The following is a 130,490-nucleotide window of genomic DNA, read 5'->3' as shown; positions in this document are numbered from 1 at the left end:
CACTGGACTAATGTTTATCAATAAATTAAATTCGCAATAATTGTGCATAGACATGAATACACAATCAAGTCAACCAAAACACATAAACTGTGATTTATTGCACTCATTAGCTATAGATTTGAACAATTGTTCTGGCCTGAATGAGCAGGATGTACTCTGCACTCTGCACTCTGCACTCTGCACTCGGGCAACTCTGATTGGATTCTTGTAAGCGCATTGTCAAGGACATGCTGTTTTAATTGACAACTGTTGCAGGATATTGGAATAGTTGCTTTAGTGAACAAAGATGTGTGTTCAGCCTGCCGATGGCCACTCAAGGTGTTTTCCACAAAAGTTCTAGTATATGAGGGCAATTATTCTGAGGCCAGGAGCCAGAGATAATCAAATATGAATTGTTGCGGACAACAAGCTGTGGGAAGACTATTCCCCTTTTGCATTTCATCGAATAACTTTACAATTGAATACAAGTAGCTCCATCTTTAATTAAAAAATACGGGTATAATAAAAAATACTCAGAAAAGCCACTTGTGCGAGCTAATGCGAAATTTCAGCTCGTTCGTTATTCAACAAAATGGGGGAAACGAGAACAACATCCTTAGTTCTGGGACCTTTCCCTTGCCCTTATTCGCAGGAATCGCTGTGGGGAAATTTTTGCTCTCAATTTAAAGCATCAACGAGAGTTCTTCTATTCAAATCCGCCCTCCTTTGTCCTTTGTACGATCTACGAGACGTTCCCTGAGACAACGCCACACATGTAGCTCTTTCAGCTGGAGCGCAGAAACCGCATCCTATAAGGATATCCTCGTATATCCAGGAGGGGTCTCAGTGCCAGTCCCAGTTGCAGGCTGTGAGGGAAGCCCAACCTGTTGCCAGCCAGCCAGCCAGCCAGCCAGCCAGTGGCATCTCTACCGGAAACCACACGAGGCACAGGATGCTGGGCAGGGCTCTGGGGTCTGGGGTCTGGGCTCTGGGCTCTGGGGTTTCGGGCCCTGAAATCCCTCACCTTGCCACACTTTTCCATTCATTGTTTGGCTACCTCATCAAAGGGAAAGCTGAACAAATTCCCTCACTCATTTCTTTTCTTCACTTGGCTGATGTTTTCTTTTCATCGGCATTTAGTGGGCCGTATAATGATTGCTAACCTTCAAGGATGTGGCCCCGTACATACTGCACACGCAAACTGTGAAGGAAGGGCAAACTGTAGGATATTATTAGCCCAGCAGGGAAAGAAAAACACATCCACTGCAAAGGCAGAGTTTTCTTTTTTTAAAAGTTGCTGTGGAGGCGGGGCTGATGCCGATGCGGAAAAAGATTTATGGAATGGAAAGAAGATCCTCAATATAATTAATTAAAACGAAAAGAGTGATTTTTTTAATGGAAAATAATCTCGTAAGCGATGCTCTTTAAGGGAATATTCAAGGGCACATATTGTGAAATATATACTCTTCCTTGAGTACATATCTCCGGTCCTCTCTCCGCTGATGCTTTCGCTTTGGAGTCAATGAACCCGAGCCTGAGCCTGAATACGGGGCCTATGACAGCATCAATGTTGTTTACAGTTGCCCCTGCCACACGCTAGACGCCACGTGCCCCGACCACCACTCTGCCAGCTTTGGGGGGGCTTTGCTTTGCTTTTCGACGACACTAAATCTAAATTCAATATGTTGTCGGTTTAACATATTTCATCTTTTGGCCAGCATCGTTTGCATAGTCTATATACTCGATATACATACACATATACAGTTAAATATATACATATGCATATAGATGTATAGATGTGTATGTAAGTGTGAGCAAACAATGTGCTGTACCAATATTGACAGCGCCTACAGGCTCTCCGCTCTCGTCTTCTATTACCAGAAATATTTCTTGTATGGAGAAAAAGAGGAATGCCAAAGTAAAAAACTGTCCCAAAAAAAAAAGCAAAATAAATTATTGAAATTACATATTGCCCGTCCGGACTCTGCCGGTTTCTTTTGCCGGTTTGCCTGTTTGCTGAGGAATTAAATTTAAGCGATTAAATTACTGAAGGCCAGATGGTGATGGACGGCCCAAGCGGTCTAATGTTTCACTGGGGACCAGTCTCCCCAGCCCTATGCCCATTCGCCAGTCTAGAGACTGACAGCCTCGTAATGGGATCAAAAAGTTGATTATGTTTTCGATTTTGGCCATCATCGAAGTTGGTTGGTAGAGATTTTCGTCGTTCTCGCGGCTCTGTTCGAGGGAATCAGATTTCTATATGTTTAACGGCATACCTACAATATGAGGACGGATAAGATCATCAACTAGATATGTGTACATATGGTATAGTATTTCATTATCCAAACTTTAATAAGTATTCCAGAAAAGTAAGATTTATTGAGTCGATTTCCCTATTATTTTCTTGGAAGTCCCTGATCCGAAATCTCTCCGCGCTAATGGAAGACGCACTTAAGATAATAGTGGAAACCGTCTGGAGGACCCCTAAAGCCGGCCCCTTCTAAATGGACTTTCATTCCAAGCTTCTTCAATCGCAATTTTAGCACTTAATCAAAAGAACCGAAAAAAAACAAGCAACAAAAAAAAGCAAAAAACAAAAGGAAAGCAAAAAACAAGAAACAGAAACACAACAAGGACAAGGACAAAGTTCGGTTGTAAAGCATTTAAAAAATTAATTGTAACCCTTTTACTGTGGGCAGGTCGGAGAGGGGGAGCGATGCTTGATAAACCTTTCACCGACATCCATAAACAACATCAAGGACAACAAAGGGCCAAAGGTAAGAAGTCATTAAAATCGTGATTAGCAGAAACAGGAGCCACAGGTGCCATTAAGTAGACCCCAAAGGGAAGAGAAGCCCCCCAGAAACGGCCGAAAAAAAGAGGAAAAAAGAGAAAAGACTGGAAAAAACACTCACTGGGATTAGGGGGAGCCTTTCTGGTTGCCCAGCTAGCGCTAGCAGCAAACAAATTTTAGCCGGCACAAAAAAGTGGCCAAGAGCAAAGTAAGCCAACTGACCGACCGCAAACTGGCAGCCCCATTCGTGGCTACGAATCTGCTTGTGGGAGACCTCTTCTTAATGTTTTTCTTTCAATAACTTTCGCATGAAGCCCGCCCAAACATTTTGGCCAGTTCAATGCGACGGCTGGGAGGTGATGGAGGGGCAAAGGGCACCAGGTCGGCGCACAGGATGGTGGCCAAAACCCAAAAGGGTTGTCCCGCGCCCATTGCCTTCACGACTTTTGCCCCTGTGCGTGTTGCATTTTCCACCATCCGGTTTTCCCTCTTGTTCTCTGTATTTTTGTACACTCTTTCGGAACTTTCGTCAGCCAAAGGCAGCCCTTTGGCGTCCACTAGGGCTTTAAAACTTAAACTCTTCTGGCCCGATTCATTTTTGTTGCTCGCATTTCATACGTTTGAGCCGCCATTATATCCTGCAGCAGCCCTGTAGTCGACAGATTAGCAAGGATATCTTGGGGTTTGCATAGGGCAGTGCTTTCGCCGGCCACAGGTCAAAACTCGAAAGGATTTTCATGTTTTTCTTTGGTGGCGAGTGACCCTTTACTGGACATTTACTCGCAACCGCGGACAGGGTCTGTTAGCGGCCGATAAGCTCTTCAATATGGGATGCCGAAGTTGGCCATTCCATCTGCAATTGGGTGCATCGTAAATGGAAATCGATTTTGTGTCAAATTAATTATGTGGAAAAAATGCTACATACATAATTAACAAGGACAGAGGACAGCTCCCAAATTTAATGGATTGAATAGCGATTCCCAATCCATGCCTGGGCCTACAAACCTTCAACGTACCGCGTCTCCCAGTTGCTCCCGAAATAATATTTGTAATAAGAACATATTGTGTGCAGCGAGTCTCTCCGCACTTTGGCCTCCCGTATCAGGCTTAAATATCCCACAGGGAAGCCAAGTTGTCTCTAATTGAGTTTCCTCATTTATCTCTTTCAGTGTTGGAAGTTTCCCGATTCCCTTTCGGCCTTAACTGTGCATTAATACTAATGAGTGTGTGTGTGTGTGTGTGTGTGTGTGGAGCGGTGATACATACATATGTAGAGAATGTGAAGTAGATGCCACCATTGCAATGGGAAGTGCGAATCTTGGAGCATTCTCGACCGAATCAAATTAATTCATTGCAAGTGCATCAGCAATTTTCCAATTTCGCGCAGCTCCGCCCTGAACGAGCAGCGAGGACCCTGGCCATTGCCCGTTGACCTAATCGCCATCTCGGGTAAGTGCATTAAATATAATTTTAATAGGTTTCCCCAGCTCCAGCTGGCGGTTTGCTCTCTCCCAGTCTGGGCACGGGTCTGGCTCTGATAATTGCCAGTTGGCGTTGTCCTCTGTCCTCTGTCCGTTCCCCGCTGTCCCCTGTCCCCTGTCCTAGCCATTGTCGCTGTTTCTGAATCAAAAATCGATGCCCCAAGGGGTCTACGAGGTGGGTGTATTAAAATGTTCAACGATATGAAAGGAAGCCGGGCCAGCATCCTGTCATATGAAAAGCGCTCTTTCGACAGTTGCCAGTACAACAAAGGAGCATCTCCTGCCAACACGAACTTTGGATACTCTTCAGGCTGTTCTCTTCCCGAAGTTTTCACTTCCTCTTCGGCGGACAACTTCCTGCAGCGCAACGACCCCAACGGTCAATAAAGAACCAGAACCAGAGCCAGAGGCAGAGCCAGAACCATAGCCAGAACCAGAGCCACGACCAGAGCAGCTTTAGTAAAGTCAAGGCAAAGTGCAAGTTTACTGCCTGACAAGTTTCCAACTAGAAGAAGTTCCTTAGTTTTTATGATTTCTTCTTTATCAATTTTGTTCCTTGCTTTTTTGGTTTCCTTATTTTATTTCATTTTACTCTAAGCTGTTTTTTCGAAAAGTTTCTACGGAAATAACCACGGCTGACGAATAAAGGAGCCGCGAAAAAATGGTCTAGGATTTCAGTACTTAAACTTTACCAAGAGACATTAAAGGCCAAGAGTGTGGTCGACAAAAGAATTTGCATAGTTACGAAGTTTCCACATAAACTGCACTTAATGTTGATTTCAGAAATCAATTCAGAACATTTTTGATTGGGGTTTTTTCTTAATTTATAATTTTAATAGTTTCCCTTTGTTTGAACAAATAAGAGCTTTAAATCGCATTGGCCCTGTTTCAGAGAAATACACAACAAATTTGCCATAGATTATCTTAATCCAATTTAGAGCTTTGCTTGGAATGACGACGACCATGACTCCAGCATAAATTAAATCAATTCAAAATCATCGTGTCAAGCGATTGCTCGAAGGGACGCATGGAACTTTTCACTTTCTGTGGTGTGGGACACAGTATTTTCTGCATTTTGAAAATCATTCAGGCGACAGATTCGATCATAATCGATGCGTTTTCATTCAATTCCTATCGGGGAGTTTTCTGGGGCAATTCGACTTGATAAATGGCCGGAGATTCATGGGGCTGGACTCTGACTGGAGGAAGTACGATACAAATCATGTTATTTGATTTCGCACAGGAATGCGGGCAACTTTCCCTTCGGATTCTCTTTCGGCATTGTTTATGCCCGTCGGAGACGCCACAATAAATATTTGCCATTGTTTTGCTGTCAGCTCGGACTGTGGCCAGATTTGTTTCCCTTCCAAATGAAAGAAATGAATTTATACAGCAGCAACATTATTTACCTGATCAATTTCTGGCCATGCCACACTCTTTCACTTTTCTTGGATTCGGATTCGGATCGGAACGCGCAACACAGAAAGAAAAATTTCGAAAAAAATATTTCAGTTTTTGTTTTATTTTTTGGTTTTTTTGGATGAGTTTCTTGGGATTGTTTGTTGTTTTAGTTTCCTGTTTTTGGTATTTTGAAAATTTCAAAAATGTTATTTATCTAGCCGGAATTCTGTATGGTTTAGTTTTGGTTTCGGTTTGGTTCCGTTGCACTGCTCTTGGCTTGGCTGTGTTCGCCTTAAAAAACCCGCAACGACTGAATCAAAACAAACCAATTTTTTGGTTTTATTCGAAAAAGTTTCCTCTGTCGGATTCGGCGGTGGCAGCGCTGCAGCAGCAACAGCAGCGGGGACAGCAGCACTGGATATTCGCCCAACATCGGTTGCCGGTTCGGCTCTGTATCGGCTGTCCGTCGGCTGTTCTCGTGCGGCAAGCGCCACAAACGGAGGCGAGTGTTCCCAGCTGGCCCTATCCGCCCCATGTTGATTGCTATCCGTACGGTTTTTATCCGCTCTGCCCCGCTTTGGCTTTTTATCCGCGGCATCTCTGCGCCGGCGCCGACGTTAGCTTCGCCTGTTGTTTACAAGGGCGCCCTGATACCCGGTACGCGTAAAGTTCTGGGGTATACGGGTATATGCGCCTGAGGCCATGATACGTACAGAATGAAATCTCTATCGTGCACTACCTTTATGTTCTTTGAAGATCCGAAAGCAGCCGCATAGATCAAATTGGTGTTGCATATTTTCCAAGCCCCCTCGTCACACTCCAATTGCATCACATTTTATATGAAAAAGTGAGTTCTTTCTCTCTCTAGCCCACACACATTGCCGCAGAGGAACACGCTCAACACGCGCTATCTTTTTCTTGTCCGTTTTGATCCTCTCTGAGCGAGTCGTCTCCCTCCCAAAGCACTCTCTCGCTCACACCTACACAGCAATAGGACAGTCAGTGCACAATAACAAACGGTAAGTCGTAGCTTTTGAGTAGCTTTAATAGCTTTAATGAGTAGCTTTTTAGTCGTGATTTCATCGGTAGAGCTCTTCGTGTATTGTATCGAATTTCGTGCTGGTGCCGCTGGTGCTGCTGCTGTAGCATGCTGGTGCTGGCGCTGGTGCTGGCGCTGGTGCTGGTGTTGGTGCTACTGTTATTGCTGCCATATTGTTGCTTTTGTTACTGTGTTGGGCAGCGCTGCTTAAGCGTTTTTTAATCTTTTAGCATCGCGCTTTGTTTTGACTTGGCGCCTCCTGGAATGCACTGGCACTGGTGGGCATGGCGCTCAGCTGTTCAGCGGCAAAGTTTTATGCCCGTCGCCCGAAAGGTGCTTGACTCTTTACCGCTACATTCAACAGTCCCCATCCACGGACACATCTTCATCCACGATGAACTCACTCAATCACCGCTGTCAGGATGTGGCTTACACGTCTACCAGAGCCGACGTATCGATGCTCTTTTTCTTTCAATTGGTTCAAAATTCTATAGAGCACAATCCAAAAGATTGGAACATTATGTCTTACATTATGTATGAACCCATATTAAAAACATACATCTACAAACTTGTCTGTCAAAGGAACGATGGACTATATACGTAAAAATTTCATTTATAATATCAATAACATCTATACGTACATGTACCATATGCAAATTACAAATATTAAGATATGGGGCATTACTAAAGCCAATGGATCGGGATACAAATATGAACCATGGTCCATGGGGCTTTGGAGATTGAGTTCCTTTAATGGCAATTTTGACAAATGTTCGCCGACAAAGTCCTTTGAAAATGCAACGCCACTCATTCGAGTAGAGTATCGAGAAAATTTGTTTTATGATTTAAGCTATGCGGTTTCTTTTTGATGCTTTTGATTTTACTTCTTGGCTTTGCCAGTTGGTCGTTGACTTGCCAGCGAAAAATGCCAAAAGTCATTAACTTTTCTATATCCACGTGCACGGGTACAACAATATTGGATATGGTGTGGTATGGCCTGTCAGGGCATGTACACGGAGCCACTCGGAAAATGCAATTTCCTTATCAGTTTCATTTATGTCCTTTGTTGCGAGGAGCCTGGGTCCTCTTTTAAATCCTGTGCGTTTGGCAGGGCTGGTGGTCTATTTTTGGGAGACTTCCATTGAACCTTGATTCAATTTGTGGCTCTGATTGATTCTTTGTGCCTCCATGTCGCCTCCAACGGCAACGGCAACGGCAACGTCAACGACGTGCGGCAAACTGGGGAACAATTAGAAGCTCGTCTTGGATCTCAGTTGCACACTACAGCTCGACCCACCTTTGTGGGGTTAAACAAAAGGAGAAATTGATTTCCTTTCCATATTTTGTGACTTGTATTTCCCTTCTGGGCTGGACTGGTCTGGGCTGGTGTGGTCTGGGCCTCGTTGCTGTGGTTTCCTCATCATCTCCGAGCCACTTGAGTGGGCGAGAGCCACTCGATTAGACGGCCCGGCTCCATTGTGTGCCGCTTACAACAGACCACTGGAATCAATAATCCTTTAGACAAGTCGTGGCTCCGAGTGGGCATTAGGATAGCATTGAGTGGAGGCAAACACAAAAAACATTGAATGCCGCCCTTGGATCCATGCAATATTGCCACTCAAGCAAATTTCTTATTGGCCGAATTGGAACTAAACTGAATGAACCGAACGAAAGACATTGGTATTTGATTCAGGAATTTTTCTTCCGCTCATACAGAGCCGCCGACTTTAACGTCCCCGAGCACGTTTCCCTGTCCCTGTCCCCGTGCCTGTCCCCGTGCCTGTCCCTGTCCCAGTGCCTGTGCCCGTTTCTGTCAACTGTTCCCCAACATCGCCTCAGGGACAGACTCCCCAGTCTGGCTCTTTGATATGCAAAGAGTTGCACTCGCAGTGGCAGTTGCAGTTGCCAGCTGCCGGCATTATAATTGCATTTTTGTGCAGCCGCCTCTGGCCGCACAAGCGAAGCGAACTGAAGTCAAAGTCGCCTTTCAACGGAGCATTGCAGTCGGAAAATTCTGTCCTGGATGGGATACCAGCCTGCAAAGCCCACAGAAGAGGGAATTCCGTTCCACAGAATTTGGTCACCTTCTTGGCCCGTCTTGCAGAAAGGTTCAACGTGATTGATATGCCTCCGGGCCGTTCTTGAGTGCTTGAGATACCGTCTCAATTATGACAAAGGTGTCGGTGTCAATAACGGGTGCTAGCGTCAGTGCACAAGTCCCAGATAATCGGGTTGGCTGGTGGGCAATAATACTGCAATATGCATTGATGATTTATGGCAACACTTTCAGGCTTTATACTAGCAAGACTATGAGTTTCCATACCTTTGAAGATGATTCCACGGCTCGTGTGGCTTCCTCAAAGCGTTAACAGCGGGGAGCCATCTATCTGATACAATGTCTGGGACTCCTATTTCCGCTTTGTCTGCTGTCATCTTTTTTTGTCCTTCAAATTTTACTCAAAATAACTTCCATGAGGGGGGCTACGTACTGAAAATACATTGCTATTTCGCTGTCGCATAACCTTTCGGCGCTCGCCGAGAAACTCATAGAAGCCTTTGATTTGCTTGGGCCCTGGAATCCCTCGAAAGACCTTCACTGTGGCTGCCATTGCACGTAAATAGCATTTTCCGGTTCTATACTTATCCGATAAACATTCCCAACCACGGCCCATGGCCCATGGCCCAGGGACCACCCGTTGGGGGGCTTGAGCGGCGGAAGTAGCAGAATATCTTCCACAACTCGTGTACTTCTCGTATTGGCATTTCTTAGACAACCAACAAACATTCCCGACATCCCCCCAAGGGCATTTTCCAGGTGTACGCGTCTTCATGTGAGCAACAAATTGAATTCAACATATTTGCTTTAAATGGCCTTTTATCTCCTTTCGGTTTGATATCCTGCACATGCGGATGTTCTATAGATGTCATGCCCAAGCCCAGGCACAGGATGGTGCATTCACTATTAAGTGTGCAAACAGGTTTCAGGAATAAGATAGTTCCATGTTCGGTTTTGGCACTTTTTTCTCGCGCTTTGGATACAAAAAATAAGTGGCAATGAATGTAAGCGATTGGCAGATTGTGATAGCGCTGGCTCCCTTCCCTTTCTGAAGCTTTCATTCTGCATCCCATAAGAGTCCTGGTGCTGGGTACAGCCCCTTCGAGAGTTGTAAAACCGCTTATCCAGTATTATGTTTGTGCCCATCTTGCTTGTTCGTGTGCATATGCGGCATATATGTACATGTATGTACATACATGCCTCCGATATCGGCGCTTCCCCAGACCCGTATCATCCTATATGCTCTCCAGGGGCTCTCCGGCTCTTGGTGTGGACCAATCTTGAGCACGTACGTATGGATGTAGCCCCAGTGCGAGTGCAGATTAGCGTTTAAATCATGATTACCACAGCAGTGGCAGTAATTAGAAGACACTATACACACACACACACACACACACACAGATGGAGAGGACGAAATGCAGGACGAAACTGCCAGCTCGGAAAGGAGGAGGACTCCGGGTCGGAACGGAACGGAACGGAACGGAGCGGAGCGGGAGTGAACGATGCCAGCAATTTGCCATTAGTTATCTGGGTTATTATTATGTTTATGTGGGTGTGTGTGTGCTCTTGTTATGCATTTGGTTATGCTGTGTGCGTGCCAATATCCCACCGAGGACCACATGGGACCCGGTCCCTGAAAGAGCATAAGTATTTGCTGTACGAGTATACGAGAATGTGCCATAAAAATTTGTCTGGCAAATCGAGTCGAGAATGTGCTTCCGCTTTCATCTTTTAATTTCCCCCATGCCGACAATGCCAGCGACCGTTCGATGGATATTGGATTGACTTCAGCTGCAACGAAAGATGCAACTGCGAGGAAACTTCTCGACTGAATGCAGAAATATTATCGCAGTCGACTGACGAAAAGAAATGTGAACGCATTCGACTTCCAATCTTCCATTGATTCATAACCGAAAACGAGCAGGAGCGCTGTGAGACGCGGCAAGGGCAGCGGCTCTACACACGATACTGAGTCAGTTTTATTTTATTTTACGATTTATGGTAGATCTCACTATAAAACGTATATCTCAAAATTTCGCCTCACCCACTTCCGCCCCCCCAAAGGACGAAGAACTGTTGCATCCACAATATTGCAGATTCGAGAAAACTAAAAACGCAGAATCATAGATAATGATCATATCTATCAGGTTTCTGAATCTGGATCAGATCAGATCATTTTTATAGCCAAAGGGAACAAATCAATTTGCACTTGCTATTCAGCGCCCGACGTCAAGCTCAGACGGATTTTCTGTCTCTCTCGCACGCACTCTTCGTCGTGTCGCTTAATATTAGCGGCGTCTGCCGGAGGAGACCCATACTGACTAAGTATCGGGTATAACTGTAGAGTTGCGGTCTCCGCAGAAACTCACAACGTTCCCCCTCGTTTTAATTATATTTGTCCAACACTTAAATTACATTTTTGACAAAGCTTTTATAGGAAGTATAGCTGATTTTCTAACCCAGATGATGGGCATCTGTTAATACGTTCGGCTACAAGAAATGCCAATTTGTGAGCGTATTGACAAACAGCAGGCACGCGACAGGTCCCAGAAAAATTATAATACATGTTGGTCATTTTGTAGGACAACATTTGCAGTTTATCGGCACTTAGTCCTATGTTATCGACTACAGTACCAGGCACGGTATTTCGATCGTTGGTAAAGTACCGAGTATTGATCCGCTTAGCGACAACAATAAATGCCATTCGGGCTACGGCCATGTCGGAAGTATTTGTTTAAATTTAAACAAATACTTCCGACATGGCCGACATGGTCGCAAGCTGTGCGTCAGGGAACGGTATCGCCAACTAACTACAATGTTATACATGATAACATAGGACTAAGTGCCGATAAACTGCAAATGTTGTCCTACAAAATGACCCACATGTATTATAATTTTTCTGGGACCTGTCGCGTGCCTGCTGTATGTCAATACGCTCACAAATTGGCATTTCATGTAGCCGAAAGTATTAACAGATCCCCATCATCTGGGTTAGAAAATCAACTATACTTCCTATAAAAGCTTTGTCAAAAATGTAATTTAAGTGTTGGACAAATATAATATAAAAAAATTAAAATACTTATTCTCATACTCATACTTAATCAAAAACGTACAACGTGCAATGGGCAAACTGAAGAAGATTCAGTTTAGTCAATAGAAATAAGAATAAGTATTAGAAAAATAACAATAAGTAAGATGAAAAGGAAGAACCGCCGCAACCGCCGCAACCGCCGCCGCCGGAACCGCCGCAACCGCCGCAACCGCCGCAACCGCCGCCGCCGGAACCGCCGCAACCGCCGCCGCCGGAACCGCCGCAACCGCAATTAGTCAATAGAAATAAGAACCAGTATTAGGAAAATAACAATAAGTAAGAGGAAAAAGAAGTGGTCCGAGCAGGTCAAAAATATGGATATAACGGACCGAGAGCGCTTGTTGCCGGCCTTTTTATAGGAAAAGCAGCAGTCGGCGACGCAGCCGCGTCAAAATGGCGGAGACTCTGCTTTGCCGTAATGCATGATGCAATTATACAAGGTGGTCTCGTCGGGAGCCGAAGTTCGTTCGTGTTGTCCCTTATCGTCAGTGCATGTTTGCTTGTTGATGAATGTTGTTCACGGACGTTTTTTTTTATATATTCTTAACCCATATGTCCCGACAGCAACAAAATTACATATTGCATATTATATAAATAGCATATAAAAAAAATATCACAGAATTATAAGTAATATTTATATATTATGTAAAAGAAAATTTTAATATAACTAAAAATGTTGAAGACAAATTTTTAATGGCTGCATAAAATTTAAAACACCACGGGCCTCTTAAGGATTAACCAACATCAACATATGCCGTCTCACTCACACTCACTATACTATGTGCCTTTCATTCGCCCTTATTGCTAGCATACGTTAAGGGACTGACTTTTGCCGACGACACCACCTTGTATAATTGCGTCATGCCGTAATGTATGTATATGTGTGTGTATGGGAATGGGCTATGGGCAGCACACATACATATATATGTACTAGAAATGGGCAAGGACTGAAATAGTTTGGCACGACTCATCGTGGCACTAAGTAAAAAGTTCCAGCACGCACTACCCCGCACCGTTAAAAATATTCAAAACACGGTTCAACACGTTTTTCATGATTTATTTGTACATATGTATTTACATATGTATGTCCCCTCATTATATTCATATATATGTTTTATTAAACAAAATAAGCATATGTATAAAGGATCTACAAATAAGAGAGCAGATGCTGTGATGACACCACCGTATTAGTACATTCACCATGACATCACCTTATTACTAATTTCTACACGGTCGCGACTGCGCTGTTGTCATTCCGCATTTTTCGTGGCTTCGAAAAGCACACACACATACATATGTATGTATGCATGAAAACCCACCCTTTACTGCTACGTAGAAAAGTGAGAGAGAGAGAGGGAGAGAGAAGTTGTAGCATCTACACCATGATGGAATAATACAAGCTGGTCTCGTCGGAAAAGGGCCATGCCTTAACGTATGTTAGCTATAAATGCGAGTGAAAGGCGCATAGTAGTGAGTGTGAGTGAGATGGCATATGTTGATTAACCCTTAACAGACCCATGGTGTTAATACAAACGACCATTTGTACATTTGACTATTAGCACTAACCAATTAGTATAATGTATGGATAGTGCTATTAAGAAGTCGCATGGCCAATCACTTGGTCCGTTGCCCGAGGAACCACCACGGATCCAAGAAGGTCCACTGCACTTTTAACAGCAAATTTGTGCGTTTTTGGTTTTCTCGAATCTTTAATATTGTGCATGCCACAGATCTTCGTCCTTTGTGGGGGCGGAAGTGGGCGGGGCTAAGTTTTGAAGTATACTTGTAGCAGTGACATCACAGAATCCCGAAGCTACAGCCATGTCGGAAGTATTTGTTTAAATTGAAATAAAATTATTTGGCGGCGGCGGTTGCGGCGGTTCCGGCGGTTGCGGTGGTTCCGGCGGTTGCGGCGGTTCCGCATGACGGCGGAATCCATATCCGTTAAATTTCAAAAGAATATTAGTCGTATACGTCAAACAAGTAAATTTTTCTAAAACAAACCTTATACTTAATATTAAGTTTGGTCTTAACGATATTGATTTGACTGAATACCCGTTCAATCAAGGCATTTGACCACGGTAGACTTAAAATTCCAATGGCAAATTGAGCGATTTATTTGAAAGATTTGTTTTTGCCAGCACCTCCCCAACGCTTGACCATACTGTTGGGTTGGTACAATATTTAGAGCGATCGATTTTCTCATGGTAGTCGCACGCAATCCCTTCGGTAAATTCAAAAAAGTCTTTGACAAAAAAGTTGTTTGTCATATGGAAGTTGATCCGATCGTTCGTAACCCCATCCACATCTTAAACACTCTTCTTCAAGGTGGAGAACAAATGGTAGATGTCATACACCATACTCTTTCGGTTATCTTCGTCGATTTCGGCCTCGGATGCCAGGTAACGGAAGCAAGACTTTACCGCCGGCATTAACTCTCGGGTCGTGTAGACAATAACCGGATCGTGGTCCAATTTTTCATCTTCATCATTGCGGACGGATAACCAATTCTAATTAATTTATAATTTTCCCATATTAGTCTCGCCAAAGTCCTTCGGTGGCAACGGTATCTTGTGGGTAGTCTGGGAGTGATGCAGTGCATCTCTGCCTCGTCCGAAGATGAGTCAATTATTTTACCAAGGCCTTGACTGGGGATATTTACGTGCCCGCTGAGTTTTCCGCCTACCGCCAATCTCTGAAGGCAGGCACAGCGCCATGATTAATCCGGCCACATCATCTTAGTATCGCCAAAGGCCTTTGCCCTTGCCACCGACGGCCTTTGAACGGATGACGAATTGCGTATCTACACTCAGATTAGGTGTGTTACCCTCTTTTTCAAGCTAAATCAGATAGAGGAGGCCCTGGGTGATTTGAAAGCAGCTAAATCGATGGATCCCAACAATCCCGACGTAAACAATCAGCGTGCTTTGCCCCTGAGCCAGATGGAGCGGTTCGAGGAAGCCTTGCTGGACTCTAAAATGGCATTGCGCTTCGCTCCCAGCCACGCCCTTACGGCATTCAACAAACACCTAGCCGACACCTTCGGAATGCCGTTATACGACTCCAGCAGACCACAGATTGGTCTGGACCCAAGCCCCCCTCCTCCTGCTCCTCACCTGACCTTACCTCGGGTCATGAGGATTCTGTATCTGGTATTTTGACAGTATAAAACTAAACATAACGAATACTCGGGCAGGGGAGGCGATAATTAAATCGCAACAGCCAGTAAAATTTGAAATGTTATTATGCCCCGGAAAACTACGTTCACAGCACGTCCAGGGTTCCCGGGTTCCCGGGTTCCCGGGTGGCGCAGTGACGGAAGGTAGTCTAACAATGCAAATAACGTATACGTATAGTCTGCTCTGTTGCATCCATAGCCCACGCATGGGCGGGTCATACAGCAAAGGGTAATTTCATTTTCTTTTCGGTTTTTCCCTGCTCCATAGACAGCGGTTTTTGCAGGACTCATACTAACTGGGGACTTGCCAGCCTGCTGACATATGCTCGGAGCGGGTGGAGGCAAGCATCAAGGCCGACCACCTGCCACAGGCATACCTAGCACTGGCTAGACCTGAGTGCTGTTTTGTTGATGGATTAGTAACAAGGCTAAGCTCTGTTTAAATGAGCACAATGTCCTTTCTAAGACATAGCCAGCTCTCCACTTTAATCAAGTAGAACACATCTCCTTGACTCTTCGAGTACTGTGCATAAAAAGGATCGATGTATCTTTAACTAAGCTTCCGTGTACTCGCATGTGCCCTGGGTATCGCGAGGTCGAACCTCCCTGCGAAAGCGGGATGGACCTTTTGATTCTTTCCCGTTGCTACATGCGTCTAGCGATTTTAATTGAAAAATTTCTGCCTCCCCACAGCCATGTTACTCGTGACAGCCCCAGTCCGTTGTCTTGCGTGGGAAAAATATACAGAATATTGCCTCCGACGGCTCATGAGTAAAATTAAAAGCATTAAGCTCGAGATTATTCCAATATTAGCGACGCATAATTGTCTGATTAAGTTGATTCTCAGCTTCGTTACCTTACCCTCCAGCCCCTCCAGCCCCTTCAGCCCCTCTAGCCCTACCAGCCATCGTCTGGCAATGTGTCGTATGTGTAATGTAAGTGCCAGCATTTGCCAAATGCTGAGAATTTCGGCGGCGGGAAGAGCCCTGCTCATGTTGGCAATTAGCACGTCTCGTTCAGTTTTTGGTCTGCTGGCTCCGCAAAGGAGAGAAGTTCCTTAACTTTTTCAAATGTCTCAAATGAGTGTCTCGGTGAGTGACTGTGCGTGGAGTGTTCGTAAAGTGGATGCTCCACGGCTCTGCCTCTGCTCGACAGCACCATCCGCCTTGTGGAATCACCATTGTATGATCCTGAGTCAGTCTATGCTTATTCTTGTTCACTTTCGCTGATCTCAGATTGCTTCGTTATGTATGTGTTTGATGATTTGGGTGCCCAGAGTCTCTGGCATTCTGCTGGTGCCGATTATAGTGGGATGGCAGTTAATGGACACACCTCGTAGTTTAGATTATGACTTGGTATGTAATATGGACACGATACGAGTATCTGAGTATAAGGTTTTAGGCTAAGAGGATGAGGAAATCAAAGATGATGCATATGAAAATGTAGAAGGAGTCTAAACACATAATATGCCGCAAAAGCCATGTGAAATGAAGGGAAAAAGCTTTGTGATTTTGCCGGTGGGACCGTTGAAGCACGACTCGCCCGCGGTCCGTGCGGATGGTCCCTTTCAGAAGCCCGTGATGATCTTCTCGGGCACGGCACGTCAGTAGGTGTTCAGGTATATGCAGCACCCTTATGGCCGGTCCGCTTGCGGATCTGTGTGCCCTGCTCCTCGAGCGCTGCCATGCGAATTTGAAATTAGGGACGGTGTAATTCGCAGGTTGGTAGTCGATAAAGGCATGTCCGTCTGTCTTTTTATATGCAAGTCCATAGCGTTTGAAGATCTGTTGCTGTAACTTTGCTCTCGGAGAGCGGTTGCCACGTTGCAAGGATATCCTCTGCACCACTGCACCACTCGGGGACCTTACCAGTCGGGACCTCTGGGGGAACTTCAAACACTTCTTTCGTTTGGGCCCCAGTCATAATTAAAAGCCAGTCATTCCCTTTGTTGCAATAACAAACAAAAAGCTTAGAAAAACACTAGAGTACCAACAAAAATAAGAAATAAGAAGTGAATAGAATTGAATAATAAGTTAATGTTTTAAGCGGCTTTTCAAGCCCATGACCTTGTCCCCAGCTAGCAGCAGGAAAAACACACACCCACACACACTGAGATAGCAACAAAAAAAAAAAAACAAAAAAAAGTTAATGGGAAAAAAGAAACATTCTGTGCCGCTTTCTCATTACAATTTAATGCGCTTTGTCCAACAGCTTAGTAAAGATTTAAATGGCCTGCCACTCTGTCTGCCATTAAAACGATTTAGTTAATTAACATGCCATCCAAGTACTGCGGTATGCACAGCATTGTGCTCATTGTAAATGCACGAAATCGATCCAGCCAGCGCCTTTCCGTCTGACTGGGAACTCCCTTGGGGCGGAAAGTGGATCAGACCTAATGGGAGGGGCCGTGGTAGCCACCCTAAGTGGTGGGCACTCGATGACTTGTCTGGCCAATACTCAGGGCTTATGCGGCCAATTAGGGACGGACCTTACTGTTTACTTGGGCACCAGCAGAGTTCAGTTGTCTGCAACAAGAGCCCTTCTTTGATAATTCGCCACTCTAAGGCTCCAACTGGAGCCCTTTCTAATACACGAGGAAAGCTGAGCCAATCTGAGCACCAATCGGGTCGGAGTACGTTCCAATGGCATTCCAATTTTCCTTACTTTCCCATTGCCCTCGATGTGAGAATAAGCCGCTCTTCTTATCGCACGAACTGCAGGAGGCCACCCAGAACCCAGAACCCAGAAGCCAGAAGCCAGAACCCAGCCCACCAACAGTACTCCAGCAACAGCTCTCCTGCCGGTGCATTTCTCCTGCAGAAGCTCTTCAGCTGCAGTGCAGTTTACCGTAAAGTTGACACAAATGGAAAATGCCCCGTCTCCAGAATCACCCTGCTGAGGGGGCTCTCCGTCTGTGGGAGCGTAATTTATGCACAGCATCAAGAAGCGATGCACTCGGTAAACCAGGACACTCTCAGCATCCTCCGCACGGAGCCAGCTCTCGGGGCCATCTGTAGTCGCTGTCGCTGTCGCTGTCGCAGTAGCAGGTCAAATGCTAAACATCAATCACAGTGTTCACTGTACGGGGCAGACTGCGTGTGTGCACACGAGGACTCCTGCGGTCTCTCCACGTTTGTGTGCCACCGATTGCATCGATTTCCTATTTGTTTCTGGTCTTCGATGCAACAGTTAATTGAAATTGAAAATTCTTTCGAGGCGGCATCCAATGGGGGAACGGACGGACGTACGGACGGACGGACGGATGGACGGATGGACGGACGGATGGACGGATGGAGAGGTGCAAAGTGCATCCTTGAGCCCAATCCGCATTGCCATCACAGGAGCATCGCTGCTTGACTGGAAGTGAAGAATCAGATACGAGGCTGTGTACAAACACACAAAGTCTCAAAAGGACTTGAAGTTGCAGAAGGCTTGAAATGAAAATGTCAACTATCTCTCTGGGAAGTTGGAATCATTGCAGGGGGTACAATGGCTACTGATTACTGCCATTCCAAATCGTGGGGAGGCCACCACGCGGTCCGGGTAATGAGGCCAGGGGAGTAGGGGCGTAGGGGCGTAGCCGCGCGGTGCAACCTCATCCAACGATAAAAATGACAGGGCGCGTTTAATTAAAGCCAGTTTCCCTTCATTGGCAATAAAACAGGGCAAAAGGGAGAAGGTAGGTGTGGACAGAGAGTGTGTATGTGAAATTTTCCAATGCGTCATTATTAAGTCGAAATTAACTACACACTCAACCGTGCCGTGGCCGTAGTTTTCCTTTTGTCTAGTATACCCTTGGTTGGTTGGGTATTTGGTTTTTGGCGAAACGCTTGGCCCGCAGAAGAGTTCTCCCAAAGCGGATCGGTCCGCAAGGGTATCTTGGGCTACGGCCCCCACAAGGCATCCTATCATTGTTTCAGGCTTTTTCTGGAAGCGTTAATTGCTTGTGTGATGACAGCACGGCCTGCAGCTGTGAGTGGGTGATCGGGTGGAGGCCTGTACATGGATGGGGCAGGGGGCACGAACCGCCTCTGGATGCAGAAGGGAGCGTGTTTGTATTGACAGCAAATTAAGCAGTTTTAATTACAAACAGGCAACGGTAGAAACGGCAGAAACGGCAGAAACGGCAGCAGCAGCATACCGTAAAGGGGAATGCTCGCTCGTAAACAAAAGGCCGTCCTGCCCACAGACACACTCGATAAACTGTTTTCCGTGCAATGGAACACAATTAAGTATCGGAGAAGCCAAGTCTGGAGCTCTGTGAGCACTACAGTGAAGCTTTGTGTGAGGATAAGCTGCACTATATTTGCTGGGAGCCAGACAGAATACGTTTAAATTGTATATTCAATCAAAAAAAGATATTTTCAAGCTTTTGGCTGCTTTCGAACAATTTAATTGGTCTTTAAGTCGGCCCAAAAAGGTTAAATATATACAATTTATGGGCTAATTATAGCCATTTAAAATATACAAATATGAATATGGATCGTATATGGCATATACGAGTATGTACGTATGTATCTATGTACAATGTACAAATATATACATGCTTGTGTGTAAGCCAACTTAATTCTCTCGTTAAATATTTAATTTATGCGGCAAATTGCCTGTCCAGCGATTTCACTTCAATCAATTTGCCCTCGTCGAAGGAGGGTAGTCGTGGAGAGGTCTGACCTCTCGTGCAACCGGGAACAGTGCAACCGGGAGGTCGTGCATTCAGTTGTTGTAAGTCAGCAATCAATAATGGATTGAAGAATGCAAATTGACAGATAAGGTAGAATACTGGTATATAGCCCATACCATCCCCACTCTGTGGCCTTAACTGCTGGTTAACGTTTAACTTCCTTTAGATACGTGTATGTGTGTGTGTCTGTGTGTGTCTGCGGAATCTTCCAACTCTTTTTCCCCCAATTATCGCATGTCGAATGCCAATGGAGACGTATGGAAACGCTTACGCCCGAGAATGGCCAACCGGCAATGCCCTGCGAATGCTAGCCATGCCAAATGGCAGTTTAATGGGCTCCCTAAGAAAGAAACAATCGAAAACCGATTTACCAAAGCAATAAAATCCATTAAAATGTACATTAAAAGCACTCGGGACATGGCGGGGGGACCGGACCTCTCGAATGACCGATTCAATGCAGTTTCACACAATGTGAATATTTAGAAAACCATTTGACCCGACCAAAATACCTATGCCACAGAGTACACATATCTACACATATCCAGATCTGAAATCTGAAGCGATTAAACTAACATTTGGGAGGCTGAATGGGTAAACAAAGTGGCCAAGGCAATGCAAGGGCCATCGAAAATAAAAAATCATTTAAATGGCGGCGCTAATTGCAAATAATGGGCGAGCGGCTTAGCGCTAATCGACCAGGCGCCCGGTCCTATCATAATAAACATTGCTTGGCCGCCATGGACCAGGGAACTCCACTCTGGATTGGCCACAACTTGGAACACATTCCATTAGCCCAAACCGGGAACTGCCATAATCGCCACTAGCACAAAAGCCAGAGGGATTTGGCCACCATTGTGCACGTTCGAGTGTTGCACAGAATGTTGCACACTCTGCGGTGCTTTGCATTTCTAGCGAATTACGAATTCCCGTAATACAGCTGCTTCTTTCGAGCCAATGCACAGCTTATCTTCTGCCACAAAATGAGTTTCAGTTTGCGTTTGAGTTCAACAAAATGTTGAACGGTTCCCACTTCCGTCCCACTATTTCATGTGTTCCAACGACGACACGAGATTCCGAGAGTCAATGCACATTCGAAAACTGGAATGGGCTCTATCCCTCGATTTTTAGAGCTGGAAATATAACCTTCGAATAACCATATCCAGTGCTTCAGCTACGGAATATCCTACCATTCTATTCCACATTGCACCGCCGCTTCACACAAGAAAAACCCATTTGTTTTCGGGGATCCAAGGGGAATTTTTTAATTTGAATTGATTTGTGTATTCACTTCAATTGTTGTCTTTTTGTGTTTGTCTGAAAAGTCCGCAAGATTCTTGCCTGGAGGCCGGCATCTTCAATGGTCCTTTGGAGTCGCAGAGCCGATCCCCGGCCTGGTCTCCGAACTAGATAGATAGATTATTCCTACGATATTACCTGCGACAACTGGCTCCTTATCTTACTAATGGGACTTTTGGTCTATTGGATTGTAGGGTACACGTTTGCACACCTAGATGTTGGCCTCTTAAGACAGACGCCAGTGCTGCACGGTGCTTTGCAGTCTTGGCTTGGGGCAACCAGCAGCTTACAGACCTCAATGGGGCTCATCCTGCGCTTTAGGCTCAGCCGTCGTGGCGCACTGCGGGTCACAGTCATCCGTCGACTTGACTTCGAAGGTCTTATACGAGCACTCCTGGATGGCCGTTAGGTTCGTGATGACAAACTCCTTGACGGCAGCCACATACTCGGCCACCGACAGGATCACCTGCTTAAAGGTCTCAATCACGAGCTGAGGTCCTTGCAGCTGGCCTTGGAAGCAATTCTCCGACACCTGCATGATGTAGCCGCGTAATCCCAATATTTGTGCCTGTGCGGCAGCAAACAATTCGAAAGCCTCCTTGGGGATTTGTCCCTTGATCTGAAAGTCGCAAGACATCATGACCATACCCTTGGTCTCTGCCTTGGCCTCTGCCTTGGCCTCCGACATCTTTAGTATATTTTCGGGGTACAATTTTGAAATACCAATAATTTTGAATAAACTGATGCTTAGGACAGCACTCCGAAATAAATAATGTCAGAGCTGTGCCTTGACATAAGTAGCTCTCAACAGGATTATCCAAGAGACTACTTTGCTCCAAAGAAATATAACTATTCAAGTACTCCCCTCAAACCAACTGTACAATTACACTGTGCGAAAGAGTGAAAACTCTTGCATGTACTTTGCCCGAGATAATAATTCAGTTGTAGGCCAGGATGCATAGACATCCTCTTACATAAAGCTTGCAAAAAGCTTGCCCCCATAAATATTTTAAAAAATTCAAAAACTGCGATTGGCTGTGTTAAATGAATATAAATTGGGATTGATCTATTAGAATATTCGTATCTTGGCCTTTCTTTTTGTTTTTGTAGATTTTATTTTGTTGGAAATTTAGACAACTTAAACTTTGGGTTGAAGCCATCATTTGGCTAAGACATTTGGGGAATGAAGATCGCTGGAAACGATCGTCAATGGCGCCCCCAGAAAGTCATATACCCAGGAAATCCCCACTTCAGATGAACCAAAACAAATATATTTTCAAATCATTTGGGTGAATTTAAAGTAAAACCAGTCGCTGAGATCCAGGCACACCAAGATCAGCAAGCAACAGTGGATCGTCCTTCACGATGCGCAGCCGTTGAAAGGCACCCATTTTCGCGACTGTTGCATTTCGGAACTTGTAGGATTGCATCAGCTCGTCGTTGTCTTTGGCAAGGAAGCAAGCCTTTTCAAAATTGCCAACTGCTTTCGTTAGGTTCCTTAGCATTAAGTGCACGAGCCCCAGCTTCCAGTGAGCCAAATAGCACTGCGGATCTACAGAGATTGCTGCTTTGAGCATCATGGCAACTTTCTTGAGGTCGCCGTGCCAGTGCTCCTCCAGCATGGCCTTCTGGACAAGCAGGGTGGCATTGCTCGGATTCAACTTGACGGCCTTCTGTAGGCACTTCATGGCTTCAGCGAAATCCTTCTGGTCGACTCGCACTTGTGCCATCATGGAGTAGCCATCCGCACAAGGGGGAAAACTGGCGATTGACTCTTGGAGCTCCTTGATCGCAATCTGGATGCCGAGCTGGTTTTCTTCACGGACCGCGATACGGTATTCGGTAAAGTGTTTCTGGAGCTCTGTGGTAGCGTTGCGAGGAGCCAGTTGCGAGGCCTGACTGAAGTCCCAGAAGGCCTCGTGAAACCTCTCCATGTCGCATAGCAGCAAAGCACGTTGATAGAATAGATCGGCATTATTGGGATGCCACTTCTCTGCTTGCTCCAAAATCTCCAGCCCCTCCTCTTTCTTGCCCAACAACACCTGGAGAACAGCACTCCAAAGATAAGTGGAGATGCGTAATTGTACATTCGCGTGGATTTTCTGAAGGACTGCATCGACGTCCTGTTTTCCCTCCTCGCAGGCGCCGCGGAACAGCTGGAAAGTGCCGCGCATGAGCAGCGCCTCCATCTTGTAGTCAGCCTCGGAGGAATCAATCTCCTCGGTGCAGGACGGGATGACATCCGCGAATTGCTCCTTGTGGAAAGCGCTAAGGGCACGATGAAACCCACGCGGCGGAGGTGCGTCCGAGGACCCGTTCATCATCTCATCCGTGGCAAAGGATCTCGTGAATGAAAGTATGTCGAACTTGTTGGCAAACAGCGGAGCCTGGGAGTAGACTTTCCATTCAGCATCGATACGTGCCGTCTTCATGAGCACGCGCTCCAAAAACTTGTTCAAGTCGTCGTTCATTGACATTTCTATAATGCACGAGGCCGTGATATCAATCAAGCAATCCTTCAGGTCCCCAGTGGCCTCGTGAGCACGAGCCCGACAGTAGTACGCCTGGGCATACCGATGATCGTGCTCCAGAGCATTGGAGCAGTCTTCCTTGACCATCGACCAGTTTTCGAGCTTCTCGTAGCAATCGGCGCGCTTCTGATAGTACATGGCCAGCTCCGCGGGGCGCTGCTCGGGGCACGTGTCGATTGCCATACCGTAGAATTTGATTGCCTCCAAGTATTTGCGATCCCGGTAGCAGCGGCTGCCCTCGTTCTTGTAGTCGTTCGCCGAACGTAAGGCAGCCAGATGTACGCGTGTATCCGGTTTCGGGTTTGTTTCACAAAACTCGTTGTCCTTCAGCTCAGCAGAAACCTCCAGCTCGTCCACGGACTGATTCTGCTCCTGCTCCTGCTCCTGCTCCTCTTTCTTCTTTTCAGACGTGGTACCCTTCGAAGCAACATGCTCGTAGCAAAATTTCAAGATACCGATCACCACTGGAGTGCCAATGAAAAACGCAAGCTTCCATTTAACAGTGGCATCGAACAGCGGCATTTTGCTGAGGTCTGTGTTTAACGTGTTATGTATCTCAAAAAAAATCACAAAAATATATGGACCTGACTTCTTTGAAGTCTGTAGAAATACTGATTCTACTCGAAAAATATATGAGCTGGGGTTTGCTCGTGTTTCTGTACAGCCTACTGAGAGACCAAAGAAAATCTTCTTCGGTTTCGATGCCTAGATTTGTCCCTTTTTAAAGGCTTTCAATCCGTCTTGGACAAATCGCAGCCGACCTGCACCCCCAGCTGCTAAAAGTGCTGCTCCCCAATCAAAGCAATACTCCGGGAGATGTGCGTTCGAGGAACATCCCTCACCTATGCACGACGGACAAGTGTCCTGGATTCAGTGCACGGTCCGTGCTCATTGCCCAATTCAGTGCTAACTCAATTTGGTTTACACTCGGTGAGTGCTGTCTCCTCCTCCGTTTCCACAAAGTTGTAACCACTCACCCCCAGTCCCAGTCCCAGTCCCGGCCCAGGCCCCCCACACGCACACCCACAGCCACACGAGGCATAGTCTCTGGCAGAATTGTTATACACCTATGGGCAGGAGTACAGCGTACAGCGCACAGAGTACAGTGTGGTGCACACACACATTTCCTTAGGCCGGGTAAACTTTTTGTGTGTGCAGCGGAAAGAAAAAAACTTGAGTGCGCTGCTTATGTGTGGCATGGGTGTGGGGTGTGCGGCGATGAAGAGTATAGAAGGTGTTCGGGCTGGCTGGCTGGCTGGCTGGCTGGCTGGCTGGCTGTTAGAAATTTGTCGTAAATATTAAAATTTCATACGTTTATGCAAATTCACTTTCGACAACTTTACTTCCTGTCGCCATTGCTGCCGCCATCGCTGGCATCCCTGCTACAACGAGTACCTTTGCCTTGCCGACATCGCTGTCAGCTTCCGTAATGATGCAGGACTCTCCTCCCCAGGACCGTCTCGTTCCATTCCGTTTCGCTACGCTTCGTCTCGCCTTTGTTGGGTTTCTGTTCCAGTTCCAGTTCCTGTTCCTGTTCAAACACTTAGTCGGGGGGAATGGGCTTCTGGCTTATGCACGGGAGAGTGGGTGGAAAATGAGTTGTCGCTCGCTTTATGTGAAAATGAACATTTATTAAGTTGAAATTACATTACAAATAATTTTCATATTATTGTAATGCACAAAGGAGGAGGCACACACATGCGCGTTCGAGTATTTGCCTATGAGGATGCTGAGTGATATGTAATGGGTGATGTGGGCGTTCGGGGCGTGCCACACGGGGCGGCAAGTAATGCCCTTGTAATATTTATGTAAATGTGTAACTGTTGCCACTGCTTGTGGCATCTCTGACGGCTGTCAGTCAGCCCTCCAGTCAGCCCCATCCTTCTTAGAGTCCTGCCACTTGCTTATTTATTCATTTGCATAAAATGTTTTAATAAAGATTTTGATTCAATTCCTTGCGTGTGGCAGCGGCAGTGGCAGTGGCAGTGGCAGTGGCAGGGCAAGGACTAAGAAACTGAAATAATTGGCATTTATCGTGTCAAATTTGTCCCATCTCCCAAAATGGTAACAAAATTAATTGTTCAGATCTGAAATATATCACGGGATGTTGGGAACACTGAAACTAATCAGAACAACAGCACGTAAGTACCAACATAATTGCATTCTTCCATTCTGAAATTGAACAAAAACCATAACTCTCTGGGCACAGCCACAACCAAAGACCCCTCACATGTGTTCGTGTATCAGTGTCGTAACATATTTAAATGTCTATAGACTTCCCCAGAGTGAACTTCATTCCGATTCCCGATTCCCAGACACAAATTACAATTAAATTACAATGTTGGATACGACCATAGAGCCGTAGAGCTGCTATAATTTACAACCTCCGCACGGACAATCAACTGGTGGACACATCCTCGTGCTGCGCCAAAATTAAAGCAATTTAATTTTTTTTGTCATACCCGCAGCATTTTCCGTTTTCCGTTGATTTTCTTTCGCATGGCATATTTCTGGTGCTGCGAAATTTCCAATTACGGATACAGTAAAAAATATTTATTGCCAATTTGTGCATTGCATTCTCCGAAATACAATTTCGGGGTAGACCGTTTTCCCCCACACAAATTTGTGGGCAACTCAAGCCTATGTTCGGCTGGTTCCTGAAATAAAGTCAGCTTTCAAAATTTTCGAGAGGGGAGGCGGGGATAGGCGGCTATCCGAAGTCACGTTGCTAATTTTGGGGCACCTCAACATTGCGCATACGCAACGTTGTACTAGCACCTAGCACTTTTTCATCCTTCCTTTTTTCATCTGTTGGTGGTGCTCTCTATGCGTGTCCTTATTTTCATGCTGGCGACAATACTCTCACTAACAAGTCGATAACGATTGCTCTGACGGCATATCGGAAGTACTTTTGAGCTTCCTAAATGCTATCGAGCATAATGAAAGTAGAATTCCAACGGGTTCAACGTCTTGCTCCAAGGTTTTTGACAATATTTAACCTCTCCAATATTTATTACGACATATCTTCGATATTCTATGTAAATTCGATATTCTACTTTCCACCAAGCACAATTGTTGGGGACAAGCCGAGCTAGAGAAAGACTAGGGATCATATTTATGCAACCATACAGTCACAGATGTGTCTACTATACTTACCCCACATTGATATATGGATTTTGGGCTTTTTCGGGCCTAGCTGGCCTACGCGGGCCCAAAGGGCTTTCGGGCTTTGCGCCCCGTGGGTCACGAAGCCCGGCCCGGCCCGGCCCGGCCCGTGCCCATCTCTAATATATAGCTTCGTTAAGTGCAGCATTCCCCAATATTCTCTTCTGATGCTCCCCGTGTTTGTTGGCCTGTTTGTTTAGCTGGTTTGGTGGCACTGTAAAGGTTGCTGGACAAGCGCTGCATACGAAATGCGTTGCAGCCGGACTGAGGGCTATCGGGGGTTGTATTTTTCTCGGGTTCCCTGGCCATGTGGATTGTGTGTCGGTGGGTGTCGTTGTTACAGTTTCCAGTGCTCTGGCATTTCGCTCACGTAACATTTGGATAACTTTCTATGTATCTGCATTCGCACCTAACACTCTGGTAGCTCTCTGCTTGCCATCCCACCCCGTTTCCCCAACATTTGGGGCACGCACATATTGTGCAGTATTACGGTGGCCGTGAGTTTTTTCGGTATGGGAAGGGAAGGGAAGGTATCCCGGTGACGTGCATTTCAAACCATACTTGGAGATATGCCTTCGCTTTGGAAAATAACACAAATCCTCCAAGAAGGTAGTACTCCACTGTCATGAAAAAGCTATAGCTGGACGGAACCGACGGCTATAACTACTACTATCATGACCTACGAACCCACAGTCACACGAGTAGCATAATGGTGTGGGGACTTAACTCTCCGAAAAGGCTTTCTACAGCTTCCAAACTTGCATTAAAACCGCGTTCTTCCCTGATTTTGCAGCAGAGCGTTAGGAGTTTTAGTGATAATTCACCTGGCTCTATTAGTTAGCTATTAGACTAACATTCGAGGAAAATACATTATGGTATTATACAAATACCACTACAATTACTAATTACTAGAACGGTGTGTAAGGATTAGTAATTTAATAAGAGGAAGAGAATTAGTGGTGGATATAATATGGTAGAGGGAATTATAATCTGAGCATAAGACCCTAAACGGTTCATGCAAGGAATAATTCGATCTACAAAGTGGAAGGAACAACGGTATAAAATTTCTAGTCAGTCTAATAGGAATCATGAAGTTTATGCGGCTCAACAGATCAGGGCTGTCTATGTCACCCCTGATCAAGTTGTGCATAAATATCACACCAAGCATTTTTCTACGGTTAACTAAGGATGGGAGGTTTACTAATAGCAGTTTACTAATAACGCATCCCAGTTAAGGCCCCGCAGAGCACAGAGTAAAAAGTTTTTCTGTACTGATTTTATACGGTCCTGGTGTACTTTGTACTGAGGGCACCATACACAGGAGCCGTATTCTAAGATCGGACGAACAAGCGAAGTATAGAGAGTTTTTGTTATATAGGGGTCGTCAAATTCCTTTGACCACCTCTTTATAAATCCAAGCACGCCCATGGCCTTGTTTACCATGGTAGAAATGTGTTCGGAAAACTTTAACTTGGGGTCTAACATAACACCCAGATCATCCACCAGAATAATTCTCTCAAGAGAACCACCAAATAGGGTATAGGGAGCCAAAAAAGGGCTAGAACGATGAAATGTCATAACTTTGTATCTCGAGGCATTAAGGTGTAACCAGTTTGCACAACACCATGACTGAAAGTTATTGAGATCGGATTGCAAGCGAGAATGAAATGAAATGTCCTTGTACTGGACACAGAGTTTAACATCATCCGCATACATAAGTACTCGAGAGTATGTTAATACTGAAGGCAAGTCATTAATAAAGAGTGTGAAGAGTAATGAATATGTACATTCTTGATAAGCTCAGATCAGATTACATAGCCACTTTCGTCAATCTGTTTTTTAATGTTTTTGTTATTCTTCGTCTATTATGCTACATAGCATCTGAATAATTATATTCTATAGCATATTTTTGGGTGGGGTTTGTATGTAGATTTCATGTAGAGGCAGCAGGATTGGATGGAATATCCGACAGATACGATAGACAACACCCACGTCTTGTTGGGGATCTGGAAATGGAAGTAAATGGGAATGGAAAGGAAGGAAATTCTATCGTAAATATAAATTATATCTAAAGATCTAAGGATTTCTACAACAAACCAGTCGACGTATGTGCGATCTCGTATAGTTGACAAGGGCGACTTCTCCCCCGAGAGGCGGAAAGGTATCATTTGAGTCCAATGCTTCCACAAGTCCACAAGCATTGAGTCCGACTTACTGAAGAACCGGAGGCATTCACGCGTACTGGAAGGCGTAATATATTTAAGGATCCTGACAATTACAGTAGTTGCGACTGGATCTGGGGACTGCGACTGCGGCACTGGGATATACTTTTTATTTTGGTTGGTTTTTTTTATAATTTAACACTTTTAGTTTGATTTGAATTCGCAGTTCACATTCAATTTTTCTTATACCATTTGCTGACTCTCAAAGATAGATTATCTCTCTCTTTTTATTCGTTCATTGTAATCTCCCATTAACACCATATCAATATTCTTTCAAGTGAAATAACACCTACTAATGCAGTGTCCCTTCATAGAACAATCAGTCTTAGCCCCAGCTGTAATCAATGAAAATCTTTGTTGAATATTAAAGTAAATGTTTCCAGAGGATTCAGTGGATTTAAATGTCAATCTGCAGTGTGGAAGGCTCTTCGGCTGCTTCCCGCCTGTCTTTTACCCCACATTTAAATGACTAAACATTCGCTGTGCTCGTCAGAAACAAGAGCTTGGGCCCCAAGGCTGTTTTCAACTTGACTGTCGAAAATGAGGAAAATATTTTTAAATAAGCGGTAACGTTGCGAATTGTGGCAAGGGCCGCGGTTCTACTTTTTTACTCGCTGCTCAGTCAGAGCTAACATGGACCTTATATGGAGATTATGGAACTTTAGTTAATGACTGGTGTATGCTCTCTCATCTTATCTTTTGGTAACGCCGTTCGAAAAAGGGACGAATAGATTTGTGGCTTAGTGCGGGATCTCTCTCAATTTTGCTCGCAGTTGTCATGACTCACGAGAGATGGGGAAAACATAGTGGGAAAAAGAGAGGATCCACGACCGCCGTTATAGAGGGGGCACACTGCACGAGCAAGTGTATGAAAGAGAGAGAACGAGAAAAAAATCACGTGGAAGGCGGTTACGTAGCCACAAAACTAATATATTTATGCATCCCTAAGCTCTTCGAGTACCGGGTATAAAAATGTATAAACGTATAAAAAGTAAGCCATAGAAGGAGGAGAGGATGCCTATAGGGGGAGGGCGAAGAAAGGATATTCTTAGCTTATATTGAATTTTAAGCTTTCGACAATGACGCCAACGAATGGATTTCTACCCCCACGGATGTCTGCGCGTGACTTTGTTTTAGTATTACCCTGCAACATGCCCCTATCCCCCGATACCCGATACCCGTACCCTGCCACAGCCGCTGGTCCTGTCCTGTGCCTGGGCGCAGTCCTGCCACGTGTTTATTTTGCCAACATGTGGCAAAATTATTTCCGCTCAAAAATCCACTTCCGGCAACTTGCTCTATTCGTGCCACACTTTCTCTGCCCCTCTCCCTTCACTTTCCCCACTCTATCCGTATATATCGCCCCCTCCTACCGTATTTTTTTTTTGATTTTTTTTCTGTTTATCCGCTTTTTGTTTTTAGGAAATTGAAAAAAAAAGCGAAATCTTTTTGCTTCCTAAGCGTTTAAGGTGCTCTAGACGCTAAATTTTCCACCGACGCTTTCTACGACGGCCTAAGTCCGATACCACTCACATACCATTCAATCGGTTCCTTCTGTCATGGAAACGCAGCCCACATGTTAGTTGTGCCTGAATTTATGGAACAATGTAAACGCCAGTAAAGAATCGTCGGCGTATATCTTTTCGTGTGGCTCGAATGGGAATCAGCCCCGAGTAAATCACAGATTTCCAGTTTGGAGTGAAGAGGCCTGCAAGTGACAATAAGGGTGTTGGGTGGTGGGTATTCCTTCGAAGGGGGATAACGGTAACAGTAACAGTAACGGTAGAGAAGAAATCAACTTTTCCAAAAATGTCAGCGAAAGTACATAAATAAAAGACCAACAAAGAGTGGAAAGGGCAATGCCTCATGCCTGTCACCATTGTCACAAAAATTGAATAAAGTTTTCCTTTGAAAACGTATGCCCCTCAGCACTCTCCGTGTGTGTATGTGTGTGTGTGGGGGGGCTCACCTGTTGCCTGTTCCTACCACTTCCTGGTCCAATGTTTGCCCTCTCAATCACTGGGCCCCAGAGTTCAAGAGTTCACGTTCAGCGTTCAAGCGTTGGAGCGTTTCGAGGATTCCTGTTCCTTTTTTCATTGTTGCAGAGGAGCAGCACCTTGGGGCAGCACTACCACCACACAGGCCAACTACCCGGCCAATGGCATTGCCTTCAACTTTGGCCCACAGCCCCAGCCACCCCCTTCCCATCTCCCCCTTTTCCGCCCCCAGACAAGCTAGAGACAAAAGCCATTCCCATTTGGCCTGCCGCTGCCATTAATTAGCCAAAGCGGAGAGTTTTCTTTCGGTTGAGGATAGCAGTGATAGCAGCAGCTGTTTTGGAAAACTGTACACATTCTGTTCCCAGACAGTTGCCCCTTTGACGTAACTGTTCCACATAAGCTGTGCCCACACAACCGCTACACGATCTGTTCTGTTCCCATACATATTGACGAAAACGAAAAACTACTGACTGTTCCCACACATAGCTCAAATGCACCATTAGCTGTACCTAGTATTTACATTTTTGTTCTCCTTATCGCTCTCTTAGGCCACTCACACGTACAAGCAGGGGAAGTGTGCCTTAGCCCATTAATCAACAAAAAAGCCAACTGGAGAAACCGACTTGACCTCTCTCCTTCGTGGTTAAGAGAGCGCTTAAGAGAAAAAAGCTACTTAGCTGGGTACAGTGGGACAGTGTTCTGGGTATGAACAGTTAGGTATGGGAACAGTACAGAACTGTTTTCGGCAGTATATGGGAACAGATTGTAAAAGCCTCTGTGTGGGCACAGCTTGAACTGGGAACAGTTAGCTCAAAGGGAACGGAGCAGCTGAAGAAAGCTTTTACCGCCTACTGTAAGGGAACACATTGAGGGGCAAGCGTCTGGGCACAGGAACAGAATGTGTACTTTTGTCTGAGAAGAGATTTAGGTGAGGTGTGTTCTGTGCGATTCTCTTTGCCGGGGAAAGCAATTTCGAAATGCGTTCAAATAATTATAATAATGGGTTGCTTTATTGCCCGATTATATTTACAACAATTTTCTTAAAGCTACCAGTTCACAGTGGTTAAGTGATTGTAATGTTTGTTTTCTTTGCTCCAAGGCTCCGGAAGAGTTGTTTATGTTTTTGACGCGTGAGCATGGAAACGACTCAAGTTTATGGCGATCATCACGATTTTGGTGCGCCTTGAAGGGTTGATGAAGCTCCATCCTCCGCAAAAGTTGCACAAATGTACATATGTATACCTTGGTGCCCGACCTCCGGAAAGTTCTCAAGATACTGCAAAGAACAATGGTACCATGGGCCTAACTAACTTGTCTTCGAACACGCGCGGGTGTTAACCTGTTCCTTGCAGTTTGAAATATTAAAAATTACACGCACTCTTTGTGTAATACCATCATCTACTCCATCTACTTTTACTTTAATTTCGTTTTCCCCAAAGAATTTCCGGTAGAGTTTCAATTGATGGGAAATCATCATTTGAAAGCTTTTTTTGTGTACAAAATACAATATTAACGTAATAAAAGCTTTTGGAGGGAGCCAACCGGTTACTCAGAAAATTATTTTAGTCTTCTTTTTTCGGCTGAGGCCATGTGCTCTTTGTGCACGCATTTGAGCTCTGCCTGCGGCAAGGGCCGCGGCTCTACAGTCATACCCGATACTCAGTCAGTATGCTGGAACCACAAGATAACCACAACAGAAACCAAACAAAACATTTCCACCGCTGCAAATGAACAATTAATACAATCACATACTCTTGTGAGATAATATTGTTTGGGTAACACTAATCCATGCAAAGGCATTGCTGGGCTGGCTCTTGCTCATGGTGATGCGAGAGGAGACTAACACCAGAGCCGAAGTCCCTGGGATCCAATCTAGAAAGCTCGCTCGCGACATGTTCGGTAGTACGTATATAAGTAAGATGTACACGTCTATATGCTGTATGATTCGTGCACGAACCTCAGATCATTTAATTGGATTCCCCTTTGCCAGAACACTGCCAAAAATATACGTACGAGTAATTGGGTAAAAATAGAGAGAGTGCTCCTCTTGCGTCTCATGTCTCTATGTCTCTAATTTGTTTACGATTTCGCGGGCCTTATCAATCAACTTATCGAGCGCGTTATCGCTGGCATAGCGCCGTCACTTGCATGGGGAAAACCTCGCCCTCGAACCACTCCTTATCGGGCTTCGTCATGCCCCAACAATGGGACTTAAGCCCCCCCGAGGCTCGACCCACTCACTCTGCTATCTGTGTTATCTGTTCGGTTGCAGAAGCACACTAAGTTTAAACTAAAAACATTACATTTCATAAATATGGTGCATCAAATGGATTGTTCTTTTCCGCAAGTCCCGCAAATGGGATTAAATTTGCTTTTCTATATTTATTTATTTTTTTGCTGTTGCGGTTTCGTCTGACGATGTTTTTATCTGAGTGGATGCATTAATGAGTTAATGCAATTAAATAGTTTGCCATTGTTCAACCATCTGTATGGGAACCTGCGATTGCAATTAAATGCGATGATGTTTCAGCAGCAGAGGGAAAAGCATCCAATTTCCCAAACCCAACGGAGCCGACAGCCAAACATTTTGAAAGGGCGAAAGCTCGTACGAAGTTAAACACAATCGATTTAAGTTTTCTAGTTTAATACTTTTTATTTATTTTTTTTAATAGTTTAATAATTGTATAATGCTTTTTTTTGGTATACAGGTAGGTACAACATCGAAGATTATGCTTGAGGTTGGTGAAAGGTTATGTTGAAGATAAATTGATATTTTTTGTGGGACCAGCAACCAGTCGCTTAGACCCCCCAGCCCCAGGGGCTCTCCGGACCATGAAGGGGAACAGATCCACGATGAATGGAGTGTCTATGATGTAGACCGAGTCCGAAATGAGGAACGGATCCACGATGCGGCCCGTGTCCAGGATTAGGAACAGATCCACGATGCGGAACGTGCCCAGGATTGGCAACGGATCCCCGATGGGGACCACCATGTCCATGATGCGGAACGGATCCGCGATGCGGTCCGCATGGATGATGAGAAACGGATCCACGACGGGAACCCGGTCCTTTTCCATGTCCATGATGTTTATTTTTCATGTCCTTGCCGTGCTTTTTCCCGCCTGAGCGCGAGTTTGAGCGGGAGCGGGAATGGGAGCGCGAGCGCGAGCGCGAGCGAGAACCCTTCCGTTCTTTCTTTTGGTGACAGCGAGAACGGGAACGGGAATGACGTCTACGACCACGGCAGTCAGGCGGTGGACCATAGTTGGGAGACGGAGGGTGACCAAAGGCAGGTGCTCCAATGCCGACAGCTGGATGTCCTCCATAGCGTCCATGAAAATGCCAGGCGAAATCGGGCCCAAGATTGAGTCCAAAATTAGGTCCGTGGTGGGAGCTATGACGACCGTGATGCGGTCCGTGATGCGGTCCGTGATGGGGATTTCCGTGATGTGGTCCATGATGTGGTTCGTGATGTGGACCGTGATGGGGATGTCCATGATGTGGTCCGTGATGGTGGTGTCCATGACGCCCTTCACGCTTGTTCTTCCTCTTCTTTTTCTCGTCATCGGAGCTGGAACTCGAGCTGGAGCTTGAGCTAGAAGAAGTGCTAAATCGAATTCCTTCTCCACGACACTGCTTGCGGCCACCTTTCTTCTTCTTGTGGCTCTTCTTCTCGTTGTCCGAACGGCAGCTGGAGCTGGAGCTGGAGCGTTTGCCATGACGGCTCCGGCGACACGATCTACCCTTGCGCCCGCGTCCGCGTTCGCACTCGCTGTCCGAGCTGGAACTCGAACTGGAACTGGAGCTGGAGCTCGATCGATCTACTCGACGGTCATGTGAACCACCCTTGTGGCCATGTCCGTGTCCGTGTCCACGTCGCTGATGCTCTCCGTGCTGATGTCTACAATCTCCACGGCCTGGTCTAGACATCGATCGCCTCCTTCTTGCCGAGCTGTGTTCCAGGGCCCACGGCAGGCCCGCTGACCGAAAAAACCGGCACTGCTCGGGCCAAGGTGCCAGCCAAGCGGCACGGCGATCGAATCCGGCCGGACAGGCAGCAGCCCACTCGCGTGGGCCAAACCCATGGGAGACAAAATTCTGAGGTCCGAAATGGTGGTGACCGAAATGATGGGGTCCGAAATGATGGACCCCATGTCCATGACGACGATGTCCATGTCCGTGGCCATTACCGTGGCCGTGGCCGTGGCCGTGCCCGTGATGGCGATGGCCTCCATGACCGTGTCCATGACCATGGCCATGACGTCCATGAGAGCGACTGCGAGATCGAGAACGATCGCGTCCATGGTGGCCATGATGATGACCGCCGTGAGGGCCATAGGGCCATCCGGCACCCCAGTGCTTGCGACCCCAGCCATACGCATAGTAGTGCGAGCTGGAACTCGAGCTAGAACTGGAGCTGGAGCTGCTCGAGGAGCTGCTCGAGCTGGAGCTGGAGCTCGACGAGCTGACGCTGTCGGAGCGCTGGCGGCTGGTGGTGGGCACCTCCTCCTCGCCGACGAGCTCCACGTCCGGCTGCTCGCCGACAGCTCCTGCGGACTTCCTGAGCTTCTTCTCCTGCTTCTTGGCCTTCTTCTTGTCCTTCTTCTTGTCCTTCTTGTGCTGCTTCTTGGACTTTTTCGGCTGGGACTTGGTACCCTCGGCGGCCTCCTCCTCGGCCAGCAGAGCCATTGCCTGCTCCAGCATGCGCTGCACCTTCGTTACCTTCTTGATCGCCTGGCTGAAGAGCTTCTCCGAGCGAGGATTGTTGGCCTTGGACTGGTCGGAGCCCTGGGCCTGCTGCGAGGACTGCGGCAGCTCCTCGTCGAAATCGATGTCGCACTCGAGCAGCTCCACGGGCAGCTGCTGACCCTGTTGGCCCTGCTGCTCCTGCAATTTCCCTGTTTCACTCATTTTGCTGTCTACCTCGCACCAATCACACGTAATTTCAGATGCTTTTTAGGGTATAGATGTATCGTATAGTAGCTGCTTCTAAAACGAGTATACTGTGGTTGTGGCTTCGCTTTGCTTTCGCTGTCGTCGCAAGCTTCGAACTGGTAAAGAACGCTCGCCGGCCGGCATCTTTTATACTCTCCCAGAAAGCTGCTTCTGACAGCTGCAGAGAGCCGTCAAAGCACTGGAGCATGGAGCATTGCTAACTGCGTCGCAGACGGCAGAAAGTGGGGGGAGAGAGCGATAAAAATAACCGACGGCGTCGGTGAATACCCCCCATACCCAGGACGCCCCAACGCCCCGCCGTCCGATTGCACGATTCGCTATCAGCTACGTGGATTTGGCGTCGTCGTTCCCGTTCCCGTTCCCGATACACGGATACACGGATACACTGACGCACCCACACGACCACACGAACAAGGCCAAAGCCAAAGCCACTCTCTGGTCGGGACGGGGAAATTTCCATCGTTTCACAACGTGATGAAATACCCCTACCAAACTATAATAATGCGGATGAGTGGAATTTGCAGCGAACGAATTACGTAAAAGCATGAAAATATAACGCATTTCATCAATATGGCGAGCTTTAAGGATCATTCCACCGAAATTTCCCATCCCCAAAAGCGTCAGGTAGTAATTGCCGTCCTTCCGATCATCTCTAAATGATTCTACATCGCTAAAGCAATTGCTAATATCAATGGATCAATTATTCATTCAAAAGAAGACATATAGAAATATTATTAGGTTGGATCATCAAGGATCATCGGGAATCGTGAGGGACAGGGATCATTAATTTTAATCAACATAAAGCTCCATGATCCCTCTGCCCAAGGGATCACTCATGCATTTACTTGATTTTAAGGAAGGATCAACAGATCAAAAGCAATGCTCCATGATCCCTCTGCCCAAGGGATCACTCATGCATTGACTTGATCCAATTTCAACATCAAGATAAATGCTCCATGATCACTTTGTTATATTGATCACTCATGCATTTAGTTGATCATATTGCTTCTATAATCCCGTCTTAATGGACCAGGGATCATTGGGAATCGTGAGGGTCCACACACTGTTTCGGGATCAGGCAGGGATCAGTCATTTTAATCAACATGAAGGCTCCATGATCACTCTTTGAAAGGGATCACTCAGTCCATTTAAAAGTTCACAGCATAGACATATCACAAATCAAACTCATGGATACATTTTCTCTTATAAGAGATATTTTTATTAGTTCATATTTAGCTTTATTTTCACACACCAACCTTCAAAGGGGCTGAACTTATTCTTGTTGATCAGTATACATAATATCCATCACAATATCTCTAAAATTACTTCCTATTTAGCTTCATTTCACAGATGAATTGAAATACACTAGGAACCGCAGTCTACTAGATGTAGATCTCTCATTGATGGATCCTCAGATCATTTCACAATTAAAAGAACATATTCATTCTCTTCAGTATCTTTTTATCAGGTAAATATCACACAGGCAGATCACAGAATTGAGATCTTGCAACGTATTGTATTTTAAGCACAAATATAAACACAATGGAGTGATCTTCTCCCTTACAGATTCCCAAATACAATACCTAAAAGAGATATTTACTGGCAATTCTTTTCGGAAACTTTAGAGATCACTTGTTCGCATTGGTATATAGCGATCACACAATCGGAACTGGGCAACGCAACACACAATTTAGATCGACACGTATGAGTTCTTCATACGAAAAACTTCTCTTCTTCCACTTGACTATGCGAATTTCATCATATCAGAAAATAGAGCTTGGCCGTTTTTGTTGTAAAATCTGCATTCGTGAGTCACTCACAACATATCTACATATGTGCATATGTATGTGTTCATGAGCCACCATCATACGATATTTTGTGGTCTGGCTCTGGTTTTGGGTCTTGTTCTGGGTCTGGGGCCAACTTAAACACAGAAAACATAAAAAAAAGTGAACCACTGGGATTTATTTTTCAGGCTTCAACTGGGGCCCACGGTAGCTTCACGACTGATCATCAGAGTCTAGTCGGAGGGGAAATTGAGAAAATGGCTTCAAAAAACAAGCATAACCGGTTTCCATCATCATGTGAGTCACAGATGGACGAGCAGGGGGTTTATGGGTTTGGGGGTTTGGGGGTTTAAGAGGTGGGGTTCAATGGCAGGAACAAGGACAGGGGAGGGCAGGAACAAGGGCAGGGGAGCGCAGGGCTTGAGATCAAACACAAAATCATTTATTAGCAAATTTGCATGAAATCTGCTTTGTATATTTATGTATATATATACATATATGTATATAGAGCGTTTATATGTATCTCTGGCACTGGGCACTGGTCTTTATTCATTTATGTATTCTTCAACATTTATTGATATTCAATAGACTTTTGTTCTACTAAATTTCATAATTTTGCAATTTTTCTTTTTTTACTTTTGGTTTTTTTTGAACACGTTGCCAAATTGAAACGAAAAACTATACTCGGGTGGGGAGCAGCTGCTCTGGAGCGGGTGGTATCGTCAAATGACAAATGAAATCCCCTCGAAGGGGACAGAGTCCAAAAAGCCCCACGTAAGCCCCAATTGAGTGTAAGCTCCCCCAATTGTGTTAATGAGTCTCAATGAAATCGGAGCGAAAGAGCTTCTGGGAGAGAGAGCCAGAGAGCGAGGCTCTCTGCTCGCCGAGTGGTCTTCTCTTGCTGATAAAGACTCGCGAGAGCGAAAGCTTTGAAAGACCCGTCCCGACTGATATAGGGAGAGCGAGAGATTGCTGATTGGGAACACCTTGGTTCACATTTATGGCACCATACATAAGACAATTGAGATCTTTAGAGCCGATTTGTATTGTTAACAAAACACCATAACATATCGACAGGCTTCAGACAGGACTTGGACATATGCCATTATGAAAGCTGAAAGGCAAGACTCATATACGATCTTCTCAAATGCCATATTGTAAGGCAATGCAAAGACCCTACCAAAGCAGAAACGCCGCCATAATTTGGAATTCTGGAATCATAACAATAAAGCTATTGAATCAATATATTGAGTTATTTATTGGAAATCAAGTATTCACATACACATATATTTAATAAATAAAATAAGTCAATTTGGTCGTATGAGGAGGAATAAACCCTTTGAATATAATATACCCTCCAGAAAGACTTCGAAAACAATCCAAAAGTAAAGATGAATATCATCGAAGTACCATACCATAAGAGCTCTACTTACATATACATATGTATATATAAGAACAAAATATACACATAAACATGTTCAGAATTAGGATCTTGAAAGTTGCAACAACAGGTTCCATTTAAATGAGAAAAAAAAGGCTTATTCTACTTATCCCATCAGCAGAATTCGATGTACATGCATACAGTATATTGTATTATTCCCAAAAATGTTCCACACTCGTACTCCGATTCAGAGTGGAGGTCCTATGTTAGCGACGCGCACTGTATGTACCCCTTTAGTACAGGCATTTCCTAGATGCCACAGATGACCTTCAGATTGGGCAGGTTCTGGGTGTTGCGGCAGTAGCGCTGCCAGCCATTCCAATGACGAAACCCGTCCGTGGTCTGAATCCGCTTGGCACAGACGGCCGCCTCGATCAGATTCTCATCGAGGAGATCTACAAAAGAAGCGAAGTGTGAGGAGACATATTTCTACAATCCACTATCGAGACTGTCCTCCAGACCTTCGCACTTGACGTTGCAAATGCCACCGCGTCTCCCCTCCTGGCAGTATCGACTGTTGATCTGGAACAGGCCCAGGCTGCGCGATCCATTGGGGTTCGTAGTGGTCCGGGTCGTCTCCAGTTCGCTCTCGTGCTCCAGAAGACAGATCCCTGTGGCCGGTGGGGATGTGTTTTAAAAGCCAAGAATATCCACCATTCCATTGGCTCTAGAGCCAATCACTCCCGCATTCTACTTACAGTTGGACAGAAGGCTGCGCTCAAAGCCGTGCCGGTCGAGCAGCTTACGGGCCAGCTCGCAGCGGAGATACCGCTTGGCCAGTGCCCCGGGAGAGACCCACAGCAGACCCAGAACCAGACCCATATAGAACAATGCCAGCGCCGCTGCTCTCATCGTGCGACTGACTCAGAGCTCCAGCTCTGACTCTGACTCTGACTTTGATTCTTATTCTGACTGAGACTTTTGCGTTGGGTTGGCTCTGGCGAGTGTGTGGGGCATCTGATTGCGAGTGTGAACCTGGCCACCTCCGGGTCGGGATGGGGCAGATGCTCAGTGCCCGATAAGCGGACCCGCTTTGTTGGCGTGTTGCCTCTTATGCAACGAAAGGGGAAGCGGGAGGCACTCCAACGCTATAATCTACGATCAAGATCGGGATTTCCCAGAATTCATTTATCACTCCGGAGCTATTTTGCATACGATGAAAGTGTAATAAACGAGTGGAGATATTTTTATTTCGGCTCTATCCGGTTATGCATTCATTCATCTTCCATCCATCATTTTTCTACAATGGCTAATGGTTTTTATACCCTTACCACGGGTACAATGACTTTGAAAGAAAAGTTTTGCATTTATATCCCCTCTCGCCTCGTTCAGAAGTCTCTTTCTTTCCTCTAAGCATGTGCGGCAGCGCCCCTCGGTCCGCCCTGAAAAATCGGTGGTCGGATCAAAGGACTAGGCAGTGTCCTACCCTAAGGCTTTTGCCTAGCTTCGAATGCTATCGAATGGAGCGGCAGCGGCAGCGACATCGGGAAAACACGACTGTATCTCAAATCGTTTCTCTCTTTATTATACATAGAGTCCATGGAAGGTTAGTTATTATTGTAATTGTAATTGTAATTAGATCGATAATTAACCCTATGTGTAATATATGTAAATGGTGTGTTTGTATAATTAATTATGTATGTTTCCCTATGGTAAAAATCTCTCTCGTTGCCGTCTATCGAATTCCTTCCGTTGCTACTAGCTCCGCGACAAATTTCAATTTAATTAATTACTCCGGAATTGTAAATATCTACGATTGTATATATGTTGTGTATTGTATGTATGTATGTATGTATATATAGCCCATTACATATAGAGTAAATATATATATAAAGTATTGTATTGTATTTTAAATATACCGCGATACAAGTTACATTTATTGGCAGAAGCGAGCAATTGGTTGTTGTTTCGTATTCGTATTCGTATTAGATTACTTTACGATATACTAAATAGATCCCCCTACCCCTCCCCTCGCACCCTAGATAGTTTCACTAGATAGTTTACCTCTGGGGTCTGCTTCGATTGTTACTTTTCTTTTTGTTCTTTATGTTCGATTTTCTCGTAACACTAAACACATTATGGTTGTAATTGCTTTTGTTTTTTCGTGGCTTTTTGCTGTCTTGATTGCACTAACTTCGCACCGTCCACTACCCCACCAATCTCACATCTAAGCCACGACACTAAGCTTTTGGTGATGATGATTGGACCACAGACAAAAATTAAACCAACTAACTTAGAACTTAGAACTAATAAACATTGCAATACTCATAATAAACCTCATCCGTTTCTATTTTTTTTTTTTTCTATTTTTCGCCATTTTCTGTGTCGTTTTTGAGTACAAAATATATATATCTTAACATTATTCTATATTTTTTCTGTATTTCCCTTCTACAACATTTTGTTCATAAGCAAGGAGGTCCTACTACAATCTCCCTGCTGCAATCTCTAGAGAACGTTTCCAAAGCTGGCCGACTAAAGCTGGCTCCACTAAAGCCCTTCAACCGCCAAACAATAAACGTGGTTTCGAAATGGTTAAACCTTTTTCGGATCATGATATAAAACAAATGCATTTGGCGTGTGTGTCTCTCTGTGTCGCTGTGATCACTACGTCTACGTCTCGAACTTTACTTTACTTTACTCTACTCTGGCCTTTTAGTGCCTATTTCCACTTTCCAGTGGCTGATCTCTGCCTCTGTTTCTGTTCTTTTTGTCTTACTCCTAAACTTATCGTTGCCGTGCTTCTTACTTTCCCTCTCGATTATAACAAAAAATGCAAATGTTAAAAAAAAAAACGAGGGAGAGAGCTAAAGAAAATATAACAAAAATAGTACAATAGTAAATGGATTTTCCATGTAAAAATTATTTCATAGGACTATCGTATAATGGAACGATGGCTGCTCCTCCATTCCTTCTCTTCCCCTCCGTAGTGCCTAGTAGTAGTCGTTGTCCCTAGGGCCAGTCCTAGGACTGGGCTAGTCCCACTTTCCTTCCCCTTAGTAGATGCGCTCGTAGAAGAGCAGATAGGCCTGGGCCTTGAGCGCCGTGTCCTCGCTAACCTCCTGAACCCGCGAGTCTGATACGTAATACCATTTTCCTGGCGGCGCCTGGACATTGGCAGCCTCCTCCTCCTGCTTATCCTGCTGGCCGGGTCCGAGTCCATTGGGATTGGTATTGAACTCCTCAGAGGTAGATGAATTGCTGCTAGAGTTGGTGAAGTCGTCGCTGTCGTTCATCGAGTTCAAGTGCAGCTCGCGCGCCTTCTCCTTCGCAAGCAACTCTTCCAGCTTCTTCAGCTGATCGTCGTCCTGGTCGAGCTCGGCCTTGCTGCCGTGCGGCAGGAACTTCCAGCGTTTGTCCTCTGGCGTCACCTTGGGCCGCACCTTCACGTAGGCGGTGTAGTGACCGCCGTACATGCCGCCCGAGTGTTCCACCACCCCGTATAGAGCGTACAGTAGTTTCTTCTGCTTGCGATCGATATTGGGCAGATTCTTAACCTTGGACCCGCAGAAGGCGGCAATGTCCAGCATGTTTGGGTAGCTGACCGGCCGCGTCAGCTTTCGGAATATGCAGCGCGGACCCAGCTGGAAGCGCTTCAGGTGTAGGATGAGCACCGCCGGCGGGCTGGACACCAGCAGCTGCTTGGTGGCGTTCGTATTGACCGACTTGGCCTTCGGATCGTTCCCATTCAGACGCTGCGTGCAGCTGTCGCAGCCCACCTTGTTCTGGCCGGTCATCAGCTCGACGGCAGTGAAGCTGTTGAGGCAGGACTGAACAGAGCACTCTCCGTCCTCGCACTGGTACCGCGGCGCTATCGTGGTGCTCCAGTCCGAATAGCTGTACGTTCGCACACGCTTGGCGCGTGCTGCTGCTGCTGCCGCTGCTGCAGCTGCCGCTACTCCTGCCGCCGCTGCTGCTTCTGCCACTCCTTCAGCTGTGGCCGAAGCTGCAGCTGCCGTTGCCGCTGTGGCCTCCAAGGTGTAGTCACTTAAAGCCAGTTGGGTGGCTATCTCCTGCAGCTGGAGCTTAGCAACCTTATCCGTATTCGCCTCTCCCGCCTCTTCTCGGACGACTCCGTTCGGTGGCAGGTCCAAATCAATAGAGATTTGCCGTATGGAGGAGGCTCCCACTGCGCTCACGCCTGCTGTGACTATGTCCGCAGAGGATCGGCCGTCCTCCTTCTTCTGCTCCCGCTGCTGCTGTGGACTTCTGGAGGCCTCATTGTTGTTGGCGGCGGAGGTGGTAGTGGTGGTGGTCGTCGTCGTTTTACTGATGCCGCTGGGCAACGGACTGGTGGCTATGCCTGAGTCTGTGGAATGTGGAAGGAGAATAATTGGATAGAGAATAGGGGATCACCCCCATCGAAGGTCTGCTTACCGTTCTCGTCCTCTTCGAGGGAGTCCTTGTCCATGTTCTCCGGCGTGTCATCCCGCTTCTCGCCCAACGGCTGGGCGTTCCCATTGGTGTCGGTGAAAAACCTGCTGCTGCTGCTGTTGCCTCCTTGCGCGGATGAAGCGGATGATGAGCCGCCGGCGACCCCTCTGGTCTTGGCCCTGTCCCTGGTCGTTGCCGTTTCCTCCACCAGATTATCCTCGATATCGGCGTCTGAATTCTCCGATGTGGTGGAGCTCGAGGATATTAGCTCCTCCTTATGTTGACCCTGGCCATCGCTGGTCGTCTGGCTATCCCCGTCGCCGCCGCCCGTTCCTGTGCCGGCGGCATCCAGCTCATTGTTCGCCTCGGAATCGGCATCTGCGTGGCTGCCCGTTCCGTTCCCATTAAGCTTGAGGGTGAGCTTCTGGGCCTGCTTGTAACGAAGGTGTTTGGCCGCCCGCTTGGCCTTGCGCTCGCGCTCCTTATCCTTTTTCACCTGCGACTTGGACGGACCGACTGTCTCCTGCTGGTTGGCGTGCAGGTAGAACGAGGAGGAGGAGGAGTCCGCCGCGAAGGGGTTGCCATCCTCGGGAGTCGTGAACTTAGTGTTTATCTTGGTCGGGGACTGCAACTGCAACTGGTTCTGGTTCTGGGTCTGCATCTGGCCGCTGATGGGGAAGGGTGAGCTCTCGGGACTGGGCTTGCGCCGCTGCGGTGGCTGGGGCTTCTCGACAGCCACCGGCAGGGACATGTCCAGGAAGTACTCGTGCCGTGACGAGACGCTGTGGCAGTCCTGGCAGGTCAGCGTCGAGACGAGGAAGCCGCGGAAGACCTGCTCCGGGCGCAGGATGCGGTCGCCGGCCTGGTTGCCGTAAATCTTGCACTTCCGCCGCATCTCCTCCGATACGTTTTGGATGTCCTGGTCCTTGTAGCCGAGGTTCTGCAGGATGACGCGCTGATAGCGCTTGAGATCCTCGTTACGTACACTCTCCAGCAACTGCCGCAGCAGCTCGTGGGCGTCGTGCTGGTCCCCGCCCGTAAACTGCGGACACTTGGCGCACAGCTTGTCGAAGAGCTTGCGGGGCGTGAAGACCCCACCACCCACCTGCAGCTCCTCGAGGGCATTGACCAAGGCCGATGTGAGGCTACCCCAGGAGGAGAGGGTACCCCGGATGATCGGCAGTTCGGTGGAGCCCTTGCCCTTGAAGTCGAACGTCCCTCCGGGCAGCACGAATCTGTGGAAGCGATGGAAGAGCGATTCAGTTAGAGATCTTTTCATGGCTCTCCTCTCGCGATCACTTACTCCTCTCCTGGCTCCGACAGCTCGCGGAGGACACTGAGCAGGAACGGGGTCTGGGCGAGGCACTGCATCACGGCATTGAAGAAGCAAGTGTTGCCCAAATTGGTCAGTCCGCGGACGCGCGGCAGTCGCTCAACTTCGCTCTTGGGCGAGTCTGGGGGATTTGGACCGCCGGCGGTGGAGTCGGTCCCCGTGGCCATGCCTCGAACAGGGCTGCTGCTGGTGAGGGCAGTGGCTCCGGGCGGTGCCGGCAGGGGTATGGCCGTTAGGTTCCCCCCGCTGCTCGTGGCGGTACTGTTGATATCCTCAAAGGAGCCACCCGTCATGGGCACAATGGGTCCAAGCGTCTGCAGGGCCGATTTAAATTTCAGTTCGATGTCGGTTATAGTGGGCGGACTGGGGGTGGCCACGGCGATGGCGGTGGGGGCCTCCACGGGCGGTTCGGCGGGTGGCTTCTGGGCCAGACGCTTCACCAGCTCGACGCACTCGAGCAGGTTCTTGCGGGAGTTGGGGGTGACCTTGTTGTCGCAGCCATAGCACCATATCTCAAAGGATCTTGTGTTCATGGCCAACGCATGCGAGTCCGAGTGTGGTGTCTGCAAACGAGAAGTGCGTGTCCATTAGCCACAAAAACTGAACGCAGGCAGGCAGGCTGGTGCTCTTACCTTATAGTGCTGGAGGGCGTGCTGCTTGCGTGACCGCCCGCAAAGCTGGGTGCCGCACTTGAGGCACAGCCAGAGCGTGCTGTCGATCTCAAAGTCGCAGTCCAGGTCTCCTGAGCCTGATCCCGAACCGGAGGCAGCGCCCTGATTTTTTTGGCACTGCGAACACTCGTAGACTAGGCCGGTGGCCTTCAGTTGACGCCGCAGTCGGGCCGCATCCACCGATTTCTTGATGTGCTGGCAGCAGCTGGTCATGGGGCCATCGGCCCCCGAACTGCCAACAGCAGCAGCGCCTGCCGAGCCGCTGGCCCCGGTCGTCTGCCCGTGGCTATCCTCCTGGCCAGAGTCCGTTGAACTGGCATTGTCGTGGTTGTCCATCTGACGCTTCTTCCCCATGGCGAGCAGCTGCTTCGCTCTAGCCCCCTTTTTGGCGCGCTCTGGAGGGAACAAAGAATGGAGCGAGATTAGATATGCAGATGCCTCGATGGTGTCTTTGTTTTTGGCTGGAGCTTTTTCCATTGCCTCTGTTGGCCATTGCCCTGACTACGTCGACTCTCTGATCTGATCTGACACTTTGGAGACACAAATTAAGTTCGTTTTCATTTGTGTGCGTGTGTTCTGTGTTGGGTATCCCGTCCGTTGGGGCGCAATCTTTCGTCACACGTTGCGTTTGAGGTTAAGTTCATTTGCCCGCCGTGGCTGCTGCCATATTTGGCACACACCCCCACCATCCCCCTCCAACCAACCACCTACAACCCCACGATGGACGTACGGACGCTTTGTTGTCTGGCCGGACAGAGGGTTGGTCAGGCGGAGGGACACTCAATTCAACCTAATTCCTGCACAATTCGTACGCACACTCCACACGGACCGCCGTCGCGCGTCGCTGCCAGCCGAGGTAGAGGCAGTGGCAGAGCATAGGTAGACTCTGCGACATTAGAGGTCGAGAGCAACGTTGTTCCGAGAAACACGTCGTTTTTGTTTGGCTTTGTTGCAGGCCATCTCTGTTTAGATTTTGGCCCTAGTTTTTGTTCACAGCTTGGCTTTGTTATGGTTTACCTTGAGTTAGTCGATGCAAAATGCGTTGCACATTAAACCTTCGATTGCATATACATGTGTAAGTAGGTGGTAGGTGTATACCTCTGGGTATTTTAACCAGTGTGACCGCGGATTTATTGATCAAATATACCGACCGACCAATAGAAATAATCCAAAATATACCGTCTCATTTTTAAAGTAAACCGTAAATATACTGACGAATTCATGTTCTATTATACATATTCCTCGATTTTGATATTCCGTCGAATATTACTAGCTAGCTAGTAACCTCAGCTCTGAACACATCATTTTATCCGATGGAGAATCAATTTTTTACTTGACTGGCTTAGTTAAAAATGTTCTTTTATTGGACTTTGTCTAAAAAAACGCGAAAAAGGTCAACTAAAAAAACGTAAGAGAATAATCGTTCCTATTGCTCAATATGATATTTCGTTGAAAAATTCTGGCTGACCAAGACCCTCAGCTCTGCCCACATAGTTTTATCCCATTGATGAACAAATTTTCTACAAGATTGGTTAGTTTTTAGCCCTTGCTTTTATTGTGTTTTGACTAAAGGAAGGTTTCAACAAAAAAGTTAAACAAAAAAAAAAACAGTCGCAATGTTGTCACGTCAATGTTTTTGGTATTTGAAGACTTGTTGCTTGTTAACCGGAGTTAGGCCATTTGTGTACCCTATTTCGTTAGCTTTCTACAAAGATACTGTTTTCCAAAACTGTTCTAAAACGTATTTAATAATTTCGTGTTCTCAAATTGTATTCATGCATTTGATTAGTTTTTTGTACATACTACATATATATATCCTGATCCGGTACCAATTTTTGGGCTCTGTAAGAATACCACTTCCTTTAAAATGTCGTTAAAATACATTTTAAGCAGAGACTGACTCGTTTCTGCATTCATTAGAGCCTGCGATGAAAAAATTTTCCGCCATTCTATAAAATCCTTTTCCATAGGCTATGCAGAATGTTGTTCGTTTCGTTCGTTTCTCGGCAAATGAATCTGGCCCATACAAATTGAATGTTGCCGCGAATTTTGTGCATGGATTGGAACTCATTGCCATTCATAGCCGATTCAAAGAGATCCTCAACCGAATATACCTTCGAAAATTAGATTGAATAGTTGAAATTGATCAAATATACCATTATATACCGATATACCGTAAATATACCGTCGGCTCAATTTTGATCTAAAAAAATACCAGTCACAACTGATATCGATAACTACTACATCCCAGAGGTGGGGTTACTTTTGCGAAATGTTTTCGATATGATATGTTATCGACTCAATCAGCTGCTTCAACAAAATATATACAATTAACAGCTGCTGATAAGGGTAATGCTATACAAAAATGTATACATTTTGGGAACTTATATATTGTTTGATATAAACGATTCAATTAAGGAAAACAGCAAGTTTTTTTTAACTGATAACATAATTAATGATCTAATTGAAGAATCCAAGAGCTTATGTCTTGCCTCATTTCGTGAAATATACATAAATAAGTCCCGCCTTTGTGTGCAACCGCTAATTACAGCTCCGCGCTTCACCACTAACGCGAATACCCCGCTTGTTTTGGAAAGGTGTCCTGTATTCAAATTTCTTTAAATCTAGTAGGCAAAGAATCTAAGAGGAACTACTTTCCAGCAATGCGACAGTTGTATAAACGTTTTGGCAGGCATACGGTCTGTGCTGCTATAAAGAGGCAAACAGAATTTTACACCAGCCCCGAGAAAATTATTCAAAAAAAGTAAATCCTCTCCTGCTTCAAGGAGTTCTCTGCGAGCGGATTTTCATTTGCGGATAGTATCACTAACGATAGTGGTCGTCGGGACCGTACCATCTCGATCAAGTGCATTATCGATCTATCGTTTGCATCGATCGCGATAACGTGCCACCCACCTATAAAGAAGAGCATTCAAGAAAAACAGAAAATCCGAAGAAAAAGTAAGTGTGTGTTCAACGAAGTGCGTGAATGAAGACCGTGCGGGATACTTGATGTCTGCGGTAGTGCCGTCAGTTTATTCAATGCGAAGAGCACCATCCGTGGACAGCGATAATGAATACGAGGAAGAGGCGTCCGCGTCCGCCTTGCGTGTGCAGCTAGACCGCGTTTTGGGGAACAGCAACGGCAATGCCACCAACAGCCAAATTCGATTGGACGGAAGTGACAGCTACAGCTGTGCCAGTGAGTCGATGTGGAATCACGAGGCGGCGGTCGCACAGGCCTTTGCCTCCGCCGCATCTGCGGCGGCATCTAGTGTCATGCCAGCTGCTCGCTCTAGCACTGGCGCGCCAATGATGTCAAGGAATGCCAATATGCCAAACGACATGGCCCCGGCTGCCCCAAAGTGTATCCAACAGAACAACCAGCGCCGGGCGTATCCTTGCAAAGGTGAGTTCCATGCCATTGTCGTTCCGAGTGTGTCCATTAATCCTCGCTTTCACAGGCGAGCGCGATCAAATCGCCAACAAGCAGTCGGGCAACAGCAACAACCACCACCATGGGGGCGGCGGAAATAGCGATGACCTGCGTCTCACCAAGATCATACGTCGCCTGCACACGGAAACGAACAACGCAGCAGCCCTCGAGCTGTGCAGCAAGCTGGCCCTGGCCGTTCGCACGCCCCTCAACATGGCCTATATGGCGCGCTCCTTCGACCTGGTCCTCGAGAACATGCTGATGCTGTACAAGCACTGCGCCCCGCCTGTCCTCGAGGAGTGCAGCAAGACCCTCGGTCTGATGGGCTACCTCAATCGCCTGGCCTATCCCGTCTACGAGGAGTTCCTTGTGAAGAACTATCGCTCCTGCAAGCGCATGCAGCACTACCTGATAGTCGCCCTAAGAACCACACTAAGGTCCGATCACCACAGCATCGATCCTTCGGTCCATTTGATCCGTTAACTGAACATCTCTTCCGCTTCTATTCTATTCCTGCACAGCTGTGACACCAACTGCGAGCTGCATTTGTACTCCGAGAAGATGATGCTGATGCTGAAGGACTTTCTAGAGAGCGCTGAGAGTGCCGACAGCTTCATGGACGTCAGCAGCACCATTGTGCAGTTCTCGCACAGCTACCGCCATCCGTTCGAGTGCCACTTCACCGACGTGGTAGACATCATCATCGGCTGGCAGCTGGAGCAGGGCCAGCCGAAGCGCCTAACGTCCCACTGTGCCCAGGTGCTTGAACAGCTGACGCCCTACTTCAGCAAACAGATCGAGTTCAGCTATGGCCTGCTGGCCCAATTTGTCGAGGACATCACGGTGCTCGAGGGCGAACAGGAGCACCAGGAACGCGATGGGCAGCGGAAGGGAAGCTGGTCGGAGCGGCTGGGCGCTTTTGTAGGCGCCTTCAATACGCTGCTCAAGTGCTCCGTCCGCACGCAGATATTTAAAGGCCATCCTGCCTGTGAGTCGATTGTAAAGGTGGCCGTAGATCACATCATCAGAATCCTGCCAGGGGTTCTCCTCCTCCTTCCGGATGCGGATTCCGACGCCCTGATCAACATCAACGAGCTGCTGTGCATCTGTCTAATGCACAATTTCGGCGGCAGCCTTCAGCCCGAGGCCATGGAGAAGGTGCTGCTCGGCCAGTTCGAGCAGGTGCACCGCCTCAGCGAGAACCAGCGTCATAGTGCGCTCTATCTGCTGCTGTGCACGGTGCGGCGGCTGCGCGTCCGTCTTCCCTCGAGCCTGGTGCAACTGATCTTCCAGTCGGGCCCCGACGGGCATTCCTATGTGGCCGAGGTGCGCCGCCAGACGGGCGGGCCGGCCTTCAAGATGCTGCTGCGCGCCTGCCAGGAGACGCTGCTCATCAAGAACGTGCCCCTGCTGCAGCAGGCGTACAGGCATCTGGTGGGGGACATCGATGCCTGCATGCAGGAGCTGCGTCAGAAACACACCCAAAGCACCGCCCGCACACCCCAGACGTACTCCGACTCCAAATCCAGCTGCAGCTCCAGCTCCAACGAGGCCGAAATAATGCTCATCTTCCATTTGGCCGTCCTGGCGTCCCTCGCGAAGCAGACGTCCGCCATCATTGGGATGTACGCCTGCCAGCCGTCGATCCTGAAGCTGCTGATCAGCAATTGCCGCGCCCAGGACTTGTGCCTCTGGGCCAGGTATCCGACCACGCATCAGGCGCTCCTTGGCCTGCTCGTCGTCCACTGCCAGGCGAACCACAACTTCCGCACCAACTCGATTCTCTTCCGCGACCCCGGACTCTCCACGGAGAACACCTCGCCCACGGCGCACAGTTTCGAGTACATCCTCCGCTTCCTGGACAGCATCCTTACGAAGGCCGGCAGACTGGCGGCCGAAAATCTAAAGCTACTGCTGCAATGGACGCAGCTGCTACTGACCGAGTGCCGGGATCGGGCGCCGCTGCTGCTGGAGCAAGACGGCTTTCTGGGCATCTGCTACAGCGTTGGGGGCGCCTCCGCCAAGTGGCGGCCCCTCGAGAGTGCCGCCTGCATGCAGGCAGTGCTGGACTTTGGCCCCCAGGCCCTCCACACCAAACAGGACCTGCTTTTCCTCTACCGCGACACGGCCCTCCAACAGCTGCAGGTACTCACGACCAGCGGCCATGCCCCCTACGCCCAGATCTACGCCCAGCTGCCGCTGCACATGACGCTGTTCGAGTCGGGGCTGCAGGGGCGCCGGGTGTGCGTGTGGCAGCAGAAGATGATCCAGTGCAGCGCCGTGCGGGACAACGTGTTCCAGCAGTTCGTGGATCATCTGCAGCGGCCGGAGCAGGAGCAGCTGACGCAATGCCTGCGCGAGCTGTTTGTCCGCAGCTACCAGGTGGCGCCGCCCGATGAGCGCCAGGAGAAGCTCTCACAGTGCACGCGACGCTGCCAGCGCCTGTCCGCCGCCTGGCTGCAGTTCGAGGCGGCCCGCTACTGTGTCGATCAGCGGCTGCGGACGACGCTCGGCAAACCCCAGGAGACGTTCCTGGGCTTCGAGGCGGTGATCATGCGGCACGCCCGCCTCCTCAGCGGCTGTGCCAAGGAGGCTGAGCGCTCTTCCCTCGACGGCCTGTCGCTGGAGCAGCTGTCGGCCATCCAGGTGAACCTGGGCATGCTGCTGGGCTTCCTCGATGCCCTCGAGAAGCTCATCTACAACGCGGCCGAGGGCAGCGCCTTCGCCCTGCGCCCACCCGAGAAGCCGGTGGCCGCCTTCTTTCGCCTGAACAATCCCACCTGCCAGTCGTGGTTCAATCGCATCCGTATCGGCGTCGTCATCACAGCCATGCACATCCAGCAGCCGGAGCTGGTCATCCGCTATGCCCAAGTGAGTGTCTGAGTGCCTAGAGCAGTGCACCAAACGTCATTCTCCAGCGATTTGTTCATTTATTCCATTCCTCCTGCAGCAAATCCTCGTCACACAAAAGACGCAGGATGCCACCTACAGCCAGGCGCTGGTATACCTCGCCTGGGCCTGGATCAGCTGCCAGGAGGCGGACTCCCTGCGAGGCCTGTATGTGTGGGCGCGAGCGAAGAGCAGCAGCGGCAAGTCCTACCAGTGGTTGCAGCATGCGGCAGAGCAGGCAGCCGGACGAAGAGAGGCTGCCTTGAGCGGCTACCAGAACGTGTTGGCCGAGGACGGGCAGAGGCAGGAGCTGGAGCCGCACACACACCAGTTTGTCCTTGCCCAGATGATGCAGTGCCTCCAAGACACGGGCCAGTGGTCGCAGCTGGTGGACTTGAAGCAGCACAAGCTGCTTCGCCCTGAGGACAAGGAACTGAATGCCTTCCTGCAGTGCCGCAACGTGGATGTGAGTGCTTTCGAGCGGCTGCTGGCCAGAACTGAGAGCTCCTCCAACTCCGAGGAGCTGGATGTGGCCCTGCAGCAGCTTAGCCTGTGGCCCAGCAACTGGGAGAGCCACAGCGGAAGCCACAGCCACGTTAGCTTCTCCAATCTCCATGTGCGCCGCCGCCTGGAGGACATCATGCTACATAAGACGCTGATGGAGCCACACAGCCTTCGCGAACCCCAGTCTCCAGCCCGCCATCTGATGGACCTCCACTGGCGCGACAGCCTCCTGAATCCCAGCAGCGACCAGCGGCCCTGCCGCGAGCTCATCCTGCTCAAGCACATCGTCCAGGGGCTGGCCAGCGGGCAGGAGCTCTCCCTCCTGCCTCTGGTCGCGGAGCGGCGGCGTCCCTCGAACGTCTCCAGCGACATATTAGTCCGCTGCCTGGCCTGGACACAGCTCCTGCGCCAGCACTGCGCCGCCGGCAGCTGGGAGACCCTCTGCCTCGATGCAGCGGCAGCTGCCCGCGACGAGGGCAACCTCCAGACATGCCAGTCGCTTCTCACCAAGTATTTCGGCCAGCCGCTGGAGGCGATTACCCACAACCTGATTGGAGGAGATATCCTGGACACGGAGAACGCGCAGGTGCTGCGCAGCTACAGCGAACTGGCCAAGTGCCTGCACCTCCAGCAGACGCAGACGCCGTGCATCAGCTCGGATCTGGGGCCAGCGATCAACGTGTGCGCCTCCCTGTGCCTCAGCCTGCACCGAGGGAGGAGCACCCACCCCCACCCGGACATGGGCGCAGGGCTTCTGCTGACCCTCTCCGAGTGGATCAGCGCCCGCAGCTGCTGCAATGGTAATGCCATGGCCTTGGCCCCCAATCTCCAGTCGCCCGCCGTCGACCAGCTGCTGGAGGAGCTCCCAGAATGCCCGCTCACGCGAGGATCCAGCTCCACCCAACTGGTGGCCATTCCACAGGGCGAGCGCCTGGTGGCCCGCCTCATCCACGCCAGTCTCGAGCAGCGGCCTAACTGCGAGGAGGCGCTGATCGCGTACGGCAACTGGTCCTACCGCTGGGGCAAGAAGATCGTCGACAGCGGCAGCGTGCTCTCCCAGTCGGACGTGGCCGCCCTCAGTCGTGTCCTGGACCGCCAGACGCCGTTGGAGAGCGAACGCCTCAACGAGCTGCTGCAGGCCCTCAGCACGGAGCAGCCCCCCGCCGGATGCGTGGAGGTATGTCCCGAGGCCGCCAAGATACGCGACGACGAAGCCTCCAAGAGCTGCCTGCGGCAGCTGAGCCTGCTGGAGGGCCAACCGGACAGTGTCCTGGAGGAGATCCTTCGGATATGGCGACAGGCCATAGCCAACACGTACGATTTCTACAAGGATGCGGCCCGCTCCTACTTTCAGTATCTCAGCATCAAGGCGGAAACGGGATCCGGATTGAAACCGGGGCACTGCCAGAAGGGGGACAGATTCCGGGTGGACGACAGCAATCTAGTGACCACAACGCTGCGGCTCCTGCGGCTGATCGTGAAACATGCCAGCGGGCTGCAGGACGTCCTCGAGCAGGGACTGCGCACCACGCCCATTGCCCCCTGGAAGGTAATCATACCGCAGCTGTTCAGCCGCCTCTACCACCACGAGCTCTACGTCCGGAAGAGCGTGTGCGCCCTGCTCTGCCGCCTGGCGGAGAGTCGCCCCCAGCTGGTGATCTTCCCAGCCGTCGTGGGGGCCAATCGAGAGAAGCAGCAGCGGCAGGAGATGGAGAAGGAGAAAGAGAGGGAGAAGGAGAAGGAGGAGCCACAGGACAAGAAAAACGCCTGCTACGGATACCTGTTGGGCGCCCTGTCCAAGCAGGCGCCCGAGGCCGTCAAGCACGTACAGCTGATGGTCGAGGAGCTGCGGAGGGTGTGCCTGCTGTGGGACGAGTACTGGATCCACTCGCTGGCGCACATCTACAACACGTATGTGGGCCGCGTGAATGCCTTTGCCACGGAGTTCAAGCCGGACGATCACGAGGGCAAGAACAACCGCTTCAACAGCTGGCGGCCGCAGCTGCTGCTCGACCTGGAGGCCCTCGTGGCGTTCACAGCCCGTCCGCCGGAGACCAGCTATGAGCGGAGCTTCCGCAAGCGATTCGATCTGCACATCAAGTCCACGTTGGAGGTGCTGCGCACCCGTCGCTACCCGGAGGCCTGGGAGAAGCTCAAGCAGCTCTACCACACGCTGCAGGCGAACATGATCCGGGGCTCGGCCACGACCCTCAAGATGCAGACAGTCAGCCCCGTGCTGTGCGACATCGGCCGCATGCGCATCTCCATGCCCGGCTTGGACGAGCAGGACGGGTACGGCGCCGGCGACCAGGAGTCCGATCAAGTGCATATCGAGAGTGTCGAGGGTACGGTGTGCATCCTGCCCACAAAGACGAAGCCCAAGAAGGTGGCCTTCTACGGCAGCAACGGGCAGCGGTACACGTTCCTCTTCAAGGGGCTGGAGGATCTGCATCTGGACGAGCGCATCATGCAGTTCCTCTCCATCTCGAACGCCATCATGGCTTGCCGCAAGGACCAGCCCCGCCCCCAAGGCTGTGCGGCCACCTACTACCGGGCCCACCACTACTCCGTGATCCCGCTGGGCCCCCAGTCGGGGCTCATCAGCTGGGTGGACGGCGTCACGCCGCTCTTCGCCCTCTACAAGAAGTGGCAGCAGCGCCAGCCGGCCATCGCCCCGGGTGGAGGCGGAGGAGGCTGTGCCCCCTCGCACCGCTTCACGGACCTCTTCTACAACAAGCTGACGCCGCTACTGGCCAAGAGCGGGCTCAGCGTGAACGATCCGCGCCGGCAGTGGCCCATCGCCGCCCTGCGTCAGGTCCTCAGCGAACTGTCGGCGGAGACGCCCAGCGATCTGCTCGCCCGCGAGCTGTGGTGCCAGGCGGGCAATGCCGCCGAGTGGCGCCAGTCCGTACGCCGCTACTCCGCCTGCATGTCCGTCATGTCGATGATCGGCTATGTGATCGGCTTGGGCGATCGCCATCTGGACAACGTGCTGATCAACCTCGTCACCGGCGACATCGTCCACATCGACTACAACGTCTGCTTCGAGAAGGGACGCACGCTGCGCATACCCGAGAAGGTGCCCTTCCGTCTCACCCAGAATTTGATCAATGCCCTCGGCATCACTGGCATCGAGGTAAGTCCTTCTGTCCTTACGATTAGGATTCCTATTTTAAAAAGATTTCACAGTAAAGATCACTATATTGTATACATACCACAGTCAGAGATCACTATATCATAGAAATCAATATTAATGAAGGCTATTTTGAAGAGATTCCAGACTTAGAATCAGTACATTATAGAGATTCCAGAATTACGATCACATATTCCATTGTCAGGGATCACTACAGAGTTATCCATTATATTTTGATATTTCATATAGCAAGGATATCACTGAATCACTAGGGATATAGAAATCCATAGGAGAAATCAGTATTGGATCCCTATATTATATGGAAATCTTGAGTTTGGGAGCAATCCAATACCAACAGAACAACAACAGAAACCACAGCAGCCCTTATAAGCCAGGCACTATACGAGTATTATAGGTTTTCCACAACTAGGATCAGTATATACGGTAAATATCACTTGTTGTTAAAGAACGTATCACAGTAGAAACGTATCACAGATCAGCAGTTGAGTTTGGGGAGCATGACCGCGTCCTACCGCAGCGCCTATCCGTCGGTCTGAAACTTCCGCTTTGTGTCCTTCGTATCGCGTCGTAATATAGCTACTTTCTATACCCCATCCAACATATTTGAATGCCCTGCCCTCATAAGCATACAGTACAGGGATTGTCCACACCCCTCCTATCGGGGAATAAAAAGGACCAGTATACATTTGTAGATATGTGTAGTAGAGGATCACAAAGTCGATAAAAGTGACTTAGAAGCGTTGTGAGTCGCTGTTACGGCCACATTTATACCCAATACTCAGTCAGTATGGCTTCCCCCTACCAGAGGGCGCACACTGCACCAAGAAGAGTGTGGGAGAGAGATAGAATGGAACCGCTAAACTTTCATTTGTTCCTCCTATTTGTGGCTATAATATTGATCCGATCTGGTGTGGTCATTCTGTACGATTCTGCGCTTTGGGTTTTGGGTATCTTCAAAATTCTGCACGCCACACATTGCCGCTCTTTGTGCGGGCAATATTTTGAAATACAATTGATTCAATGTGACATCACAGGAGTTTGGATCCAAAATTTCATTGCTTTAGCTTGTATAGTCTATGAGAACCAGACGGACAGACAGACACGGCTATATCGACTCGGCTATTGATGCTGATCAGGAATATATATACTTGATGGGGTCGGAAACGCTTCTTTCTGGCTGTTACACACACGCCAAAAATCTGATACTCCTTTTGAGTATCGGGTATCGGGTAGAAATCGCATCAGTGGACAAATCCTCTACAGATCTTCGGGTTGGATCGAATGGCGAATACACGAATGATAAATGCGGTTCTTTCTTTCGGCTGCTTTATTGACGAAGATCACTGTGTGGGCGAGAGGGAGGGAGGGGACTGAGTGGACTTGGACTTAGAGTCGGATTTGATGGCCGTGTGGTAAGCGGCCGATGATGAGGCGGAGGAGGAGGCCGCCTCCAACTCCCTATCGATCCGGTGCTTGCAGTCCGGTGGCAGCTGATCGGCCTCCTCGTCGCCGCCATCGACGTGGCAGAAACGCGTCGACTTGCAGCAGAGGGTCTGGGCGAAGGCGCGCCGGAAGCCGGAGTTTTTCCACGAGTAGATGATCGGATTGAGGGCCGAGTTGGCGATGGCCAACGAGAAGGTGGTCTTGTAGATCATCGAGCTGCTGCGGCAGATGCTGAAGAGCTGGGCAATCGCCACGCAGAAGTACGGCAGCCAGCAGAGCGTGAAGCAGCCCATGATGAAGACCACGATCTGGACGCTCTTCCAGTCGGGATGCAGCAGGCCCCTGCTGCTGCTGTCCGTGTCGTAGACCACGCACGACGCATGCCTCAGCCGCTGCGCCTGCTTGGAGGCCTCGCGCATTATCCGCCAGTAGACCATCAGCATGCAGATCCAGATGATCACGAAGCCCGGCGTTATTACACCGGCCACGTAGCCCGGGGACAGGACCTCGTCGAATTCGCAGGCTTGCGCCAAAGTCCAGCGGTTCCAGAACACCGGCATCAGGGCCACCAGGGCGCCGGCACACCAATTGGAGGTGATGATGGCATAGGCCACACGACGAGTCATGTATCTGTCATAGGAAAAATGGAAAATGGAAAATGCAAAATGGTAAAAACAATGATGAGTGACGATGCTCGTGTGCCTGCCAGAGACTGTTCCGCGTACCTCCTGTAGTGAAGGGCGTAGACCACTGCCAAGTACCGATCGACGGCTATCGAGATGAGCGTCAGCATGGAGACGCAGCAGGCGCAGATGAACAGGAAGAAGCGCAGCAGGCAGGGGCCCCGCATGGCGCCCAGGTCGGAGCCCATGTAGAAGACCAGGTGGTAGGGCAGGGCCAGGCCCACGCAAAAGTCGGATATCGCCAGCGAGAGGATGAACAGATTTGAGATGACGGAGCGCAGGTTGCGGCAGGTGCGGACGGCGACAATGGTGAGCACATTCCCGCCCAGAATGAGGACAAAGAGCAGCGCATTGATGGCCAGCCAGAGCACATGGCCCGCACTCAAACCGGATGAGTGTGCTCCTGGTAGCGCTCCTGCTCCTTCTGCCGTATGTTCCTCCTCCGCCAGGGAGTCGTTCCATTTAGTGGCGTTCTGCACGGGCCACATGATCGGGTATGGATATGATTCCCCTCCAAAGGCCATGAGGCGGCCGACACGCACGCAGAAAACACAAATTCCGAGAATCGCGAGTACGAGAGCAGATCCAAGCGCACGCGACGTCAGTGGGCAACCATCTGGCAGTGGGCCAGTAGATATTACAGAACCACCGTGCGTCCATGGGGCAAGGACTTCGGTTATTCGGCTCTTCGTGTCGACAGAGAGCATAGGGCAGAGGCAGAGGCAGAGGCAGAGATTCGTGGGCGTCGTTTGTTGTTGACGTTCCGCTGGCCCTGACTGTGGCTGTGGCTGTGGCTGTGGCGGTGCCACCATCGTCATCGATGATAATGATGAACATCATCATCATCATCCTTGTGCCCTGATAACGAACGACAGAGATCCGCAGCGTGAGAACCGCAATCCGTTGATAAGGCCCCGGGCCAGTGCAGGGAACATCAGGGAACAGCAGTCGGAAAGCCAACGAAAGCCATCGAGCTGCAATGGCAATGGGCAAATAACAGCAACAGATCCGCCGCTGGGGGGTTTCACAGATTAGCCTCTAGGTCTCTGGGTCGTTAGGGTCTCCGCGGGCCCCAAAAAAAAAAAGAAAAAAAAAAACAAATCAAATCAAAACAAAAATAGAACGATAAAGTTTTATCGGAGCTTCAGAGTTTCGGCTTCAGAGCTGTTATACATCCCGAAAAAACTGACCATCCGCGCCCATACAGATCTATCTCTGGGAATCTGGGTGCTGGGAATCTGAACGAATGGAATTCGCTCTCTGGCAACAGATGACACATTTGTATCCACGTCGATATCTAGCCATAGATGTGCAGATATCCATTGATATCTATGGGCTCCCAGGGCCCTGTTTGCGTCTGGCGCACACCGTGCTGTTGTGTGCCGTCGTGTGCGGCCAGTTTGTAGATGGATATGGATATACACCTTCTCGTACCTCTCTCGTTTACTGCAAGTTGCAAATTGCAAGCATACAGAGTCTACTCCTTCTTTGGCTCAAATATCATATATACTCGCATCGAAGAAGTCTGCGTATGCGTGCAGCAGCCCCCCTCGGTTGATCTACTGAAAAATGGAAACTTTTGGCTAGTTCAGCTCAGGATGTATTGTTGAGACAAATCCAAAATGAGTCGCAAAAAAACTATATATGCGTCACGTATCGTGCAGTAGCGCTTCTCGGTTTATTTGTTTCTTCGGTTTCTTCGATTTTGGAGGACAATCTTTCTTTTCTAGTAGCGGAGCAGTATCTCCCCTCGGTCTAATGGGTCCACGAGAATCACGCTTCGACGCGTCATGCAGCAGAGCACATCGGTTGGTTTGAGGTTTTTGGACTACACATGCAGTTTCTTTTGTAGTTGGCTCCCCTTACTATCGAACATATATAGACACATATGCACACATGTCAGAGGCCGTTTTTTTAGCAGCTACCACCGGCCGTTACTGCAGTATAATCCCATAATCCCAAGGACCCCGATATATCTGAGGAGATAGCTCCTGGGGGTAGGGGGTATTAGAGGCCTCGATTCTCCAAAGACACCCTTTCATTGTTTCGAGTACAATTCGTAGATACAGAATATGCAATTCTCAAGTGCGACAGATAGATAGATCGATAGATAGATAAACAGGGGGCCATCAGGGGGTAATCAAAAGAGAACAAACTGAGAATGCGGCCTTCTGCCATGGAGCTCCCTCCATGGGCCCCAAAATCTGAACAATAGATATAGATTTATGTACATGAAAGGCGGACGCGATTCGTGCCGGAGCTTATCGCATGAATTACGGGGCAATCTACAATTGTAAACAGCGATTAGAGTCCCAGTCGGAGTCCCTCCGTCCCACCGCGAGGTATCGTACTCGTATACCTGACCGAGAGACAGAGACAGAGACAGAGACAGAGAGAGAGGGCGAGGGCGAGAGAGTGGAGCCTCATGTAGAACATGGTTATGGTATGGTTCTGGTTTATAGGATATCCATGAACCATAAAATCAGCATTGCTAATATCTGTGTATCTTTTTTGGATACAAACAGTTTTATGATATCTATGCTCCATTAATGGGACGGCCATTAAATAATATTGCAGGGCGCCTTTCGTCTGGGCTGCGAGTACGTGCTGAAGGTGATGCGCAAGGAGCGCGAGACCCTGCTGACCCTACTGGAGGCGTTCGTCTACGATCCCCTCGTCGACTGGACGCTGAACGACGATGCCCAGGCACAGCGTCGCTCGATCAATCCCAAGCAGCCGCAGGCGGAGAGCAGTGCCAAGTGCCACAAAAACAAGGACAAGGCCCAGCGACACCGCGCCCCCGACTGGGAGGCCAAGCGTCCGCTCTTCACCGAGAAGCTGGCTCAATTGCACATGTTCTGGTCCACCAATGAGTGAGTAGTCCACGGGAATCCGCGACCCCAGGCTGGGAAAGTCTGTCCATCAATATTTTCGGATTTCCTTTTAGGGAGGAAATCCTACTGCAGTTGCAGGAAGTGGGACAGGAGGTGGCCCATTTGGAGGCGGCCCAAGTGCAGCGCCTGGCAGCGGAGAAAGAGCTCGAGGAGCTGAACGAGCGCAGCGCCCTGGTGGCGGAGATCAAGTCCCTGGGGCCGGCCATGAAGAGCCACAGCTTCAACACGGCCCCGTTGCGGCTGCAGCAGACGCGCAAACACCTGGCCACCCTCATGGAGCTGACGGTGGAACGGCGGGCGGACTTTGCATTCGTCCAGTGCATCCTCGCCAGCTACAGGCAGTGCCTGCAGCCGTATCACCTCTCGCAGCTGTACGCCCAGCTGCAGTCGCTGCAGTCGCTGCACCTCGACGAGGGAGGCGGCGTCGGCAGGTGGCACGAGGAGCACCTGGCCCTGGCGGATGTGCTGCAGATCTACGTCCCCGGGGCTCTCCTGGAAGGAATCGAGAGCACGCGCACGCAGGTGGACTCCCTGCTGGCAGGCATCAACAAGGGGGCACGCCACTGCGCGGATCTCATGCAGAAGTACGCGGCCGTGATGGCCTTCTATCCGAACCAGTGCCATCGGCAGAACCTTTTGGTGAGCTTCCACGAGAGCTATGCGGCGTACCTGCAGCTGGAGGGAGCCGTCGATCCGGCGGCCACCAGTGCCTCCATCTGCGCGACGAGCGTGACGAATCTGGCCGATACGCTGGAGGTGGTGTGGCTGCATCTCGGCTGCCAGCTGCACGACGCCGCTCAGCGGCTTTCCGTCAAGCAATTGCAGATCCTCAGCCTCGTGTCGCCCACGCCGACGGCAACCATACTCCAGATGCTCCTCAAGAGCGATTGCAACCTGCTGCTGCTCAGCAGCCGACTGAAGCGCACCCTGGACTTGGCCACAGCCTCCTTCCGTTCCTACGAGGCGCTGGCCATCGCCGAACAGGACAAAGAGCTCCTGCTGCATCAGGTGAACTACATCCACGTGGTGCGGTCCATGTGCCACGGCGTACTGGGCGCCAGAAGGAACAGCAGTGGCGTTGGCGGCGGCGACGCCCACGACCAGCAAGAGCATGAGCTGCATCTCGGGCTGCTGGATACCCTGCTGAAGGCTCTCACGCAGCTAACGCGGCTGTTCGAGTACGACCTGCCCTTGAGCATATTCCGGCATCTGCTGCTCCAGCCCAATCTCGACCTGCTGCACGAGCTTTCCAAGCTGGGACCGAAGCGGCTGCAGCAGCTCTACATCGACACTCTGGTGCTGGCCGATCAGCGGCCCAAGGAGACGTCTGAGCAGCTGCGATTCATGCTCTCCCTGCAGCCCGTCCAACAGCAGTTCCAGCTGGTCTCTAAGGCCCTCGATGACATGCGGAAGTGCTTCCAGCAGTGGATCGACGACATCAATGCCTCTAATGCCCAGCAGTACCTGGTAGGGAATCCATCCCATCACCTTTTCCAATCTCCATCCTCCGATCTAAGCATCAAACGTTTATTTTTCACAGGAACTAAACCTCTTTAAGGAACACCAGCTGGAGCTGAACGACCACTGCTTCTTTCAGTTAATCCATCAGACCCTGGAGACCAGCAGCAGCTGCGATGTGCGCGAGATGGCGCGACCCATGGGCACCCTGTTGCACTGCATCCAGATGAAGTGCGTTTCGGGACTGCTGCCCCTGGTGGCCTTTGACTACTACACCGGATACGGACCCACCTGCCTGCCACCCGAGAGTAGCTTTCCGCTCGCAGAAGTGGAAAAGGCCGAGCATTTGTGCGGGGGCCTGTGCATGGCCCTGCAGACGGACGCGGGACTGCTGCAGCAGGAGCAGGAGGTGGCCACGATCAGCCAGCAGATCGAGCTCCACTCGCTAGTGGCCTCCGCCCAGTACTGGGGCTACTCAGAGGCACTCGGATCGCAGTTGCGCGGCGGACTGCACATCGTGGGCCGCAAAAAGCTGACGTCGGACATTGCCCAGAGCTGGGGCAGCCTGGTGCGGAGCGTGGCTGGGCTGGAGAAGCTGTTGCTCAGCCTGGACGCACAGCTGGGGCAGCTCGAGGCTCTGCGGAGCAACTGGAACCGGAACCACATCGACAGCATGTTGCGCAACGCGCAGGAGCAACGCCACCAGGTGGCCGCCCATTTGGCTCTCGTCCGGCAGGTGATGGAGGGGGCCAACGCCATTTGCCACCTCGAGCAGATCATAGCTGAGCCGGTAGGCTACGGAACAGAGATAGCTGCCCTGCACAACCATCTGGAGCAGTGGCTGGTGGCGTTCGGCAACTGGAAGGCGAGCTGTGCCAGCGTCAGTGCGGTGGAGCAGGCCGTGGTCGAGCTGCTGGACCCCGAGGATGGCATCGACGACTACTGGCTGCAGAATGTCCAGGGCCTGATCGAGGAGCAGACGTGCAAGGTGCAGCGCGAGTTTGCCATACTCTCCGGGGAGCAGCAGGCCAAGCTGCGGTTCATCTTCACCCTGCTCAAGGAGACGCAGGTAAGTCCTGGCCCTAAAGCCCCTGCTCCGATCTCTGTTCTGATTCTCTGAATTTTGACTACTCGCAGCGTTTGCTGGAGCATGTGCCGCGCTTCTTTGTGGGCAACTTCTGTTCGAATGCCACCAAGGCCATGGGGCACGGACACGGGGGCAAGGCGGTGCCCGTGGATGTGCAGCAGCTGTGCGACCATCTGCGCGACAGCCAGATGCTACTGCAGACCTTCCTCGAGCACCTGACCGCCCTGCGCAAGGACATCTGCACGGAGCGGCACGTCCTACAGCCGGAGCTCGTTGCAGGGTGGCAAAAGCAGCTGCAGCAGATCCAGGCCATGGCCGGCCAGGAGGTCAGCGAATACTTCAAGCGGATCAAGGAGCTGCTGCTGCAGGTCGCCGACTCCGATTCCCTCACATACGACACCTTTACGCACTCCAAGGGTACGCGCCGCCACTACCTACGTTCCCCTATATAAAAAACTAAAGCTCATCCTTTCTCCTCTCCTCCCCCGTAAAGGTGCCGCCAATCTGCACGAACAGAAGCGCAATGCCTATGGCGTGTCCGTCTGGAAGAAGATCCGCATGAAGCTGGAGGGCCGCGACCCGGACGGCAGCCAGCGGAGCAGCATTGCCGAGCAGGTGGACCATGTGATAAGCGACGCCACCAATCCGGACAATCTGGCCGTCCTCTACGAGGGTTGGACGCCGTGGGTCTAGGGCCCGCCAGGATAAACGGCCGCATTTTGGCCTTACTGACATAACACACTCCCCCAGTGGAGGGGGCGAGGGGGGCGGACGACTACATTCAACACTTGGGCGGTAACACTTCTGGCATAGCCGGGACGGGCTGGGAATCAACCAGCCTGTAGCCAGTAGCCAGGGGAAGAGTCCCCAGTGCCACGGCGGACCGGACGCCACCACTCCAATCAAATGAAAATGCTGATGACACGATAGAAAGCGAATGCGAGTGCGACTGCGAATGCGACGGCAGCTTCGAGATCAGGACCAGGACCAAGATTCCTACACAACTACTCCTCTCCGAATAGTCTTGGGCGAGGGTCGTACAAAGGGGACATACATTGGACACATCTGCTCCCATCCATGAGCGGAAAGACAGACTCCCGAAACACCCAATCCGATCTGTGCTGGATCTACGCAAAATTTCACAAGTTATATATTCGTTTTTCTAGATACCGATACAATACCGGGTACATTGTTTAATTATATTTTTTAAGCGGATTTTGTGCCAGCCCCACCCCGCGTCTCCCCCAGTCCGCTCTGAAATTTTCTGTGTTTCAATTTACGCGCAGCCATAGTAAAGTTACCCCCCATCCCCCATACCCCACCCCTATATATATACCCCCAACCCAACCCCTATATAGATCCGTCTCGCCCTTACCCGACAGTGCGCGTCTGTCTGTCTGTGTCCTCCTGCCCACGGGCTACGAAAGCCATAGTTTTAAGCAGGGACCGTAGCCATAAGTTTTTTTTAAATGGGAACAAAGTAGGAACATCTAGGCTGTGGATGCGGTATTGTCTGTGACCTGAAGGGCCTCTGCCAATGAAAAAGAAAAGGATGGCAGTACTTTATTTGTTTATAGATATGTACGTAAATATATAATCATGCCATGGAATGTTTCTGCATTTTGGATGTCCTGTACTCCAAAAAGCCGTCAAGCCAGATGTCTGTCTAGCGATCAATATCAAGTTCTTTTAATTGGAAATCTGTTTTGGCTCGATTATATATGCATATCGTATATATTACGTTTCAATCCCAAATGAATACAGTCCCTGATTTCCTAATTTGGAGATGGTTTCTGTCAGCAGATCACAGATCTGCTGTGCCATAAAATGTAGAGCTACATGATTCCAAAAAGCCTGTCTAAGGTCGTTGGAGTGTCTCGTGATGGTCGACGATTGTATTGTATTGTTATTTATATACCCTTGCAGTTCCACAACCCGTAAACGTGTGTTGCCAATACCTATGACATTTTATAATTGCTTCATTTAGTTGTAGTTTTGGATCAAATTTGACTGAATTATGTAGAAAGATATTAACAGTTGATCAAGTGCATTGCATTATCTTTAAGAGCCAATATAGTTGTATGGTTTTGTTTAGTTTGTAAGCCGAAAATTTAAAAGTTCTTCTCCTGCAAGGGTATGCAAACACAATCCCGTATTGTCGTTCAAACGGGACCACAGCCTCTTGGTTTTTGTCTCTTCCATGAGCTTTCCATATGCTCTTAACCGAGCACTTGCACATACATATATATGAAATAGTATATTGTTATTTGATCTGATTATTGATTACTTACGGTCCCTTGTTTAAGGCGGATACATGGTGTTATCGGTTTGGTTCGAATTGTGTGCCTCCCTCCCGATTTTGTTTTAGTTAATATACTGAATAAAGATTAAATATTATACATCATTATACGATGTGTTCGCTGTAGCCTGTGTGTGGGATCTGTTTCAGAAGGAAAGAAGAGACGCAAAGTCAGACTGCTTCTGTATATGGTATATATAATCACTCGTTTATTTTCTAGAATTCCTCTCGGTTTTTTTGTTTTGTTTTTTTCATGTTACGTGGTAATTGCGAGCGTAATCGATTCTGTTCAATCGACAAATCGAGCATAGATTCAAGTTAACCTTGCAACGCGCTCGATCGGTGTGTAAAAAGTGGAAAGATTCCGTTCTCTTGTGACTTGGTTTTTCTAGGATCAAGACAGAATGTGATTGGCATTCAATTACTACTCGTATTCGGTATTTTCCAAACAATTATCATATATAAATCAATGGTTTACCAATCGTCGATCGATAGTACCTAATATTTATCGCTTTCTCTTGTTTTTATTTGTTTGTTTTTATTTAAATATGCTTTTTAGCTTTTTGGAGAGGTTTGGGGTTCCTCAAACCTCAATCGTTCAATGCAACGCTATAGTTATACAGTTACAATTTATATTTATACATATACATATATATAGATATATGTATATCCACACCTGTATCTGTACAATACATTAAAGTATATCATTTACAAAATAGTTCTTACGAGCGAGAGCGGCCGCCGCTTGCTGCTAAGGAAACTTTTGCGGATCCATCATCAATCATCATCGTCATGATCATCGTGATCCGTATCGATGAGCAATAATAAAAGTATATATATGTATAACATGTAGTTGGTAATACATCCATTCCAAAATATAAAAAAAAACAGTATATTGTAAATTGTAATCGTAATAAACGCACGGCTTGAACGTCAACGACTACTACCGGACTTCGGCGGATATCGGATACATCGGATATGGCTGGAGGCAGAGGCGGAGGCGCAGGCCTAATCATCCTCTCAGCCCTACTACGACCTCGTGTTTGACCAGAATTCTCACATTTTACAAACGGGAAAACAAAGTGGGGGGATATATTTGAAATATTCTCGCGCCTATCTATCTCTCTTATCAGAATTTTCGAATTTCTTCTTTTGTTTAAAACAAAAAACAAACTATACATATTACAGATAACAAACAGAAATTTACAGGAATAAAAGATTATAGAAAATCGTGTAACCTAGCGACATTCTAATATTAAAAACGCTGGCGCACAAACTAAAATGTTTGCGATTGTTTTGAACAAATCTTGAAACATTTTTAGAATCTCCTGGAACATTTCTGTGTGGAAGTTTTAATTTTTCATTATACATTTTGAGTTTTTTGTTCTTTTTTTGTTAGTTTGAAAGTTTTGTGTGGAAGTTTTTTAGCTTTTTCTTTCTCTTTTTTAGGGGCCTTTTTTTTGGTTGCTTTGCTTGTTATCTGTCGTTTCAATCCTTTTTCTCCCGCCTTATATTCTCTAATTTTGCACAATATTTATAATGTTTTCTTTTCGTATATGTATGTGTGTGGGTTGTTGTTGTGTTTGGGAGTTGTTCTCCTTGTGGTTTTTTATGGTGTTCTTGGTTTCATTTTTGTTGGTTTGTTGGTTTTTAGAGTTGTTTACATCTAGCTTTTTGTTAGTGGTTTTAAAATAATAAATACATACATACATACACATATACATATATATATAGTACTCGTACAATTACATTTATAATTACAGCATTATCGTTATAGTTACAAAATATAAAATTTAACATCACATTGGTTGACATTCTTTTGTTGGTTGGTTGGTTGCTTCGCTTAACATTTCCATCATTCTATCATTATCCTTCGATCTCCGATCTCTCGATCCCCCGCATCTCCATCGAGGTCGTGGCCTTCTCTCCTGGTTGTTCCTGGTTTTTGTGGTTTGTGTTGTATTTGTGGGTTGGGTTGGTATCGTCTCAATCACCAAAACATATTTATTCCTCATGCCAGTTTAGCATTTTGTAAATTAATTTCTTTCAATTGTTTTTTGTGTTTGTGTGTGATTGTGGGTAGGGGGGAGTTTTGTGTGTCTGTGTTTCAGCAGTCGATCGTGTCGCTACGGTTACGCGGTCTGCGGGTGGTAGATCAAATTATCCGATATATGTAGATCGATATAGGTAGCCTCTCCTCTCCTCTTATTTTAACTGTCTACTGTCTACACGAAAAATAAATTTATTTATTGGTTATCGAGCTAATTTTAAAATGCCAAAACATACGTTACGCAAAACTGTAGCCTGGGACCCCTGTCCCACGCACCTCTTGGCACCCGGAACCTGGCAACTGGCACCGATGGGGGTGATGCTGCTGCTGTTGCTGTTGCTGCTGTGGCTGCCAGTAGTTCTCGCTGTTATTCTCTCTTGGTCTCTCCCTTCCGTCTACGTACTTTCCCGATCTCTTGCATAACGAACAACTCAACGAGCAAACATCAACAGCAAACACTGCAATAGAAACAAGATATATTCGCATTAGAAATCATGGCCATATATCCGAGAGATCTTATATATTAAGCAGCTGCTAGCTGCTAGCCGCTTGCTCTGATTAGTGTTACACATTCTCCGCTTAAATGCAGTTCCGTTCCCTCCCTCCCCCCCCCCCCCCCCCCCCCTAGGTCAATGGGGATAATTGATAATTACCTACGAAAAGAACTAGTAATTTGTTTTCAAAGCAATCACTACGCAAATACTCCATTTAAATACATAATTAAAACCACATTATATGTCCAACCAACCTCCAAAACTTGGAATCTTCCCTACAATATTGTATGTTATATCTAAATATCTACTATTCTATCTATTGCCATCGGATCGGACAGTATTTCATAGATCTATTGGCAGCTATTGAACGGAGAACAAGTCTTGTCTGTTTCTACATTAATTTCATCGAAATCGGTGGATCTTCAGGGACACCGAAGGCTCCTTTTGTGGGTCTGCATTTCTCTCCTCCCAGGGGCTTAAATCTATGATAGTTCCCCGATTCTATTTTCCGAAATGGTAATCGTTTCTTTTTCACTTTCGAAGGCTTCTTACCGTATGAGGATTACTAATCTCCAGGATGTTCGGGACAGGAGCGATTCACCTCAAACCAACGATCGATGCATCTGAAAACAGACAGAGAGCGTTGATATAATACTGCTGTCAATGCGATGGCCCTCCTTAGGCAGGTATTCCTCGCCTCCCTCACCCTTTGTGATAGATGCAGAGACACGGCAGCCGTGCGATTGTGTCTCCTGGACTCAAGTCCTCCAAACAGATGACGCACTCGCCCTTGGCGTCCGTCAATAGATCCTCTGTCAGGGCCGTAGGAGAATTAACAAATTAGAAAACGAAAGGTAGAGAAAGGGCTTTAGTGCGTGTAGTGGGGAGTGGGGATTGGGGGTGGGGGTGGAGATTGGCCTACCGTTATATGAGAGACGTGGTTTCGTGAGGCACATCACCAGGTGGCATTCAATATCGTCGGGGAGCACAAACTTGTTGCAAACGGGGCACTTGATACCTGCGGAAGGGGATCACAGACGAACAGATGAGTCACAGATGAACGAGTAGATGCAGCAGCAGATGCTGGAAGACATACCATTGAAGGACCAGATGTGCGATGGAAGCGATGTGGCTGTATATACGCGTCCGATCCCATTGGCGGAAGTGGCAGACGCAGCCAGGGCGATGCTCTCGGCAATGGTACCGCCAGTGAGTCCCATATCCTGAAGAGCGGTTGCCGAATATAGTGGAAAGAGTGCGAGTGCGATTGCGAGAGTACTTACCCGTATGGAGTCGCCTAGGGTGCGTCGTTGGGGCATATAGGATTGCGTCGAGGTGCCATTGTTGTTGGCAGCAACGGAGAAGCTGTTGTTGCTGTTCGCCGGATTCGCTGACAAGGCCACGGACACGGCGCCGCCGGTGTGTGGTGGGTGTGTGTTGTGTGTGTGTGCATGTGGGCTGCTGCCGGATGAGGTGATGGAGCCCTGTTGCTGCTGCTGCTGTTGCTGCTGCTGGATGTCCGGCACCGAGCTGAGGCTGCGCGCCCTCTGCCTGTCTATGGAAGTTGAGTTCTGGTTGTGGTACACCTGCAATCCCGGCAGCGTCCGCAACAGATTGAATCCCTGGCCGCCATCACCGCCGACGACATGGCGGCTGCCGACAGCGCCCGAGTCCCCACCCGGTGGCGATGTGTCAGGGGCTCCCGTGGAGCTGCTCGAGAATGTCCTGGAGCGCGGGCTCTGCTGGCCACTGGTCGCCGGTGTGCTCGCCTTTTGACCCATAGAGAACCCCTCCTGCTACTGCTGCTGCTGCTCCTCCTCCTCTCCTCTAGCCACTACAGCTACAGTCCACGACTCCGCCTTCTCCTCCGATTCTGAGTTCGATTGCGTCGCACTGTTACTGGGCTCCTTTGGTGGTGCTGCTGCTGCTGCTGCTGATGCTACCTTTGTGACGTACTTGCGCCGGTCAGTTCCAGTTCCGGCCACCCCCCTACCGCCGGCGGGCGCTGCGTTGCGCTGTTCCTTTGTCTGCTTTTGACTCCTTTGACGGGGCGCCGCGATGGAGATGGAGTTGTGTGCTGAATGCAGTAGACAACAATAGCAAACGCCGTGTGTGTGTTTGTGTGTTCTGCGATGATAATGAATGTCCGTCGGTTGGTCGGTCTGTCCACTCCGTCCGTATAGATGATATCTGTGTGTGCGTGGACTCTTGGGTGTGTGTGTGCGGGTGCTGAGCGAGGGAGCTAGCGACGGGTGCTGGCTGGCGAGTGTGCGTGCACTGGTTCTGGTGTGTGTGTATGTGTGTGTGCAAAAGTGCGGGCAGGCGTTGGGATCGGGGAGGGCGTTAATCGGTCGGTGCCTGGGGTTCGGTTCGGTGCGTAGTTGATTGTTATTGTTGCTGTTGACGGTGTCCTGCGGATCGTATGCCAAAATTACGTTGTGATTGCGCTTAATCCGCGTTTATTGCACTCTTAATTTAAACGACCGTTTCGCCTCCGCTGGGTTTTTCGTTTCGTTTTATGTGTACTCTTTGTATTAATTTTATAAAATAGAGGTGCCCGACAATCAGTCTGATAATTATCGGACTTATCGATAAGATATACCGTCTGACCCTCAGAAATACACAAAAATATACGTGACAAATTTCAAAATCTACCGTAAATATACTGACAAATTATTCAAGTTACATCAATATTCCTCGATTTTGATATTCCGTGAAATATTACTTGCTAGCTAGTAACCTCAGCTCTGAACACATCATTTTATCCGATGGAGAATCAATTTTTTACTTGACTGGCTTAGTTAAAAATGTTCTTTTATTGGATTGTCTAAAAAAACGGTTTTGGCGAAAAAGGTCAACTAAAAAAACGTAAGAGAATAATCGTTCCTATTGCTCAATATGATATTTCTATGAATAATTCTGGCTGACCAAGACCCTCAGCTCTGCCCACATAGTTTTATCCCATTGATGAACAAATTTTCTACAAGATTGGTTAGTTTTTAGCCCTTGCTTTTATTGTGTTTTGACTAAAGGAAGGTTTCAACAAAAAAGTTAAACAAAAAAAAAAACAGTCGCTATGTTGTCACGTCAATGTTCTTGGTATTTGAAGACTTCTTGCTTGTCAAACGGAGTTAGGACATTTGTATACCCCATTTCGTAAACTTTCTACAAAGATACTGTTTTCCAAACTGTTTTAAAACGTATTTAATAAATTCGTGTTCTCAAATTGTATTCATGCATTTGACTAGTTTTTTGTACGTACATATATATATCCTGATACCGATACCAATTTTTGGTCTCTGTAAAAAGACCACTTCCTTTAAAATATCGTTGAAATACCTTTTAAACAGAAACTGACTGGGATGACAAACATTTCCTTAAAGCAAAAATCGCGTCGTTTCCGTTTCAAACCCTTTTCAGTTGCCTTTTAGAACCATGTCCCAAGCGGCCACATCGAATACTATACGGATCAGCAACGAATTTCTGATCGTTTGCCATCAAAATTTCGCACCGTTTACCTATAAATCCTACTAATAGCCAGTTTACACTGGGGCTGCATCGTGTAACATTGCCTCTTGCAGGAGATGCTCATGGAAAAAAATTGAGTCCTTTATGAACGCAGGTGAGTCTATTCGAAATAGGCGACTATTTTTGCACTTTTTACGCGTAAATATTATGGCTAATAATCTTTAAAACACTTTCCTTTCATTTTCGGCCAGGCTGTAAGACCTTCAACGATTTATGGGTGATTTTTTTTAAGTGAGTGAAATATATCCGAAATATACCAAAATAGAATCTCATTTTCAAAATATACCAAAAAATATACCGCGGAAAAAACACTGATATCTTTAATCTTTACCTCCAAAAAAACCACGACATCATTCAAGCTGCTTCCTATTCATGGTTTAATAAGGCTTAAACACAAATTATTAACGGAAAAACTTAATCAATTGGTAACATAACACGATTTGAGAAAGCGTATTCAACAAAAACTTGCGTTCGGATGTTTCTATGCCCTATACTTTTAAATATATATATATACTTACCCATACAAAAGAACAAAATTTAATAAATTAATGAAATTTTGTCGCCAAAATTTAGAAAAAAATATATATAAATACGCATTTAAATATACAGGCCCTTAAATGCCATCCAACGGTCGGTCGGCGCCCCCCCCCCAAAACCTGGTCAAAATATCGATAATATTTTTTGCCAATTATGTGTATCGGCATATCGGTTCCGATAAATATATTTACTGGATAATATACCTTATATATTTTAAGAAACAACCTGGTGCCAGAAAACAATTGGGATTTGCATGTGCTTGGTTAGTGGGCCCGTCAGACGCATCCCTGTGAGCCCCCCAGCTCCCTAGCCCCGTCCCCAAGAGCAGAGCAGAAAAAAATAATATTGTATGCGCCTCCTGCAACGTCGTCAAAAAAAAGGAAGAACAATATTGGTATTTTGGGTATTTGATTTTGATTGCAGTTGCAGCTCAGAATCAAGCACGCCCACGCAGCGAGATGAGTTGGTTCGAGAAGGCCAAGACGGTGCTCATCGAGGCCCTCGACATCCAGGATGACGACCGGGACAAGGCCGCCGAGCGAGAGGGCGCCGCTTCGGGGTCGGGCGGTAAAAGCGGAGGTTTATCGGACTCAGGCGCTTCGGGCCCTGCCGCCGCATCCGTTTCGCAGACGCCAGCCTCGGACACGCCCAAACCCACTTTCTTCGACAATCCCCACGCCAACGAGATGGTAACCATTCCACCCAGAGCCAGCGATCCGGCCGTAACCACGCCCACACCGACATCCACATCCGCTGCAACGGGCATGGGTGGTAATCCTTATGCCAAGCGACAGTCGGCCACATCGGACTCCGTCGACCTGCTGTCTTCGCCATCGCCCACTTCGCCCGAGGGCGACGCCGCCTCCGCCATGGAGAACTCGGAATCCTCGCTGGAGCTCATCACGGCGACGACGGCCAGCGAGATAGAGATGTCGCCGGACACGGAGCCCTCGCTGCCCGACAGCATCGTGATCATAGCCAGCAATGAGACTTCCGACAATGCCGAAGGAGATGGCGAAGACGACGACGACGACGAAGATGATGGCACACAGCTGGAGCGGCACCTGGAAGATCATCTAAATGGTGAGTAGTGCAAGAACATAAGGGACCACTCATTGCCTGTGGACTCGATTCTCCTCTTAGATTCCACAAAGACCATGAAGGCCCTGGTGTTCAGCGACACTCAAGCGGCCGCCAATGTGACGGGGGGTGCCGATTCGGACTCCACGCAGAGTTTCGAGGACATCCAAATGCAGATGAGCCACAAGGACAAGGCCGGTGGACAAGGACAAATGGGGGCCGAGGCCGGGGCCAAGGCGGAGATGGTCGACCAGAGCTATTCGTCCACCTCCTCGGACATCGAGATCATCTCCAATCCGAACGGGGACTCCAGCACCAACAGCACCACGACGCGCACGAGTCCGCAAAAGTTCAAGGAGCTGGGCAGCAGCCGGTCTGGGGCTGGGACAGGGACAGGGTCTGGGCTGGCAGGACAGGTGCTCAAGACCAAGGGGCACTATCGTGAGCCCTCGGAGATATCGCTGCTGTCGGAGGACTCGCAGTCGGAGCTGGACAAGCTGGTGAATCGCATCAGCGAGCTAAATCAAGTTATCGAGGCTCGGGAACAGCGGCTGCTGCAGTCGGAGCGCCAGAATGCCGAGCTATTGGAGCGCAATCAGGAGCTGCGCGCCTCCGTAGAGGCGGCGGCGAATAGCGCCAACAGTCCCGATGCCGCGGAGGCAGTGCAGCGGCTGTCGGCGCTGGAGAAGAAGTTCCAGACAAGCATCCGGGAGCGGGATGCGCTGCGCATCCAGATTAAGAGCCTCAAGGACGAGCTGCTTAACAAGATACCCAAGGACGAGCTGGCCGAGTGCAACGAGATGATCGCAGCGCTCCAGTCGGAGGGCGAGAAGCTCTCCAAGGAGATCCTCCAGCAGTCGATCATCATCAAGAAACTGCGCTCGAAGGAGAAGACCTCGGACACGCTTCTCAAGAAAAACGGCGATCAGATTTCGCTGCTGTCCAGCGAATCGGAGCGGCTGAAGAAGTCTCTGGCCGCCAAGGAGGAGATGGAGCGCTCGCAAATCGAGGCGGTGGGTCGGATGACCCACGAGAAGCGACGCGTCGACGAGGAGAACGCCGAATGCCGCAGCCGCGTCGAGGATCTGCAGTCGAAGCTGTCGGCCCTCCAGTCCAGCTTCGACGGCGTCAGGGGCGATCTGGTGAAGCGGACGCGCGTGGAGCAGGACAGCCTGAGAGCCGAGAATCAGGAGTATGTCCAACAGCTGGGCGACATGCGGGAGAAGCTACGCCACGCCGAGCACAGCCTGGCCAAGCGGGAGCAGCAGCTACGGGAGGAGAACCGCCAGCTTCTGAGGCGCCTCGAGGCCGCCGAGCTTCGGGCGGAGAGCTCCACGCAGGAGCTGAGCATCACCACCACCCCGCTCATCCGCCAGATCGAATCGCTGCAGAAGACCCTCAACCAGCGCACGGCCTCGTGGAACAAGGAGGAGCAGCTGCTGATTCAGAGGGCCGAAGATGCCCAGCTGCAGCTGCGCTCGATGCAGCAGCTCGAGTCCGTGCAGAACGAGAAGCAGGAGCTGCTGCGCACGCGCTGCGGACTCCTCGAAGCGAAGCTCTCCAGCGCCCTGGCGGAGGCGGAGAGTGCCAGAATGTCCCTGCGCCAGCTGGAGCACGATGCCAGCCTCAAAGAGAGCGCACACAGCAGGTTTGTCAGCATTTTCCAGATCTCTCCAAAAAATCCTCCTTAATCCATACTTTCGATCCATTCCGATCCACAGGCAGCTGGCCACGCTGCTGGAGGAGCTGCAGGTGCATCAGGAGAGGATTGTGGGCCTGGAAGAGCTGCAGTGTCAGCAGCAGGAGAAGCAGCACGCCGATGCCGGTGCCGAGGCCGAGCAGGAGGCTGTGAAGCGGCAGCCCGTGCCCAGCCTGCTTACCGTGGAGGCCGTCAAGGCCAGCAGCGAGATGCAGCCACAAAAAGTCCCCGTTGAGCACTCGCCTCCGCTTAGTCTGGCCGATGACAGCGGCTCCACGGAGGAGGCGATGATGGGCGGCATCATCGACTGGCAGACGGTAAGCCTGGGCCATTCCCTGGGACAACTGTGCGATGACTCATTGGCTTCGTATCCACAGGACGACCTGGACTGTGCCTCCAACTCGGGTCGCAACCAGTCTGGAATCATCCAGGGCGTCCACCTGAGCTTCATGGCGGGCAATACCACCACGCTGGAGCACCTGCAGTCGCTGCTGAAGCAGCGCGACGGCGAACTCACGCACCTCCAGTGGGAGCTGTCGCGCCTGCAGGCCGAGCGCGGAGTCCTCGATGGAGAGATATCCCATTTGACAATTGAACTGGAAACGGTGAGTAGTCGCTAGAGTCGTCCGTCCTCCAGTTAACTGGGTAGATAATGGACGTATACTTGTCCATTCACAGATGAAGGAGAAAATGCAGTCGTACGAGACCATGGAGAAGTGCTACGAGGACCTGCAGCATCGCTACGATGCCCTGCTCCAGATGTACGGCGAGAAGGTGGAGCGCACGGAGGAGCTGGAACTGGATCTGGTTGAACTGAAGTCGGCCTACAAGCTGCAGATCGACGAGCTGCTGGCCAATCCACCCCCGAACCTGCAGAGGCCCGCGAAGCAGACATGATTGCCGGAACGAAGAAGGATCTACTGTGCCCAATCGTTGCCCGATCTGGTATGCCTGCGGCGAACCTAGAACCATTCCCCAGTCGCCACTCCCATTCCGCATCCCGATGGCTCATATTTGTATCATACAATACTCTGGCTCTCGTCGGGGAATGGGGGGGCGGACGGTGCGGCCAGAAGCTGTTGGCTCTCATTCCTTTGCTTCTAATCCCAGATCTAGATCCAGGTCCTCCCCATGTACAATATTTATGATATTCCCCTTCCCCCTTCCCCCATTGTTTACCCCGATATATCGTATACATATAGAATATTTTTTTGCGTGTGGTTGAAACCACCCACCTCCCCCCCTCTAGTTATATTATGAATTCGATCGATTGTGATAATTTAATTTATACTTAAACATAAAAGTTATCGTGTCTATGACTATGTACAAAAAGCTCTTTCCGTTTCCGTTCTCCGTTCTAGTCCGATAAGCAGTTAAAGGGGGAGGGACGGGACAGGATCCCGCTTTCCGCATGCCGCAACCCTTCTCTCTCATAATAAATCGAAACACCATTGAATGCACAACAGAATTGATCCTAAAATCCATTGAGGGACACAGCGGTCAGCGTTCTCGCAGCGTTCCTTCTCCATCCAGGATACCCTTTACCGCTTGCGTCAGAGGAAAAATAGGTTTATGGTCCCCCTCCGACGTGGCCTGGAATCGGCAAGAGTTCCTCAGATCATCCGTATTCAGGGAGAAGACCATGACGCCCCCCAGATTAAGCGACTTGATGAAGCTCGTCTTGCAGGCGATGCTGGTTTGGTTCTCGTACGATATCCACTCCTGCAGGCCGCTCAAATACGGCGAGCACGTCTCCGTGTCGTAGGAGTAGATCGGCTTCAGGTATCTGGCGGCACATTCGCACGTCTGCGAGAGCGTTGTATAGCCGTACTGGCCGCACTGTCCATAGCCCGAGGCGGGTGCCCCAATCCGATGATTCAACGGACTGACCAAACTATTTTAAAACAAAGAGAATGAGTTTTAGCAGAGCAGATCATGAGGATGACATAGGACCTACGTGAAGGAGTGGCCATAGGTCGGCAGCCCGACGACCAGACGGTGCGGCTCCAAGCCGTTCTGCAGCCACCAGTGAACTGTGTAGTTGATGTTGAACGTGGCCATGATCGACATATCGGTGGCGTGGGCATAGAGGGGGGCGTTGAGGCCGGTGAAGGGCGTGTCCTTGCGATAGAAGTGAAAGTCGTAGGCCATCAGGTTAACATAGTCCGCGTAGAGATTGATCTCACGCGTGTCGTAGGCGTAGAAGGCAATGCCCTCAGGGGCAGCCACGGCCAGTGAGAGGAGGGCGTTGGGGCGGCGCTCACGTCGCCACTCCTGCCGAATTTCGTATAGCAGCTGGGAGAGATGCTGCCGATCCTTGTCGTAGGCACTGGGAAACTCCCAGTCGAGATCGATGCCATCCAGGGCGGGGTACAGCCGCAGCAGGGCCTTAAGGGAACGCAGAAACTTCTTGCGCATCGCATGGTTCGCCACCATGCGGGCAAACTGGGTGCCGCTGTCGGCGCCGCCAATCCATAGGAGCAGCTTCACCTGTGGATGGGCCGCCCGGAAGGCCAACGTCTCGTTCTGCAGCACCTGCCGCAGTCGTGGGCCCAGCCACAGCGTGGCATTGTCCAGGCTGGCTATTCCGATATTGATGTGCGTGCACAGGTCCCCAGGCACGTCTAGCAAGCTCAGGGCATCCGCATCCACGTCTGCATCCAAGGTTGAGTAATAGCAAACCAATCGATGGGGCGTTGCACTAGGCTCCTCTGCTTCTTCCCAGCTCACGCTTCCCTGCTTCAGCTGCATGCACACCACCACTGCGATGGCAATAAACATAACTAACGAGAGCAGGGCGCTGAAACAGATCAAAGTTCGCGGAAATCTGTTTTGTGACGCTTTGTATCCGCTTCGCTGGTCGCTGATCCAGTTGGCAGTCATGGCCATCGGTTTCCCCGGAACGGTGTCCTCGATTCTGCTGTAGTGCGCCATATTCTCTTTGTTTTGACTGCTGACATTAGGGTTTCTTATCAAACCAAATTTTGTTTTGTTATTCAAACGAACAAAAACAAATTCTTGACTGCAGTGATCCTTAACCCACCGAATCCACTGTTAAAAAACTTCTACATAAACAGGTGAAAACCTTGAGTCAAAACGCAGAAAATAATACAGTTTTTCAATTTTCCTTGTAGTTCCATCTTCTCTCTCTCCTCACAAAAAAAATTACCACAATTTATCTTCATTAATAATCTTCAGTTTCATACTTTTAAATTTCCTCTGGTCCATAATGGGCTTAGGGTCATGATTAGAAATGGATATATTCCTCGATTTTGATATTCGTTTTGGTATTACTAGCTGGCAGTGAGCATTGAATTTGGTCCGATAAATTAATCAATTTTCTACAAGACTGGTTTATACTAACATCTTCCCTTTTATTGGATTCTTTATAAAATATCGTTTAACCAAAAAGTGTAACAATAATTGTCATTAAATTTATTTGTCGTAATTACACGGTTAATACACAGTTGTTACATTGCAACTACATATAGATGTAACTGACATCGCATTGCCTAAATAACAGTGAATCGGTGAGCTTCCGTCTCCGGCGTGTTTGTGTAAGCTTCTGCCATTTGCGGGCCCTTTCCTTATTCTTTAAAATGAAATACAATACACAAATATGAGGTTAATTATTAAGTGCATTTTATCAGTATGTCAATTGTTGCCCAGTCCGTCTGTCCACCGCACGACTGAAGTAGGTCTTGTCTATAAAGCCATCGACGCCAGCACAGAGGATCACATTGTTGCTGGAGCGGAACAGCGGCAGATTGTCGGCCAACACTTTGGCCACATCCAAGTAGACCAACAGTTGGCTATCGCTGCGGAAACCACTCAAAGTCTCACCCACATCGCTGACTGCAAAGTGCACATAGTTCCGCCGCAGGCGGCCCAAGCCTTGTGCTTTGATTGCCTCCCAGCACCTGTAGTAGGTTCCATGGACAGCTAGAGGAACCTGCTTGGCGTTCGAAATCCGCTCCAGACACGCTTCGCCCTGCACTGCCGCCAACGAATGTCCCTGGTTGGCGCGTATCTCATGGAATTTGGCGTCCTCATTCCAGCGCAGGATATAGCGCTGTTTGGCATCGTCAGCTACAATTTCTTGCAGCTTTTGAAGACTAAAGACTACGTAGCGCGGGTGTGATTGTATGTCTGAGATATTCACGAAGCCATCGGCTTGGATGGCAATGCCCTCCTTGACAGCTCCATGCCGCAACAGCCACGTGAGTTTTTTGCTCAACTGTACATTGCTCTCTTGTTTGGGAGGCATATTTTGCCAAAACAAACTATGTAACTTTTATTTTAATTTCGCCAGTTTGGACCGCACGTAGAACTAGTGTAATACAGCGGAGAAACATCGATGCTAATATCTATGGAATCGATGTTTTGATGTTGCTATCGGTGACAGGTGCGCCTTACAGCACTTATACAGGCTCAACGCCATTTCAAACTGAAATTTCAAATTCCGAAACAGAAGTATATTCTGACTAGGAGGAATACAATTGATTTAATAGATTTTGCAGCAAGATTTCTTTTAGAGAAATATATCCTGTATTCAGATGGCCCCAGGGCGACATCAGTCAACTGAAAATGGTTGATTTCTTGAGAAGTTGCTCTCCTATTTTTGAGAAGAGCTTCTACTTTCTCAAGGGGAAATAAATAATAAGTGAAGAGTAGATCTATAGGCATCGTATATTCGATTTTGAAATCGCTTTATTTTATTTGAATTCAATTTTTAATCCATTCTCTTTGTGTTGTGTGTGTGTGTATGTGCAACATGTCTTTTACAGTTTAGAATTAAGTACACTTTTCGTTAAAATTAAGTACTCGTAAGTCATAAAAGGCTAGGTATATAATTTATTTGTTCCATAATAAATGTATGTTTTAAGTTGTTGATTTTTTTTGTTGCTGTTGCTGTTGCTGTTGCTCCGCATTATAAATAACTGATATACTTGAACATTTGCTTTTTGTTGTTGTATATTTGATACTACAATACATACGTATATTGAATTATATATATATATATATATATATATATATATACATATGTATGTATGTATATGCATGCAATTGATTTAAATAAACCTTAATATTTGTTGTCGTGTGTGTGTATGTGGTTTAGCTTAAACAAACGCTAAATACTCGTAAGTGAAATGCTTTGGTTATTGCTGTAAGAAGTCGACTAATATAATTATATTTATATGAATTAACCGTCTATGTATACTTTCGTATCGTATCGTATCGTACCGTATGTATGAATGTGTGCATATGTATTTAGGTGTATGAATGTTGGGGTGTGTGTGTGAATGAATGAGTTTTCATTAAATAAACTACGTCTACCACTAAGTACTACAGACAAAAAAAAGAACCATGCATACAAATACATATACATACGAGTACATGTACATGTACATGTACATGTGCATGCACATTCATGTCTAATCTTAATTAATTGACTAACATTTAGTTTCTTGCTTAGTCTAGAGTTTAAGCCACGCTGCGGTTCTCAAGGCCCCCGAATTCAATTTACAATCTCTGGCTTACACATACGTATGGTATAGTATTTATGATATATGTATGCATGTATTATGGTTAATCTATATGGTTGTGTTTGTATTAGTATCGCCTCTGGTTTTCGCCATCAAGTCTTTTCGTTTTTGTTTCATGTCATGTAAAAATGTTCGTTGTTTCATTGCAGCTACTTATCTCCTAATCCCTTTTTTCGAATCGAATCGAATCAATCGTTATATCTAGTGGGGGTCTTATACGATCTTCTGCTTTAGTTTTTCGCTTGCTAATTTTGATTACATATTTCCTTTCATTCTTTTTTTGTAACTTGTCTACCACATCCGGTTGGACCGCTTAAACAATGGAATGCCACACACTTTGAAACAAAAATATAGTAATAATAATATTAATGCTGAAAAAAAAAAACGTACATACAAACATACAAAAAAAAAAGACTTTCTTTAAGAGTATAGATTACAGATATTATCATTATTATTTGAAACTATTTAAGCTTTGGTATACGTAAGGCGGTAAATGGTTGTTGCTTGTTGCTGTTTCTTCTTCCTCTATGGAGGTGTGGAGGAGGCTTGACTGTAGAAAGTATGCTATGCTTTGCCTACTGGGATGACTCCGGCCCCCTACTTGTTGTCCACTCCCAGGAGCTTGGCCGCCTCGTCGGCGGAGGAGAGCAGCTTGTTGAGTATGCCCTGGTCGCTGATGCCCAGGAGATTTCCGATCAGATCGGAGCTGGCCACCGCCGCGGCTGACGGGGTTGCCGCCTCTCCGATGTTCTCCTTGTGCTCGCCCAGGCGGCTGGCCCGCCACTCGCTCGAATTGTCCAGCAGCATGTGCCGCATCGGCAGGCGCAGACCCATCTTTGCATTGGCGTTGGTGTTGCTGTTGTTGTTGTTGTTGTTCTGGCAACTGTTATTGTTGTTGGTGGGAGTGGGGGTGGTGCCGGTGGCCGGTGCCGGTGCCGGTGCCGGAGTGGGTCCTGGGGTGGATGGAGGAGTGGCGACCTGCTCATCGTCGGAGCAGTCGGAGCCAGGATTGTCGCCGTTGTGGGCTCGTCCACTGTGCTTCTTCATGTGGCGCAGCATGCTGTGCTTGAGGGTGAACTTGCGGAGGCAGATCTCGCACTGGAACGGCCGCTCCCCGGAGTGGGTGCGCATGTGGCGGCGCAGGTCCTCGGTGGACCAGAAGCGGCGCAGGCAAAAGGCGCAGATCACCTTGCGGTTGCTGTAGTCCGGATATTTGCCAGAGGCTCCGCGTGCACCGCCGCCGCCGCTCGCCTCATCGTCGGAGCCGGCCCCCGGGGTGCTCTGCTGCTGCAGGAGATGCTGGTGGTTGGACTCCCCGGCACGGGACTCCGGCTCGATGGCTCCCTTGGCCAGGAGCAGGGCAAAGTCGTGGGCATGCGACTGTTTGATGTGCTCGAGGCAGTGCAGACGCTCGGCGAAGGAGCCTTCGCACAGGTGGCACTTGTACGGCAGATCTCCGCCAGCGCCGGCATCGGCCGCCGAGGCAGCAGCGACCGCATTCATCTGAGCCGCCAGCTTCTGGATGAGCACCAGGCGCTCCTTTTCGAGCTCGCGCTCCCGCTCCAGCTCGCGTTCGCGCTCCAGCTCCTTCTCGCGCTCCCGCTCCCGCTCCAGCTCCAGTTCCAGCTCCCGCTCGCGTTCGCGCTCCCTCTCCGCCTCCTGGCGGCGTCTCTGCTCCTCCAGCTCGATCTCCTCCACAGACTTGGGCACTGGTATCGGCTCGCTGACGTCCTCGGTGGGCACGTAGACGGACATGGCGGACTCGACGTTGCCGTGCTTGCGCAGCAGATGGCGGTCACAGTTGCTCTTGGTGGTGAAGAGCAGGGGGCAGTGGGAGCACTTGAAGGGCTTCTGGCCGGTGTGGGTGAGGATGTGGCGCCGCAGCGAGCTACTCCAGGGGAACATGCGCTGGCAGTAGGGGCAGGAGACGCGATTGGGGGCCAGGCTGTAGGCGGACTTCTTCTTCGGCTCGCTGCCGGAGCTGCTGCTGGTGACGTCCTCCGTTCCGGAGTTGTTGCTCTCGCTGGCGCTGCCGGAGGCCACGAGGCCCTCCTCGTCGCTCTGCTCCATGTGGTTGGCCACGTCGCTGGGCCGGAAGTAGCTGTTGAAGCTCATCTGGCTGCTGGTGGCGTTGTCTACCAGCTTGGCCACCGGCACCAGGTCCTGCGACTCGTCCTTGAAAGGGGAGCTGGCGACCTCCTTCAGGGACTTGGCCACCGACTCGGCCTGGGCGATCATCGACTTCATGGTGGGATTCGGCGGACTCGGCTCCGGCATCGCGTTGCTCGTCGGCTCCGGACTGGGCGACGGCGTTCGCGTGCTCATGGGCGTGCCAGTGGCAGTGGCGCTGGGCGTGGCCTTGCCCGCCTTGATGGCCTGCTCGAGGATGGTCTCGGCCATCTTCTTGGCCGCCTCCTTGGCCGCCTCCTTGGCCGCTGCACTGGTCTGGGAGATGTGCTCCAGGGGCTTGGGCAGCTCCTGCTCCTCGTCCTCTGGCTCCTCGTCGTGGGCCTGCTCCGGCTCTTCCGTTGCCTCTGGCTCCGGGTCCTCGTCCTCGGGCTCGTCCTCCTCCTCCTCTTCGTCCTCGTCGAACTCCTCAATATCGCCCTCGCCATCCTCATCCTCGTCAATGATCAGCTTGGGTTCGTCGTCATCGATGGCACTCGCCTGGCCGTTGTTCTGCCCATTGTGCATCCCGTTCACCAGATGCGGCAGATGGGACCCAGAACTGGCGTGGCCATGGCTACTCGACTGCGAATGGGAGTGGGAGTGGGACTGGGACTGCGACTGGGAGTGGGAGTGGAACTGCGCCTGGGGTGCGCCATAGGGAAAGTGCAGGAGGGGATTGACACCGGCCACGCTGCTGGATCCGTGGGCCAGCGCCTGCTGCAGCAGATCCGTGTTCTTGTGCGCCTTCAGCTGTTGCGTCAGGATGGCGTACTTCACCTGGTCCGAGATGGGGGCATGGCCGTGCCCATGGCCCGCTCCGGATCCGCCCTGGCTCATGGCTGCCGCTGCGGCGGCGGCTGCTGCCACGGCTGCTGTGGCATTGGAGGCTCCGCGACCGCGCATCACGTGGTGTCCGCTCCGCTGCCGCTGGGCGTAGAACTGGGGATGCTGCTGCTTCACGTGGCGCTCCATGTTCGAGCGCAGCGTGAAGCGGGCGGAGCAGTGCTCGCAGGCGAAGGGCCGCTCGGTGCGGTAGCGGCGCTGCTTCTGCTTGGGCATCAGCACTCCGTTCTTGATGACCATCTTGACGGGGCCGCCAGGCGGCACGGGCACGCCCACTGGCATCGGCAGGGGCAGGGCGCCCATCCGCGTAGGCGGACTCAGCTGCGGCGGCTTCTCGGGATTGCTTTGTGGTGGCGGCGGGGCCATGAATCCAAAGAAGGGAAAGCCCGGCGTCTGCGACTGGAACATCAGGTTGCGGAACAGCTGCTGCATGTACTGGGAAGCGGCATCGCCAGCTCCCGCCGCTCCGGCTGCTCCTCCAAAGAGCTGCTGTTGTGCCAGCAGCAGCTGTTGTTGCTGCTGTTGCTGTTGCTGTTGCTGTTGCTGCTGCTGCTGCTCCAGGACGGCTGCCAGCTCTGGCACCGTTGACGGGCCCGACGGAGCGGAGGCGGTGGAGGATCCTCCTGTTGTTGGCTTCTTGCTGAGATCCAGCACATCCATGCTAAAGTCGAGGGCAGGGCCTGCGGCAGGCTGCTTCTTGTCCACCAGCTGGTCGAGGCTCTTCACCTGGATCTTGGATGGTGGCCCGGCAACAGCAGCAGCAGCAGCGGCCACCGTGGGGGTGTGCGATGGAGGCGACGGCTCTCCCAAGAGCATGTGCTTCAGCTGAGAGCCCTCGGCAATCGGAGCACTAGCTGGGGGTGGCGGCGGCGGGGGTGGCGGCGAGACCGAGCGGAAGCTCAGATCGGCCAGATCATCGCCGAGCCCCAGGCGCGATTTGCTGTCCTCGCAGCTGGCATCCTCCGCCGGATGGTAGACGATGGCCCGCTTCACGTCCTCGCGACTGGTCTTGCCGTGACGGTTGCGCAGGTGCCGCTCGCAGTTGGCCTTCGTGGTGAAGGCGTAGTTGCAGACGGCGCACTCGTACGGCCGGTCCCCGTTGTGGGTGCGCATGTGACGCACGAGGGCGGCCTTGTCGCAGACGGCATACGGACACATGTTGCAGCGGAACGGGCCGGAGGGGCCGACGGAGCCGAGATGCACCCGGTTGTGGCCCTTGAGGGCGCGCAGATTGGGGAACACTGCCGCGCAGAGCTTGCAGGGGAACTCGCCGCGCAGCTTCATGCGTCGGAACTCCGAGGTGAAGACGTCCTGGGCCTCCTCCTCCTGGTCGCGGCCGTCGAGGCTGTACTGGCTGGAGCAGGGCGTGTTCACCGACTGCTCGAAGTTGCGCAGGAAGCTGGAGGTGCAGCTGGAGCTGGTCATGTTCAGGATGCTCTGGATGTCCGCCAGGTCCTTGCTGTCCGCCGGCTCGTGCTTGATGGGGGACGGTGGAGAGGAGGTGGATGTCCCGGCGGCTGCGGCAGCGGCTGCGGCTGCGGCTGCCTCGCCCTTGAGATACAGCTGCTGGAAGAAGTCCTCGTGCTGTTTCGCCTCCCTCTCGGTCCTCGCCTCGTCGTCAGCATCCTCTTCATCCTCGTCCTCGCTGTGGTGCAGAGGTGAGCTGCTGGCCCCCAGGAGCGGCGGCAGATCCACGCCCACCAGGCCGCGGCAGCAGTGCGCCTGCAGCTGGCGGTGGCTGGCGAAGATCACGTCGCAGTCGCGGCACTTGGCGGGTATGTCCGAGTGGCGGGCGTCCAGGTGGGCGCACAGCCCTGGCAGCGAGTCAAAGTCGGAGGCACCACAGGCGGGGCAGCTCAGCAGGGGCATGGCCGGCGAGGGGGAGCGGGAGCGCGAGGCTGCCCGCGAGGATCCATTGACTCCGGCCAGCAGGGTGGCCACATCCGGGGTGCTCGTAATGGAGAGGGGCATGGCCACATCATCGTCAGTGTCCGCATCGGGGTGCTCCTCCTCCTGGTCCTGCTCCTCCCGATCACGATCCTCCTCCTCCTCCGCCTGGGAGCCCTCGTCGATGATGTTGTTGTTGTTGATGGTGGTCTTGGGGCGACGCTGCTTGATCCGCTCCTGGATCTGCTGCTGCATCTCCTTGTGGTTGTTGTTCGCTTTGTGGGGATTGTTGTTGTTGTTGTTGTTGTTGTTGTGGTTGTTGTTGCTGTGTGCGTGGGCGTGGGCGCGGGCGTGACTACTCCCATGGCTGTGGGTGTGGCTGTGGGCACTGGATACATCCGTGGAGCAGCTGGCATCGCTCTCATAGCTCTCCGCACGTCCCGGATGCCCTGCACCTCCCTGCTGCTGGTTCTGCGACAGCGACTGTTGCTGCTGTTGCTGCTGCTGTGACAGGCGTCGCTGCTGCTGCGCCTGCGACAGAGAGCCGCTGCCGGCGCTCTGCGAAGCCGACTGCTGCGCCGCCGACGTCGTCGTCGTCGACTGGTGCTGCTTGTGGGTGCGCATGTGGCGGTGCATGTTGCCGTTGGTGGTGAAGGTCAGGTGGCAGTAGCGGCAGTTAAACGGACGCTCGCCTGTGTGCACCAGCACGTGTCTGTCCAGCGACGAGGCCGAGGATAGCACCTGCAACGGAAGACCGAGTGGGGGGAAAGGAAAGGGTGAGAATTGGCCAAGGAAATGTCGATAGAGAGACTATATATACATATAAAGAAATCGAAAGGTACGCTCATGGCTCCAAGCACTTCACACAGTCAAAAGATCCGTAGATCATTTAAGGATACGGATAATCCAAAGTGGATTCTATAAATACTATCAAATATTTTCATATTTATGTGAAAATTAAAGTGCATCTCAGCGCTCTTTTCTCCGGGTGTAATCTTTTCACGGCTCAAGCTATGGAGCGACCGCTATGAGGTGGGCAATGGGAATGAGGGATTCAATTGTGGACTCACCTTGGAGCAAATGCGGCAGGTATAGTTCTCGGTGTCGCCGTTGGCGTAGTTGTGGCACCTGATGTGGTTGGTAAACTCGTGGGGCGTGGCCGAGACCACCTCGCAGATGGGGCAGAGGTACTTCATGTGCTCGTCGCCAGCCCCGATTCCGGACTCGCCGCTGGACAGGCACAGGCCCTCCGGCGAGGAGGCGCCAGAGCTGCCACTTCCGCTGCCACTGCTGTTGCTGCTGCTGGTGCTGGAGGCATTCGACGCCTGCTGCGCTGCAGCAGAGACGGCGGCCGATGCGGCATGGCTGTTGTTGTAGCTACTGGCGTCGACGAACCCGGACTCGGAGAGGTCGCCGTTGGCACCGCTGCGGTTCAGCCGGAACTTCTTGCGAAGCGAACTGGCGTCGCCGGCACTGTAGTCCATCACGATGCTGGCGCTGGCCGCCGCCCCGGAGGCGGTGCCGTTGCGTCGCTGCTTGTGGCGCGGCCGCTGCACTGCCATCGTCTCCTCAAGCGGACGCGGCTCCTCCTCCTCCTCGTCGTCGCTGAGCAGATCCTGCTGCTGCTGCTGTTGCTGTTGGTGCTGTCGCAGCTTGCGCTTGCGCGACGCCGACACCACCGCCGACGCTGTGGCCGTGTCGTGCGGCGTCGATGTGGGCTGTGGGCCGCTGCTGCTGCTCAGCTTCTTTGGTGTGCGGCCGAGGTCGAGGTGCTCCAGCGAGGACTCCGATGTGGTGGACTCGCGTCGCTGGCGATCCATCGCTGCCTGCGTGTCGGCGCCGGTGGCACTGCTGTGTGGCTGGGGGGGCTGCTGCTGCTGCTGTAGCTGTGCTGCCAGCATTTTGCTGCTTTATACTCTGCTGAGATCGAAGTAGATGTCGATTTGAGTTTCGACTTAAGTGGTTCTGAAAGGAGAGAAAAAGACGAAGAAGGGGTTAGACAAATGTCAGATTTGACAAGGAAAGAAAGCACTGGGAGGGCACTGCCAGTCTCAAAAAAAGGCATTGCCAGGTTTCTCCAGAGCACTGCCACCTAATAAGCATTGCCAGCTTGCAAGAAGCACGTGCTCAACGAATGATTAGGCAAATTAAAGGCATTGCGAGCCCAAAAAGCTACTTCCTTACGGGAAAACTAACCTAAGAAAGTGCTGCACACTGCTGTGCAAAAGTAAGCGCATCATTGGCGAATGAGTGAATGTGCACACATGCAACTGGCAACATTCCATTCTTAGGAAAACAGTTGCAAAACAGACGCCATCCAGACCCATCTCCATTTCTCCGGGAATCGCAACAACAGCTGATCGATCGATGTATCAGCATTTGTGCATGCCATTAAGACGAGCACTTGTGCAATGGATACTCGAAATCAAATTTCTGGGTAGACTTCAATCAGATGCCAGTGCATTTGTGGAAGGGACTGGTGAAACGGTAAACCTACTCGTTTGGGGCCCTGGGCATGCCCCATGACAGGCAAAAGAGAGATGGATAGAGACAGAGAGGCAGAGAGAGAGAGTAAGAGACATCTGGCAATGCTGTCAAGGTGAATCGATTGCTTATCTAGCTTTTGGCGCTGTTGTACTGCATTTTTGCATAAACGATTGTGGGGAAAATGTGGGGGCAGGCTCATTAGAATTTTTCCCCGCTATCAATGCTAATGCTGCCACACTTATTGAGAGCGCTCCCTTGGAGGAGGGAAAGGGTTTTCCTTCTTGTGGAAATCCTTACTTGACCGAAATCAATATCAACATTTTCTAGCGATACCGAGAGCCACAGCCAAAGCCAAATGGCCCGCGAGTGTTTGCTGTCCATTGGCTTTCGGTTTGGCCTTTCATTTTGGTTGGCTGATTTCAATTTCGCCCGTGAGTCATCGTTCCCCCACATGAAAAGTCATTGAGATAAAGATAAGGCCCCTCTGCCCTGGGCCCTCTCCTTCTGTCTCTCCCGCTCTTTCTCTCTCTCTCTCTCTCTCTAATCGCTCTGTCTGTCCTTGAGGTGGGAGCTAGTAATAAAGCCGTTTTTACATTTATCAATCAAATGTTTCGCGTTCTCTTTAAGCCAAAAATAATCGCGCTAATCATACTAACGCAGCGTACCCAACTGAATTTCCCACTTCCACTGAGTTGTGGCGTATAACACCTCCCATTACACAGATCGTCAATCTAAATTAACCATTAACCCTATCCTATCCTAGAGGGGACTCCGCTCCGACTCCTGGTTCATCCCTCACTGTGTCAGAGAGTCAAAGTTCAAGGGGTCAGATCGTCCGTAATTGAAGGCACAGCTCGACCCAAATAAATTGACCCGAAATGGGAGTGGAAATGGCAAAAATTAGGGAAGATCTGAACTCTGGTTTTAGGGGGATTTTCGACCGGTATTTCGACACGGTTTCTATGCGAAACAGAATGGAAGTGGAGATGTCTGTAAAAAGCTACTGATTTTGTGTTTTTTTTATATAACATATTAATCAAACATTTAATGACAGAATGCCCATTTTATGCGAACTTTTTAAACAAAATACATAAATGGGAATCTGCAATTTCTTTTGGCTACTTTGAACCTCCAAAGATTTACAACATCTGATATCTTCAATCGAGAAATTTAAGGAAGAGTTTGCTATTGATTTTCCGAGAGCTCCCAATCGGAAACTTGAGTACATTTTTTAAACAAATGGAACAAAGCTCGAAGCTTTTTTTCTCAATTCAGGTAAACTTTGAATCCAATGGAATGAAATGAGAAACTCAATGGGATATGCAATTGGAGAAGATCAGAGCAATCAGAGGCCACAGGGGACTCAGGGAACATTCAGAGTCAGATTTAATCAAAGCTCTAGACTCCGCTCCCTACTCGCACTCTCCGTCCTCAGATCAGTGATTTCAGTGCACAAATCTCAAGTTTATCCTTCGACATAATCCACATTGTCGATAATCCCAGGGCTTTCCCCTCGCTACATCCAAACATTAATTTTCACAAGAAAAAAAAAAAAAATATTGTGGAAATATGTTTTGTTTCACATAAAAAAATAAGGTTTACCTTCGCTGATTATTTTCGTAGTTGCGGCGGCATTTCCCGCTCTGGGCCTAGACGGGAACGTACACTACACTAATCTCTAGATCTCTAGATCTCTAGACTTGGAATTCGATTTCGATTTAGTTTAGTTTTGGTTGTCTGCACTTTTTATTACTTTGGGTGTCACTGTGTGGTCTCGATCCGTTGATGGATCTAATCACAGTTCTTTGGTAGATGGGCAAAAAAATCACTGTTTTTGATGGGTATTCCAAAGGGTTTTTGTTGAACGCAAAAAAAATGTGTTGCACCAAAAGTGTTTCTTGTATTTTTGTTGCAGTTTCCTCTGGCACTTGTGTTATTTTGTTGTATCTTTTAGCTGCTTCTGCTTCTGCTTCTACTTCAGTATCAGTATCTGTAGCTGTATCTTTTTTGGTATTATTTTTTAGAGGCGCTGCAGATGCTTTCGCGTTGACGCGCACACGAGTTCTGAGCGCAGCCGCAGCGCAACCGTTCGGCAGAGGCAGATGAAGCTCGACTGTATAGATGGTGTATCTACGGAGTTGTATTTATAAAAGCGCACGAGCAGCGTGAGAGCAGAGCAGAGCAGAGCAGAGGAACGTCCAGGAGCAGCAGCAGCAGCAGCGCAGAGCAGAGCAGAGCAGCGTCAAAGCAGAGGAGCAGAGGAGCAGAGCAGCAGCACAAGCACAAGCACCAGCGCCAGCACCAGAAGAGAGAGTCAGCCAGCCAGCCGTCGCGTTCGTTCGGCAGTCTGTTGGCGAGAGCGGACACAATGGCTGCCTTCTTTGCTTCGTCTTTTTGCTCTCTTTCTGCTGTTTATGCGTGTGCGTGCGGCTGCTGTTGCTGCTGCCTCTGCTGCTTCTGCTTCTGCTGCTGCTGGTGGTGGTGGTGGTGGTGGTGGCTGCTCTTTTGTGCCTTGGTATTGGTTAGATAAAAGTGCAGAGACTGCGCTGCTGCCGCTGCTGCTCTGCTTGCCGCTTCCTTCGACGTGCAAGATTTAGAGAGCAGAAAGCAACGCAGCTCAGCGGCAGAACAGCAGCAGCAGAATCAATTCTTTGTCGGATTTTCTTTCGTTTTTTTTATTTTTAGTTTTATTTGGCTGCAAATAGGATTACGCACACACACACACACACACACACGCGCGCACTGTGTGTTAGAGCAGGAGAGCAGCACACCCCTCATGCTCCCTCCCGCTACTGAGGCATCTGGTAGCTGATGGAGGGGGGCAGTACATACATAGATACATTTATGTATCTTTTTTCGACTGCATCCAGTAGGAGTAAGGGACAGTACATGGCACACACACACACACGCGCACTCAGATACATTTATACGAGTATCTTTTGTTGTTGTTTGGATGCATTTTAGATTTTGGGTAAAATCCCGTTGCCATTGGCTACATTTACCATGTTTGTTGCTTTCTCACTCTCCGGCTGCCTCTCCCCCTCCCTCACTCTTAATGGAACAGAGACCTATAGATACGATTCCGATGGATTGATCTTTGGCCTCCTCCGATGGTCACTTATGCACTTCCTGGTGCCAGTTCCTCAACCTTAACCTCAAGCTTCTTCAGAACGGAAGTCCCTTTTCTGGGTGCGTCATCATCATCATCATCATCTTGAACATCATCGGTGTCGTCGTCGTCGTCGTCGTCGTCGTTGCCGTCGTCGTTACAGTTGACCGCCTCAAAGGTGCGCGCGGAGAGGTCAGTGTCAGCTGCTCCGAAAAATGTAAAATGTAAATTGGATTACGAGTATAAAAGAAGCAGCAACGACATCAACCCTTTGTGTCCCCTCCCCCCCACCGCCATCACTAACCACTGTCTCTGCCTCTTCCTCCATCTCTCCGTTCTTCTTTTGCTGCCACAGCATCGCTGGCACAAGCAATCGATAGCTCTTCCTTCGATCACAGCGCTGTGGCACAATCGGTATCGCCCGATAACGATCGTCACAATACCACAGAAAGAGTGGAGCAAAAAAGCGAAAACGAAAATGAAAAGAAAATAAGAAAAGCACAACAACAGCAGTATCGAAAATATTGTGCAAAAAATGCAGCAAGAGTTCAATACACTCGCACTCACACAGCCGTAGACACACGCGCCCCCACGCACACACCCGCATGGGCCCCTGCATGTATACGGACGAGTACACTCTCCCACACAGACACGTGCAACGCGCCGTTTGTATACAATTTAATAATATTTACGTTTTATTTATAATGAACTTGAAATACTCATGGCACAGTGGGGCCACCGCCGTTTCCAAGCGAATTGAAAAGGTCTTCACAGGCTTACCCCCGCTTTCCGCGCATCAATTTGGACCAACAGAATATATTGATTTTGAGGGCCTCTAGATTTCGATCGCTTCTTTTTCTTTTTTCTATTTTGTATTATTAATTTTATTTTCATTAACAAAAATACCGCTGATCATTTATATTTGGTACAGTAAACCGATCTTAGGGACTCCTTTTTCGGTTTCAAAAGATAGGGCAATGGCGAATGGTCAGGGCTTGATCTATCTATCTATCTATCTATCTATCTATCTATCTATCTGTCAATGATCAATATTAGATCCACCGGTGATCAACTGTGGGCTCGTTGGCCAAAACTTCACAATGAGGCTGGTGCCACTGTGCCTGGGCTTTGCCTGAGCATTGGCGTGGGTGGCATTGGCGGGGGTGGCATCGGCGGAGGTGGTAGGCGACAGCGACAGCGACAGCTACAGCGGTGGCAACGGCGCTAAATGGTAACTGTAAACGTGTTGCCAATGCGTGTTAAATAAACATTAAAGCCAACAGCAGCAACAAAAGCAACACAGGCAACAGCAACAGCAACAGAAACAGCACCAAAAGGCAAGAGCAACAATTGCATTTTTGCCATATGCAAACAGCTGGGAAACCGTTTCAATTTCTGTCGCCGTTGCCGCTGTTGTTGTTGTTGTTGTTGTTGTTGTTGTTGTTGCCGCCTTCCTCGTCTTCGCCAATTTTGCTCTCCCTCAGACATTTTTCTCTCCCTTGCTAATTTTCCTCCCCCTCTCTATCCCTCTATCCCTCTACCTCTCTAAGTCACTGTTTCTGTTTCAATTTCAATTTCCCTTTTCAATGGCGGCCGTTCAATGGAGACCGAAAGTGTTAAAGAGCTCCAAAGAGAGGCAGTGTGAAGGAGAGGGGGGGATTGGGGGGGAGTGGGGTGTGGGGTGTGGGGAGTGGGTGGGGCAGACGCAACATTAACATTTAATTGCCCAACATTTAGTTAACATTTCATTTAGCATAAAACAAATGGCTAAGACTAAAGCTCCCACGCTTTGCTTTTGCTTTTCTGCTTTTTGCTCTTCAACTTTGACTGCTCCTCTCTCTCTCTCTCTCTTTGTATCTCTATCTGACTTTGTCTATGACTCTCGTCGCATGGCGTTGACGCTTTTTTTTCGCGTTTTTGTTGCTGTGCTGCAAGCAATGCCTGAAATTCACTTTCGTTTCTATACCCTTTCAGAGCGAAGGCACCACGATTCCCACTGGAAGTCTGCAGGCCACAGAATCCATCGGGTATTCATGAGCCCCGTGTGGCATAGTAAAGTACTTAATTTTCAAATATATTTATTGACGAATAGCCTGCAGATTTGTACAATCAAATGTTGGGTATTCGGATGCCTTTCGCTTTATTTACTGTGTCATATCGGATACTACCTTCCTTGCAACCTCCGTTTCTTCGTTGCACGATGATTCTGCAAGGGTATCAAATGCTTCGGATTCCTTCGCGCGTGTTCCTGATGTTTTCAATTAAAGTGAAACAAAAAACAAAAACGAAAAGAGTTAAACAATAATTGTTTTAATTCGCACTCCTTTCGGCTGTCGGTGCTTTGGTTAATGTATTTAATAGGTGTTATTGTTAATGTGATTTGCTATGTGGATGTGTATGTGTGTGTGTGGCGACATGTCAAGGTGAGTGGGCACGCACCACCTCCCCACGCACAGACCAACAGCGTTGCCAGCTGATGTTTATTATTGAAAAGGCGCGCGCCTCGCATTTTTATTTTTTTTTTTACTATTTTTTATTCTAACACGCCCACACCCGAACGGACAAGAGAGCAATAACTATGACCAGGCAAACGGTACCGCTTAATAATAACAATAAAAATAACAAAAAGTGGAATACCGTTAGGGGTACAAGAGTGCCGTGCGTCCAGGCGCTAGGGCCTTGGGCATACCCCGGAAACGGAAGTGGAGCCACCCTCTTAACCCAATTTTACAAATATGGATACAATATATGGACAATGTTGTCCAAATATCAAGAGTCTCCCTAAAAAGCTCATACATGTGAAATCGAATCAATCTTCTGTTTAAAACAACTTGAAAAGCTTGAAATACCTTCTCTATATAGTATATAGGCATAATATAACGATCAGGGAATCATCAGGGTCTGATCAGGGTCTGAAAGGCCTTATTTAGATCACTTCTTCCATAGATCATCGTCTTGGAGCTTCAGCCAATGCTGATTACCGATTACTTTCTGTCAACAATCAAGACGATCATAGCCCGGGGACGGCGGTTCCCAAAGGGGTATCACAAAACAAATGCCGCCGTTAGCTGGTGGAATCACTTTACAGTTTGTTATTTTGGTGAAATTCCCCGACCGGAATCGCGGGGGAGGTGGTGTAGTGTATTTCCGCGGAAAAACATAATACCCACCAACAAATTGAGCCGCAGACGGGCCTCCCCACCTGAGAATACCTAGTAATGGATGCAGATGAAAAATATCTGGCTTCGGATATCCCATTTTCCGCTTAAAGTATGGCAAAATTGTACCCTTGAAGCTCGATGCTCGCTCGATACACTTCTTGGTAATCACGGAGCTGGGGAGTTGGTGGAGCTGGGGGAATTCCATGGAAAATGAACAGCATTACCTCATTTTCTACTAGCTAACGCCCTGATTCATTCACGATGACGACCGACGCCTGGCAGAACAGGTCTCGTACAGGAGCTAAGCTCATTAGAAACCAATTGACTCTGCAGGATCATCGACACCCAGACCAGAGTCTGGCCATCATTTGCCCATTGTCCATTGTAGGAGTGTGTGTGTGTTTATCTATAGTCACTGACTGCACTCCGATCTTTCATCAGCGATTAGCGCACGCGCCGGATCCCGGGCCTCGGACCCCGGAGCAGGTACGAGAACTAGCTAACATGTTCATCATCATCATCGTGAGCCTCGTCAAGGGTTTTATGATACTCGTACTCGCAATGAACGACACGACGCGTCGCCCGTCGGGACTTATGACGGCGGCAATCGATGGAATAGAATGGTATGGAATGGATTGATGCAACGCCGGGGTTATATCACTAAATCATACCGTACAAGAATTGATTACCCCGTGATGAATAACTCATTTCTAGTCCAACAACGATTTCTAAGTAAACTGCGATGGTGGCGGTGGTGGGGGCTCGATAAGGTGGTAAGGTGACGCCCGTCAAGCGACCATATCTGCGGTTGTTTTGGGGGTTTTCCAGCGTGTGAAAGACCTCGTGCAGCATGCTACTCCGACCCTGTACCCAATCCAATCTGCCCAATCACAAATCCTCTCTAAATGTACGCCTCTCGATCGAATGTACGAATATACGCGATTCTATCGATTCGGGTTGTGCGACATCATCATGGTCAGTGGGTTTCGGGGGCTGCGCGCCACAATTTGTTGTGTCGTATCTGGGCATGAATCAGACGAAAGTACAACAAGTACCACGACCATCGTTGGGAGCCACCTAACAGTGCCTCTTCTGCGGCGTCATCGTCATCAGTAACATTCATTGAATATCGACCGTACCGTACCGAACAGAACCGAACCGAACCCAGCCCATCCATCCATCCAGCCGTCCATCCACCCAGCGCTCGTAAACGATAAGCAGCTGGAACTGGAACTGGGAGTCTACAACCCCACAAACACACGCGTAACACTCAACACACTACAGTCGTAGAAGAGTGAGTATAAACCCCCATATAGTCGTAGAGAGGGGCGAGATAGGAGCCATGGAGGTGGCGGTGGAAGTGGAGTGCGTGGACGGGCTGCTTCGCTCGAAATCATTGTCGAACACACTCACTACCAAGTTCTGCTAACTCGATTGTGGTTTCACATTATCTCGGATCTCTGGAATTTCGTGAAAAGTATCGGCTGTGTTGTGACTATAGTCTGCAGTCTGTAGAGTGTGGCTGTGGGTGTGGGGTGTGCGCTGTGAGGGGTGCCGTGCCGTAGGGCTGGGGGGATGCCCGAAAAAGTGCTTTGTAAGATCTGTCAGCACTTAGTCAGCGGGAAAGCAAAGGTGTGCGCCACGGGAAAGATAACCCGAGCGAGGCGAGGGTGTTTTTCTTGGGTTGCCAGGGAAGGGCATTCGGCAGGGGTGCCGGTGCTGGTTCTGCCATCATGATCGATGGAGATCAACACTCCATTCGGGTTATGCCACTCCATTCAGGAAACACCCACCAGCGCAATGCAGATCCTTGGGAGTACTCCTTGAAGATTTATTGCAAAAAGTGTGCAAAAAGGTGATCATGTAACATAAAGATCATCAATCTCTTAAAAGATTTAACTTAAATGATCATTTACCGATAAATGTTTTATCAGAGCTCTAGAGTTCCTGGGAAATATCCATAATAATCAAAGTTCTTGGAAAAGTTATCTCTACCATCCTGAGCCACTATCTCTGTGGAAAAAGAAAGCCGTCGAAAAGCTCCTGTGTTATATGAGTCATCGATCGACCCGTCCGCGTTACCGCTTCCATTGCAGATATAGGGTCTACAATGGCACTTTCATTATGGCCTTGGCCTTGGCTGTTAGATGTTTCCCACAGTTTCGGCTGAGTAAAATAAAATGACACGGATACACAAACACGGACACGGACACGGACACGGTCCTTATCAGGTTTATAATAAAACCCCGAGCGGCGGCGTCAATTGCAAGATTTATCACAAGAGTAAGAGCAACGATCGCATGGCATCTGGGAGTCTGCTCCATACCCAGACCCAGACACAGACCCACAACCAGATCCCTAGCCAGACCCAGACCCCCTCTTCGCGACTCGTATTGCTTGGTGGGCCAAAAGAGACATTGCTCATTAGGTTTTCGGTGGGGTTGTTGCTGTTGCTGTTGCCGGAGATCGGAGATCTGGAGACTGGTTCGCTTCAGTGTTGATATTTACTCAAGTGTAATTGCGAATTGTAAATGCGACAACACAGATGCTCTCGTAATTGTGATTGTGATGATGATGATGGCTATGGAGATGGTTGATGGTGATGGGATCGAAATGAGGTGGTCTTGGAGCAAGCAGCTTCAGCTTTTTCATCAACGTTAGCTTTGTCTTTGATCGCCAAAGGGAGCAGTGTTTCGGAGCTTCGAGTGGATTGGAGGGAAGCCTGATGCCTGATGCCTAAAGCCTGATGCTTGGCTTGGCCTGGATGTTGATGAGTGATGTCTCCATCTCCATCTCCATCTCCGTTTCCGTCTCTGTCAGTGTGTGTATCTGTACCTGTATCTGGCCGGTTGCCTTGCGCTATTTGTATCTTTTATCTGAGAAAATAAACGTTCGAAGTTTTGTTGCTTTCTGTTGTTTTTCTTTTTCGACTTTATTGTTTGAACGTTGATTGTCAACTGATCAGTGTTTACCGCCATCCGAGCGCCTCGTCTCTGGCCACTCACTTGCTCTTGGTACGCGTCTCCGTCTCCGTAGCCGTATCTTTGTATCTCCAGCTAGTGCTGTTGCTGTATCTGTAACTGTAGGCTGTGGTCTGTTGCTGTATCTGGCTGACTGAGTGGAGTTTTCGATTTCAGCCGCATCGAGATACACTTAAGCAAATAATCGTGTTTAGCTTGACATGTTGTATCTGCATCCGTGCCTGTGCCTGTGTCTCTGCCTGCGCCTATGGCTGTGCCTATGCCTGTGCCTATGCCTGTATCTGTGTATCTCTCGGATACTGTTTTCTTTGGACGCCTTGGATTTCTTTGCTCTTTGCTTTGTTCCCTTTTCTATTATCGATTATTGCATCTACTACTCTCTCTTTCTCTCCTTATATGTGTGTTGCGCCTATAGTTTTCAGTTTTGTTTTCCCTGCGCCAACACAGACATCTGACATCGGACATCGGACATATCCTCCATCGCCGCATCCTCATCGCGATGATCATCGTCATCGATGTGCAACCCACTAGCTGACTGATAAGATTGTTTGCTAATAACCAAAGCAAACAATAATTCCCTTACCTCTCGCATCATCTTCCTCATCCGCTCTGGAACTGGAGATCTGCGGCCGCTCTCCGGACTAGAGATGTTTCTTGTGCAACGTCAGTGACGCTCTTCTGGTTCTGCTTTGAGGTGGGGAATTGGCGGCTCGACACCCACCCACCCACTGACATCAAAGGGGCCGCTGATAGCGCGGATGTTGATGCGGATGAGGGTTAAGCAGCCCAGGTATTTGCACACCTCCAACACACGCGCGCGCACACACACACACACACACACACACACACTGTGCCCTCTCGTGACTTTATTTTCACAACTTCGGGTGGGTGTGGGTGTTGGCTACAGATGATGATTTGTGCTTCCCTCTGTGTGTGTCATTAGCTCCACAACTCATTAGCAGATACGAGATAAAGACCCCGAGTGACAGGAAGAGCAGAAGGGGCTCTGCTCTCTCGCTCCCGCTTTTTATCGTCAATGGTTTTTGGCACTCGCCTGATTCCGTTTGAGAAATGCCAAATGGAAGTTAATCATCAGAAATTTCTATATCAATCATCTGACCCAATCGGGCAAGTGTACTGGCTGCAGGGGGATGTACGGAGGCGGGCACTGGTAGAGTCGAGATAGAGTCGGCGCGCCGCTACGGGACGCGGCTAAGGTGCCACACCGAAAATAGAACATACAAAAATGAAAGAGCTCTCTGTCCGCTCGTGTGTCCGTCAGTTGGTAGTTGCTCCATCCCATCCCCCTGTCTGGCGTTCCTCCGATAAGCCACGTCCATCATCGCAGGTGCTCTAATTGAATTTCTGTTCTGGGTATTAATGAGAAAAATCATTTCTATAGTAGGCCGCCCGTTAGCAGATAGAAGCCCCAAAAAGAGGCCACCTCTTGCACTCAGTGGCTCGGAGAGGGAGAGTGTAATCTCTCCCGTCTATGGGATCCACATTTACTTTAACTACTCACGCTCTCTTCCCTTAAACTTATTCAATGAGATGCACCACTGCTCCATTGAGACAACCTGAAAAGGTAAGCTGTGGAGCATCTTTCGATGCATTTATTAAACGATCTTTGAAAATTGGGAGCTCGAACTTCAAGCGGATGTTACCGCTGGGAGTGTACTGCCCCAAGGACGACCCATGTGCGAAGCCTTTAACCATCCACCGCTGAGTCCAGTACGGCCAACTGTACTTCGTCGAGAACGAGACGGGAATATCCCACGATGCCGTGGACTGGAGGGAGGATGTCCGAGTGCACCCACTGAAAACTCTATCCAGTTCCCGTTTCATAAGCAGTCGTAGGCGGCAATGACGGCCAAGTTCTATGAGATCTACACAAATGTTTCGCATGCCTTTTGGGATTCCATGGCACTAGATCGGATCCGTGTGGGTCTCATACAACTTTCCCGTCATTGCCGTCTACGATCGCCCATGGTAGAGGAAGAATTTTGCACTTACTGCACTACGATTCCCGATCTACGATCGAGCAAGGCCTTCATGGACTGCAGCTTCTAGTATCAGCTCTTAGAGAGGGGGTGCTTAATCCTTGGCTGGCTAAAATGCAGGTCTTAATGTTGATCAAATGGTCATCCAGCGCTCACCTGGAGAATGTTGCGTTGACCCAGCTGCACGACAGCTGGTTCCAGGATGTAGCGGTCCAGGATGTGTAGATTCTGGACGTCGCCTCGGAGAAATGCCGCCTTTGAAAAGCAGACATTCCGCAGGCTCCGCAGAATCATTCAGCAGACACAGGCAGTGCACAAAAGGGGTAACGATCCAGCATATTTTTTTGGAATTTGAATAATTTGTATAATTTTGAAAGGCTGTTGCCTCGAGCAACTGGGAGCAAGGACTGACTGTATCCCAATAGATCTGATATCTCGACAGTTCTCGCCCAGTTCCCGGCCTACTTGATCGGCCAAAAGTAAGAGAAAAATCAAGGGCCAACATATTAGAAAATGTACGATGAGAAGGCCTTGCTTTGATCGATTATATCCGTGGTGAATATCTTAGGCGAAGGGCTGGCATCGCTCAGATTGATCGATAATTATCGCGGGGATGCACCGACGACCTTCCGCCGATAGCTGATGGGGGCGCGCGCGTCATCGGTGGTTCTTCCAGCTAACCCACGAACTACGAGCCGCGAACCGCGAACCGCGAACCGCGAACCATGGGCCCCGAACCACGATCGGTTTACATTCATGACTGGGCATCGCTGTCATCGCCTGCCACTCGGTAAACAGAAAACTGTGAAACTTCTAAGCCCGAAAGCCGCCGGCCCGTTCGACTTTATGGCAGACCAAAGTGCTCGTTTGACAACCTCTGGGCATGGGCAAATACTGGAAGACGGGGGAAGGGGGAGATACTCGTACAATATATAGAGCAAAACGCATTACAAGTTATCGGTGCAAGCTAGAGAGACCCGCTCGGGACCCGCCCCGCTGGCCTCGTAAGCTATTGGCAAATAGCAGGGCTTGCCGAAACGATTCCCCTTGAAACGACACAGAGATATAGCGAGGTTACAGATACAGATACAGGTACTCGTAGTCGTAGTCGTAGCACCCTCCTCCTCCTCCACATGTCAGTGTCTTCCCAAGAGACCTTCGATTCGAATTCAGATCCAAAATCGATTCGGATTCCCTCTCCGCACTCCCCACTCCGCACTTCTCGCCCGATAAGATACCACGTATTTTGAATGATGATGTGCTGTTGTCATATGTACGTCCTCCACTCGGCTCGGCTCCCTCTCCGGAAGCTTTTGGGGGGATTTGTCGAGGCGTTAGATAATATCTGCATTCGAGACAGCCTGTTGGGGCACTGAGACTGTGAGAGCCTCTGGTTGCCAACTGCGTAACGCGCAGTTCGTCTTCGTCTACGTATTCGTCTTCTACTTCGTCTCTGCCACACACCGTCGTCTCTCGTTCTCATTCTCGTTTTCCTTCTCTTTCTTTAACTTTAATTAAGTTAAATATTTGCGCACGAATGTTGCTCCAAAAAAATACCTGATGTCATTGGATCGCTACTCGATTTCCACTCCATCCAGGGTAATGGGCCTCGAAGGGATCGATCCCATGATGCTTGGGTAAGTGGGAGGGCGCTGCGAGTCGGAGGAAGTGGGAGAAGCGGTCGTATGTACATAAAGATACATCTACATAAGTACATATACATATGTAACTGTGGATACTTGGGCTTGTGTGTGTGTCTATGTCAGGGCTGAGTCTATGGCGGTCATGTTGTTCTCCTTCTCCTTCTCCCCCTCCCCCTCCCCGTCCCCCTCCACCCAACCAAATCCATAATGTACGCGCCCCCATTTATCAAATGTTGAAAATCTGGCGTCGGCTTCGATAAGAGTAAATAAGAAAATGGCCAAGCGATGTGGGTCGCCACATGTATGCATGTATCTATATCTATGTGTGTGTATCTTTCTCTCTGTCTCTGCCCATGGGTCTGGCCTGGGGAACAAACGCTGCCATTGAGAGTACCTTCCTGTCCGTTGTCCGTTGTCCCCTGGCTCCTGGCCCCTGGCCCGTGGCCCGTGGCCCCTCTCGACCGACGAAAGTCACAATCGTCGTCGTCGTCGTTGTCGTCGTCGTCGTCGTTGTCGTCGTTGTCGTCGTCGTCGTCGTCTGCGTTGTTTCATGTGGTTCTGGGGAAGCTCAAGTGGCTCATTAGAATGAAGGGAATCGAAGAAGAAGGGGTCTGGGCACCGGGGTTCGCTCAAGGTGTTTGTCCAAAGCTGTTTAGGCGCCATGAATAATGCCACCCAACACCAAGCACCCGCCTCAGACAGAAACACACACCAAAAACCATACAGATCCCGAGCTCGTGGATCGCCAGAAATGTACAGAAAATATATGTATACGAAATAACTAGAGAGACAGCGGCGGAAAGAGAGGGATAGAGAGTAAAAGTATTGAGAACTTTTTATCATTTGCCTCACGGCTTTTATGGCCGTCTCATGTGATAAATATATGGCAAAGGCGTTCGAAGTTCACCCGATATTCGACGATATGAGTAACCCACAGATAGAGCCATAACCGAAACTCATGGTGCTTTTCGGTTAAAACTATTAAATGGAGGAGGAGGAGTTTCGATTCAGGGTTGGAATAATTATTATTCCTGGCAAAATACCACAGAAATCATTTGAAACCATCGACAGAGAACGCAATCTCTTAAGATATAACATATCTAGATATAGAGCTTGGACTTCCACAGACTTCCAAACTTCTCTTTAGCAAATGGATAACCAATCTCTTGAGATACTCGTATCTAGAAGCTCCCAACCCACAAGTATAAACGAACATTTTCATCTTCTTTGTACATATAAGACCGACAGATTTGCCAATGGCCCAACCCAGCGATCAACTCGATTTGCATAGAATCAGCATATTTTTAATAAAATTCGTTTCAAAATATCTCAGCCCCTTTCGATGTACTCTGTAATACGATTCTTTGGCCCCGACCATCATTCCATCATCGAAGTCCGGCGAATGGATGTGTACCATGCGATCAAAAAACTGCATTGCCAATATAAAATTCAGGCCAAAAACAACAATTATGTTTACAAAAAAGAAGAAAAACCAAATGAATATACGAGTATGTACTGTGTATGAAAATATATAATGTATGGAAGAATGTAATGGGTGAGATGTTCTCGGCACCGCTCTTCTAGTCACTGACATCAGAATCACTATATTGCAACATGCACATATTGAAATCGGATCCAATTCAGAGCTGGAACTGGAGCTGGAAGTAGAGGGGGACTGATCAATGCAATGCAGTTGCAGGTGGGTCAGACATCGCTCGCACTCGTGTATGAGATGATGATTAATAGCAGACACTGTCTGATCAGTGGAGGCAGTGCCGGCAGTGGGCAACAAGATACGGCGTTCCACTTACCAGACACGTGCTCCAGCAGAACTAGAGAGCGAGAGACGAAGTCGGAGACAGAGACAGTAGGCTCTCAGTGGAGTTGGGAGTTGGGTCTGATCGGGTGAATGACATATTCACTCATTGTCCCAAGATCCCGCCCCATCTACAGTCTACCATCTACCATCTACCATCTACCCGGTAATTTCCAGATACTCGGATCGTACTGCGTCTTGGTTTACGGTTTCGCGTTTGGTTTTCGCTGATCGCTCGCATTTTCCACAAGTATATATATATCTGTATATAGTACCTTAAACTGGCAGATCAATGATCGCCAGCGGCCATCCAATCCCCGGCTGCTCGCCTCGACTTCTGGATTTCTGCCCACTCATGGAATATGGAAAATGTTTTTCTGCCAACAGAATTCCTGGAAGTGCCTCGGTTTACCTTGGGTCGCTCCACTGCTTCAAGCGGAATCGTCGAGAGCGTTCTCAGCTCCCATTCCCGTTCCCGTTCCCGTTCCCAGGCGGCCACAGATCACCGCAAATTTTCAATCTTATCTGGACAATTTGGGCGGCTCTCGAGTGCCCCGCCTCCCATCCACCGCGCAACACACAGTATACGTACCGTACCCTACTCCTTCCCCCCCACGCCACGCCCCTGTGCGTTATCATAATTATAATATTTTTGCTGGCTCGTTAACATGTCCCATGCAGAATGGTCAACCGCAATCCAGGGACTGGCCCTGGCTCTGGCTCAGGGTCGGGGTCGGGGCCGGCTGTGGCTGTGGCTGTGGCTCTTGACTAAAGCGGAGTGACACTTTGGTCATGAGAGAGTCCCGATTGGTGTTCTACATCGAATACACTGGCTATATCTACACACATATATAGAAAAACCCAAAGATCTGTACGAACTGTACGATAGAAGACCATCTCATTCAACCTCATCCTATACCTATACCATTCATATCGTAGCGGCTCCATTCTATTTCGATTTCGTATCGGCCTGAAATACCCCCCCCCTTCAGAGTGTAGAGTGCACGATTTGCTATCGCAATTACTTTTGTGGCATCCACAACGCCTTGAATGAGGCAAGTACTACAACTACATATCTCAGGGTTCGCTCCACTTTGTTTTGTCCCCTGATTTTGGTGTTTATCAAAGCGCCGGCCAGATGGGTCACATCTATAAGAAAGGCAACCGCAAATTTGTGGGTCCATTTTAATTTGTGAGAGCCTGGCCCCTCGTACGATGATTACGATGCTGTCTTATTAGGAGGCTCGCACAGCTTCTGTCCCTAAAAAAACACTTAAAAAAGCCCCCAAGACAAGGAGAACAAACCTTCCATCCATCCATCCATCATATGTTATAGTGACCGCAAAATCGGAGAATATCTGGGAACGAGAGCCGAGTGCACAGAGCGCGATAGAGGTTCGGGCTGGAGGGGAAGTACAAGTGGCAGATAGTTCGAATGATTTGCAATGCTTACATAAGCGTGCACCTCATACACAAGGCTCTTCCTTATGAGGCCCATAATCTGCCGCGCACACACACACAGGTACACAGGCACACAGACACACACCAACACGAAGAAACCCGTGCATATTTCGCCCCCGATTCGTGGCCTGTCGCCTAAATCTTTGCACAAATATTTTTTACAACTACCCGGCGACGAAATGCAATTAGCTGGAAATTGCAGCAAACGCTATCGACTCGACTCGACTCGCTCCGAGTCGAATGGAATCAAATCGAATTGAATGGAATGGGATGGAATGGAATAGAAGGGAGGTGGTGTCGCCAATCAGTCGGATGAGCTTAGCAGCCGCGTGTCTCGCAGAGTGGCAGTCATCGATGTTCAGTGCTCAAGGCTCTCTAACTGAACGCTCAACGGGTTCGATTATCAAAATCAACATGGAATCGTGTTTCCCATAAAAAGACTTTACCGCTCCGCTCCGCACCAAACCGCACTCCACCTGATTCCGCCTCAGATCTGTTCACTTGTGCGTCTTGGGTTCTGCTCTAGATATATGTAGTTTCGAATTTCCCCCGAGGGCTATATAGATAGATCAATTGACTGTTACGGTTTTTGTTTTGCTGGTACTGTTGCTGTTTCGGTGTGTGACTTGCTTAACAGATGTTCCTGCTTATCGCCCACTGATACGGCCTTTTCTATGGCTCTTTTTCTATATATATTCGTAGTAAACTTCTTCATATATCACATATGAATATATTTATACGCATTGCAGTCACATTCCTCAATGAGAGGAGTCGAACTGTGAGTCACAGTGTGCTCCATATCAGTCTCCATTCAGAACCATTGAACCATCTTAATCGTGGCGTCCAGTCAAAGATGGCATTCTCAAGTTAACCTCACTAATGCTTTCTTCTCCAGCAATGGGCAGCACTTTCAAGACAAGAGCCCTACCCCAACGAACAACAACCACCCCCAGCAGCTGGCAAGTATAATCTCAGATTCGTTCGAGACGAATTCTTCAATCTTTGATCAGTTCGAGGTGGTATTTTCATCAACTTTATGTTTAATGTTGGCATTGCTTCCATTCATGGGTATCACTGGCACGACGGTGGCTAACCTCAAAAGTGCAGCATATCCTCATCTGGACAGTGGACTCTTTCTGTTTCATCCCACAGCAGATGCTTATTTCCATGAATGTACTGTATGTTCTCTGCCTCAGTTGCACCTTTTAATTTTAGTCTTACCGCAGTTGTCCGCCCAAAAGAGCTTCTACCTCTGTGTGTATACGGGTATTCTTTGTCCATCCATATTGATTTTTTGCTGCTGCTGCTGCTGCTGCCCCTGCTATTGTTGCCACATAATGCTGCAAAGTGCCTGGCATTGGGTCGGGGGCCAAAGCGAAGCTACATACGTCTCGCGGGCTAAGCTCTGCCCCCATCATTGGCTCTACCTCTCAGATGCAGAGGATATACCCATACATGGACAGAGAACGAGAGAAAGAGTGCGAGAGCAGGAATGAAAAAGACGGAGAATGTGAGAATGGCGCAGTGAAGTATTTATCAGAGCAACATCAGAAATTCAGAGGAACTTTGCCGTGAGGCAGCTTTGACTACGTGGCCATATACCACATATACACATACATACATGCTATATACATATATGTATACTGTAGTACATAAGTGCAGGGGGGATGGTGGGGTGGAGGGGTGGTGCTGGTTTATGTACCAGAGAATCGGCCAAGGCAAAAAGCTACAGTGAAACACGAGCACACGAGGGCCGCAACGACAAGAGCGACAACGACGACAATAAACGAAGACCGACGACGACGTCATCATCCCTGAGGTGGGTGGCAGGAAGCAGGTGGCTGGGGGCAAGGGGCAGGGGGCAGAGATAGAGAGGGTGATGATGATGGTGGCAGGGATGAAAGCTGGAGGGGATTGGGTGGTGGGTAGGTGTGTGCAGGTTTCTCAGGTGGGCAGAGGTCACATAGAGGGTAGTGGCTGTGTCGAGCTGCTGCGTGGGGTGGCTTCCTTCGCCTCCCCCCGAGGGTGGCACTCTCTCTCTCTCTCTCTCTCACTCTCACTCTCTCTCTTCTGCTCGTGCTCTTGGTCTCTCTTTCTTGCTCTCCGTGTGTTTTCCTGCTGAGGGGGTGGCTTTGCCAGAGAAGGTCGCCGCCACAGCCACAGTCCACAGAAACGAACAAAAAATTCTTGTTCCATAGATTTTTTCTTAGAACTGAGGGAAAATCCAATTAGAAATGCCCGCAGAGGGAAATAATTCACCTGTCAAGGTGCCACACACACACACAAACCTACACACAGACACAGCAGAGAGGTGGGGCAGGGAGGTGTGCTGTGGTGTGGTGTGGTGCCGGGGATGGGTGCTGCGTTGTTGTGATATGGATGTGGATGTGGATGTGGATGGAACCTGAAACTGACGAGCTGACAAGGCTTTCTGACTAACTGAAGGCCCCGCTGCTGCGTGCCGCCCCCGGTAAGTGATGGGGTATGCAGAGAGTAGAGAGGCGAGGAGAGGAGAAGAGGAGGACCTGGGCACAGGTGAGTCGCGAGGGTCGGCCAGGTAAGCTGAATGAAAGACTCTGCAGATATTGGGGATGGAAGCAACGTCGCAGTTTTTTTTTTTGGGTGACTTACAGCTCAACTTCCAGGGATGTCGAATGGTACTCCTCCTTACCCCCGAAACTTGTACATATGTATATACATTCATATATGTATATGTATGGTCATGTGTAGAACGGAAACGAACCAACAGAAATTACAACCAAAGCCATGAATCTGAATGTCTCTGCTCTGTTTTTTACTCTGCTGTAATTTGTGACTTTTTATATCCTAATAAATGGTATTGAGAGGATTCCGTCGAGAGCCCTTTCGGACCCACCAAGTAAAAACATTTCCCAAAAACCCTCTTTAAAATTTCTTTATCTTGGACGCAGTACATACGCTACACTAAGGCTAATCAAAATGGGGATGATGGATTTGCGAGGGTATCAAAAACTTCGTTCCGTAGAGCCAGTCATCTTCTTCTTTTCTGGTTTTTTTTTGTGCGACTCGAGCACGAGTGACATGGGGCTGACGAGGGGCTTTTGTCCTAGCGGTTGCCACGGATTCCAATGGCCGTGGGACAGTGCGGTCTGCTTTGGGGGTTTCCCAGGCACCTGGGCCCCCTCCTCCAAGGTCTCGCCATAGTTTCGTTCTTTTGTTTTTCCATTGATTTCGGCCGTACATTGTGGACAGAGGTTCTCCCTGACAAGTGGATCTGAGTACCGTCTAGTACTCTAAGGAATTTGAGTCCATATTCTGGTAAAGAACTTTGCTAGATGAAGAAGTGCCCATCGATCTCTTGATCGATAGACTCTCGCATAGATGGATATATCTTAAATTGTATAGGGTGTTGAAGCAGATCCGTAAATGTATCTCAAGGATACCAAAATGGCGCCGTTCGCTGAGCTTTTGATGCCACCCAGCATATTCCACCCCCTAGCGCCATTTTGTGCGTGAATGTGAATGACAGCCATCTCCTCCAATGAGGGTTGAGATAGCTGGCAAATCACAGTCGAGATCCAACCCGACCTCTGGTTGACAGTGGATGACTGTGGGTGGCTTGCAACAGTGGGCCTGGGATGCAGGGTGGCTGGGTGGCTGTTTGGAGGGGGGTGTGAGCCAAAGCAACCACCACGCATTCTCCTTATTTCCCCCTGCCTCTCCCTCCCCCTCTCCCACTGTGCTGTCTCTGTCCCCGTTGTCGCCATCGCCATCGTCGTCGTCGTCGTCGTCGTCGTATCTGCAAAATACATTTCCAGCTAAAACGGAAAAATCTATTAAATCAACGTTGCTGCGGCAACCAATTGCGGGCAAACGAAACCACCGAAAAAGTACACACACACACACATGGAAATAGATGGTGTGCGGTGGATGAATGTGCCACCCCCGTGCGCTTCGCATTGGTGTATCTAAGTAGCGCACAGATACAATTTACAGCTCGCATTTCGTATGCAAAAACCTGCCAACAAAAAGCAACAGCAACAGCAACAACGAAACTTTTTTGCCGCACGCCAACCGCAGGGGGCTGCCGTTGCCCCCCAGGGGTCGTTCCAGCAGAAAAACGGCGAAAGGGAAAAGGGTAAAGGGTAAAGGGGGCCCAATCGTCAGATACATTTCGCTCGAATTTATCGCTGCTGTAACTTTTCTGCTGCTGGTGCTTCTGGTGCCTCTGCTAGTGCCAGTGCTGCTGCTGCTGTTCCGTATCCTTCGCCTGTTGTTTTTTTTTCCCCGTCGAGTGGAAACTTTGAAAAACAGGAAATTGTCGCATAGAGACCACCCCACACACATTACACACGTTGCACACACGTACGTGTGTACGTTCTGGAGGGGGTGGACGTGGTTGGGGTTGGGGCTACCCTCGAGAGTTTGCCTCCTCATCCCAGCGGCCACATTGATGTGTCCAATGGCTTTTGTCAAAGCTGGAAGCTATAGGACAGAGAGAGAAGCAGAAAAAAGCCCGCCAAATGGGGTGACTACCCTGGCAATATGTACATACATATGTACAGGGTTTTCCGAGGGTTTTCCAGATCTGAATGCACTGCCCGAGCATTGCCGGACTTTACATGGGATCTGATGGTATTTCTGATCTTGTGAAAGCTTTCTCATGCTTTGCCAGCCCCGAAGTGCATGGCCAGGGTTTCCAGGTTTTCCCAACAGTGCACATTCTTTGCATTTTCCGCCGTGTTCTCCTCAGGAGGAGGTGGGTAGAGGAGGCAGGTCAAGCACAAAATTATTCTCGTGCCGCGTAATAAATTTCCAATGACGCTTACATTTTTGGGTCATGTAAGGCAGCAGAAACACCTTCCAGCACCTCTCAGCACCTCTCAGCACCTCCCAGCACCGCCCAGTCCGTACTGCTGCCAGGGTTGACATCGCTCGAATGCCACTTGTGCCAGTCGAAGGATCTAAATCATGTCAGCCATGGACTCGGATTGGTCTGCCTTGGTGCTCGAGCTGTTTTCTGATGGGCTTTTCCTTATTGAGATTTGTGGCTTTCGGACCTTGAAGGCTCCCACTGCTCTTGCTGCTCCGCCCCATGCCGCTTTGCAGCGGGTCAAACATTACTCATCCGCTGGCTGGCAATGACAGTGACAATATCCCAACCCCATCGGCGGGCGAAACGATTGTGTACAGAGTCTAACGCTCTCCAAGGATTTGCCTAATGAGCATGCCATGTCCATGTCCCATGTTCCATGTCCATGCAATCCCCCCATACCCTTGACGTCCGATACACCTGACCCGAAGCCCGACGTCCGAGGCCCAACTCCGAGCTGGTGTTAGAGCCAACTTTGATGGTAATTACCCTCTGATGATGTCGACTCGTCGCTGGCTTCGTCATTAGTTGACGTTGCCTGGACATGAAACCCGATGCAGAACTGCCACTACATCAAAGAGGGTGGCCTGCAGATGGAGGAGGAGTTGGAGTTGGAGTTTGAGTTTGAGTTGGAATAGACTGACTACTGCTGGGATCTATATAGCCTCCACTCCAGTACTGACTCTGACTGGCACACAGGCCCAGGCCCAGGCCCAGGCCCAGGTACGACAACAAATGCCACTGGCACTGCCACAGCGATGGCATCTCGCGTGAGAACTGACAACTTTGCTTGTACCCCGCATCCAGGAACATCGGATGGACTTCTGGCGATTCCACAAGATACATATATATATATATGTATACATATATGTGCATGCATCTTATATATACATACATATCATATATATTCTGCACTGTTCAGATACGAATGGAACTGTAGGCATTTTGATTCTTGATTCTTGAAGCTGGGGATAGTACTCCTACGGCAGGGTATTCGCCAGTCAAGCGGCTGTGGAGCTTAGCTTTAGAAGTGAGTAACGGAGCAGCAGCACTTTTTCGGGGACTATTCATGGTCACTGGTTCCGCGTGGCAAGCGCGGAGTCAGTTGGTCAGAGAGTCAGAGTCCCAGAGCGAAAGACGCTTCCTTGCCTCATGTTTGCCAAAGGTGTGTCATTGACACTGGGACTGCCCTCGCCCTTGCCGTCGTCGTCGCCGTCGCCGTCGCCTTCGCCCTCACCATTGCCATTCGCCCTCTTGGGTGTGTCCCGGTCCGGGTTCCAGGGATGAGTTGGTGGTGCGCGGTGGCGGTGGCCAGCATCTGCCGCCACCACCACATCTTACTGTCTAACTCTTGTACTGGTACTTTTTTGGCTATTGATTTTTGTTCTGTGTGTGTGTGTGTTGGTTCCGTGGCACGCTGGATCCGGACACGCGATCTGCGAGGTACACGCATGTAGCGTCGTCGTCTTGGATGTCTTCTGCCCACTCGAACGTGACGAATGTGTCTGCCACGGGGTGAGGGGGGAGGGTATGGTCAGATCCAGAGAGAGGCAGAGGAAGAGGCAGAAGCAGAGGCAGAGGAGGATGGCAGCAAAAAGAACTTGGCTTACTTTTTGGGCAAGATGTCTACGAGAATTCCATCGTTAGTTGGGGAATATTTAAATGAATTCCAAATCCCACAATCTCTATATTCTGTGCATCCCCACAGTATACCCAGTGCATAGCCACTGTATATCCCCATCGATTATCGATCGCCAGAGTCCACCAATCGCAGTTGAACAAAACAAATCAAAGACAACAAGATGAAGTCTGCCCCCAAACTGAACCCCACTCCACCCCACATACAGAGAGACACAGAGGCAGAAACAGAGACAGAGAGAGACGGAGAGAGAGAGAGGCTAAATCAATGCTGAACTGGGCAGCCATCAGTGCCAGCTACAGATACAGATACAGAGATACAGGCAGACCCCTCCACAGATACAGATACAAAGCGAGAAAAGAGGCGAAAAGAAACGAAAATCATTCAGACGAGCGGTGGCTGGGGCTGGGGCTGGGACTGGGTCCGTGGCTGGGGTCTAGGGGGAGCAACCTCGCTGACAGAGATTAATGAAGCACTTATGGGTGAACGAGACGCGCGCGCGTACACAGATACACCAATACACCGATGCACATCCACAGCTTTGGGTGCCTGCCTGTATCGGTATTTGTGTCTGTGGCTGTGTCTGGCGGTGGCTGCGCGCGCTGATCACGCTGTTGATGATGATGATGATCCCGCTTCTGGTTTGTTATTTGCTGCTGCTGCTGCTGCTGCTGCTGTTGAGATTTCAACGCCTACATCTATAGATACTTTTGTATCTGTATCTTGCTCTGTATCTGTGTCCATGGCTATGGCAATGGCTATGGCTATGGCCGACGCTGCTTGCAGATACACAGCGCAGACGGAGTAAAGATCAAGACAAGTCGTCAGGGAGCTATTTATATCAGTGCTGCCGCTGTCGCTGTCTCTCTTCCACTCTCTCACTCTCTCCATATTTATCTTTTTCTTTCTCTCATTCCCCGCTATGGCGTGGAGATACAGAAATATGTATCTTTTGCCTATGGCATCCAAGAAAAAGAAAATCAATTTCGCAACAGCAGCAGCAGCAAAATCACTTGGCATTTTTCACACGGCACTTGGACACTCCACCTTCAACACCACCACACCACACTCTCCCGCCCCTTCCTCTGCCCCTACCCTTCCCTGCCCCTTGACGGGGCACAGCGTCCGAGTCCAAGTCCAAGTCCATGCCCGATCCCATCCAGGCAACGATGCATGGGCCCAAAGTTTTATGGTCATCTCTCATTGAAGGTGAAGGCAAAATTACCATCAAACCGAGAAAGGAAACCCACCCTTCAGAGCCGAAGCTCAAGATACCCTTGGAGGTCCGAAACTCCGACAGAAGCTATATGATAATGATATTATATGATGTGGATCAGCGTTTTACCGACTGGAAGAGGAGATATCCCAGAAATCTTTTCATGCCTATCGAGAATATAGATCTAGATAGACTATATAGTAAGAGTCGTGCCTTCTTTTTTTGGCATCTGTTTGAATTGTAATACCCTTTGCAAGGGTATAGAAGGCAGACCAGGCGCATTAGCATTTCTGTATCCGCATCTGTATCCGTGAACATATACTTGTTTCTGTGGCTGTTGTGGAGTATCTGTATATGTATCTGCGAGTATGTATGTATGCACATGTGAGTGTATCTTCGTTTTCGTTTGCTTTTGTGTTTGTTGAAAATTTCTGCGAAATTGTCTGCTGTCTGACTCGCTTCCTCCGATCTTTGAGCCACTTGCTATGCCTTTCGGTTTCTTCTTACTCCCCCCATCCCCCTACCACTCTGTGATCCAGCCAGCATTTGGCCATGGCCCGAACATGGGATCAAGACACGGCTATGTTCTTACTAACTCATTTTGTGGCTGTGAATTCAGTTGAGCTTCGGAGACTACCAAAAGATCTCTCAGAACATCGATGGAACAGTATAATTAGCTCAGTGAAGTTTTCCTTTTGGTCAAGAGCTCGCAGTAACTTTGATTATTTAAATACTGAAAGAGGATTCCCCCCATTTGACTCAAGTTACAGCTCAATCGAACAGAAAATGTACATATGTAGACTACAGACTGATCTTAGATCTAAAACGATTAAGGAATATCGATCCTCCACGGACACTCAGTCCTCCCAAAGATCCGCACTGATCCAAGCTTCAACCAACTCTTGGTCAAGGCTTGCGGCCATTAGGGGTATCAAGGTCTGAGCAGTCACTGCCTGACTGATCTTTAATGGTGCATTCAGAGTGCACCAGCCACACATTTACAAGCATACACTAACACACACACACATACTACCAGCTCAAGCATCTGTCTGTATCTGTATCTTCATCTGCATCTGCATCTCTCTGCATCTGTATCTGTATCTCTAGTTTTGTGTTTGTGTGCTGCGCAGAAGCTCTGCAGCCATTTAAATACGAGCCACGACCGTCGCCACGTCCACGCGGGCGGAAGCGAGGCGGGTGGAGCTACGCTACTCAACCCAACCTGAATGTCTGTCTGTCTCGCCAAGAGAAGAGAAGAGCAGGGAAGAGCAGGGAAGAGCAGAGAAGAGCAGAGAAGAAATGGCTGCAAGAAGATGATAATGATGATGGTGGGGAGGATGATGATGATGATGGTGACGGCGCAGATGTAGACGCACTGAAAGCGAACGTTACGCTTGGTTAAAGATCATTACCGGCAACAACGAAGACGACAATCTGAAGGGGGCAACGTCAGCACTCCGAGGGAGACACACACAACGAGATACACGTACTCGCAGAGGGAGAAAGAGACCCAGAGCCAGACCCAGACCCAGACCCACAGCTAGACGACAACGTCTTACCAAAGCCCGTTTAAATGGCGGTTTTGATCTGGCAGGGACTGCTGCATCCCCAAGGCAAAGTTCAGTAAGGGAAGGGGGGCATGGCCAACCACAAGAGCAGCCATTGCTTCAGTGGAGGGTCGACTGCCAAATGACCATTAGGCGACACTGACAGGGGGAGAAAAGAGTTTGCTCCTCTGCTAAGGCCGAAGAGGATCTATTTGGCGAGCGCAATGGCGGTTGCTTTAGAAAGAGCTTCTTCTGTAACAATCCCAACACATCCTATTGGGCAGTGGTTGAAGAGCCCCATGAGCAATGTTCTCCATCTGACAGATGTGTACCCAAACTCCGCTCAACGGCTCACCGATTTTTTTGACCAAGCCAAGACCAAGCGATGCCATGCGAAGCAGTCAGGCAGATCAGAGCGCACGCCAGCTCCAGCTACAGCTACAGCTCCAGATTCAGTCTCGGAGTCAGTCTCAGTCTGAGACTCAGTCTCTCAGACTTGGAGAACGCCAGAGAGAGACCCTCATGATCAGCGAGCTCATCCTCAGACTTCCACTGTGACTTGCCCAGATGACGGATGTTGAGCGGCCGCGTTCTTCTTCTCTGGCAGTTATTATTGTATCTTCTGCCTTCACTCCAACATTAGCTTCAACTTCAACTTCAACTTTGACTTCGTTTCGTTTTCGTTGTTGTTGCTGGTTGCTGGTTGCTGGTTGCTGTTGCCGTTGTTGCCGTTGTTGCCGTTGCTGTCGCTGCCGTTTGTGCTTCTGTTTGTGTTTGTGTTTGTGTTTCTGTTCACTTCTCTTGGCCACAGCTTGCTCCGTTTTCAGCTTTTACATCAATGATCACTGAACCGTTTACGTTTTTGAACTGTTTCAAGGTCTGCCGTCTGCCGTCTGCCGTCTGCCTTTTGCCATTGTCTTGTGTTCTTTCTTTTTCTCTCTCCCTCTCCCTCCCCCTCTCGCTCTTGCCATCCCATCACCATCTCGCTATCTCTGTCTCCATCTGGATCTGAATCTGTATCTGTATCTTTAGCTGGATGTGGATTTGCAAATGGAGTGCAGCTTTGCATCCGTAGCAGGTTACGTAGTGGTAACCATAATGATTAGCTCCCCCCACGTTGGGTGGTGGGTGGTGGATTGAGCGGTGCCATGACGGTCACCCTGAATTCCTGGGATGCGCACAAAACTTTCTTTGGGTTGGGGAGTTGGGGAAAGTTGCATGCATTCTGAACGCTGAACCGTGCTAAACGTTCGACGCTTGGCCCTGCCGCGCCCCCCAAGCCCAAGGGCGTCGCCGTGACCGCCCACCAATCGGTTATGGCCACTGATTGGACTCTGATTGACTCAGATTGAGCTTGATTTGTGGGTGGCCAGAGGTGGCTTGAACTACATTTTCGCTCAACTGGAATTGGAGCTGAAACTGTCAATGCCAATGCCACTGCCGCTGCCGCTGCCACTCCTTCAACTGCAACTGCAACTGCAACTGCAACTGCAACGGCAACGGCAAGTCCAAGAGCGGGACACATGCCACGAGCGGAGACCAGCTGCTATGCTCTCTCCCTCTCTTGATCTATCTACCCCTCTGGAGATACAAGCGGCAGGTCCAAGCAGGTCCGAGCCGGAGCAGGTGTTGTCCGGTGAATGCGACGTGCGGTTGCCAAGGTGTGCGGCATGCACGATGCCCCAGCCCCAGTCTCAGCCCCTGACTCACCCTCCAGCTATAGCTCTCCGTTGCTATAGCCATTCCCTAGCCCCCAGCTCCTGCATGTCGTCGTCGTCGTCGTCTTGTCTTTCTCTCTGGCTTTCTGTTGCCTCTTCCTCACGTCCAATTTCACATGGCATGCGATCACGAAATTAATGAGCAGCAACGTAATTACTTCTTGATGGAAATTAGGCAACAAGCAGCAGGAAAATGAAAATGAAAACGAGAACGAATACGAGAGGAAAACCCAGACGATAAACGACCAAAGACAAAGGCAGTGACAAAGCCAGACCATGAAAATGGCAAAGGGGGAAGATTCTCTGGCAGTACTTTTCTGTTCTGATCTAAAGGAAATTTTTGTTGCGTGTTAGACAAGACAAGACACAAATATCCCCCAAAATTCGGGTCGGAGATGGCTCTGTGGCCGTATCCCGGCACAGTCATTCGAGCACTCCCAAAGGGAATGGGATTCACAATAGTCAGGGCATATGTACATATGTACATGTACTTGGAAATCCAAGTACCCAAGAGATGCCTTCGTTGCGGCCTTCCTCTGCTCTGAGTCCAGAGCAGATACACAGATACATCCATGTGTGGTTTCTCTGGTTTCTTTGTTCCACCTGAGTCAGTGGTCACATTGGCAGACACATTTTGCCATTATGCAAGCAAGATTCCCAATGAGCAAATGAATTGCCGTAAAGAAATATTCTGGCCAGAACGCTCTTATGTGAGCAGCGGGGGAGCTTCGGAAACTTGGGGCGTAGAGTCTATGGCGTAGAGTTCGGGGGACAATTGGTAGAACGAGCTCTATTATGCGAGCATATTCGATGTATCGCTCGGCACGTAGCCGATGATAGGGCGGAATAGAAGTGGCAAAATTGGGTAATTACTGAATGGTGAACGGTGAACGGTGAACGGTGAATGGGTCAACGCAACCAGCGCTGCTAGAGGGACAGAGATGGAGATAGAGATGGTCGGGAGGGTGTTCTAATTACCACTGGCGCCATGAGGCTGGGCTGCAACCCGTAAGCCGTAACCAGAGACAGAAGACGAAGGTGCCAACTGTGGCACCTACATATATTTTGCACACGCCATGAGATACAGACACAGCTATACCTGTACCTACATATAGCTACAGATACAGATACTCATACGCATACAGTTGCAGATACAATTTAATGGCCTGATTGCATTGAGTGAGTTTACAATTCGATCGCTTATCGGCAACGCGTGCAATACCCAGGGATTACCATTGTCTGAAGAATACTTGTACTCGCATTCAATAAACGATAAAGAAGTCATGCAGCATGCCATTGGATGGGATCGCATCGGATCGCATCGGATCGCATCGGAGTGGATATGGTGCTATAGGATATGGAGCGGGGGTGGGGTGCTTTGGATGTGGCTCGGAAGTGGCTCGTGGGTTTCGTCATCGCAATTTGAATTTAAACACGTCCTCCCGTACTCCCACTTGCATAATTTTGGTGGGCGAGAGCAGGGCGTACGAGTGCACGGACGTGCCAAGTCCGAGCTGGAACCTCTGGAATGAGGGGGCCGGCACAATCTTCTGGGCATCGGAAAATTCCAGAAAGTCAACTCAGATTGCCAACGGCAGGCAGGCAGGCAGGCAGGCAGGCAGGCAGGCAGGCGGGCAGCCTTGGGCTGTCCAATCGACAAAACATACGAGTAGAGGGAGGCGAAAGAGCTGGCCAAGATTAGTGGTAGTTATGCTAATACAGACTGATATCGGCTATCAGCCAAGACCCGAAAGCTGGAGAGTCCTATTGATTAGCCACAGTGGGCACCACTTTGGCCGATGGAATCATCACTGACTATTTCTTTGACACCATCACTTATTTGCAGCCCCTCTAGTATCGATAACTGAATCGATTTGTATGATGTGATAGCTCGGTTTTCTCGATATCTTACTGGTTTTGAATCGATGAAGTGGCTTTAGCCTCTCACTTTGGTCCCCATTCTTCAGTCATTCAATTACTATCCATTGCATATCGAAAACAACACGATAACTTCAAGCAATTGTTATGTATGCGCATATATCGATCATAACCGATTAACAACTCTTGTCTCCTTCGATTAATTTCTCTTCGAAGCTGTCTTCTGATAAATTATGCCTTTCTATACATACATATATGTACATGTACATATATACACATATCTTCTGCATTAAGAAGTTCTCTCCTTTCAATACAATATACACTGTACTTTACTCAGTTGGCCGCCTGTTCCCTGCGTGATCCAATTAATCTCTGGATGGCTGCATGCCTGGAAAGGAAACTGCAGTCTGATAGACATGTGTAATACCCTACAGACAGCTGAAATTCTAGGAATTGCTTCCAAGACGCAGAAAGAGTTCACTCGCTTGCCCGTCCGCCTCCTCCAGCCTCGCTAATCTTGCGACTGTCCGGAGACGTGGAGCGGACAATGGACAATGGACAATGGACAGCGGAGACGGAGACGGAGACCGGAGGAAGGTGGGAAACTCCGACTGGGGCTGCGATTAGATAGGCAGCCATCAAAGGCGCAAAATCAACAGCAGCCGCCGTCGCATTCGTCGGAGCCGTTCAATCATGCCCACCTGATAAGACAGAGGGAGGAGTGGAGACGGGGAGCTGCCTGGGAGGAAGAGGGGCACTGGCCATCACGTATGTACTTTCCAGATAGATTCCGTTCACCGAAAATATACGAAAATATCTTCAGCTATTTACGATTATGATTGCTCCATATTCCGGGGAACCCAAAAATAGTACCCACTACCCTCCTACAGTGGGTTCAAGGGGATGCTCTAGGGGGTGGGCCCAACCATTACTTCTTCTCTTACACGATCTGATTCTAAAACTTACTAGCAACATTTTCCCTCACAGATTTTCTCTCCAGCCGAAGCAATTTTCAGCAACGACAACACGACTTTCCCTTAACAGCTTTATTATGGCCAGAACCCAAGCAAACAAAAAGCCAAAAACAAAACCAAAGGTAAAAGCAAAAGCAAAACCCCAACAAAACAATTACAAAAGTAAAGATTCAAGAACCGAAGCTTTACATACCCTACAAAAGCAACCAACGAAAATATGTATATCCAATCCACTATTGACTGTACAATGAAAGATGATTTTCATGAGGCCTGAATAGAGATATCGGAAAACCATAATAGGAGCTGTAAATATGCTATACACATATGTATGTACATATGGAGATTCATGCAGAACAGGACAGGACAGGGCTGTGGTTCATCGAAGCCATATGATGTAGAAATATGATTTGCTTGTCCGTTACTGAAAGCTGTCGTGAATGGTGATACGCTCGTCGAAAGGGTATGCGTATGATCGTACAAAGAGCGCACAAAACAATGAAAAGAAAATGTCACTGACAGTTAATTAAAAAACGATTTAAACAAATTAGAGTGGAAGATGGAGATGGAAATAAAACGTAAAACGCATTAACAGCAAGCAGAAGAGGAGGAGGAGGAGGAGGAGGAGACAAAATGTGAAAAACCGTCAAAGATGGCGACGAAAATTTGTCGAATTTCCCGAAACAAATACAACTTGTGCGAAGAATTAAGAAGTAGGAGCTGGGTGGAAGAAAGAAAACGAAGTGTGAGAGGAAAGAAAACAGAAAGAGAAGTGTGAGTGCGACTGAGAGTGTGGGTGAAAAAGCAGCAGAAAAAGCAAAAAGTTGAATGAGAGAAATGGGGGGCGAAGACTAAAGTAGGGATGAAGAAGGAGAATAAATAGGAACAAGAGAGAAAAGGAAGATGACGAAGTTGGAGTAGAGCAATATGAATAAAGTAAGTAGCAGGAGACAATCCGGAGATAAACTGGATAATTTGAGCAGGAGGAAATGAATTAGGAAAAAATTAATTAAGAGGAAAGTAGCAGGGAATTAGGTAAGGATATAAAAGTGGGGTTGTAGAGAGTGGAAGGAGAAGTAGCGATAAGCAGGAGAGAAATGGGACCGAAGTAAAAGTTGAAAAAGGAAAAGTGGGAAATGGGAAATGGGAAGCGACTCGGCGGGGTCAGATGTGATTGGGAGAACAAGAATTTGTGGTGAAGTAGGAGAAAATTAAGTGGCAGAGACGCAGGAGAAGAAGTAGTCGACGCCACCCACTGCCACTGCCGCCACGACTCGACGCGACGCGACGCGACATTGCCGCTGCCCCTGCCGCTCCGCTCATTACAATTCAATTGAAGTAGCGGCTGCGACGCCGATGTCGATGGCGATGCCGACAGCAGCGTTCAACGACATCGCCGAAGAAGAAACACCAAACAGCAGTAGCAGCAGCAGCAGCAGCAGCAGCAACAACAGCGCCAGCAGCAGCTCAGGTGTAATAAAAGCCGCAGCAGCACACACGCACACAGGCACAGCACAGTTCACACAGATACTCGCCTCACATAGATACGCCGCCGGTTGAGAGAGAGCAATCAAGGCAGCGCTGCTCTGGCGTCTCAGCAGCAGCAGCAGCAGCAGCAGCAGCAGAAAAACATCTCCTAGCTGATAAATTGCCGCCTGGCAATTGGGCAAAGTCGCTGTCAGCGTCCGCTTCGACGTCAGCGTCAGCGCCAGCGCCAGCTCTTCGTTTCGTTTCGTGCTCGCTCTCGTGCTCGTGTCTGTGGATGTGTTGCGCTCTCTCTGTGGCTCTGTTACTCTCTCTCTCTCTCTCGCTTCCTCGCTTCCTCGCTCACGTTGCCGTTGCGTGTGCTTTCGTTTTCACAGTTTTTTCGGGTGCTGCTGCTGCTGCTGCTTTTGGGCTAAGCTGCTGCATGGATGGCTGTGTTGGGGGAAGGTTGGGTCGGGTGGGCTCTTCCTTTGGCCTGTTAAGATTTGTTCTCGTAGGAGTGGCAGCAGCGTGAGAGTTTCAGAGTGTGTGTTTCAGAGAATGCAGGAGTATATGTGTGTAAGCCAACCACAGCAGCCTGCTCTCATCTGATGCTTGCTATCTCTGTCTCTGTCTCTGTCTCTGCCTCTGTCTGTGTATCTGCTGCTGCGCAGGACTGTCCATTTCCACACACACACAGATACACTCACACATGCACGAACGAATGTATCTGCGAGTGTGTGTGTGTGTGTGTGTGTGTGTGTGTGTGTGTACATACATCTTCCCTTATGTACTGCCGTTGACTTGCGTTCTTCTGATTCGTTTGCTCTCCTCTGCTCTCCTTTGCTCTTCTCTACTTTGCTCTGCTCTCCTCTGCTCATTGATTTTTCTCTGCGGATACACAGCATAATGGTCTTGCTGTACATTACAGTGGAGCCTGGCCCAGCGCGGACTTCATTCGATTTTCCGTCTCTGAAAATGGCGTCAAAGGCCCGAAGTCCTACTCTAAATTCGAACAAAACCTTGGAGTTGGAAAACAGTCCAATTCCCTTGATGGCCCTTTGATCAAAATGATTTGCATCGCATATACAGTAAAAGCTCGATACGTTGAGCAGATAATAATAGGAGTCGCCAAGCAGAGCTTTTCCTGTATGATCCAACACATACTTTAGATTGATCGTTTTCACACTGAAAACATCTTTTAGTATAAGACACTTGTCTTTTGCACTAAGAGATGCCAGATGCCAGCTCACTTTAGGTCCATCCTAGTCTGCTCGCACTGTATCTACACATCCATCTAGATTTACTATCTACATATGTATATGCAGGAATACATATGTATGTATGTATTCAGGTATATAAGTATATCTACATATGTACATATGTACCTGTGCCTTTGCCTTTGCTCTCTCGCCATCAACGCACGCGCCCGCATTTAGTCAACGAACCACAAAAAAGCCATTCGCAGCCACAGCTGCAGATACATTTGCTGGCTCAGCAGCAGCTACCGCTACCGCTACAGCCACAGCACCAGATACAGATACAGATACAGACACATTTTATTGATTTGGCCGGGGTCTGTGCATCCAATTCCAGCAGGTCATGATTACATAAGGTGATGAAATCATGCGGGTGACTGAACGAGGCCTATCCTCCTCCAGTTTCGGGCTCTGGCTTGGTCTCGTGCCTGGCCAATGACAGAAAACATGGTCGCAACATCCGCACCCGCAGGGTGGCCATCCCATCCCATTGCGACTCCACAATACGGCACTCCACTTCATTACTTCATCCCATCCCATCCCATGCCATCCCATTAGATCCCACTCGATCCCATTCCAATGACATCCCAAAGACCGGGCCAACCCCTATGCCGGAGAACAGCGAACTGTTTTGGTTTGTTATGTACAAATTCTCGTGGCTTTTTTTGTTGTTGGTAACCAAGCAACAATTGTGTATCTGTGTCTGTGGCGGTGTATCTGTAGCCGTATCTGTGTATCTGGCCGCAAGGCAACAACCACCCTAACCCAGCCGTCAGTCGACACCCGCCCACCCAATCCGCCTTATCCACCCTTAGCGATGTTATCCCCCTCATTGCTCTTCTTTAGGTTGGTCAGGTCGTCGAGAGTGGTTCAGAGTGGTTCCAGGATGGGGTAGATGGGGTGGATCAAAGCAGAGGTGGTGTGGGGGTTGAGAGGTGGCCAGGCAATCAATACTCTGACAATAGATACAGTCTCAGCCATTCAATCGCTTCCTCTTCCTCTTCCGCTCCTCCGTTCCTCCGTTCCTCCGCTCCACTGCTCCACCACCTATGCTCCTATGTTCCACTATTCCTCGATTCCCGACAGTTCAATTTCCAAAGCCATTTTAGCCTCATAAATTATGCGTGAGACCTTTATTGATTCACCCCGTTGAACATCAGACGCGCTGTCCATCCGGGATGACCCCATGTCCCCAGAGCCTTTGGCTTGGGGCATACGCCATGTGGCAAGTGGCATGTGGCATAGGGTTCTAAGATGGCTGCAATTTCGATTTGCGACTAATAGACAATGATTGCATGCATCTAATTGGTTAACTGGAAACGATTTTCGTTTTAGCTCTTTACGCAAGTCGTTCACTCGAAAACGCATTCCATCGAGACAACAGGGAAATCCTTCTTCAGAGAAACTATGCCACACATGTCATATTACAGATATCGAAGGAAATAATAAGAATATATCGATAGCTGATATTTTGCCACAGAATTAAGCATCCTCAAGCATGCTCATCGAGGAATAATACTTATACGATCCAGAGATATATGTATAATATGGACATCGATTCCTAGGTGGCGAAATCAACCGTTCCATCTAATGGGTCTTATCTCCTTCCTAGAAGTGGGGCCCCACTTTGTTGATCTCCCGTTTCGTATCTGGCAAAATCCCCAACAAAGCGATGACGCAACCCCCGGCAGGATGGACAACCTAAGCTACGTGTCGAGGGTGGAGGTGTGAATAGGTTTTCGGCAGGGAGATATGGCCAAAACTAGGCCGAGGGGGACCTTGAACACGACTACAGGGAAGGTGAAAGGCGTTTGGCGGAATGATGATGACTCAACCGATGGAATAGCTGTCGAACCAGCTGAGTCAGCTGGAGAAGAAAGAGTTCGCTGCGTGATAGCGATCACTGATGCAATATCGCCCAAATCGAATTGAGTCGAGCGGAATCGCAGGGAGTGGAATGGAGCGGAATAGAATGAGTCTTAGACATTATCACGCGCCTCTGTAGAGGGGCTTAAAAATCGCTTACAGCGTCTTTGAGCCAAAGCCCAGAGACAACACCGAGAAACAGCGAGACAACAGCGAGAGGTGCCGTCCACAGATACTATTTCTATATACTATACATATTTCTGATAATTTTTGTGGGGGTTTTTTCTTTGGGCTTTGGACAGCAAGAGTGCAACGCAACTGAAATGAGAGAAATGGAAAACGATGACTGAAAATTCTTTTTGGCCTATCTGTGGGTGAGTCGGCCTTATCTATAGGGCTATAGATCGATAGGTTTATGAGTCTCTTTACTATCAGAGCGGAGCCTCTTACAACACACAGCCGCTCGTCCGTCCCACTCTCAGGCCCACTCCCAGTCGCAGTCACAGTCGCAGACGAAGAGATAATCGTTCCACATACACAGACACCATTACACTGTAAGGCTCCATAAAGGTACGACGCCAATGCAATCGATCCATAGATCAGCCGGGGGACAGGCAGAAGGTGAGAGAAGGTGGTAGTGCTGGTGGTGGTGCTGGTGGTGGTGCTGGAGGTGGTGCTGGCGGTGGGCATTAGAAATCGTTTATACAGCGTCCCAATACATGGACATATATGTAGTGTGCCGGTATGTATAATCGGGCACGTGACATGGTTTTCCAACTAATGAAAGCAGCAGCAGCTGGCCAACTCTTCGACTTCTTCTGCGTCTTTAGTTCGGGGCCTCGAGCCGACTCATAAAGATAAAACGCAATCCAAGCGATCCAAGTAATGGCACCCGTACCACTACCGGTTCCAGTGCCCGTACCAATGATCAGAAGTCGCGATCAAATGCATTCAATTCGATTGGACGATGGCCCTGGACAGAGTGGACACTAGGTGTATCTGAGGGGTATCTAACAGAGGGGTACAATCGAGAGTGATCTCAGTCAAAGCCGACCTCGATGGGGGCGGCGAATGAGGACAACTTCAAGAGTATTTCGAACAGAATGCGATTTGAAACGAGAACCCCACAGGTCTTATCGCAAAGCGAACGAAAGTAAACCAAAGCGAACCGAAATGCGTTGCCTAATGATGATGGATCGTGAATTTGAGATGATCGATGATTTGCCCGGCGATAAGCGGAGCCCCGGAAATGCCGCCCCAAAACTGGAGAAGGTGTTGAAATAGTGTTAGACGGGGGAGAGTGGCTCTCCAATTCTCTGGTGCTCTCGAGCTCTGCTTCTGCTATTTCTGTGGCTGTGTTCCTCCTGAGAATTGTTTACCTGGAATACGATTTTTATGATACGCTTCTTATGTGAGGTTTTCTTTGAGAGTCTGAATCGGTTGCTCAACCCAACCGTTCTTGTTATCCGTTATCTCTTTTCCTGATAATGCCTGCACACCAATACCCATGGAATACACGTCTACACATGTATATAGCACACATGTGTGTGCGTATGTTTCATTCAGACTTTGTGCCATTGCTGATGTTTGATTTTGATTTGTTATTGCATTAGTCAAGACATGGAAAGATTGCGAATCACGGCAGATGGCACAAGGATGGAAGCCACTCCAAAGGGAGAGAAGAAGATGGCTCTGAAAAGGGAAACAGATGTAAGCAGAATGCATTTAACGATGCAAGAAATGAACTTTAACTGTGTACTACAGGAGGAGAAACTGTGAAGAGAAAAGATACAACCGCAGAAGAAACTAAAAAAAATAATAGGAAAGAGAAGAACTACAGGAGAAAGGGGTTAGCCAATATGATCGTTTTCCCCTTTTTAGTATCCTAATCAACCCATAATTTCACGCTTGCTTCGTATCCTTTCCCTGCCACCTTTAGCCACTTTCAGCTGCTCAAAAAAACTATTCCTGCTTCAGCAAAGTTTGCCCAGGCGCGCCCCATTTTGTGGCTGTTCTGGTCCTGGCCGCATAGATTCTCTGCCGCTGGAGAACTACCCTTCCATCCGTCCAACTGATTGCCCGTACACATTTACAGACACACGTTCTCGTATGTGGGATCCGGCTACGACTCCGACTCTGACCCCACACACCCAATCGGTTCCGATAGCCATGGCAACTATCTCTCTACGAGTATCTGTATCTATATCTGTACGAATACGAGCACGAGTATATGAAGCATACCCCTTCCATTCCATCGCTGGGCAAACACAGGAGCGTGCGCGCGCAAAATGCATCTGCATTCGGGGTTAAGTGTGGATATCGCCGCAGCTCTCCTGCTGGTCTTCAGAGTCAGAGTCAGAGCGAGAGCCAGAGACAGAGCCTCATTTGGATTTCGTTTTTTATCAGCAGAAGCACCAAAAAGCCAACGAAAATATTGACTTAGCGAGAGACAACCCTATACGTAGCCCTATACACGATACTCGTAGTCTCGTAGTCCAGGAAGTTGCAGCACGAGATGGAAGTGGAAGTGGTTTGTATCGGGTGAGGTGGAGATGGAGGTGGAGGTGGAGGTGGTGGTAGAGGCTGACGGCTGCATATTCAAATGTAACCGTAAACGTTCGCCATGTATCTGTATCTTATATTTGAACTGATTAATTTGTTGACACAGCAACGACGACAGCGATGGTGACAACGATGACGATGATGAGGATGATGACAGCAGACCAGAGCAGAGCAGACACACCTTTTTGTACTCTGATAGAGGGAGGGTACTGTGGGTCTGCCTTCAAGTTTGCAAAAGCCGATAGGAAAGTAGTCCTAATACTGTAGGATATATCCAGTGCCATCTGCCTCAGCAGATGACTCCATTCTGAAGATGTCTGGCTGAATAGTTGTTGAATCGAATCACTATATCAAACGGTTTTCTTGGACTTGTCACATATCCCAGGGTATTTCCATCTTCGGCCCCAGAACCTGTCCTCACCTTCTTGTTAGTATTTCCTTTTCCTGCTCTCCCTCTTTCAGGCTGTATGTACATATATTCATTTCTGGTAATCGATATTTGGCCGTAACGCTCCTCTGTTTGCCCAACCAGATGTATGGTATAGATGGGTGGATGAATGGATGGATTGCTTGGTTGGACGGCGGGCTGTAGTGGAGTGGGATTGGATGCTCTTTACAGAATCCAGGATGTTCCACTCGAATGTGACTCAATGTTACGTTTTCCCTTTGCCTTTGCCTTTACCTTCCTTTCCCTTCCCTTTCCTTTGTTGAGAGCTCTCAACCTCTAGTTTGATCTGCTGCCAGCGTAGCCGCCAGCCGGTTGAGGTATAGCTCAATAAACTGGCGGCCAAGAAGAGCATTGATCCTGGCCTAGTGGAAGGCGGCAACTGGTCAGGTGTCCTGTGTCCTGCGTATCCTGACAGCAGTTGAATGAACGTTGCCTCAGCCTGAACTCAGCTTCCTCTGCCCTGACCTGTACTACCATAAACCTGTCCTCTGTCTTTCTGGGCCCCGTTCCTGCCACAGTTTCTGTTTTCTGTTTTTTGTTTTTTGTTGCGGTGTTTGGTTCGCTTAAACGGTCGACACACGTCTTGCATTACACCCGAGCGCATCGTTCAGCAGCAGCAGCAGCAGCCGGAGCAGCAGAAGGAGCAAGAGCAACCCCTGCAGTTGCACAAAGGTGCATCCTTGCATCATCATCATCATCATCATCATCATCATCCTCAACGGCGGTGCTGCTGCTGCTGCTGCTGATGGTGCTGGCGGTGCACCTGTCATTGCGGTAACCGTTCCGTTCCGTTCCTTTCCTTTCCCCTCCCTACCTTTCCTAAACAGTTTGTTGCCTTTCGCGCTCGCAGCTTGGCCAGAGCGAAGATCAAGAGCGTCAACGGATCGTTGACTGGCATCAAATTACCGGGGAACAAGTTCTCAACCCTCGCCACATTTCACAGAATCGCCAGGGACTTTGACTCGGACTCGAGCCTCCAATGTCGACTCCGACTCGAACTTGGACTCTGGCTACGACCATGGCTCTGGCTCTGGCTCTGGCTCTGAGGAGGGTCATCGTCGTCATATTGGCTGCTTTGGCTAAAAGTGTTTAATCAAGTGAAAGGCAGAAGTTAAACCGACTGACTGGCATGTCCACATCTCCAACCCCATCGCACATCCCATCCTTGCAGTAATCCCTTCCCCCAGAACATTGATCACATTTCAGGCGTAATTCGAGAGCCGAATCGGAAGTCGGAAACGTTGTAATGCTCGACTGGACTTGGTCCTTGTTTCCTTTTTTGGTCTTGAATGAAAGGGAAGCTTTACAAGGAGCATATCGCATAACAGTCGTATGGAGGAGCAGCAGCAGCAGAAGGACAAGGAGAAGAAGGAGTAGATGTCCTGTCCTTTATATGGAGATAGAGATGGAAATGGACTTCTGAGAATCTTATAGTCTTCTGCCTGGAATATACTGAGAATACTGGAATATACTCCTCTCTTCTGTTCGATATCTTTCTGAAATTACGACAATTACTCGTTTAATTATGATCCACCCTCACTTCATATTCAATATTTCCTGGCTCTTTTTTTTGGGTCAGAATCGTGTATGGAAACTTTCACGGTCCACGTTCGGTTCGGTTCGGTTCGTTGACTGTACTGTCCATCTTTATGTCTGGCCTGGCTCCCTTCGATTGAGTGTATCTATGTGTGCTTAATTTCACCGGGGGGCACGGGCACCTCTGCGCCCAGCCCTCTCCATTTGTCACTCGCATAATGAATTTTGATTATTAAACAAATCTCAAACGAGCCACGCACCGCATGTACACATCATTTTTTAATAATGCATAGTTTGTCCATAAATTTCTTTCATTGCCATACTCTACATGCACTGGGCCAAAGATTTACATTGACTCTCTTGATGAGGCATTCGAAATGGCCGCTCAAGGGATATTCATCTTTCTTTGTATCTTATGTTTCTCAATAATCTAAACAGCATGATCTTGGGATCATATCTTAACAATTTCTGGCTTCTTTGGGAATATCTTTGAATAGATACTATATATCAGTATATCGATATGGATAGGGATATCGAACCTGAAGAGCATTTCCAATTCGTTTTGATCAGGGAAAGCTTTCCATTCTTCTTTTCTCAAATCCCACAGAGACAGAGATAGCCGCCGAGAGACGGAGAGAAAGATACGGGGCAGGAGGAGCATAGCCGGGCACGATTTCCAAATACATTAACATTGCGATGGGTGCACGATGGTAGTGGTGGTGGGGCTTTGGGCACGATACTGTCTCGATGTCATCGATGGCCGCTGATGGCTGCTGTTCCTCCTCTACTCTTCAAATGCCGCGCCAAATACGAAATCACATCCAAAAAACAAACGGGTAAGCAAGCCATAGACCTTCCATAGATCTTCCAACTCTAGTATTCCCTCGAATAACTATCAAATCATCGATTGTGAGCAACACTCTCACAGCGAGTGGAGAGATCCGATTTATATTAGAATTTCAATAGATTGTTAAAAAATATCTGAGCCCATGATCGTTTTGTAATAGGATATTTATATCTTTATAGCCGTAGAAACAGCGGCTGTTTTTCCTTCGTCCAAGGTCCTTCAAGGTCCTCTCAAGAACTATTAGGCAACTCCACTTCCGTACGATATATGTAAATATGTATATGTTCATATGTGCCTAGGCCAATAGAGCATACCCCTGGGACTCTACGAGTACTGGGCATGCAAACAAATACTACAAACCAACAACAATTACAATTCGAATCTTACGGCTCAATAAAAGAAAATGTACGACGACAAAGACGACGATGGCGATGGCGATGGCGACGCTGGCGATTGGCGGTTGGCGCGTTTATGGCCCCCAACTTGGTGATTCTTCATTAAAGATTCATGGTGTGTTTTTCTTTCTGTCGATGTGGCTGTGGCTGTGGCTGTGCCTGGGCCTGTGGCTCTGTCGATGGCCAACTGCATCGGCGGCTCTGTGTGGCAGCAACATGAGAGCTCTGCTGCCTCAATGCTGCGCCAATCTTCAATGGAAACAAAAGCTGAGGCTAAAGCCAAAGACAAAGACAGGCAGACTTTCTTTTTGACCAGCCACCAAAAAACCGCTGTCAGCCAATCCAGTCGGAAAGGGGGATGGGGATTATGTAGAGCCTCAAGCCTCAAGCCTGAGCATGAGCATGAGCATGGCCCTTCTATGGACAATGAATCGTGGGCCCATCGATGGCTGTTCAATGGCTCGAGCTCTGCAGACTTTTGGCTTTGGATCGCCATCGTCTCTTTGGGTCTTCTTCAGTCTCCCATTCAGTCTTCTGGCTCTGCTGCTGCTGTTGTCTCGAGCCAGAGACAGAGAAGAAGACAGAGCCAGAGACAGAGGCAGAGACAGAGGCCGTTGTAGGCCGTTGGCCTAAAATCATAAGAAAATTTCTATATTAAAATGCTTTGCCATGCCTCGGCATTGTCAGCTTGGCTGGCACTTGGATTTCTTCTTGAAATCTTTCAGGTACACCCATAAAGAGGCACGGAGGCACAGAGGGACAGAGATAGAGATTGATCTTCTCGGTTGGTTTTAATTGCTCATTGAATACTTAATTTTCGGCTTTGGTTATGTTGTTGCTTGTTTCGTTGTTTGGTCTTCGTGTGGCAGATAAGCACCGATTCTCCTTAATGGAAATGTATCTGAGAGTTATGCATACAAGTACCAGTACCTCGTAGCAGTAGTTATCAGCCGGCAAAACGGAAATGGAAGTGAATTGCCTTGCCTAATGAGGACCAGGTAGTCGTAGGACCAGGATCTGCTGCTGTTACTGCTTCTGTTGTGACAGTTTTGGGCGCAGTTTCTCTTAGCTTCAGTCTTTATCTGTGGCAAAGGTCAACACTCAACACTCAACACAGTTACAGTGGCATTCAAATGTTGCACCACAGGCACAGGAAGCAGTGAGTAAGCAGTCGCCAGCAGCAGCTATCTCTTAGGCCACATCCACATCCCATGGCCACCGTATCCCTTGTCCGCTTCCCATTTAGAGCGGAAGTATTAGTGGTATTCGTGAGGATGTATGTACCCAAAGTGCATATTTCTAGTCTAGTTATTCGGTGTCTGCTGGCTCATTTGAATACTAATTCGGCCATCAACTAAGAGACATATGTATGCACTAACCAAAGATTGCTGCCTTACCGAGGCCTTGGCTCTACCCCATGGAAATTTTGAGCACCCATGATCATCGATCTTTAATCAACCGAAGATCGTTCGTTCGTTCCATCGCGAAGGGGGAAATTTATACGTACCAGTCAGTTCAATGAATTACTCGAGTGTTTAACAATTTAAATGGGACTTTTGTTTGGTTTCCAGTTTCATTTTCTGTTTCTGTTTCAGCTTCGGCTTAGGTTCTTCCACGTGTCGAACCGAACATCGTATCGTATCCAATCGAATCCCCTCGAATCTCAACCCCAAGAGCAAGCCGCCTCGCTTGCTCGATCTCTCATCAATATTCAACGCATTACAATTGCAATAAGTTCCCGGCACTTACTTGATCCGATCGCGCGATCCAATCGGATCCGATCCATCCATTCCAATCCACTCCGATACGTTAGGGGTACGGGTACGATACGATCGAATCCGCGACATCAGTTGCGGATTTTTATGCTGATTTTGACCCAGTTGACTCCAGTCTGGCTCTGCCTCTGGCTGTAGTCCATGAATTGTGATTGCGACAATTGCTTACCCGATGATAAGTATAGGAAGATGAATAAGTAGTGGGTGATGGGGATCTACTATATAACCAAACCTCTCAAGTCACCACCAAATTAAGCTTCTTTGGACCCATTCATATACCATACGAGCATGTCATATATTAGAGCCCCTTTCCCCTTTGTGTTTGTTGCTTGTATCAGTCGGGGGGCTGGGCATGCGACCAGTTCCGGCCCGGATAGCGATTACGATCGTTGAAGATCTTCATGATGGGGCATGTGTGATGTATGTGGAGCATCACCGCGGAACAGATAAAAAGATCAAAATGCCGACAAAGACAAACAAGGGACATACTCGTATAAACGGCGCGGCGTTAAAGCTCTCCGCACAAGATGTTTAATATTTGCCCACAAAAACAAAAACACCAGACACCAGACGTCAGTCTAGATGTGATAAAAAAGTAACAAAGATACTAAAGAGAGCGAGGCGGTGATCTCCGGATCTTAGTCACACACCAAAGAAGCAGCCGACACCGACACCGATACCGGCTGGGCCTAGGGCTAGCCCACCC

The 130,490-nt window shown here is 49.0% G+C and overlaps 10 protein-coding genes across 12 annotated transcripts; 2 read left to right on the top strand and 8 right to left on the bottom strand.

Moving 5' to 3' along the window:
* Positions 1 to 22,291: 22,291 nt before the first annotated feature.
* LOC6597741 (mitochondrial import receptor subunit TOM70) lies at positions 22,292 to 24,049 on the bottom strand. The gene has a single exon (XM_002022925.1). The coding sequence runs from the start codon at positions 24,047 to 24,049 to the stop codon at positions 22,292 to 22,294; it is 1,758 nt and encodes a 585-aa protein (XP_002022961.1).
* A 15,081-nt stretch (positions 24,050 to 39,130) lies between these two features.
* On the bottom strand, positions 39,131 to 39,977 carry LOC6597746 (lysozyme). The gene is made up of 3 exons (XM_002022930.2): positions 39,797 to 39,977; positions 39,560 to 39,709; positions 39,131 to 39,493 (listed from the first exon to the last, which is right to left on the bottom strand). The coding sequence occupies exons 1-3, from the start codon at positions 39,948 to 39,950 to the stop codon at positions 39,348 to 39,350; spliced, it is 450 nt and encodes a 149-aa protein (XP_002022966.1). The 5' UTR covers positions 39,951 to 39,977; the 3' UTR covers positions 39,131 to 39,347.
* A 945-nt stretch (positions 39,978 to 40,922) lies between these two features.
* On the bottom strand, positions 40,923 to 46,546 carry LOC6597748 (ubiquitin carboxyl-terminal hydrolase 45). Of its 2 annotated transcripts, none has more exons than XM_002022932.2 (5): positions 46,491 to 46,546; positions 45,435 to 45,868; positions 44,773 to 45,365; positions 43,473 to 44,704; positions 40,923 to 43,404 (listed from the first exon to the last, which is right to left on the bottom strand). In XM_002022932.2, exons 2-5 carry the CDS (start codon positions 45,825 to 45,827, stop codon positions 42,092 to 42,094), a joined length of 3,531 nt encoding a protein of 1,176 aa, XP_002022968.2. In that variant the 5' UTR covers positions 45,828 to 45,868; positions 46,491 to 46,546; the 3' UTR covers positions 40,923 to 42,091. The 2 variants fall into 2 exon arrangements, with proteins under 2 accessions (XP_002022968.2, XP_026847052.1); XM_026991251.1 differs by having other exon boundaries at positions 40,923 to 43,398.
* Positions 46,547 to 48,126: 1,580 nt separating this feature from the next.
* On the top strand, positions 48,127 to 65,428 carry LOC6597749 (serine/threonine-protein kinase Smg1). The gene is made up of 9 exons (XM_026991249.1): positions 48,127 to 48,882; positions 48,938 to 49,346; positions 49,431 to 51,780; positions 51,860 to 55,438; positions 60,160 to 60,455; positions 60,530 to 61,943; positions 62,017 to 63,003; positions 63,072 to 63,438; positions 63,515 to 65,428. The coding sequence occupies exons 1-9, from the start codon at positions 48,486 to 48,488 to the stop codon at positions 63,712 to 63,714; spliced, it is 9,999 nt and encodes a 3,332-aa protein (XP_026847050.1). The 5' UTR covers positions 48,127 to 48,485; the 3' UTR covers positions 63,715 to 65,428.
* On the bottom strand, positions 56,797 to 58,394 carry LOC6597750 (D(1) dopamine receptor). Its single transcript, XM_026991229.1, has 2 exons — positions 57,625 to 58,394; positions 56,797 to 57,529 (listed from the first exon to the last, which is right to left on the bottom strand). Exons 1-2 carry the CDS (start codon positions 58,392 to 58,394, stop codon positions 56,797 to 56,799), a joined length of 1,503 nt encoding a protein of 500 aa, XP_026847030.1.
* A 1,621-nt stretch (positions 65,429 to 67,049) lies between the features above and the next one.
* LOC6597752 (E3 ubiquitin-protein ligase znrf2) lies at positions 67,050 to 69,660 on the bottom strand. Of its 2 annotated transcripts, none has more exons than XM_002022936.2 (7): positions 69,148 to 69,660; positions 68,961 to 69,087; positions 68,787 to 68,882; positions 68,571 to 68,676; positions 68,417 to 68,487; positions 67,607 to 67,828; positions 67,050 to 67,545 (listed from the first exon to the last, which is right to left on the bottom strand). In XM_002022936.2, the coding sequence occupies exons 1-5, from the start codon at positions 69,643 to 69,645 to the stop codon at positions 68,430 to 68,432; spliced, it is 885 nt and encodes a 294-aa protein (XP_002022972.1). In that variant the 5' UTR covers positions 69,646 to 69,660; the 3' UTR covers positions 67,050 to 67,545; positions 67,607 to 67,828; positions 68,417 to 68,429. The 2 variants fall into 2 exon arrangements, with proteins under 2 accessions (XP_002022972.1, XP_026847059.1); XM_026991258.1 differs by having other exon boundaries at positions 67,050 to 67,541.
* A 2,480-nt stretch (positions 69,661 to 72,140) lies between these two features.
* On the top strand, positions 72,141 to 75,888 carry LOC6597753 (TATA element modulatory factor). The gene is made up of 6 exons (XM_026991252.1): positions 72,141 to 72,276; positions 72,353 to 73,012; positions 73,073 to 74,657; positions 74,731 to 75,025; positions 75,086 to 75,313; positions 75,387 to 75,888. The coding sequence occupies exons 2-6, from the start codon at positions 72,388 to 72,390 to the stop codon at positions 75,603 to 75,605; spliced, it is 2,952 nt and encodes a 983-aa protein (XP_026847053.1). The 5' UTR covers positions 72,141 to 72,276; positions 72,353 to 72,387; the 3' UTR covers positions 75,606 to 75,888.
* A 90-nt stretch (positions 75,889 to 75,978) lies between these two features.
* Positions 75,979 to 77,707, bottom strand: LOC6597771 (chitotriosidase-1). The gene is made up of 2 exons (XM_002022938.2): positions 76,666 to 77,707; positions 75,979 to 76,602 (listed from the first exon to the last, which is right to left on the bottom strand). Exons 1-2 carry the CDS (start codon positions 77,640 to 77,642, stop codon positions 76,209 to 76,211), a joined length of 1,371 nt encoding a protein of 456 aa, XP_002022974.2. The 5' UTR covers positions 77,643 to 77,707; the 3' UTR covers positions 75,979 to 76,208.
* Positions 77,708 to 78,128: 421 nt separating this feature from the next.
* LOC113566280 (tRNA 2'-phosphotransferase 1) lies at positions 78,129 to 78,977 on the bottom strand. Its single transcript, XM_026991260.1, has one exon. The coding sequence runs from the start codon at positions 78,973 to 78,975 to the stop codon at positions 78,355 to 78,357; it is 621 nt and encodes a 206-aa protein (XP_026847061.1). The 5' UTR covers positions 78,976 to 78,977; the 3' UTR covers positions 78,129 to 78,354.
* A 1,137-nt stretch (positions 78,978 to 80,114) lies between these two features.
* Positions 80,115 to 89,717, bottom strand: LOC6597773. Its single transcript, XM_026991250.1, has 3 exons — positions 89,243 to 89,717; positions 86,224 to 87,118; positions 80,115 to 85,894 (listed from the first exon to the last, which is right to left on the bottom strand). The coding sequence occupies exons 2-3, from the start codon at positions 87,052 to 87,054 to the stop codon at positions 80,852 to 80,854; spliced, it is 5,874 nt and encodes a 1,957-aa protein (XP_026847051.1). The 5' UTR covers positions 87,055 to 87,118; positions 89,243 to 89,717; the 3' UTR covers positions 80,115 to 80,851.
* Positions 89,718 to 130,490: the final 40,773 nt, after the last annotated feature.

Source organism: Drosophila persimilis, unplaced genomic scaffold, assembly GCF_003286085.1.
Source record: "Drosophila persimilis strain 14011-0111.01,24,50 unplaced genomic scaffold, DperRS2 tig00000653-arrow-arrow-pilon, whole genome shotgun sequence".
NCBI lineage: Eukaryota > Metazoa > Arthropoda > Insecta > Diptera > Drosophilidae > Drosophila > Drosophila persimilis.
Note: the sequence above shows the minus strand (reverse complement) of the source record. Positions and strands in the feature narration are given on the sequence as shown.

Bases quoted from the DNA above. Each gene is read 5' to 3' on its own strand.
- LOC6597750 (XM_026991229.1), bottom strand. From the start codon at position 58,394: ATGGTGGCACCGCCACAGCCACAGCCACAGCCACAGTCAGGGCCAGCG. The intron at 57,530-57,624 runs GTACGCGGAACA...TTCCTATGACAG, and splicing joins TACGCCCTTCACTACAGGAG to ATACATGACTCGTCGTGTGG.
- LOC6597746 (XM_002022930.2), bottom strand. From the start codon at position 39,950: ATGAGAGCAGCGGCGCTGGCATTGTTCTATATGGGTCTGGTTCTGGGT. The intron at 39,710-39,796 runs GTAAGTAGAATG...CACCGGCCACAG, and splicing joins GCGCAGCCTTCTGTCCAACT to GGATCTGTCTTCTGGAGCAC. The intron at 39,494-39,559 runs GTCTGGAGGACA...CTTCTTTTGTAG, and splicing joins TTGCAACGTCAAGTGCGAAG to ATCTCCTCGATGAGAATCTG.
- LOC6597753 (XM_026991252.1), top strand. From the start codon at position 72,388: ATGAGTTGGTTCGAGAAGGCCAAGACGGTGCTCATCGAGGCCCTCGAC. The intron at 73,013-73,072 runs GTGAGTAGTGCA...TTCTCCTCTTAG, and splicing joins CCTGGAAGATCATCTAAATG to ATTCCACAAAGACCATGAAG. The intron at 75,314-75,386 runs GTGAGTAGTCGC...GTCCATTCACAG, and splicing joins TGACAATTGAACTGGAAACG to ATGAAGGAGAAAATGCAGTC.
- LOC6597748 (XM_002022932.2), bottom strand. From the start codon at position 45,827: ATGGGGAAGAAGCGTCAGATGGACAACCACGACAATGCCAGTTCAACG. The intron at 44,705-44,772 runs GTAAGTGATCGC...TCGCTTCCACAG, and splicing joins CTGTCGGAGCCAGGAGAGGA to ATTCGTGCTGCCCGGAGGGA. The intron at 43,405-43,472 runs GTAAGCAGACCT...CACATTCCACAG, and splicing joins CCTCGAAGAGGACGAGAACG to ACTCAGGCATAGCCACCAGT.
- LOC6597752 (XM_002022936.2), bottom strand. From the start codon at position 69,645: ATGGGTCAAAAGGCGAGCACACCGGCGACCAGTGGCCAGCAGAGCCCG. The intron at 69,088-69,147 runs GTAAGTACTCTC...ACCGCTCTTCAG, and splicing joins CCCTAGGCGACTCCATACGG to GATATGGGACTCACTGGCGG. The intron at 68,883-68,960 runs GTATGTCTTCCA...CCCCTTCCGCAG, and splicing joins GCACATCTGGTCCTTCAATG to GTATCAAGTGCCCCGTTTGC.
- LOC6597749 (XM_026991249.1), top strand. From the start codon at position 48,486: ATGTCTGCGGTAGTGCCGTCAGTTTATTCAATGCGAAGAGCACCATCC. The intron at 48,883-48,937 runs GTGAGTTCCATG...TCGCTTTCACAG, and splicing joins CCGGGCGTATCCTTGCAAAG to GCGAGCGCGATCAAATCGCC. The intron at 51,781-51,859 runs GTGAGTGTCTGA...TTCCTCCTGCAG, and splicing joins TGGTCATCCGCTATGCCCAA to CAAATCCTCGTCACACAAAA.
- LOC113566280 (XM_026991260.1), bottom strand. From the start codon at position 78,975: ATGCCTCCCAAACAAGAGAGCAATGTACAGTTGAGCAAAAAACTCACG.
- LOC6597773 (XM_026991250.1), bottom strand. From the start codon at position 87,054: ATGCTGGCAGCACAGCTACAGCAGCAGCAGCAGCCCCCCCAGCCACAC. The intron at 85,895-86,223 runs GTGAGTCCACAA...CTTCCGTTGCAG, and splicing joins CCTGCCGCATTTGCTCCAAG to GTGCTATCCTCGGCCTCGTC.
- LOC6597771 (XM_002022938.2), bottom strand. From the start codon at position 77,642: ATGGCGCACTACAGCAGAATCGAGGACACCGTTCCGGGGAAACCGATG. The intron at 76,603-76,665 runs GTAGGTCCTATG...GTTTTAAAATAG, and splicing joins ACCTATGGCCACTCCTTCAC to TTTGGTCAGTCCGTTGAATC.
- LOC6597741 (XM_002022925.1), bottom strand. From the start codon at position 24,049: ATGCCGCTGTTCGATGCCACTGTTAAATGGAAGCTTGCGTTTTTCATT.